This window comes from Mya arenaria, chromosome 6, assembly GCF_026914265.1.
Source record: "Mya arenaria isolate MELC-2E11 chromosome 6, ASM2691426v1".
Lineage (NCBI taxonomy): Eukaryota > Metazoa > Mollusca > Bivalvia > Myida > Myidae > Mya > Mya arenaria.
Window position 1 is genome coordinate 50,023,997 of NC_069127.1, and position 128,783 is coordinate 50,152,779.

At 35.6% G+C, this 128,783-nt stretch overlaps 7 protein-coding genes across 8 annotated transcripts; 4 read left to right on the forward strand and 3 right to left on the reverse strand.

The window, feature by feature from the left end:
• Positions 1 to 27,119: 27,119 nt before the first annotated feature.
• LOC128237247 (coiled-coil domain-containing protein 28A-like) lies at positions 27,120 to 35,069 on the reverse strand. The gene is made up of 6 exons (XM_052952596.1): positions 34,931 to 35,069; positions 33,428 to 33,571; positions 32,438 to 32,537; positions 31,189 to 31,249; positions 29,552 to 29,574; positions 27,120 to 28,608 (listed from the first exon to the last, which is right to left on the reverse strand). Exons 1-6 carry the CDS (start codon positions 34,965 to 34,967, stop codon positions 28,560 to 28,562), a joined length of 414 nt encoding a protein of 137 aa, XP_052808556.1. The 5' UTR covers positions 34,968 to 35,069; the 3' UTR covers positions 27,120 to 28,559.
• Positions 35,070 to 43,010: 7,941 nt separating this feature from the next.
• LOC128237248 (uncharacterized) lies at positions 43,011 to 43,845 on the reverse strand. The gene has a single exon (XM_052952597.1). It carries the CDS (start codon positions 43,661 to 43,663, stop codon positions 43,265 to 43,267), a length of 399 nt encoding a protein of 132 aa, XP_052808557.1. The 5' UTR covers positions 43,664 to 43,845; the 3' UTR covers positions 43,011 to 43,264.
• Positions 43,846 to 44,750: 905 nt separating this feature from the next.
• Positions 44,751 to 55,773, forward strand: LOC128237244 (lambda-crystallin-like). The gene is made up of 7 exons (XM_052952593.1): positions 44,751 to 44,894; positions 45,689 to 45,788; positions 47,079 to 47,213; positions 48,272 to 48,433; positions 49,442 to 49,636; positions 50,818 to 50,923; positions 51,218 to 55,773. Exons 1-7 carry the CDS (start codon positions 44,848 to 44,850, stop codon positions 51,448 to 51,450), a joined length of 978 nt encoding a protein of 325 aa, XP_052808553.1. The 5' UTR covers positions 44,751 to 44,847; the 3' UTR covers positions 51,451 to 55,773.
• A 408-nt stretch (positions 55,774 to 56,181) lies between these two features.
• Positions 56,182 to 58,033, forward strand: LOC128237245 (uncharacterized). 2 transcript variants are annotated; one of them, XM_052952595.1, is made up of 2 exons: positions 56,182 to 56,478; positions 56,727 to 58,033. In XM_052952595.1, the coding sequence occupies exon 2, from the start codon at positions 56,730 to 56,732 to the stop codon at positions 57,639 to 57,641; it is 912 nt and encodes a 303-aa protein (XP_052808555.1). In that variant the 5' UTR covers positions 56,182 to 56,478; positions 56,727 to 56,729; the 3' UTR covers positions 57,642 to 58,033. The 2 variants fall into 2 exon arrangements, with proteins under 2 accessions (XP_052808555.1, XP_052808554.1); XM_052952594.1 differs by having other exon boundaries at positions 56,182 to 56,333.
• Positions 58,034 to 61,804: 3,771 nt separating this feature from the next.
• Positions 61,805 to 74,542, reverse strand: LOC128237243 (uncharacterized). The gene is made up of 9 exons (XM_052952592.1): positions 74,439 to 74,542; positions 72,243 to 72,358; positions 71,168 to 71,321; positions 70,734 to 70,882; positions 70,190 to 70,298; positions 68,721 to 68,839; positions 67,916 to 68,018; positions 65,950 to 66,018; positions 61,805 to 65,315 (listed from the first exon to the last, which is right to left on the reverse strand). Exons 1-9 carry the CDS (start codon positions 74,515 to 74,517, stop codon positions 65,146 to 65,148), a joined length of 1,068 nt encoding a protein of 355 aa, XP_052808552.1. The 5' UTR covers positions 74,518 to 74,542; the 3' UTR covers positions 61,805 to 65,145.
• Positions 74,543 to 78,726: 4,184 nt separating this feature from the next.
• LOC128236864 (glutathionyl-hydroquinone reductase YqjG-like) lies at positions 78,727 to 88,626 on the forward strand. The gene is made up of 8 exons (XM_052951988.1): positions 78,727 to 79,056; positions 80,039 to 80,220; positions 80,825 to 80,897; positions 83,202 to 83,400; positions 84,529 to 84,622; positions 84,904 to 85,020; positions 86,263 to 86,379; positions 88,163 to 88,626. The coding sequence occupies exons 1-8, from the start codon at positions 78,978 to 78,980 to the stop codon at positions 88,259 to 88,261; spliced, it is 960 nt and encodes a 319-aa protein (XP_052807948.1). The 5' UTR covers positions 78,727 to 78,977; the 3' UTR covers positions 88,262 to 88,626.
• A 12,087-nt stretch (positions 88,627 to 100,713) lies between these two features.
• On the forward strand, positions 100,714 to 121,126 carry LOC128236853 (organic cation transporter protein-like). The gene is made up of 11 exons (XM_052951975.1): positions 100,714 to 101,075; positions 103,882 to 104,119; positions 104,417 to 104,520; positions 105,643 to 105,797; positions 109,257 to 109,425; positions 110,688 to 110,912; positions 114,966 to 115,081; positions 115,619 to 115,729; positions 116,608 to 116,789; positions 117,090 to 117,244; positions 117,753 to 121,126. Exons 1-11 carry the CDS (start codon positions 100,933 to 100,935, stop codon positions 117,811 to 117,813), a joined length of 1,659 nt encoding a protein of 552 aa, XP_052807935.1. The 5' UTR covers positions 100,714 to 100,932; the 3' UTR covers positions 117,814 to 121,126.
• Positions 121,127 to 128,783: the final 7,657 nt, after the last annotated feature.

Here is a 128,783-nt window from a genome sequence, read left to right on the forward strand (position 1 = left end):
TGCTGGCATGTTCCTCAAAGTATGATTTTGACCAGAGTTTTAACATTTGCCCTTGATGGCAAGTGGCCCCTCTAAATGTGTGTCAACGTTCATAAGGTTAAACGTGATGTCTGAAATAAACAAAATGGCGTGACACATGCTGCTATATTTACATGCGCCTATTCCTTTGTAAAGATTTCAATATTGCGCTCCGATTGGATAAGCGCGACGTCATTTAACCAATTATACCCGACGTTACAAATATCGGCTACTCTTTTATATCAAAAAATACTGCTAATTTTTAATCGTATGGAGGATCATTAAACTTCATATATAGTTTGCCCTCAACAAATGCCCCATTCATGTTCGGTCCGGTATATCAAATCAACAGAGAACGGTTTAAATGGATAGTATAAGTTTGTATAGAAATTGTCTGAGATTTTAATCGTATGCATTGATTCAAAGTAAGTATTTTTAATGCATTCATTAACGTTGTAGGGTGGGTCTGGCGTGTGACATGTGTGGTTGTCATTAATAGGTATTGGAGCCTTTGCGCTATTTAACAGGAGAATGGTGGTTTATTTTGGGCGAGTGAAGTTGTTCCTGTGATATCTACTGCATTTATCATAAAACGGTTACCGATACCAAAGTTAGGAGGATGTCTGCACCACTGGGTAACCCATTTTAAAATTGTAGTTATTAATACAAAAAGTCAATGTTATGCCGAATTCAAGGAAACTAATAGTGACATTTGATATGTTATTTGTACTGAATAGGAAAAAAGTTCAAAGCCCTAACTTAAGGTTGAAGGTGTCACTATTTGTTTTTTGTCAATACATTATCTCCCATATTGGAACGGTAACCAGCAGGCGGAGCTTAACCATGCATTTACCCCCATATTGGAACGGTAACCGGCAGGCGGAGCTTAACCATGCATTTACCCCCATATTGGAACGGTAACCGGTAGGCGGAGCTTAACCATGCATTTTCTAGATATCGGTTACATTTAAAAGATAATTACTTATATGCACTCTGGCTTTTGGACGTTGCCCTTGACAATGTTGTACAAACCATTAACGTTACACACTAGCTTAGTAATTTATATCATACACCTCTCGGAAGCGCTTATGCTTTCATCAAAACGAACAGTGGGTGCAGTAACTACAACACGATAACATATCACGTAACAACTTGTCAGTTTTATTTCAATAAATAGTTTCAATAACACTAAATAACAAATCATGTTTTAAGACATTAAATAAACGTTAGATACACATAGTAATCATTTATAACAGTGCTTAACATAACAAATGACTGGTGCAAAGTGAATTTTGCTCGAAATTAAGTTGACGTTATTTATGTTTTTATACTAGTTTTGACAAAATTCGCAATATGTGTAAATATATACTACATTACTACATTAATGGATCTGAATTGCTAATTGAAAATGTCAATATAAAATAATCAGGGTTTGACACAACCATTATGTTGAGTAAGTGTTCTGTGATCATACATACTCCAACAAAACGATTCTTAACAAAGTGAATGATTGACGTATTTAATCATGTTACATATAAATGGAAAGAAATATGAACGACTAGTCAACAACTAACTCTCATTATATATCGTGACTTATAGTTTGCTACAATATCATACATGGAAACCATTTATTTCACCAGAATCACACGCGAACTGGTAAGATACAAAATGTGTCAGATTAAAATATGATGCAAATATCTTTAAACTTTTAACACTTAAATACAATGCCTTTGCTTGCATGCTTATTATAAACGCAACCCATGGCTCAGTAAAATTAAGAAAAAAAGCCAACCTGCCATAAAACTTAACCGGACGCCGACAAAGAAGCCAACGCCGACGGGTGAGTAGTATAGCCCTCCTTTTCCGTCGGATAATTGAACTAAGAATCCTAAAAATATTACACAAACAAAAATATATAGTTTTAAGACAATTATTAATATAAAAGATATAAGCGACTCTTGGTAAAAATCACACAAACAGAAAATGAAATATGGCCAAAAAATCCCTGGATCGCTCACCTGATTTAAACATAAAAAAAACTCATCATTAATAGTTTTCTACAATGCACATACAGGGTAACATATTTTTTAGCAAGAATCCCAAGTTGCCAATTTAACAAGTCCTCTGATTCGAATGGTAATAAAACGATTAACACAAAAAGGTTTGGTCGAAATAATTTTAAAATGTGTCGAAATAAAATGTGATGCAAATACCCTAGCTTGAGACTTAAAATGGAAAATTTAATGACATTGATTGCATGGTTATTATAAACGCAATCCATGGCTCTGCAAAATTGATAGGAAGACGGCCTCTTTAAAATAGCGTTTTCTGTCGGAATGCGTACAGATACCAAAACCTGGTATTTTGATCATCACACACTAAACAGACAAACAGTCTGGCACTCCTATATATCAGACACATGCCTTTTCGTTGAAGAAAGGTTAATCCAGAAAAGAATCAGACATTTGGAGTATGTCAAGAACAATGACTGAAATATTAAAAAAGGAACCTGTATGGAACTTTGAAATATCTGGGGAAGAAGATTATTTTGTTAACCTAGTACTTAATTGCATGTCTTAAATGGACAAACCACATGGTTTGAAACAAAGGCAAGAATTGTACAAAAAAAATAATCGGAAATGGTCTCGCAAATGGATCCTGTTTCAACCCTGTGGAACGAATCTCTCGATTTTATTCTGACCAAGTCTCAAAAAGAATGGTTGCAAAATGCAGGCTGTTATAAACTCACAAATCAGCTTACATAGTTATGATGAATAATTTTGATATTACACTCATTCCATGTTAACCATGACAGTTGATGTCGCCACTATTCATGATATCGTATTCTGGAAAAAAATATATATTTTTGTCAAAGCTTACTGTTTTCACTTTTAGGAGTCCTGGTCAAAAATCACAAAAAATATCAAAATTATTAAAACCATGAGAAAATGTATATTTTTGCCGATTTAAGACAGTAGGGGTAGCCAAATGTCCATCTCGCCTTTATGGCATGGCGTTTGATTTTGACTCAGCATACATGTCTTTAAACCTGAAACAAATCCTTCTTCAGGTTTTTTGACAATGTTGTGGTGACAATTACTAGATAAAACAGTCAACATTGACCGATGTTAATACAAAATTGTTGACTGACGTCCATGTCGCAAAATAAGCATAATCGACGAGACAATGCAATCTTAAAGCCATACTTTGTCAAAATATATCATATATCATATGTGGTGCTATCGGGGATTAAAATTATCCGAAAGGGCAACTATTTGAAAATAACGATCACTTTTTGTGAACATATCAACCGACCTTGTCAAATAACAGATACACTTTATTGGTCTGCAGCGTAATTTTAATTAAGTAATGAACGAGGCCTTTGTGAAAACACATGGCAGCGTAATTTTAATTAAGTAATGAACGAGGCCTTTGTGAAAACACATGGCAGCGTAATTTTAATTAAGTAATGAACGAGGCCTTTGTGAAAACACATGTAATAACAAGCGTTAACTATTAATGACAGAAGTCGTGGAGGTTTATTATGCGTTAGCAATCATTCAACACCATTGATATTATATAAATGTTCACTTTAATCGACATATTTGAAAGACCAAATCAAACAACCATAATGAACGGGATGTAACTAACGGGGCAAAACATTAAAACACCCCGCTATGCATTATTTCCTTGCCGTTACTTGATTTACTTGGGTTCATTTACTCATATGGGTCACACTTCACCGGATGTTTAGTAGCGGGAAACGTTTGATAAAGAATTTGCAGACCACAAAGTTTCCACGATTATGTAAGTATTAAAAGTGCATGTGTTCGTATTTTTTGAAAATGTAACTCTTAGAATGCAAATTGATTGAATAACTAGACACCTTGCAGATTCATTGCACACATTTTAAATATGCCGTTCTTCCTTGAATTATTATGTATGCGTGTAAATGTGTGTCTCGTTCATTATAATGAAAGTCCCGTTGATTACAATGAAGTGTCAACGCTTCTTAATAGCTCTTATTTTAAATTAGGAAATTTGTTGATAGTTTCACTTTTACATAAAGGAAAAGTTTATGGCAGAACGAATTAATGTAAAACTCTGCGTTTTAGCCGTATATAGTTTAACTATTACAGTTGTCCGCTAATGGAATTCAACATGAAATCAAAGGTCATGTTTACCATGCAATATATTGTGTTTTTGATTACTACAGCAGGATTATTTAAGTGTTTTTTAGCTCATCCTTTTCATAGTAAAAACATATACAACCTAGATAAATCCCTTAATTGTATCTGCATGTAAATTCCTTATTACACGTGTCCCGTTCATTACGTACGGTTCGTCCCGTCAATTACATTGGTAAAACCAACAACAAAAATACAGTTAGCTTCTTCGAAGGGGGGCATAATAACCGGTTAAACCAAATTCGATTTAGAAGGAGAAAACGGCAACATAAGAATACTGATGTTGACCGCAGCAATACAGAATCACAACCGTCTACAAGCAAGGAATCTAATGAACATGAAATATCAAGCACAACGACAATAACTATTAAACTGCCCTTACTTCTAGAGCACAGAAAGGGGAGAAAAGAACATCTAGGGCACTGTCGAAGGCATACAGAAGGGTAGAAACCTTAGAAGATCAGAACGAAGCCTTGGCGCGAAAGCTTAGAAGCGCTAAAAGACGACTGCAAATGTATGAAGAGAAGAAAAAAACAGAGTAATACGCCCAGGGGCAAGACTGACAGCCTTCGAAAGCAGTCGGGAATAAATCAACAACCTGAAATATTAAAGAGACTGTTATTCAGTGAATGCATAAATGAAGAAATCAGAAGCGCAAAAGATGCACAGGAAAACAGAAGTGATAGAAAGACGGTTGTACATAAAGTTGTGTCTGGAAGAGTGATTAAACGATATCGGCTGAAATCAACATTAGAAGAGCATACAAGGCTGAATAGAAGGAAGTCTTATGCATGCAAATCATTTCTTCTCTGCAAAAGATCACGATTAACAACACTACGACAAAGTGTGAAAAATTAAGTATTGAAATTTCTCGAGGGAGACGATAATTCTAGAGTTATGCCAGGAAAGGCAGATGCTGCTAAAAGTGGGTCATGAAAAATTAGAAAAGGGTCCTTAGTGACTACATGTACAACCTGCACCAAAAGTTCATAGCTGAATCAACCATTAAAATATCAAAGTCATCATTTTATAAGTGCATGCCGAATTACATATGTCCAGTCAACTTTGCTTCGCGAAGTGTTTGCCTCTGTTCAAAGCATCATAACTTTGGCTTTCTACTTAGAACACTCAAGACTTTGAACGTGACGACATGTGGCAATCCAGACAAGTTCGTTCAAATGTACCAAGACAGTCCTTCGTCACTTAAAGAATTGCTCAATAATATAATAACAAATGATGAAAATGTTAAATTCCAACAATGGAAACGAGTGAAAATGAAGAATGGCAAAGAACGGCAGCGTGTCGTCGAAGTAGAGAAAACTAGAAGTGAGTTCACTGAAATGATGGCCGGTGAACTCAGTGCATTTGAGGGACACGTCCAGAAAGTGAAAGATCAATATGTTGCTTTGAAGACATAAAAGAGAAACTACAAAGGAAGCATGTATTGATACAAATGGATTTTAGCGAAAACTATACTTGTAATACCCTAGAAGAAATCCAATCAGCGTATTGGAATAGCTGCATGATATATGCTTTAAATGGCCAATAACCAAGGACAAAGTATGGCGCGATATGGAGGACTTCATTAAAGTGATTGAAACGCCGGTGTAACGTTGTAAAGTGACCCCCATAGAATAATGACCCCCCGGTCATTATTTTATATAAAATAATGACCATTTTCTATAAAATACTGACTCCCCTTATAAAATAATGACCCCCCGATTTTATCTGTAAAATATTGACCCCCCCCCCCCCACTTAGCCTGTTACTAACATATCTATATCAATTCAAGTCACTGTCGTGTTTCTATGGCTTTTATATTTGTTGTTGTTGTTTTTGCTTCTGGAGCCGCTGCATGTTACTGCTGCAGAAGCTGCTGTGTCTACATCTATTGAAATGAAATATAAAATTGCTTCCATTTGAATTTCATTTAAATTATCATCAATGTAATACAATATACATAAGTCGCTTTAACGTAGCTGTATATGATTCAACTTCAAAGACAACATTGTTCTACTTCATCTGACGTTAGATAGCCTTTGTTCATACCGTGGAGGCATTGCTTAAAACGAATGTGTTAAAAATGCAAGGCTTTGAGGAGCTATTTAAGCAGTCACTGTTCGTGCCATGACTTACATCAAAGTCCATGATGTCACTGAGCGGTGTTTTTTTATGTTTTATGCAGACTGCATCATTTCTAAAAATAGTTCCTTTGATTTACCTCAGAAAAGCCGCTCGTTCAACATCAAAGAAAACGACAGCGACACCGAAAGCAGTTCTACGTAAACGCGTGTATATATAAAGGTCTGTGGTAAGCAGTCAGTCCAACCTTGCAGCATGGACGAGAAAGATTACACAGATGTTGTAGAGTTTGTAAAAAATGGGAAGTATCCCGTTTCTGTAAAAGACAAGAACAAAAAGAGGAATTTTCGTAGAAAGTGCAAACCTTTTATTTTTGATGACGGGTTGTATTATAAGAAAACCAGCTCATCAAAACGTTTGCAAGTTGTTAAGAAAGGGAAGACAGATGACATCATTCAGAGCATGCATGCATCAGATCACGGAGGACATTTGGGAGTTTCAAAAACGTAAGTTTGATATAATGATTTCATTATCATGACCAAAAAGGAACTTGTGATTCCTGTGAGCCTGTGTTAGATATGACATTTAAGATTATTTAAATTAGTACGAAAGCTGAATAACAAAAGCGTCAAAACGTGACTGAACTCGTAATAACGAGATAAATATCTCGTAAAAACGACTAAGTATCTCGTTATAACGAGACAACTATCTTGTTATTAGACTTGTACGGATTATGACGGACACGGACACTGAGAGCGAACAACCGACAGGCAGGGGATACTCTCAAAGTTATTTCATGCTTTAAAACAGTCATGTATGTATAAATAAGGCGTATCAGATGAGTCGTTTTACAAACTAACATTAAGCTCTAGATCTTTGTATCAGTTATGATTAATTTTCGATTATAATAACTGTAAATATATTGTGAGAACAGTCCGAACGCAATATTTTGGTTTTCGCTGACAAAACCATTATACTGAAAAAGGTAAAGAATATATAACGGTACTTGATTTTAAAGTTTATAATATAGGTGAACAGGTCTTTGGATCATTCCATTATTAGATAAAACTGAAATAAAGTGTTTTGTCTATATATTGTCCGCTTTTCATGCCAATAGTAAATGATACTGGTTTATTTTGATATGCAGTGTGCAATATTAAAGTATAGTCCGTTTAAAAAAGCTGATTATGAGATACGAGTTTATTGTCAATAAATAGGGGTGTAATGATCGGATGACTCCAGGTAAATGTTATTGTTTTGATAAGTATTTTATTTACTTGATGCATTAGCATATTCACTTTAATTTAATTGTCCTCTAAAATGCTCTGTACTTAATGAAATTACAGATATTAATTTCTCATATAGAGTCGCTGGCCCAGTGGTATCGTTCAGATCTATGACGATAGCGGTTGTGGGTTCGAACCTCAAGTGAGGAAGTTTTTTTTATGCCCCCCCCCCCCCACAAAGTGGGAGGCATATAGTGATTGCACTGTCTGTCCGTTCGTCCGTTCGTTCGTTCGTCCGTCCGTCCGTCCCGTTTCGTGTCTTCGTCATAACTTCTTAACTGTTGAATGGATTCGAATCAAACTTCACAGAATTGTAAAGCACCATGAGAAGGTGTGTCGCGTCCAACTCTCAGTTCCCCAGGTCCAAGGTCAAGGTCACACTTAAAGGTCAAAGTTCAAATCTTTCGTGTCTTGGCCATAACTTCTTTACTATTGAATGGATTTGAATCAAACTTCACAGAATTGTAAAGCACCATGAGACGGTGTGTCGCATCCAACTCTCGGGTCCCCCAGGTCCAAGGTCAAGGTCACACTTAAAGGTCAAAGTTCAATTTTTTCGTGTCTCAGCCATAACTTCTTTACTATTGAATGGATTTGAATCAAACTTCACAGAATTGCAAATTTTGAGTTCAAACATTTCAAGGTCAAGGTCATCCTTCAAGGTCAAAGGTCAAATTAAGGTCAATGTGCTAGGGGGGCATTTGTCTCTTACAGTGACAGCTCTTGTTATTTCATTTTTGGAAAGAATTACATAGTTTGTATTTAGTAATGTTATGTAAAAATCTAAATCACGAGAACCTCACTTATCTCGATTTTGCATGTATAATTCAAATAAGGTCCGAGTACACATAATAAGTAGACAGTATCCTCCAAGTAAACTATAAGAATGCCAGGAAAGTATTTGAATTCCGCCGAAAAGGAAAAGGTTGTATCTGTGCACTTATGAGGATCGAACCCATGATCATAACATGTGTAGTGTTCCGCATTCTTCCATTATACCACTACGCCACAGTCATTGAAAGTTGCTTATGTAAACTCAAAACTAATTCTAATAATTCTATCGTCATTTAGAACATTTAGAACAACATGTATTGGATTTCAACTTGTCTCAGGTGCATCCATGGCTAGCTTTATTTTTAGTAATGATACTACAGTGAAACTTGTAATAGGTGACTTTCCGTGAGACCTTAACAAAAAGGTCACGTATGACTGGGAGTCTTTTAATTCAGGTCCACTAACGTCAAGTGTTTCAATTTATTATTTGTTCTTGTAAATCCTGATGCCTGTCTTTTTCTTGGATTATGGTATTTAAATTGATATAAGATATTCCCTATTTAGAATATGTATACGTATTTGCATTATTATTTGTCTAATTCCTTTTTACTTGTTTTGCAAGCCATTTTGTCTGCCGTGATATCATATTACTGCACATCGGTTGAGTTTTCAAATCCCGCGTTTATTCATCGGGTAATGGATAGGTTTATATGAGATTATATTTCCATCATATTTTATTATTGTTTGGTAATACTAAAAGGAGCAGGGATTTTGAAATTTCGAAATTTTAATTAGGTTGGTAGCTCCAATTCGATTTTCTCACAAGAAAAGTTGTTCGTACGGATTATATAAAATGAACTCGTGCATCCACAGATCGTCCAATTTTGGACATATTAGAAGTTATGGTTAAATTGACTTAACTCAGATAATAAAAGAGAAAAATAAACATTTTTGCCATAGCACACAGTAAAGTTAACACGCTGGTAAGAAATCCAAGATCCGAAGCGCTATATGTTAATGACTGAAAAATGCATGAAATTCGTTTAATTAAGCCATATTATCATCACGGGGTGCAAACATTACGGTCGTTTGTGGCGTCAGACAGGGAGTCTTTTAATTCAGTCAGTGACTTTATATAGATTTTTTTACGTCAGGCGGTCGTAAACAGGGTCGTATACGGCAGGAAGTTGTCTAAATCAGTGAGTCGCTAAGGCAAGGTTGACTGTATTTTGGTAACTTATCTGGACTAATAGTTATGTTTGCTTTGTTTCAGATGGGAAAAGATTTCGACTAGGTTTTACTGGAAAGGATGTTTCGAAGATGTACACACGTTTATACAGAACTGCGACAACTGTCAAAGAAAGGTGAACCTGAAGAAAGCAAAGAAGCCACTGCGACCTATCACAGTTCCCGCCGAGGCTTTCAAGCAAGTGGGCATGGACCTTATAGGTCCTCTAGAAACCTCTTATCAGGGTAAGTTTTGTCTGTCGGTTTGTTGGGCTGCTTTGGTAGACCCTGGTGACTTTGACTCGTAGACAATATATGTCGGGGCATTGTGGTGCCGCATAGCGGTGTTGCTGCATAAAGATGGTCAAACAAAATTATGCGGCGATTTTCAACGCATGCAGAGGGCATGTTTAGGCGGCAGAAAGGCCCCCTTTCGCCGCATAAAGAAACCCATTAAAACATAAACGATAATTACTAGTTACTTCTATGAAGTTTCAACCAGACCAGGATCTAGTTTTATGTACTCACTCTCTCTTCCTCTGAAAAAGTCTTAAGTTCCGAAGGTCATTCCATCTTAAGTGGGGGCATATTTTATTCACTATACATTATATAGGGAAAAAAATTGTGAACGCAACTTCTCCTACACCGCTTGGTGGATTTTGTTCAAACTTTCACAGATGATCAACCTTAATGTGTAGATGATCGTAAAGACAGGAATTTTGGCTGTGATTGGTTTTAGCAAAATTATGGCCTTTTGATGTTTTATTCACTATACATTATATATGGAAAAAAAATTGTGAACGCAACTCCTCCTACACCGCTTGGGGGATTTTGTTCAAACTTTCACAGATGATCAACCTTAATATGTTGATGATCGTACAGACAGGAATTTTTTGCTGCGTTTAGTCTTAGCAGAATTATGGCCCTTTGTTGTTTTATTCACTATACATTATATAAGGAAATATTTGTGAAGTAATAATTTTGGTATTAATATACTTATTAATTTCATATTTGAACACAACAAAGCTTTGAACTGGACCTTCAAAAAATTAATATGAAGATAACCTTGGCCTCTGAATGACCTTGACCTTCAAATTTAAAGCCTCATAAGGCCTTTGTGTTTGGAGTGGCTGCCACTATTTTTGTGACTAAAGTATACTAAAGAAATTATATATTTTTCAAGTTAAATTATATAAGAAATAACTGTTTTCTTAAAGCTTTTTAACAGATTTGTATATCCAATAAGCATTATAAGGAAAACAAAATATTTTATTACCTCCCTTAATTCTTTTTACTATATGTTTACATGTAGGATAATTAAAAGTGAGTGTTTCTTTACGTTTTATTGTTGACATTCCCTATTTAGACAAATGTTAAACCCATTTTTAACATAAAAATAAAAGCCTTATGGGACTTTAAAGTTTGAAATTTCCCAAAAGTGACTAAAACTTTGCTATTTATTTATTAGTTTTCTTCATGCTTGAGCACAACAACCTTTTTAAGACAAACTTAATATGCGCTAAAGATCAAATGATATAACATGTTACTAAGCATCATGTAGGGGTGCACCAGTGTCCTATGGACACATATCTAGTTGTTTTATGCGTGGCATGTCGCCGCATAAAGGTGGTCACCCTCTATATGCGTTGAAAATCACCGCATAAACGAGTCCGACCACCTTTATGCGGCAACACCGCTATGCGGCACCACAGGGCATAATAATGTTATGACCCCCGTAATAATACTATGACTGGGGGTCATAATACTATGACCGGGGGTCATAATACTATGACCGGGGGTCATAATACTGTGACCGGGGGTCATAATACTATGACCGGGGGGTCATAATACTGTGACCGGGGGTCATAATATTACGACTCCTCCACACATAGGAAAATGAGTCTCACACAAACCACTATATGAGGGTTATTTTCTGTGTGAGGCAGAGTCATAATATTGTGCCCCCGGTCATAAACTGTGACTGGGGGTCATAATTTTACATCTCCCCTACACATAGAAAACGCCCTTCACATAGTACCAACGGTTGCACTGCTCATTTTTAGTCACTATTATGCATAAAAGTAATGATGCGACTCATATTTCTATAAGGATCAGTTTGCTAAGTTACAATATACTTATATTGATAAAATCACCATGTCCAGTCTTCACGTGGTTTGACGGTGAAGTTAATGCTAAATGATGGTGGAAAACAACCTACTGGGTATTTCACCTCTGTACCACCGTACTCATTTGAAACGTTGTAATACATTGTAGTCAGTTTAACTTGAGATTTTTAGTTACTGGAGCGGTAGAGACGTATCGGTAATGCACCTGTTGAGTGGTGGTAAACTGAAATAGATTTTACGCAGTTTACGATTAGTTACAAGCAAAGCGACCGCCCATGTGAAACAGGGCCATGTGCGAAAGCAACTGCATTTCTTTTTAAGCACTGTAAATATATGTCGTATTTTTACGGGAAAACCATAGTTTATTAAATTAAATTTTGATAGTTCTGTATTTTTACGGGAAAACCATAGTTTATTAAATTAAATTTTGATAGTTCTGTAACTTAAACGCCGTCGACGGTTGCCAGCTGATATGTCAATGTACCAGCTGTTTATGACCTGTCAGTCAAATATGATCAGGCTTATTAGTCCCCTACGAGGACTATAGGAATGCCCTCCGTCAGTCTGTCCGTCCGTCCGTCTGTCCGTCCGTCCGTCCGAAAATCTGGATCCCGCGATATCTTCAAAATACTTAAAAAAAATTCATGAAACTTGGAATAGTGATAAAGGGCAATATGGAGATTATGCACGTCTTTTTATTTATTTATTTTTTTCGTTTTTGCGTCCGTCTGTCTGTCTGCTTTAAAAAACATTCAACACATCTTTAACCTAACTGGATTCCACTATATCTCCAAAAGTACATTGAATTTTTTTATGGAACTCCCCTACCGGTGTAACCGAGATAGGATTGCCCTCCGTCCGTCTGTCCCGTCTGTCCGTCCGTCCAAATTTTGTTTCCGGGCTATTTCTTGAAGACTATTGGCCAGATTTCAATTATTTTTTTTAAGAGTTATAGCATTTGACTAGCAATTTGCAATTTTCAAGCGAAATGAATGGGGGATTTTTTTCTTAAAGTAGTTTGTATAGAACATATCAACTGTAAACTTGAGAAAGATATTATTAAGAAACAGAGTAGTGCTTTTTTATTTTCCTTCCATTTTTGTCGAGCCCACCTTCGGTGAACTCGACCCTTAGTCGCCAGGTTTTGATGTTCGCTATATGTGCGTGCATGTGTCCGTCCTGATTTTTACGGACCATAACTCCAATTTGAATGAAAATGGAGGAATTTCTGTAAAAACTTCACACAAGTGATCACCTCCATGAGTTCTAGTTCTGCGCGCATGAACTGGGTTTATGGGTCAAAGGTAAAGGTCTTCTTAGAGATCACTGATAAATGCTTGTGCAGGGCATATCTGGTAACTGCATGAAGAGATTTTTTTTACTATAACTTCACACAAATGTTAACTACCATGAGATCTAGTGTCGCACGCATCAACCAGGTCTCCAGTTAAAGGTAAAGATAACAGAGGTCATTAGAAGTGCTTTTCTAGAGGATATCCTATATGCATGAGGGAATTTTTATGCAACATCTTAAAACTGCGATGCTGGCCCGTAGACATGCAGAATGAAATTCTAGTTTCTATGCAAACTCAAACTTGAAAAGAAACATCTATCGGCTGGGGATATACTAGTATTGTCTTTGACAATGCATCGTTGATTAAAATAAGTATTGTAAAATGCTTACATTTATACATTTCAGGAAACAAGTACATTGTCGTTATAACAGAATATTTGACAAAATGGGTAGAGGCAGAAGGGATTCCAGACAAGTCATCTGAAACTGTACTATCAGTATTCACAAAGTTTGTCACGACACATGGTTGCCCCAGCGTATTAATAACGGATCAGGGGAGAGAATTCTGCAACGACTTGAATGAAAAGTTTTGCAAGCAGTTTGGGATAGAACATAGAATTGCATCAGCATATCACCCACAAACAGGAGGACATACTGAAAGATTTAACAGGACTTTGTGCGATATGCTTGTGCACAGTGTAGATTTGTCGCAGAAAAATTGGGACATTAAGTTACCATACGTACTGTTTGCCTATAGAACGTCTAAACATGAGTCGACGAAACAAACACCATTCTATCTTGTGTTTGGAAGGCACGCACGCTTACCAATAGAACTAGACTTAGCAATGCAATCGGATGATAACCAAGACTCTGAATTGTCACTAAAGGAAAGAATAGACTCGTTCATTAAACTGTCGTGCAACAGAAAAGAAGCATCGTCCAATATTAAAACGGCACAATCGAAGCAGAAGAAATATTACGATTCTTCACTACCTAAAGACGATACAGCAGGTTTTGAAGTCGGCGACCAAGTCCTTCTTCATAACACCAGAAAATTGACGAGAAAAGGAGGGAAATTGGGTCTAAAATGGAAAGGACCATTCAAAATAACAAAAGTAACTGGAAAAGGCACTTATTTCCTAGAAGGAATGAAAACAAGTGTAAGTGGGAACAGACTGAATCGCTATAGGCAGAGTAATGACGATGCTGCTACAGATAACACAGAAAAGCGACCAACTGAAGGTCCAAAAGATGACCACAGTCTAATAAACAAAGAAACAGGAACCCAAGCAAACGAGAAAGCGTTTGAAAGACCTGCAAAAAGAAACGATAAATCTGACGACTGCAATCTCCCTCCAAAAAAGAGAAGAGTATCGCGAGAAGATGTTGCAACACAACCTACCAATTCTACAGAATCTACTAATCAAGAACCCCAACCATTTCAATTCAGACCATCTAATCAAGAATGGCAGGAACAAATCTCGAGTGTATTTAAGTCGGCAGTCAAAAACACGTATGCATCCGGTCCAGACAAATATATACGACGAGACGCCAAACCTACTAAAACTGTAAACATGCGTGGGGATGGCAATTGTTTGTTTAGAACATTCAGTTATTTAGTTTTTGGCGTACAAACACACCATAGCTTGATAAGGCAAGCGATTGTTGACTTCATGAAAGAAAACGAAACTCTAATGAAAGGCATTACACGTGATTCGGTTTCCAGATATCTAGACACGTCAATGATGGCCTCCGAAAACACTTGGGGAACAGAAGTGGAGATATTTGCTTTTGCAACTCTCACCAGAAGCGTTGTGTATGTTTATTCACAGTATGGCAGTAAGGAACAGTGGCGTTGGTTAGAATACAAACCGTTAGGCCTCATTGGTGGTAATTTAAGGGGTCGAGCAGTGTACATTCAGAATTCCAGCGACCATTTTGTCCCGGTGCTAGAGGTAGATGGCGAAGAGTTCTCAAGAAAGCCATACAAACGAATTCGGAACCACATTCCAGAAAGATACCACGCCCTTATAAGTGATGACATATTAGATGCTGCTTTAGTGAATTGTTACGCAGACGAAGCCTTGCTATTAAAACTTGACAAAAGTGTAAAGACTGTATATGTGAAGGCTTTTACTAACACGCCTTACAATGTAGAAGGGCTGCGTGGGTTATCTGACGAGGTGGATGCAAATATTTTCAATATAGTATGTGACTGGAGCGATGTCGAAAACATACTTAATTGATAAGTGACACGTGCAAGAATAAATCAACAACTCAGTGGAGAACGATACAATTTATGCTAAATTTGGTTTAACATATTGCATCTGATGAGCATAACAATGCGTGCTAAATATACCTTGTGTGATTTACTAACTAAAATAATAGCTTAAGATATAAACATATGTGACATGTAGTTTTACCAAAGCACAGGTCAACACCCTGGGACGTTTTGTTGGATTCGCCTCTATATTCCATACAGTTTTAAATAAAAAGTCCTTTCGTTTATGAAATTGTCCTTATTATATACCGAACAACACTCCCGAACCACGGATATATAGGATCTCACATGAGTTGTCATATGATATAAGATTTTATTAAACGAGCTCAAGAAAATGTTACATAGCGAGCCTCGGGCGAGCTTTATAACATTTTCTTGAACGAGTTTAATAAAATATTATATTTTTTGACAACGAATGTGAGATTCGTTTTATCACATGACTTAAAACATAAAAATAAAACATATAAAATAAACCCTTTTTAACGCTATGAGTACGCACGCTTTTCACGCCTTTTTTCTATATGGAATGTATTGGCGGAAATGAGTCACGTCAAAGTTATATTACACGTGTTAAATATAAAGAAATTCGTAATGATTATATTACATGAAAAACAAGCGATGTCATGTGATAAAATCAGATCTAGCAAATTCAACGATAATGCTACCAAGACCCGTATCTATATTCACACAAAAGTAAAAACACTCTAGAGGCCACATTTTTATATGAATCTTTATAAAATTTGGTCAGAATGCTAGTTAATTCGAGTGAGTTTAAAACTGAGTCATATTAGGTCAAAATTAGAAGTATGTCCGTCCGTCTGTCCGTTTGTCCGTCCGTCCGTCTGTCTGTCTGTCTTCCGGTAATGTCAAACACCCCCGGGGACGTAGACATGGTTGCGCGTCAAAATCGCAAGAAGGTTTAAAGAGTAGTTTAAAAAGATTTAAAAGAATGTTTAAAAGGGTTAACTAGAAATACATTCTGCATGCCCACGGGCAGATGTCGAGCCCGCTTTGTAGGTTTAAATTTTCACAGAAAGATTCATAATGGACATTTGTGAAGATGAAAGAATGATAATGACCTTGACCTTTGATATTGTGACCCCAAAAACAATAGGGGTCATTTACTCAATATGGGTGATCATCCTATCAGGTTTGGCAGCTGAAGGTTGAACAATAATTAAGTTATTGAGCGGAAACCGTTTTCAGTTTTAAGGTCTATGTAACCTTGAACTTGTTATTTGACATTTGACCTCTAAGTGTGACCTTGACCTTTGCCACAGAGACATAATTTTTTCGCGCGACACACCGCCTTGCCATGGAGAACATTTATGCCAAATTATATTAAAATCCCTCCATCCATATAGAAGTTATGCTCCGGACACGGATTTTGCGCCGACTCCAAGTGTGACCTTGACCTTTGACGAGCGGATCTGGGTGGTGTGCGCGACACGTCTTCTAATTAAGGTTAAAATATATCTCAAGTTAATGTTAAATTCCTTCAAAAAATGAGCGAGATATTTCGTCACGCAATCTGATTGGCACATACGAAATAAACAAGTCTCCGTGACGTCATATGGGCTGGCCACCGCTCTTCCGAATAACGGACGCGATCGTCGTGTTAATAAGATGCAATCGATTTTCTTAGAAGATAATCCAATAAATCGACTATTATTCTTTTGATATAAGTAGAAATAATATAAATGATAATATAAATATAAGAAATGAACGCCTTCTCGCTATAGTTCAACGGGTATATGAATACAACAAGTAGCGTGCATAGTTAACGTAAACCCCTTCGGGGTTTACGAACTATGCACGAGACTTGTTGTATTCATATAATCGTGAACCGACGCGAGAAGGCGTTCATTTCTTAAATATAGCTGCACTGAACTGCTCAGGGGTAGGGAGGAGGGCAACAGTAAGTGGTAGGTTGTTCCAATGGTACACAGTCCTGGGGAAGAAAGAACATTTATGATAATAAGAGGTTGCTGTAATTAACCTGTAACTCAGATCTTTTGCATGAATTGCTTATCCTTTTTGTGCTAAATGATTTCTAAAACCACTTTTCGAATGGTCATGAAAAGAAAAAAGGGATAATATTTTTAAGTCATTCATCATTGCTAGTTCCATTAATCTGTGTGGGACGTTTAATCACTATACAACTTTGATGACTACGAAAATGATTCAAATCACTAACAAACACTTGTCACTTACAGTGCACTTACAGTGATTCTGCTTGTATAATTAATAATTATTTAATTTCAATCGCAGAGAGGTTTATATAGTTGACTCCTAATCCAGTTGCACAGATTCGATTCTTAGGCGAGGAAGCTATCGAAGTATGTTACATCAGATCAGGATTAGACGAGTTCTGGTAAGAAGTCCAACGATACTAGATTGAAATCCAGCCACCCTCGCCCCCTGAAAACTAGCTAGTTCTGTGATTATAAATATTTTTGATTGTTGATATTCAAACAGGCCGTAAATTACAACAAGTAGTTGCGTATTTTGTTGATGGAACGTTCCTATGCAGTCCATCGCCTATGTTTTAAATGATAAACTGAGCAGCGCACAGTTTGTATGCCTGTCACCCATACACGACCCTGGTAGGCGTCGAACTCACAACGGTGAGGGGCAAGTGATTCTCGGTCGGAGACTTTAACCATTTTTTCTTTCCACACAAATAGGCATCGGTAGTGGTAATCCCTGAAGCTTGGATCAATTCCATCTAACTGCGGTCAAAAAAAAACGTGCAGTATGGACGCATGCACGGACGGGTGCCATCTCTCCTCCGATGTCTATGGATGAAGATAATTATGTTGTGCAAGTGTACCTTAGATAGGTTAGGTCAAGGTTTGGATTGGGGGGGGGGTCCTTATTCTATAGGGGGTCACATTTCTACGTGAGGGGTCATTTTTCTACGTGTGAGGAGTCATAATATAATGACCCCCCAGTCATAATATAATGACCCCCCGGTCAATATTTTATATAAAATAATGACCGGGGGTCATTATTTTATATAAAATAATGACCGGGGGGTCATTATTCTATGGGGGTCACTTTACAACGTTACACCGGTGCAGACCACTATGGCAGGTCGCCTATTTTCTGTACCTGAAAATATACTTAAGCTTGTGTGCGATGAATAAATGAGAAAGGTGAGTTCAGTCAAATCCATGACAGTGAATAGTTAGTCTTTGTGAGATTTTCCTTAGTCAATTTTTTTTCAACACTGCGACGCTGTAATGAAAAGCCGGTACAACGGAGCTAAAAGTAATGAACGGGACAATTGGCGTTTATGACGTTTCTAGTCAATATTTTTTCTGGAATATTTAGAAAAAAAAACATTAACTGTTGCATAGCAATATTTTAAACCTGCTTATTGCGTCGTAAAGCTGATGATGAATGGAATTCACATTTACCACCCAAAATCAAGATTTGTATCAAATTTGCTGCTTCTTTATTTTAAATAGATTTTTTTTAACATATATGTCAGCATCTTCAATTGAAATAAGTTAATATTCTTATGCGTACAAGTTATGCTAGTATATGCTTATAATACGCTATCTACATTGTGGAAAATGACAGTGTAATGAACGAGACAAGTAGGTGTAATGCACGGGACATTTAAATTTTGATTCAATTACCAACTTGAATTATAGTCACATAAGTACTGTAAAATACGATTTTCTGTTGATTTTTACAAAAGTTAGTTGTGCGTTTACGATGTTCTTAACACAGGTCATTTGCATTTTTCAGATAATGTTACCATGGTTACAGTTTTATTTGTTTGATATTTCCAATAAAAAGCATAACCGCAATGACTGATTTATTTTTTCTGATTCGGATATTATAAAGGCATAAAAGGAAAGTCAATGTGCAGTGTTTTAAGTTAATAAAAATGTAAAAGTGCTGTGCATACTACTTTTGAAATATCATATCTCACCAATCATTGAACCATTCCTCTTTTACCAATATTATTATAAATGAACAAGAAGTCACAGACATTCTTGGTATTCTGGATATAAATAAAGCAACAGGACCTGATCAAATATCTCACCGTATGTTAAAAGAAACAAAAAATACAATTTGCAAACCACTCACAATATTATTCAACAAATCGTTAGTAGAGACCACTTTTCCTAGCGATTGGAAGTTAACTCATGTATTGCCATTATTCAAAAAAGGTGAAAAGTATTTGCCCTTAAATTATAGACCAATTTCCCTAATTAGTTGTGTTGGCAAGGTTATGGAAAGAGTAATACACAAACATATCCATAATTATCTTATACAAAATAATCTCATATTCAAAAACCAATCAGGCTTTATACCAGGACATTCGACAATATACCAGCTCGTAGATATGTATAATCAAATTTGTAAATCGTTTGACGATAAAAAGTCAACATGTATTGTATTCTGTGATATTAGTAAAGCATTTGATAGAGTATGGCATAAAGGTTTATTATTTAAATTAAGACAATACGGTATCAATGGTGATGTTTTAGATTGGCTTTCAAGTTACCTTCAATGTAGATCTCAAAGGGTTTTTGTAAAATCATCATTCTCTCAAAAAATGTCAATAAATGCTGGAGTCCCCCAAGGGTCCGTGTTAGGCCCTTTATTGTTCCTTATATATATTAACGATATAGCTGATCCGTTATTAAGTATAACACGCCTTTTCGCTGATGATAGCTCGCTAGCTGTTACTTCAACTGATGTTAATTACATTGAACGTACATTGAATCATGATCTTGATAAAATACATCGTTGGGCAGAGCAATGGCTTATAACTTTTAACTCTGCTAAAACGCAAGTTATGTTCTTCTCAAGAACCAATGATAACCGTCCAACTCTTATTTTCAATAACAGCCAACTCAACTTTGTTGAACACCATACACATCTCGGAGTAACACTTAGTGAGAATGGAAAATGGCATGAACATATTAACTCTATAATTAATTCTGCAGGCAAAGTATTGGGCTCTATGAGACTACTTAAATATAAACTGAAGCGGAACACTATTAACCAAATATATATTTCATACCTTCGTCCAATTCTAGAATATGGGTCAATAATCTGGGACAATTGCACTAAATATGAGAAAGACATGTTAGAAAGAATTCAGTATGAGGCGGCAAGACTAGTCACTGGACTTACCCGTTCCGTCTCTATTAACAATTTATTAAATGAAATAGGTTGGGTATCTTTAGCTGATCGAAGAAAAATGCAAAAACTAATATTGATGTATAAATATAAGGAAGGTTACTTGCCACATTATTTAATTGACGATATGCCTCAACTTGTTAGAAATAATACCCCATATAATCTTAGAAATAATGATAACCTTGAAACACTTGCAAGAAGAACTGAAATGTATTCTAATTCCACGATACCATCCTCAGCGAAATTATGGAATGATCTTAACCCAGAAATAAAAATGTCTGACACACTAGCAGCTTTTAAATATCAGCTTAAAAAGATGTACAAACCCCCAACAGTCCCAAACTACTACTATCATGGTGAGAGATTAATGCAAATTCAACACACTCGAATAAGAAACAAATGTAGCAATCTTCATGCAGATCTTTTTAACAACTTTCTACGTGACGATCCATTTTGCGAATGTGGCAATAGTTATGAAGATGCTGAACATTATTTCTTCAGATGTCCTTTATATGAAAATGCGAGATTAACTTTATTTACAAAAACTAGACCCTATCACCCTTTAAGTCCTGATAAACTCCTGAATGGTATAGACAGTTTAACTGATGACGATAATAGTAAACTCTTTCAACAAGTCCAAGCCTTTATTAAACATACAGGAAGATTTCACCAACAAACTACCTAAGCGAGTATACGAAATAGTAAATAGCCATGTGGAAGCATAAGCGCTGTAACATTTGATGTAACGCTATGTGAGGGTTGTGCTTGGGGTGTGTGCTTTTGTCTCCTTTATATGTTTTTTCTCTGTCCTTTTTTTTCTCTCGTCAGTTTCTTTTTCTTCTTCTATATCAATTCTTCATTTTCTTGTTTGATACAATGTTGTTTTTCTTCTCTTTTTTCTAATAATATAACGAATATTACTTATACACGCAAATTCACAAATTAAATACATTATATACTTTTAGCATATTATGCATTATGCTCTTTTTAGCATACACTACTTTACATACCAATCATCTTGTTAACTCTAACGAAACTATAAGGGGAGGGCCGTAACTAATGTTGTTGATAACTTGTGGCCCGACCCTTTTGCATACAACTTTGATAACATTTATTTCAAACTTTTCTATATACATGTATGTAAATATTTTGACAATTGTAATAATGTTTATAATTATGCAATAAAATATTATTTAAAAAAATCATTGAAGCCCAACTGGTAAAACGACAAAAAGGTAACTAGGAAACATACACAAATAGGCTGCCATGAAATCAAATGCTTTTGATAACCTTGAAAAATTTGGGGGGTTTTCACTCCCATTTGTCTTGGTTAACAAAGAATGAATGATTTATCAAGTTGAAGATGGTGCATTATAGCATTTGAAGAAGTTTTCAAGGGAAACGCGCTGGAAACACAGTTAAACAACTGAGGTGGGGCGAATGAGGATTTACAAAGCCGGAAGGTAATGAGGCTTCGTAGGAGGGACTACGAAAAAAGCCTATTGAAACAATGGTACAATTGAAGAATTGGCGGACCTTTTGTCTAAAATTAGAATAATGCGTATTGACTGTGTCGGATATATCATTAAATAACCCCAATATATCAAAGTGTTCCATATAAGTATCATTTAAGTAACTTTTTTTGGTTTTTCTAAATAAATAAAATAAATTGGTTCCTTAAATGTAGAATTGTTAAGATATTAATAAATATGTTGTTCGGAACAAATGCGGTCTGATTCAATTTTGGATGGAAATTTAAAAATATGTAATGGGAACAATTACTAATATGTAATGAGAACAATTTAATGTTAAGTCTTTTAGTGTCACTAGTTCAAGTTATCCCTTTAAGGATAGCTTTCGTTATTGGTATCTTTGTAATGCATTTAATTAATGGTGCTCTATAACTATATCCCCAGCGGTCGCATGACGTAACTTATTATACTGGTCTGATTGGCCGTAGTGCGCGCCCTCTACAAAGCACATGTTTATTCAGGCCTTTTTTGCTCCAACCATCGTAAAAGAAAGGTCAGCCTTTGGAAGTTATTTTATTAAATTCTGGTTCACTTTGATTTTTGATTTTTTTCTTTAACAATCTGTTAAATACATAATCTTGTTTTATAGTGTCACCTTTATTTTATATTCAGCGATATCAAAAAAATATTTACGAATTATCATGCAATTGACTGGCATGCATACAAATTATAATTTATAACATAGTAAACTTGTTTATTCTTCAATTGTTATAAGCGTATTAAATGTGTATCTTTCGTGTTTCATGTTGAGATGACCGAAATGATCCGAATCGTCGAGGAGATCCGGTCGGCCAAGCGCCGCCCGGCTTAAACCACCGCTGCACCACCGTACATTCCTAGGGAGGGACTCCCTCACCAAGACCCCCACATGCTGCTCCAGTCCAAAATCCAGCCGCCATAACAACGACCCCCCACCCCCCGGACCAGGCAATCCAAGTATTCTGACCAACACGTGATAACAACTTCCGGCAAGCGTCAGCCGCCGACAACCAGTGATTCGCCACCGGCCATTCAAATGCATGCGAGAGCTGAGCCAGATTATTGGCAAGGTATAATTACCCCTCCCCAGTTATGTTTACATTTTGATGTGCCCGCTATGCCTGTCTCAGGGAGCTTTGTCGAGTTTGCGTCCCTGCTTGGAGAGAAGCACACGGCGAACAAACAAGAATTTACACTAGGTCAGAACGGGGAGTTTTTAATGAAACCAAAATCATCTCGGTCAAAAAACAAAGATATCTCATCATGGACAGACGCTTTCTTTATATATGCGTCCATCATTTTGGCCGCACATCCACATAGAACGCAAGAAATACTTAAGTACGGCAGGGACATTCGGCTTGGGGCTAAAAAATATCCCAGCCTGGGATGGCTTGACTATGATCAGCAGTTTCGTTTGCATCCCTCTAGCGACTTATAACAATAACTCCTCACTAACCTCATTTGCTAAACAAAGCTAGTATTTACAAAAACCGTCAGAATATGAAACATAAGAACGCCTGAACAAAACTTAAAATAAAATTAACGTTTCAGAACAATGTTAACTTACATGTGACAGAGGAAGATTTTTTGATAGAGGTAAATTAGATAAATGTTCGAGCAACATAAAACAAATGGACATTGAATGTGCAATCGTAGACTGTAAGACGGGGGAGGAGTATTTGAAGGCTTTCAGCTGGAAAGAAGTAGGCCTGGGCTTACTCAAGAGTTTCTAATGCATGAAAAAACTAATTAAAAGAAGAAAAAAAGAACTTGAATTGCTGGAAGAAAACCCCACAAGGAGGCTTGAAAGCAATATGCAAAATCCTTACGTATGTAATCTTACAGAATTATGTACCTTTTATTGGTTGTAATTTAATTTATAACTAGCATAATATTACAACGCATAAACACTTCAATATATATAAGCCTAGAATTCTTAAGAAAAGAGATCAACAAATCAAGGTTTGCAATCTGTTCTCAACACTATCTAATTCAACCAACATGAGTGTACTATTCTATACATTTCTGCCTGCTGCAATATAACACAATTTATGAGGTCGTTTAAAGGTATGTTTTTGTACCAATTCTTTTGTTTTCATGAATCTGCATCTGCAAACTCGATTAATATTATTGTTATTATTATTATTATTATTATTATTATTATTATTATTATTATTATGCACTCTTTGATATCGAAACTGCAGAGAAAAAAATGCAATAAAAAAAATCTTACTGAAGTAAGAAACACATGCCAGCACGGTCAAGAAAATATACAAGAAATAGTATTCTTCTCTTGATGAGAAAGATCAGGAGAAAGAGGTCATGGTGAAAAACTTGTCCACTACAGTAAAAGATATCTTTCTGAAAGGTGAGATAACACCAAATTGCAAGGTCACCTTGTAACGAGATGCTTGTAAGGAACCCTACCATCCAGGTGACTATGTAACCATAACAGATGTGGTGACGTCAAACTATAAGGGAGATGCATCATTTTCACTTACATCAAGATCAACGATCAAGGTACGCAATTTGTTCTCAACACTATCTAATTCAACCAACATGTTTGATCTATTCTATACTTTCCTGCATGCTGCAATATTACACAATTCATGTGGTCGTTTAAAGGTCCATATCGTGTTTTTTGTACCAATTCTTTTGTTTTCATGATAATGCATCTGCATACTCAATTATTATAATAATAATAATAATAATTATTATTATTATTATTATTATTATTATTAATATTATTCACTCTTTGATATCGAAACTGCAGAGAAATAAATGCAATTAAAAATTCTTACTGAAGTAACAAACACATGCCAGCACGGTCAAGAAAATATACAAGAAATAGTATTCTCCGCTTGATGAGGAAAACCAGGAGAAAGAGGTCATGGTGAAAAAAGTGTCCACTACAGTAAAAGATATCTTCCTGAAAGAAGAGACATCACCCAAGTGCAAGGTCACCTTGTGGCGAGATGATTGTAAGGAACCCTACCATACAGGAGACTATGTCACGATTACAGATGTGATGTCATCAAGCTATAAGGGAGAGGCTTCATTGCCACTTACTTCTAGATCAACAATCAAGGTATGCAATTTGTTCTCAACACTAACTCATTCAACCAACATCTTTGTACTATTCTATAAATGCCTGCACGCCACAATATTACACAATTCATATGATCATTGTAAGGTACATGTCATGTTTTTGTAGTGTTTTTTTATTTCATAATAATGCATCTGAAATCTTTCAAGCAATCAAAGAATAAGAATATATCTGGTTGTAGTAGCAAACCCATGCCAGTACAACCAAGAAAAAAAACAACATCAAGGCCACTTTCCCACATGGGACTTATACATCTGCTTAACTTCCTTAACAACTAGTGAGGTCACAGTGGAAGCAATGTGGCAAATGATCTTGTAATTGAACTCCTCACATCCGCTAATGAGGTCCAGGAAGTGCCAATGAAATTCCTCGAAAGTGTAGTTGAAAATAAACATAACATGCCCCATTTGAAACATGCTTAACATAGAATGGTACCAATGTTCAAGCAATTGAACTTTTGTAGTAGCACAGTTCCACCAAAACTGCATTTGACATGCATTAATCTCTCCTATGGATTTTATTGGATCTCATCAGCCAACAACCCATAATGATCTTTCAATATCGACTGTACGTTATTCGTTTTCTGATATTTATATCTATGTTCTTTTTTAGACGAGTTTGTTTCATTTCTAAATGCCATGTATTTGCGTTTAATTCCTATTTCTACTAGTTTGCCTTCTACATAGCCTGATAGGCTAGAAATGTTTGTCAGCCAACAAACCTAAGTATATTCGGAGATACTTAAGTTATCTTTTTAAAAGAGTTTATTCATTCACTTTATCGAGTTACAACCTTACCTGATACGCCGTTTAACGAGATGCGTTAGTTGTTAAAATGAAATACTTATTGAGTTTAACACAACATTTCACCGCTATGTCATTGTGACATTCAACAAAGCAAAAAACAAATCATGTTCGAAGTAGTAATTGTACGTTCAACCAGAGTTATTGAAATTCTATTTCATTGCATCATTTATAATATTATGGTTGATTGTGACATAGCTGTTTGGAACCATGTCACCCAATTCAATGAAGTCCTCATCCCAGAAAACATCTGTGCAACTGATTCAGTTACAAAATACGGTGTTGAGGAACTTCAACAACTAATTGAACACTTCGAGTCCCACCTACCCAACAAAGCAGAGACTGCAACAGAGTACCAGATGTACAAGCGTTTAGTGAAGGGCAGTTACAGCAGATCAACTATATTAAATGTGTTAAATGCTCTGATGAAATCCAAGGACTTACCAAAAATGATCATGTTATTGAAGGGTTGTACTGTAATTCCTATGACAAGTGTCCAATGTGAACGTGGATTAAGCACACAGAACCGCATCAAGTCTAACTGCAAGACATCCATTAATTGTAAGACATTGGACGATTTGATGCGCATCTCAGAGGATGGACCAGCCATGAAAGACTTTGTCTTTAGTCATGCTCTAGCCAAGTGGAAGGCAGAGAAAGAGGAAAGTTGTATCTTGTAAAATGTGGCAGTATAGAACAAATCTATTTATATGTATACCTGTTAGACTGTTTTCATTCGTATGTAACTTTTTTATATTATCATTGTTTGAAATAATCATACATATCTTAAATGGTTTTCACCTTTGAGTTGTTAGCAGTGCTGATGTTTTGACAATAAAAATATGTAATCATTATCTGTGTCGATTACATTTTAAATTATGCTCCTCACTTCTCCCTAATTTTACTGGAGGGAGAAGTCACTAGTGACAGCCCTGTTCATCTTTTAATATGTGACATGAAGTATAAGTGAATAACCTATATTTTCCCATCGAAAAGGGATTACAAGGTGTGAAAGATATAAAGCATAATGTCTAAACATAAGGACACACTGATCTGACATATGCGACAGACAACTGTGACATCTTAAACATTGTGACAAATAGATCAAATTCTGAGACATCTAAATCACTTCACAAAGAAACTACATGTATATTTCCAGTTAGTTTAAAGAGGCCATCAAGTAGACCATAATACTTCATTAATTTCTTCGATCTCTACTTCATAAATCCTATTGTAAATGTGATGAATCACAAACCAATATTGTTAAATGTTTAATAAAGAAAATAAAGACTTTACCAAGCTGAGCTTCTCCCTCAAGATTATCCAGACATTCCTGGACCCTGCACTGAGAAGCTGATTTACTTCAAGATACTCAACATAATGCATCATTAAAACTCATCATTGAAACAATCACCAAGCTGAGCTCCCTTAAGATCTCAAGACATCCCAGGACACATCACTGAGATTACCACGTGGTCTGACACCCATGATGGACAATGATATTTAACAAACAAAAAACTAAAAAGACCTGCTGCTTTACTTCCAGATTATGAGATACTCAACAAAATGAATGATTAAAACAATCACCAAGCTTAACATCTCCATCGAGGTTCTCAAGGCCTTCTAGGACAAAACACTTAGATTACCATGTGTTCTGACATAGGGGACAGTTATATTTTAAAAAAAACTCACTTTCCTTCAAGATACTCAACCATTAAAACAATCTCAAAGCTGAGCCTCCTTTACAGGTCCTTCTAACATTACTGGACCCTGCAATGAGACACCATAGGGGATAATGATATATAATTTTAAAAAAATGAAAAGACCTGCTGCTTTACTTCAACATAATGAATCATCAAAACAATCAGCAAGCTTAACATCTCCCTAGAGGTTCTCAAGACCTTCCAAGACACTACACTGTGTTGTATATTGTATAACCATAATTTAACCAAGTTTACTTTTTATTTCAATAAAGGAAAAAAAAGAAATAAACAACCCGCAAAATGTACCTTTTCAGATATTTCGAAATTTTACTTGGGTGAGTAGCCCCAAACCCCCCTGCCAACACTTTCAGTCAAAGTCAAAAAGTTATGCCCCCAATTTACGCCCCCCACCCAACTGATGTCTTTCCTGGATCCGCCTCTAATCAGTGTGACATGGATGCATTATTGTTACCTTTTGTGATGACAGACGAAAACCAATCACAATAGAAATGTGGAATATCTTTTTGCCGCTTGATTGAGCAAAAGGCATTCAGATGTCATTAAAACCCTAACTTAGTTACAAGAAATTTACAGATCATGAATGATTCCTTTCTGTTGCTTCTTGAACAATGTAGTAGTGTATATCTTCAAATGATTAATAATCTAATTTGTAAAAAAATTAATTAAAATTTGAAAAGTATTATATACAAAATAGGTCAACAGTTCAAAAATCATTTTAACATACATGCGGATTTTGCATACAAGTCGGAAAAAAAAGATATGTTTACAAGCATTATAACACATATTGATAAAACATGTTAACATTATGGTAACTTTCCTTTGTTCCTAATTCCTAAGAGGAAAATTTCCCTTGACAGTCAGGAGACAATACCTCTGCAGCCTGCAAAACTATATCACGACTATTGAGTATGTGTGTGGTACCGCAAGAGGAAGCAGCTTCGTGAAGAGTTGGCCGAGCATTGGGTGAAGCCCTGTCATTTCTTATGATGACTCTCATATACCTGATTTCTTTGGACTTGCTGTCTGGGAATAAGTTAAAGACATAAATGTGCTAGTATTTTTCTCTTTCAAGGTTATGTGAGACAAGAGCCTCTAGAATACTTGATGCATTTAAAAATATTTTACACTAGTTTCTTGTGACATCATTTGCGAAAATGAGTCTAGTCATGAGGTATTCATGTTGACGACAAAAACGTTACTTAAAGGGATATGACTAGAAATTAACTTTAAACAATATGTGAAAATCAATAAGAGAAATACTTCATATTTAAAATAGCTATTGTTGCCCTCTTTGAAGGTACAATACCTGGAAAAATGTTAGGATCATTTTCCTGACACTGACTAATTTTCGCTGACAACGTCACAATTGTAGGACCTTTTGGCCGGTTACTTATTCTCAATCTGTAATTTTGTATTTAACATATACTTTTTTTCTTTTGTTGTATGTATGTTTTAATATTATAAACAAATTGCTAACTTACTTAAGAATACACCCTACATTTACAGCCAATGAAATTATCAATAAGTACTAGGCTTAATCATTCAGAATTTCAACTTTCGTGGGTGTTTAAAGATCTGCCTCCTGCCATTCATCCGATACCCAATCCCTGCATCAGATTTTGCATTGACAATGTGTCAGCCAATAAGGTTGTATTCTAAGTCAGTCAGATGACCTGAATTAAAATCTTAATGATAAAGAAGGGCTCATTCGCTCCGCTCACTCAATCCATTTTTAAGCATTGAATTTTTATTCATGTCATCTTTTATTTAATTAACATGCAAATATCTTTTTTGGATTGGTTTTTGTTTTCGATTTTTAATTTTCTGTAGTTTTTATTCCCCTTGATGTATTCCTATTGTATACTGTACCTGAAAAAGGGTCATTCTTTACACAACTAAAGATTCCTGATAATTTCATAACAGCTCATGACACTCAACAGACCTCAATACTGGCTAGAAAGGATACATTGATGTGCTGAGATCTTGGAGCTGAAAATATAACAAGAGATGTTTGTCAAACATTATGCCCCCTGAGCGCCAAGTTGCCAGAAATATTTGGACAATTGAATGAAATATGCATGGACTGAAATGACAGCTGATTTGTCATTGGATGCATATGAGGCAGGTCATCTACTTATGATAACTTAAGAAGGCAAATAAATGCCCAACTAAAATAGTAACATAAAAGAAAATCATTTCTATACAAACATTTATACATCAATCCCAATCATCTGTGCATGCATTAAAAAAATATGGACAATCAGAAAACCTTTTTTCAGCTTACAGTCACACTGACCTTGACCTTTGACCCACTGACCTCAAAATCAATAGGGTTCATCTGCTGGTCATGACCAATAAGCCTACCTAGTATGAGGTCCCTGGGTCAAAGCGTTCTCAAGTTATTGATCGGAAACCGTTTTTCATGTTAAGGTCACACTGACCTTGACCTTTGACCTCAAAATCAATAGGGTTCATCTGCTGGTCATGACCAATACACCTACCAAGTATGAGGTTCCTGGGTCAAAGCGTTCTCAAGTTATTGATCGGAAACCGTTTTTCATGTAAAGGTCACACTGACCTTGACCTTTGACCCACTGACCTCAAAATCAATAGGGTTCATCTGCTGGTCATGACCAATAAGCCTACCTAGTATGAGGTCCCTGGGTCAAAGCGTTCTCAAGTTATTGATCGGAAACCGTTTTTCATGTTAAGGTCACACTGACCTTGACCTTTGACCCACTGACCTCAAAATCAATAGGGTTCATCTGCTGGTCATGACCAATACACCTACCAAGTATGAGGTTCCTGGGTCAAAGCGTTCTCAAGTTATTGATCGGAAACCGTTTTTCATGTAAAGGTCACACTGACCTTGACCTTTGACCCACTGACCTCAAAATCAATAGGGTTCATCTGCTGGTGATGACCAATACACATACCAAGTATGAGGTCCCTCGGTCAAAGCGTTCTCAAGTTATTGATCGGAAACCATTTGGTATTCCGACCGACCGACCGACAGACAGACAGACCGACCGACCGACCGACCGACCGACCGACCGACATGTGCAAAACAATATACCCCACTTTTTTCAAAAGGGGGCATAAATATAGGATGAATGTGACATCATCAAATTAAAGGTTAAAATATCCCTGACCATTCCCAATATGTCAAAATACTTTGAATATTCTAAATGATTTTTTTGTGACACGAAACAAACATTTATCTCTATTTAAGCTCTAAAATAAAATAAAATAAAATATAATTCAAACAAAGGTAAACATAGAACTATATGTACATTTCAATCTGTGAAACTTTTAGTAATTCCATAGCTTGTCAATGATATCATTATATTTAAAAAAAATTACGAACTTCTAAGTCATCTAAATTAGACTTTTATATGAACAGGCCCGAATTCTTATATTACTGCTGTCATCAAATTTTTGAAAAAGCCCTGCTATATAAAATTCTGAATTTGAGCAAGCCCGAAAAGCATTTTACCAGTGTAGGGCTTGTGCTAATTTCGACAACTGACTTATAATAATTTCATACCTTGCAATCTTATTTTTAATATTGATTTTCATAATTGATACAAAGTGTTTCCATACCTTTCCAATCATTTTATTGATATTTTCATAGTTTCTTGTTCTTGCCTCTTCCGAAGCCATCCTGAAAATGAAAACAAGCAAGGAATTAATCATAACCAGGTAAATATTTATACCAAATAAATTATCTTAATACATTCAGAGTGAATCATGATGCCTCATTTTGTAATAAAAGCAAAGTCAAAACCCCCAACATTACAAGTTTCTACTAGTTAGACCGATCATTCATCTGAGGCCCGTTTCAATGAAGGATTTTAGTCGTAACTTCAATAATCTTAACTCTACTGCTTAGGCCCTTGAAATGGAGAGATAATTATGGCAGCCGCAGAAGATCTGCTGTGTCTGCAATGCTACCAAAGGGCATATCCCTATTTTTTACAGGCCCTTAGGGTCACCATAGGATTATAGTGCACAGTTATAACTTTCTTCATTTCTACGTTCGCCATAGCAATCAACATGCTGAAGCCATGCCTTTGAGGGGTTCCACAGTGACCATACAATGCTTTGCGTTTGCTGTGTGTCTTGCCTAGGGTCTTATGAATTACAATAGACTTTTGCAGACCAAAAAAAATCGAAGCAGCCGCAGGAATTCCACAGGCGCCCTAGGGCAGCTCTTTGGTAACCGTATGTGGCACACCCTGTGGGCAATACAAATCAACGCACAACTCTCCTACGCTGGTCGCACGCCATATGTATGGCCCCTGTGGCAGTCTGCGCCTTGCATGAAGCAGTTACATGAATATATACCAGGGTTTTTTTTTGTCAAAATTCTAAGGTGGCTGCAGGGAAGCCCTTAGGCAAGTGTTTGTCATTTCTTAAGGCCAAACAGCAGCCTCAGGTTTTCTTTCTCTACAAATTAAAAATTAGCCGTTCGGAAACCATAACATTATGTATGTGACGTAGGAATGCTGCAGAAGCCCTTTAATTGCTATTGGCTGTAAGAATTTCAGACCCTACAGCCGCCACACCAAATGTGACTGAGGCATTAATCGTGTCAACACCACAAGACTTGAACAGTGTTGTTTTTTATAAACAAATCATTTGATATCTTGACTTAAGCACAAGCAACCACAAAAGTAACATTAACATCAGGCTTTGATATTTTGAACTTTAAAGCCTTCATCTTTAAGAGTTTGGTACAAAATAATGGAAGTTCTGTACTTCCATGGTCTTAATTTTGGAAGTTTTGGTCAAATTTTTTGAAGTTTCACATACCTGAATGTTACAGTCATATATACTCATCACTACGAACCTTCTCATATCCTGTTGTAAATCCTGCTCGAAATGCAGCTGAGCCAACTTCTCCTGCTTCTCGCGGATCTCGTTCATTCTATCAAACATGTTTGTGCCACCTAAAAAATGAAACAGCTTTTCAAAAATATCAGGTAGAAAGGTTAAAATAAATAATTAGTGTTTGTTGAACACAAACTATTAGTGTTTGTTGACCTCGCTACTTTTTGCTTCCCTTTAAGTCTGATTTGACAGGATCCCTAAAAAACAACTTTCAGCAATTACCGGTACCCTGCTACTATCCAACAAAATGAAACCATTGTGTAAGGTAATGACATTTCCAGCTTTAGGGAGAGTAGACTTTCATCTAAGAAACTTATGTATTAATAAAAAAAAATGATAAAATGTAGAACAAAACTTCAGAGAAATAGAGCCCTCATTCATAAATCAACAAGTTTTCTTATTTTATTAAAATTATTTTCAAGTTGAGCGCACCATCAAAAAAAAAATCTTGGGCTACCAATGGCAGTATGTCAGTATGTCAGTGAGAGAACCCAACATTTTCTTTGATAAAACATGTACATATATTATATCCAAACAAATATGTTTTCACCATCTAGAGTTTTGGCTTAAATGAGAGTTAAGGAGTTAGACTAGCATGTTCACCCTCCTGCCTTCAGAGAATTAAATGCTTAAGATAACCAATTTAATAGTAAGTTAAAATTTTAAATATGAATATGAAATATGATTATAAATTCATACAAACATGACTAATTTGGCAGTTGAAACCTAATATTAATTCAAATGGCACAGTTTTCTGTCATTATGTTTCAATTCTTCCCAGCCTGACATTTTTACCCTTTCTCCCTTAGCATTCTGTCCCATTTCTGCAGCACTCATTCCTTCTTAAAACCTGGCTCAAACCCTACCATCTCTGACTGATACTGCCTACACGTATTATATAGGACTATCATGCTGGCTAAAACCCCTGTTCCATAACTGAGATATATACCAAAAGCCTGTATTTTTCCAGAGTGGAAGTCCTCAAGAAGTTGTAGGAGGCCCTGCTCCATGACACGCACATCTGCCACATCTGTGAGGAATGAGTGCTCCTTGCAGGGCCTCTCGTTAACTGATGGGGTGGGGTGGTCCTGCCCTGAAAGCGAAATATAAATATTATTTAGTCGTATGATTAGACCAGGTATGTTGAAGATGATAACCTAAGATAGATAACTCTGTCATATTTAAGTATTTGTAACTGTGAGAGTTATCTTTCCATATATTGAGCTTACTGATGTTGCTGTAATGATCATACAGATCATCGAACACTAAAGTTTGTATTGTCCACAAGTCTTGATTCCTGCAAGTTATCAACAGGGCAAATCAGTGAGAGTGACTCTAAAAAAAATTCAAGGCCTGGCTTTGACCATATCCTATCTTTATTTTCCTTTTAAATGTATGTTTAAAACATACATCTAATAAATATTCCCCCCACTCAACATTTAATTGGGGGCCTAAAATGAGATTTTCGTTTGACTGTAGTAAAACTTGTCAAAATCTAAGCTAGTGCTATTTCTATTTTGACTGTATCATAGAAAAGTTAAGTATAAACTGTTTCTTATAACTGTTCTTGTTGAGGGCCCAAATCTGGACACATCTGAAGTTTTTTTAAGATTATATTTTAGGGGTTGTTTGCAGTAATTAGTTAAATTTTCATATAAAACATCTTTGATTAATGGAATAATGTGCCAACATTTGTCAAAGTAAACTAAAGGTTTCCAATCTGTTCATTTTATGTTGAAAATCGTTCACTTTACAACAGTTTAGGCTATGGAGTACCCAAAATCAGAACACAAAAATATGGGGGCTTTCTCTACAATACCTCACAGGGCTTCCATTAAAAATTTGAAACTGGAAGTATGAACTTCCTTGACAGTGAATATTGGAAGTTTTCCTCTGAAATATGGAAGTTTATGCCATTGAAACTCTAAAGAATTTTTCACAGCTGTCCAACTAGGTACTTATAATGTTAAATAACTCATAACTATACCTTGCAAACTTCACAAACTTGTATTTAAAATTTATATTTAATTTCAAGACTTATTGAAAATGTAGCCATTGACGCCAAGTTTTGATATTCTTAACTTCCAAGCCTTCACTTCAGGGAAGTTTTAATACTTACAAGGACTCTATTTTGGAAGTTTTGGCACATTTAGGGAGTTATATACTTCCATACTTCCTTTAACGGAAGCCCTGCCTCATTCTAAAAATGTTTTGCTAAATTTTGACTTTAGTCTTAGATATTATATTTATTTAGAATCAGTTAAGCGTTTTTAATATACTAACTTTAATATTTGAACTGAGACAAACTAAAATAAAAAATATAACGACCTGCCAAAACTAAAGTCATCCTCTCGAATACGCAATCACTGAGAGAAAGGAAAAAACACAAACTTGCAAATTACCCTCTGTCGCCTAACAGTCAATCTCTTGATATAAATGCATTAAAACAAACCATTTGTTTTCTCTGTATCTCCAGACTTTTTCTCCATCCCGCTTAGGAAGACTTGATGAGACGTGTGATTATGCCGTTAGCTATTAACTAAGATATTTATATCGAGAAAGTTTTTTCCAATGACAAATTTCATTCAAAGGGCGATAACTGAGAGTGGCAATGACTGGTTCACGAAAGATGGGTCAGAGGGAAGGAAACATTTTTCAAAGACCCGTGTGGTATTTTCAACCATTATGTAGGTAATTCTCAGTAAACAGACATGAGCACTGTTCTATAACTTGTATGAATCTATACATGTTTATGGGCATGTAAATGTAGGTCCGCTGTTTTTGCAGTGTTTTAATTAGTTAATACAACTATCATCATGTTTTATCCTTCAGTGGGGATGGGCTAAAGCGGGGTACCATCAATGTATGATATTTGGACAAACGGCTTATAATTACAGTCTTGGGACAAAGAGTGAGGTTATTTTGTCAAAATTCCTCAGGTCGGAGATGTTTAATTAAACAACAATCTAGGGCCGTGAAACCCCAACTCATTTTCGGTAGCGCGCTAGTAAAATGTTCTGGATGTTCTGAACCGTCCGTAATAAATTATGAATTAAGTCCTTACGCCCCCACCCAAAGAGATACAAAATAGTGGTTAATTTATTTGCCATCCAGGAGCGTAGCTAACCGTTTGCAAATACGCAGTTGTGTAATGAAATTTTGACAGGTCGAAGTTTTTGTCATACCAAAAAAAAAAAAGGAAGGGGGTGAAGGGGTCCACGGTCAATGATCGATCTGCGTAATCCCAAATTGGCCCTAGCAACGCGCCTGTCATGCTTATAAAAAAATCTATACTGTGCACACAGCGTTATCAAATAACTATTATTTTTTAGAAATTCAATGGCCTTAATCCTTTACCAAGGGTAGATTATATTTGTCTTAAAAAGCCTTAAATTCTTTGTTAAGAATTAAAATATTTGTCTTTTCTAATTTATTCAAAGAGAATAAAGTACGATGTGGATCACTCAGTCAAATTGTCTACAATGTGCTGTTTTCGAGAGACTCTGTGATATTTTCATCAATCACATAACACTTAACTGAAGGCCATTTTATATAGAATAAAGGCGTATTTGCAATTTAAATATGCCATAAAATTAACTCATTCTTTACCATAAATTAACATATACATATAAACGTACAATAAATACTCTGATGATACTTATGTCTATATACACACTCCTTTATTTTTCAATATGATATCATTTATGACCGACGCTGTTATAAACATAATTATTGACCAGCCATCTACGGCAAGCTCGGAAGACATTTTTCTTCCTGTGTACATGTATCATATTTCGTGGATATATAGCCAATTCTGTTCCGATTGAATTAGTGACGTCTCAATCTTAACTTGACTAACGATCTGTTCGCTGATAGCCAAAGTGACCTATTCACATTAAGTTCTGATAAGCCCTTTACATGGTGCAGTTCCAGGTTTTGACTTTAGAGGGGGTGTAACTTAAGGGAATAACCTTTTGACTTGGACAGGCATCTCTTCTCCGAACCGAACATTATTTTTTTAAAGTGTTGCCAGGGGGATTAAAGAGTACCCCCCAACACACACACACACACACACACACACGCACACACACACACACACACACCCAAGAAAATTTAACAATATGTAGTCCAAAATGGTGCATTTGGGCGTGTTTTATTACTTTTTTTCTCCAACATTGAAATAAAAAGTAGCTTGTCGATTTAGGGTGGGGTGGGGTCCCCTGGGGTCCGCTTGTGCTTTAGGCCATTGGTCATGTACAATGGTGATATTTCCACCATTACGAAACATGTTTTACAATAAGTTTGACATTATTAAAACAGTAACATCTCAACATATTTTTTTAATTAAAAGTTTAACAACGTATTCACTACAATTAAACGTTTACGACCGCAAAGTGTAACATGGTGAAAACCACTTATATATATGTAAAATCCATTGTCTTTAAAATGAAAAACATTCTTGTTTTTTTTTGTGAAAAAAAAGGCATTGGAACTGCCTTAGATTCAGCAAACTTTTACTATGACACACAAGTTGCACGTATCACCTTTTCCCCCTTTAAAATACGTAATAACCGAAAACTAATTTGCGACCAGGTTTGAATAAAAAGTGGCACTTTATTTGTATAACCCGCTAAAATAATAAATATTGTTTACTTAAATATCTATATCAACACTTACAGCCCTATAAAAATGCATATTTATCAGGTAAATAAGCTTTGCAAACAATGAAGCCCTATAATTAAAATCATGAAAAAAAGCTTTTGTGCAAAACATAAAATAAGGTTAATCATAAACTCCATGAATACTGGCTTGGAAAAAAATTGTTGTCGTCATGCATTTCTTGTTTGGAAGATTTTGTGTTGTCGTCATGCGTTTACTGTTCGGAAGATTTTGTGTTGTCGTCATGCGTTTACTGTTCGGAAGATTTTGTGTTGTCGTCATGCGTTTACTCTTGGGAAGATATTGTTTGTCGTCATGCATTTCTTGTTGTGGAGATATTGAATTGTCGCCATGCAATTATTATTGGAAAGATATTGTGTAGTCATCATGCATTTATTGTAGGAAAAGTATTGTGTAGTCATCATGCATTTATTGTTGGAAAAATATTGTGTAGTCATCATGCATTTGGCTTGGAAAGAATGTGTTGTCGTCTTGTATTCATCGTTTGGAAATAGTTGTCGTCATGCATTTATTGTTTGGAAAAATGTTTTGGAAAAGAACTTACTAATGTTGTTGTTTTTTTTTTCATATTAAAAACGAATGCATGTGTTCATATACACAATTAACAACAATATATTTATCACATCTTTAGTGACAAAATAATTATGTATAGTAATAAAAAAATGTCCATCATACTTCAATAATATCATGGGTTTTTTATTATGAAGTCTCTAGTAACTACCCTTCCTTCCGGATTCACAAAGGAATATCATCGAAAATTTCCAGTCCCCCATAGGTTAATATAAATTAATTGCTAGATTTTCATCCATTTTTTAATGGGGGCGGGGTGTCATTTTATTTTTTTTATTATTCTAAGATGACTGTTTCAACGTTGAATATGTGTTATATGTGTCCATGCTATTTCTTATTGCATAAGGGACAATGTGTTTCTAGACTTACTACGAACACGATCGTAACAATTCTCATTTTTTTACATGTGAATGTTATACATCGACACCGTAGGAATGAATAAACGCCGTTCCCAGACAGTACCGGATCGATACGCAAAAAGAGACCCTAGTTCAGCATTTTTGAGTCAATAACATTTACGGGGGCGAAAAAAAGAGGGGGTGACAATCTAGCAATTAACTCATAGTCGCCATATGATGATGGTTTAAATGAAATCAGTGAAGTATCAAGTTAATACACATGTACGTATGTATGTTGGTTTTGGGCTTCTTATATGTATTTCCTAATTTGAAAACAAAATAAAATCTTGTTATAATTCTATATACACTTGTACTAGTAACCTTTAAACAATAATTGCCCTTACATCAATCACCGCAGTAATAATATAATGTCAGTAATTATTTATCACAAAACACACTGGTCGTAAACGCATGATCAATTCAAACAAACTAAACTCGTATTGATACTTATTGATTTCGTGTTTAAAGCAATGCTTACAAGCAAATCTCTTTGTATTAAAAGTTAATTGAATTAAATACTGCATGAACGAATGGAAATAAAATGCCATTGATCCCATGCATTCACCAACAGAATTCATGAAATTGAAATGGAACTTTTAAATCAAACTACATGTACGTCATTTATACAACCGTTCACTCCATTTAACAATTTGAAGAATTTAGCAAACATTATTTCGACAACCTTAAGAAAGTTTAACCCTTCCTGAACATTCTTTATTAATGTCGTACCACAAACACACACACACGCATATAAGGGGTAGGCAGTGCCACAGGGGTTTCTCTCGAAATGACGTATTACCCTATACGGCACGGCGACATCTCAAATGCTCAATGATTATGGGGAATGAAGTCCGACACCAATGGATGCAACGCTGCCAACGGTGTATTTAGTATATTTACACCTCGACTTCCATTCCTGAAATGAACTGCCTTTCGGCAATTGCGTTTATCAATCGATGAACTCAACATCTTCGGATATGTTCGGATCGCAATTCATAGCATAACAATATACATGAACACTATTGATCTTGTTATTGTTTGTATTGTGTCAGCAGGCCCCGTAAATATAAATCAACATTTTAGAAAGTGTTAATTTATAATATTTAATGTGGTGTTGTCATAAGTGATTCAATTTTACGTTTAAAAGTGATTTCAAGTGGTTGATCTTTTCCCGCGTTATTGTGACGTCATTTGAAAAAAATGTTTCCGGTTACAGTCGGGTCGTTCGATTTACAGAATGGGTAAGAAAGGATTACTGTAAGGTTTTCTTAACTGAAAAGAATTATTTTTTAACAGTTTTTTAATTAAATAATGAACTATTGGTGAAAATATAAGTAATGAATTGCGAGGTTGATGTCATTATCGGGGATATGAACTCAATTGGGCTGTTCAAAGTACGCGAGGAGTCCTTCGGACTCCACACACTTTAACCAGCCCAATTGCGTTCATACCCCGATAATGACATCAGCTCCGCATTTCATTCCTTAAGTGACGGCGAGTATCTTGAAAAATACTAGTTTGACGTCATTTACGCTGTTAACGTCGTTCCGATGCAACTGACGTGCGCCGTGTCTGTGCCCCTATTCAGACCCCTGTAACTTTTGCACCGTACATATTATCGCCATATTGTTTTAAGGCTTTGTAATTGATACTACCTGCGTCTTATTAACCCCAAAGTAATACAGCCATTGGTGAGCACTGCATGGGGCTACTGCCTTCCACACAGCCAATATGACAGTTAATCCCAAGGCAAATACTGCCTCTAAAGATCGCTGTATGTGATTACGGCTTTCAATATAGCCAAGATTAAAGTTAATCCAGAGGTAATACAACAATTGATGAATACTGCATGGGGTTTCTGCTTCTCACACAGCAAACATATCAGTTAACCCAAAAGTAATACTGCCACTGAAGACAACTGTATATATGGGTCTTAATGCCATCAATACATCCAACAACAAAGTTAACCGCAAGGTAATACAGCTACTAAAGACCACTGTATGTGGTTACTGCTTTCGATGCAGCCAGCGTCACAGTTAACCGCAAGGTAATACAGCTACTAAAGACCACTGTATGTGGTTACTGCTTTCGATACAGCCAACAACAAAGTTAACCCCAAGGAAATACAGCTACTAAAGACCGCTGTATGTGGTTATTGCTTTCGATACAGCCAACAACAAAGTTAACCGCAAGGAAATACAGCTACTAAAGACCACTGTATGTGGTTACTGCTTTCGATGCAGCCAGCGTCACAGTTAACCCCAAGGAAATACAGCTACTAAAGACCACTGTATGTGGTTACTGCTTTCGATGCAGCCAGCGTCACAGTTAACCCCAAGGAAATACAGCTACTAAAGACCACTGTATGTGGTTACTGCTTTCGATGCAGCCAGCGTCACAGTTAACCCCAAGGAAATACAGCTACTAAAGACCACTGTATGTGGTTACTGCTTTCGATGCAGCCAGCGTCACAGTTAACCCCAAGGAAATACAGCTACTAAAGACCACTGTATGTGGTTACTGCTTTCGATGCAGCCAGCGTCACAGTTAACCCCAAGGAAATACAGCTACTAAAGACCACTGTATGTGGTTACTGCTTTCGATGCAGCCAGCGTCACAGTTAACCCATAAGTAATCGATAATGCTGCTGATGCACACTGTGCCGATGGGGTTAACTGCTTTTTACCGGTCAATGCAAACCGGCCTAAAACACATGAACAACTCACGTCAATTGGATTGTTACCGTATTTTCGAAGTTAGAAAAAAATTACGGTAAATGTAATAGATTTCTATCATCATTCAAGGGCTTCGGAAAAATGTAGGGCCGGTTAAAGCATCCCGTAGTTGCACTGTTCATAGGCCCCTTTTCTATAAAACAGCTATACACATTCAGTAGCCTTAACGACTTTATGGTTGAGTACCGCTTTAAACAGAATTTTAACTGCAAGCGCAAATTCAAGAATTGAAGTTAGAGGGGGCGTAACTAAGAGGCACAACCTTTGACATTTGGCCCTCCCTCAGAATCTTAATTCAAATAGTTTAAAATGTCTGCAGGAGGATTATGGGGTACCCCTCAAAGAATACTGTAACAATTTCTAGTTCGAAATGGTGCATTTTTAGCCTATTTATTTTTCTCCGATATTGACATAAAAAGTAAACTTTGGCGAATGAAGATTGAGGTTGCGCCCCTCCCCCGCCTAGAGCCGCTAATGCACTTGCCAAAGCGAGCACCAGGTGCCGTTAAAACAAACTTGGCTTGTTCCTGTAATTCAGTTGATAACTTTTCCTAATTTCAGCCTCGAAATACCTTAAACAGGTTTTGGATTTACATCTATGGTGAAGTGCGAGAATGTCAATGTAAACTGTATTCACGTACAATACCGGTTTATTGCCACCCCAATGTAAATTGAAGTCTTTCCAAAAGCATGAAAAGGTTTGTGAAACATCCCGCACATTACACAAAAGCTTTAAACTTTATCTTGAACTTTGAGTACAATAAGGCGAATTATAGCACAAAGCAGTGGAATAATTGTTTTGATAAGGAGAATGAAATGTGTTTTTATATTCCCTTAAGGTGTACTTTCTACATATGAGAGGTTTGATGTAAATTAAACCAGGGGCGGCTCCAACATTTTCATATTACAGTGTGCATATGGAACCTTTTGACTAGCGCCATCCCTCAGCACCGAAATATTTTTGGTTTAAAGTGTTGGAAGGTGGGTTTGGGTAACTCCCCCGCGGCAATTTTAAAAATTTCTCGTCCGAAATGGTGCGTTTTGGGCCTATTTTATTACTTTAAACTGCAATATTGAAATAAAAAGTAAACTTGGACGATTTGTGGGAGGGGTGCATCCCCTCTGATCCGTTAGTAAACACAAACGTTGCAATATAAATGTACTTACAACTTCGAACAATTACTGACATCCAATCATAATATCAGAAGTTGAATTTGTGAAACTTAAGACTCTTTTAGTGAAGATGAAATATTTCATTTTTTTTTAAACCGGGAAATAACATTTTAATTAAAACAAAATATTTTGCAATTTCAATGTAATATTTTCAGTATAGACAGACAGTCAGACAGACAAAAGTTGTTTGTTTGTTTTGTTTTGTCGTAGGCATGTATAAAACTAATGTTTGGCTTTCATATACAACCTTTTAGCATTTAATAGCATGTCAATTGCCAAAAATTCCATAACATTACGATTGACTTAACTAAACCCATGAACATTGAACAATCAAATTTAAATGCCTTCGTATGGTTGCGTATTCGGTTGCCTTTAAGTTCGACCCAATAAAAAGATCTGTTAAGTATTTAATACTTAATGATTTAGCAAACAAATGGAGTATAAATCATTGATTCAACAAGTGTCTAGGGACAAAAGATTAGCCAACATTTGATTTGGTTTCAAAATGACATGTTTATTATTGCATATGAAAAAGAGATAATGTTTTTAAATACTGTAAAAACGGAATGACAATATATTGATTTAATTATATAACATGCATAAAATATTAATAACATTTCACAATTATATATATTAACATCTGAGATAACAATGTTTAACAAATGTAAAAAGGGGTGAAATACACAAGCAAAGCTTAATACTGAAAGTATGAACAGCGCAGAACATGATGCAAATAAAACAAGATAAACATCCAATAAATTTAACAGTAGATAAAAACTTGAGCGTTCATCAAACATGCAGAGATATGGCTGCAATCTGTTCTTAAGTTTTGTGCATGATAAGTGACACTTACTACAATAAATAATCAAACATTTTGGCAGTAATGAAATACATTTAAGGTTGTGTTCGTGTTACTAGCGAAATCTTTGCATTTTCCAGTAAAAATAAATTACAAAGCACCAAACAAAACAAGTAATACTGAATAAAACATTTTATTGACAAGCGAAATAACAGTGCTCAGTGGGCATATTGATTCGGAGAATTAAGTCTTTGTAAGAAAACAGCGTTTAATTGTATCTTTATTTAATGTCATTGTATATTTACTGGTATTGAGGCGGTCGAGTAGATTTTCATCGTCGTTACCTTCTTGTATAAGAAAACTGTAAATCCCATATTATCCCAAAATGTCGGAAGGAATTATAGCTATCGGTGGGTTAAAGAAGTTGTCCTTTACTGCACGAATGACCTCCATTTCACCAAGTTCGTCGGCGGGATTCCGATCTTCTTTTTCTTGTTGTCGGTAACTCGGCTGAAGAAACATCCACAGGTTGGCTTGCCGACGGTAGAAAACGGTGCCAAAGAGTTCGCTTTCTTAATCTCCCCGTTTGCCGTAATCACGTACTGTGTCGGCTGACGTTGGAGGGATGAGGACAAGTCTACAGGACCCTCTTCGGATCTTTGGAATCGTTGAAAGTGTCGGGAATATCTTTCTGGGCCCAGATGTAGCTTCTGAAGTCGCATCAACTCAAGTCGTTCCCAGTTTATCGTTTTGGGGTTCGGATTAAATCCATGTGAGTGAATTGGCTCGCTCATGGCTTTCTCTGCCGAGCAATCGCTATCTCCTGACATAATTATTTATGTCTAGTTGGCCAGAAAATAGTTTTAATTTCCCGTACTTCCAACGCCCAATATATCCGATAGAACCTAATCTTATCACTTGCCAAAGAACTATATACTTTAAATCCGCTTGTAGATTTGTTACTAAGAAAATCGATACGGTATCGCAGGGTAGACAGCGGAGTGGATGACTGGTTACGATTTGCGTTATTGTCAAGGACACCGCGCATGCCCGATAAAGCGTATGTAAAACTGCGCAACGTCATTTCATATATTAGTTTTACTTAAACGCAATTAGGGATAAACAATTGTGACGTTGGGCGTCATTTAACGTTTGGGATTATTTAAACAACGTTACGTTATTAGCATTATTCATTAATTCGTTCGTTCGTTCGTTCGTTCGTTCATATATTTATTTATTTAATTATCATTTCATTTTTTTAATTCAATTAATGATTGATTGATTGATTGATTGATTGATTGATTGATTGATTGATTGATTGATTGATTGATTGATTATCAAGTTGATTGTCAATTTGATTGATGAAATGTGAAATGAAAAAAAAGAATGATCTTCGAATTGATAAATGATTGATTGATAAATGTATTGATTGATTGGTTGATTGATTTATTGATTGATTGATTGATTGATTTATATTATTATTGATTTATATATGTTGTATTTGTCCCAGATTGAATATGATGCATATAGCTAGGTAACACAAAAAGAGATTGATACAATACGTTATAAATAAGGCGAACAAAAGAATCAATAAATCATTCAATCAATCAATCAATCAGTCAGTCAGTCAGTCAGTCAATCAATCAATGTCGCCGGATATAAAAATACAATTGTCTATACTAACTTACATAAATTTTATATGGCTGAAAGACTAACTGGCAATCTAAATGCAATCTGTCATTAAATCAAAATAATCATTATTATTATTTGAATCCAGTTTAAGGAATAGTCATATAAGACCAAAAGAAACATATTAAAATAGAAAAGAGTTAATAAATTAAGGTGCAGATCGAACGGTTGTCCGCAATTCTTGAACTCTTCTAAGTTTTCTACACGTTGACCCAAAGTGGGCGGGACCTGAATATCATCAAATCAATACTCTATGCCACCCAGCGTTATACATCTTCATCCTAGATTTTGACTTAAGAATTGTCAGCTAAATTTAATTGCAATAATGGCTGAGAAACCATCTGAAAGCAAGAAAGTGGCCATCATTGGAAGGTATAATGCTTAATCTTTTCATAGGTTTTGAAAATAACATTTTACCGGTGCGAATGTACTTTTCACGGGGATTAATAGTCCTACTATATTGTTTGCTATCATGGAGTGTAGTTAGTCATTCTAAAATGCCGTCCAGGCTTTTTTTTTAATGTTGAATTTTCTCAGAAAATCCTCACTGTTACTAGTGTAAGAAATAATTGGCTTTCTTAAGTCCCCCGACATGCCTGTAGCAACACTACTGTAATGTGCATTACGGGAACTATTTAAACATTTGGTCATTCACTATATGTTCCCCTTAACAACCTATCATAGAGTCACCAAAATAGAAATCATCAAAGACTCTGAAGCGGCAGTTTATATGGACTACACTGTCCTGGTGATCAATGTCAAGAAAACATCTTCAAATATGTATTACAATAGACCAGAATGCACCAATTTAGAGTAAAGTTAGACTCAAAGACAAACCAACCCATACGAAATCTATGACACTAATTGTCTGACCTGTAAAAAATAGTGACATTTAACGTAAAAAAAAAAAATATCTCCTGATTTATCGAAGGGGTCACTACTACCATTGATTTAGCTAAAATTAACTATGAATTAATGCATTTTAGGTTAAATGTCACTAATTTTTTACAAGTCATATTATGACACCAAAGCAGAAGTTCATTCCGATCAAACTACTCTGGTCCACTGAGCCCAGGGGATTTTGTTCAGAACACCGGGAGATTTTAACAGTGATTGGGCTTTGTTATCAAAATAAATTATTAAAGTTTATTTTTTTTTTTTTTTAGTGGCCTGATTGGTCAAAACTGGGCAATGATATTTGCTGGGGCCGGTTACCAGCCTTGTTTATTTGATGTGGATCCAGGACAGTTAGAGCGGGCATTGCAGGTATAAGGTTTTGAATAATGTCACTTGCCCAGTAGGTATACATGTAGAGTGTAGAACATTATAATTATTGTGCTATCAATAGCATACCTACGAAAAATACTTCAATGAAAGTCAGAACATTGATAGATGACAGCTTTGAACTGTCTTAAATATTACTCGAAAAGAATGTTATCTGCAACAGTCAGCATTGTTATCTGCCCTTGTTATGCTTTTAGATAGAGATAGAAATTTTCTCACACAGATTGCGTTAAGGGGAGCCGAAACATTTTTTCAAACACAGTACTTTGAAAACAACACTTCTAGTTAAACATTGTCTTGTCTTCTCTAATTATTCTTTTAATATTCATTTCTTCTCTACGGTAGTATTATTTTTTTAATGATCTTGTCTTTTCTTCAGTAATTATATTTTTAATGATCAGATCTTTTCTCTGCAGGAATTATTTTTTTAATGATCTTCTTTTCTGTACAGTTACTATGTTTTTAATAATCTGACTTGTCTTCTGTACTGTAATCATATTTTTAATGATGATCCATTACTTCTTGTTTTTATTTTAGCTTGTCTGCTTTTTGAACACAAATCTATATTTAGGCATTGTCATAGCCTTGATGTCATTGTTGTCAACATCATCAATGTTGACATTGTTCAATCTTCGACCTCGGCCATAACTTGAAAATCGTTTAAGATTTGTGTGGTGGTGTGTAAGCTTATATACTCGCACTCGGGCCTTGCCCATTCAGCGAGTGCTCCGTTAATTGTTAGTCATTTAAGGTTAATAGAGCATAGCGAACAGACAGAATGTAACCCTGGTTAGAGCTACCCTGGGTATAGCACTGTCACACGGGACCCCCATTTAACGTCCCTCCTGGAAGACGATAAATATTTTTAGTGGTGTGACTAGACCACGGATCCACCACTCAAAATTTTCAAATGAAACCCGCTTCACATGCACATGTTTAGTAAGGGACATAACTTTTTTCTTAAATATTATTGAGTTATGCCCTTTGTTTGACTGAAAAAAACAAGAACAGAAGAGAGTTGACTTTTTTCTTTGCTTCGCCTTTGTTAGAATTCACATATAGTCCAAATAATTGTAAGTTCATATTTTTTTAATAATTTTTGATAATCACCAAACATGACTGATTCTGATATACTTACCCGGTACATGAAATATGATGATATAGTGCAGAATGATATTTAAATTGATATAAGAAGTTTACACAAATATGTACTTTTTTTAACTGTACTTAAATGGCATTATCTCTTGAATTATATTTTTTTGTCACCAACAGGGGACCAGAAAGCATCTCTCAGAATATGAGACCAAAGGGTTTCTAAGGGGATCAGGGACAGCCAATGAACAAGCAGACAAAATCACAGGAACCAGCTCCCTTTCAGAGTGCCTTGATGGAGCTTTTTATGTGCAAGTATGTGTTGCAGCTCACATTAATCTTAACTACCGTACTTAAAATCATGTATTTTAGTTACAAAAAGATATACAGGTTTGGGTTATTCACTGTTTTGAAAAAGAACACTTAACAAAATAATTGACACTTTTTGCTATCGTGAAGAAAGGTAGTAAAAAGCATCCAAAAGACCAGCAGGCCCCCAATATTCAGAAAATACTCAAGTCAAATCTTAATGTCAATCTAAACTCATTTTACCACAAAAATCATTTAATAATTTAAAGGTACTAGACACCAGATGATACCATTGTAAGAAAAAAAGAAATTTGTCAAAAACTCTGATATAGTTGTGTACAATGCATTGAATCTTTCTTACTCCAATGCAAAATTTACTGGGTTTATCAGCCACATAAATCTCAATTAATTAAAAAATAGCATTGTATATGTATCTGTTCTAATCACATGATCTTCACATGCTTAATATACACACTATAAACTGGGAAATCAGTATGCGTTAATTTTAAATGGATAAACTCAGCTAAGACAGCGATAAAACATCATTTTAATCATGTAAAATAATGTATTATCGGCCTCATACTAGCTGATATTTATAGTTCTAGGCTTGTTTTGAGAAAATACTGAATTTGGACCATGTGTCTAGTCCCTTTTAACTATAATAAAGGTATTTACTGTTTTAAAGGGTAGTAAGAAGCATCAAAGAGACCAGATTGAACATGATATTTATTTATTTATTATATCCTGAAAAGAAAAATGAATTAACCAAACTAAAGGATTTAGCTGTCAGAACTGGGTTGCATCTACATATGGTAAAATATTGTGAGTCGTCTTATAGAGTAATTTAGGATGGACAGTCAAACCCTGTTGGCTCGAACTCCCAGGGACCGGCGAAAATACATCAAGCGTCGGAAAATAAGAGCCAAGCGCGAATGCTTACATATGATTCAGTATAAAAAAATAATTTTTGGTCCTTTACATTAAGTTCAAGCCAACCAGGAATTTGAGCCAAGTGAGTTAAAGCCAACGGGGTTCGATTGTAAGTAAATTACTATTGTTTACAGGAATGTGTTCCAGAGAACATTGACCTCAAGAAGAAAGTATTTGCTGAGATGGACGGTCTAGTTGGGGACAAAACCATCCTTGCTAGCTCAAGCAGTTGTCTGTGTGCTTCTATGATTGTCGATGGCTTGAAACATCAACACAATGCGATCGTTGCTCACCCGGTAAAATATTTTGTCCTTCAGACATAAAACACTGTTGCTGCCTTTTGTTATTCCAAATGGATTGGATATTTAGCAACATTGTGTGAATAGTTTTTCAGCCTCAAGTTATTTTTGTGGAGCCCGCCTGCAGTGAGTGAAACATAGTTGTCACAATGGTTGTTCCATGTGTGTGCGTGAGTCGGTCAAGACTGAACCTTGTCTGGGCTGTATCTTGACCATGCATTATAGGATTTTCAAAAAACTTGCCATGAAGGTTCACCATGATAAGCTGGCATGTCGTGCACAAGGCTCAAATCTGTACGTCAAAGGTCAAAGTCATGCTTACAGGTTAAATATCAGAATGAGAACTGTTGATAGGACTGGTCTGGACTGAGCCATGTATGGGCTGTATCTTGACCCTGTAGCTGTACAGCAGTTAATTCATGTGCTCTGGCTAATTTGAAACTAATTTGCGCCGAACACTAAGGTAAAAATTATTTATTTTTGGTCTTTTAGATAATTTAGTCAGTGCCAGTCCAGCCAGCAAACTTTATGGTTTAGAAGTCCAAAAATAAACAGTAAATATCATGGTACTCCTGCAAACTTAACCAACCATGCACTGACCAAATGTTTCATATACATATGAATGGCAATACTAAATATTCAATTTATAAATAGTTTACTTCTTAATGATTAAAATTGAGCAAAACGATGAAGAGCCAGCACAGCTATTTAATGTTTTATTAGGCTGGGGAAACCAAGTTATGACATAATGTCTGCTTAAATGCATGTGATTAAGCATGGCTTTTTAACTAACTTATTGATGAATATGGTCCATTTCCTTGTCTGTAATTAAATGTATCTGATGTTTAAATACCTCGACTGTTTAGATTAAATTTGTAAAATTGCATCATCTCATTATCATTTTGATTGATTCTTAATAATTAAGATTTTATGTCATGAAAACTTTTGTAGCATATTTCCAGGCAGATCAGTTTCCATTTTGTTCTCAAATTAAAAAATTTGCAGATCAATCCGCCCTACTTTGTTCCACTGGTGGAGATTGTCCCAGCTCCATTCACAAGTCCAGAAGTCACGAGCAGTGTTCGGAAATTGATGGAAGATATTGGCCAGTCACCAATCACGCTGCGTCAGGAATGCCTTGGTTTTGCCCTAAACCGCATACAGTATGCCTGTATCAATGAGTGCTGGAATATGTACAAAGTATGTCATTTTAGCTTTTGGTAGTTTTAGTTTGACTATTCGACTGGCATTGGCATCGGCATCACACCTTGGTTACGGTTTTTAATGTATAAGCACCTTTAAGTCATTATCTCAGCAAATACCTCATGTCAAATACATTATGTCAAATACATCATTTATTGCATTGAATCTTTAGGTATGAGTTCCCAACTACTAGTATCTAACCTATTATCCTACTATCAAACTAGGTTTGATGACACTATTATGAATGAATGCAAATAATTGGTCTTTATTATTCAGCTTAGAAATTCTGGTTAAGGTTTTGCATGATAACACACAGAGGTAAATTCCACAACAACTGCTTTATGTATTGCATTATGACTTTATACAACAATACACAATGATCCAACCTATTTGCATAGCCAAGTTAGATAACTCTATTTTGCATATAGCGCTAATTATGGCCCTTTATTATTCGACTAAGAAATTCTGGTTAAGGTTTTGCATGTAAGCGCATTCAATTTAATATTTGAGCAAATACATCATGTATTGCATTGAAACTTTATACAAGGGCTCCCAACCATTCAACCTTCTTAAATGATCAAGTTAAATAACTTTATCTTGCATATATTAATATAAATTTTGCCCATTCATTATTTGACTCAGAAACTCTGGTAAATGTTTTGCATGTAAGCATATTGAAGTCAATAACTCAGCAACTTCTTGATGTATTGCATTGAAACTTTGTACAATCAAGTATAATAACTCTATCTTGCATATAATGCATGTTTTGCACCTTTATTTGACTAAAATTCTGGTTAGGGTTCTGCATGTAATCAAATTTTACAGTGATCCATGCATGTTCATCAAAACTTTGCAATTCTTAAACATAAAAGCAGCAGAATAGTCGAGTGCACTGTCTCTGTGACAGCTCTTGTTATTTGTTAATATGAAGTGGCATCATTTGAAATTATAAATACTACATTAAACAATAGCTGTGCACTAGCTATCAGGGTAATTTTTAGGTAAACTTTGGTTGCGAAACACACAAAAAAAAATTAGTAGTTTTTTTAGTCAGTCTTTAAGAAAGTCAACTTCATTTTATTTTTTATATAAAACATACCTATGCAATGGAATGAATATGGTACATCAAGTATTACAAAAATACAAAACTAGCGTTCATAGTTGTCCAAATTTTTCAGACTGGTTTACTCAGTGCAGAGGACATAGACAAAGTTTGTACAGATGGACTGGGTCTTCGTTATGCCTTTATTGGTCCACTGGAGACAATGCACCTTAATGCTAATGGTATTTTTTGTGATTTTTATTTTTTGAAATTACATATTGCAGATCAATGTAGAGACAACTGTAGCCTATTATCATAATGTATTATACTTGATATCATTTTACTGACAGTCCACTAGTCTTGTTTCATCAATATTTCTTCTTATGCTGACTTGATAAAACAAGTTAAAGCAACATTGATACCCTACTGAGACAATCAATAATCTTGTATTTCTTGCGTGAAAAAAAGACGGGGTAAAAATGAAGCAATGATAAAAAACAATTAAAAGTAAACCATGCCATCTTCATTTTTTTCAGGGATCAAGGATTACTGTGAGCGCTATGCACAAGGAGCAGTTAATGTTCAAAAGGAGACTTTTCAACAGATACCTGTCTTGTATGACACTGAAACTGCTCAGAAAATCCAAGAAGAGTGGACAAATTCTCTCCCCTTGGATACTCTTCCGGAAAGAAGGGTGTGGAGGGACGAAATGTTGGCTAAACTCTCTAAATTGAAGATTGAAGATTCAAAAAGTGAAAAAAGTGGTTAATTGTTAAAGCATTAAGAAAATATGAGATATGTTCCACCTAGGCCTATAACTCAGTTCCACAGTAATTAATTATTAATCCAATCACTTGAATCAAAGATACCCCCCTCCCCCACCCCCACCCCCAAAGAAAACATATTTGTTTCACCTTTGTTTATTTAGCAGTTAAGTATTATCAACTTGCATGTCAGCATTTTACTTAAATGTTTGTGCATTGAAATTTATATAGAGTTTTGCTAATGTTTGTAATTTTTTGATTGTTACAAAAGAACCATTTCAAAGAACCATTTCATGTTTGTATACATGTTGTCTACCCTTTTCATTCTGTATGTTTCATAGAAATTCAACATTGATATTTGTGTTTTTTGTGCATTGAAATTTATATACAGTGTTCTAATGTTTGTATCAACTTATTGATTAGTACCAATGTATTATCTGATATTTGTATACATGTTGTTTACCCCTGCCATTCTGTATGTTTCATAGAAACCCAACATTTATTTTTTTTAAACATTTTTTAATTATGAGTTGATACAAATTCAAATACTAGTCCTCATGTTTGTATGAGCTGTATTTGAAATTTGGTCATCATATTTTTTCGTGCAATAGTATAAGCATCCACTTATTTGTTAATGTTTTAAAAGTACTTAGTTGTACTTTATATTCTAACAAATCATCTACTTTTTCTCAATCTTATAACAGTATTTGCATTATTTGAAAAATGTTGTGATTTTCTTTTTCTTTAAGCAAATATGAAAAAAAAAAATATGTTATTATTATTGATTTCTGAATACAAGTATTAAATGATCAATTTTTTTAAATGTTTTATTGTCCTTTTTCATTACTTCTGAATCCAAAATCATCAAGTTCCTATATTTTTATGACATCAAATACTAAGATATACAACGGGCCGATTGTTCAGAACTTTGTAAAAGTTTATAACGTTGTTAATTCCATCGTTTTCTACCCTTTTTAGCTCGACTATTCGAAGAATAGGTGGGCTATACTACTCGCCCCAGCGTCGGCGTCCGGTTAAAGTTTTAGGGCAAGTTGGGATTTTCACTTATAAGTCCAATACTCTACATTCAATTGACTTAATACTTCACACAGTTGTTCAGGGCCATCACATGATGAGGTTAGATAACTCCATATTATCTTTTATACAAATTATGGCCCCTGATTGACTATGGAACTTGGGTTAAAGTTTTAGAGCAAGTTGGAATATTTATTAATAACTTCTATATCCTTTGTTAAAATTGACTTAATACTTCACACAGTTGTTCAGGACCATCCCACAATGAGGTTACATAACTCCATATTATCCTAAATACAAGTTATGGCCCCTGATTGACTTAGGTTAAAGTTTTAGGGCAGGTTAAAGTTTTAGGGCAAGTTGGGATTTTCACTTAAAACTCCAATACCATTCATTCAATTGACTTAATACTTCACACAGATGTTCAGAGCCATCACATAATGAGGTTAGATAACTCCATATTATCTTTTATACAAATTATGGCCCCTGATTGACTATGGAACTTAGGTTAAAGTTTTAGGGCAGGTTGGGATATTGTTTAATAACTTCTATACCCTTCATTCAATTGACTTAATACTTCACACAATTGTTCAGGACCATCACCCAATGAGGTTACATAACTCCATATCCTTAATAAAAGTTATGGCCCCGGATTGACTTAGGTTAAAGTTTGAGGCAAGTAAAAGTTAAGGGCAAGTTGGGATTTTAATAAAAAAAACTTCTATACCGTTCATTAGATGCACTTAATAAAATTCAAAATTATTTACGACCATCTTACAACAAGAAAAATAACTCCGTTTTAAGCCTAAATACAAGTTATAGCCCTTGATTTTTTTTTTTATTTCCTTTGAAAGGCATATTTGTATATTCTTAACCACATTTTCATAATGGAAAATCAAGTTATTTGAATGACTTGCGTCATTGTTTGGGCGGGCTGGTGGGAGGGCAGCATCAAAGTCACCTTATGTATCAAATAATTTTAGTTAGGTTTGACATAAAGAGACCAAACTTGGTATTATTACATCGCTATTGTATTCTAAGTCAAAGTGGCATAGTCGAGCGCGCTGTCTTACGACGGCTCTTGTTTATATCTTTATTACTCTGGAAGTTTAATGGATTCACTAGAGGTCTGCTTTATTTCTAAAAACATTTGAAGCAACAGTTTCAGCTGTACTTGTTTATATTTAAATATGTGAGCAGATCATCAAATATTTCACATCTAAAAGTTAACAACAATGTCGTTAATCACGTTGTTAACTTTGACTACGTTCTAAATAATTGGAGCAGTGTTTACCATGATTGGAACAAATAGAGAAACATTTTATATAATGATTGAATTTTATCTCTTACTACTGAATTCGCTAATACTCGATTTCAGGATCTCAGAATTGATTATCACAGTAAGACTATATTTTGTAGAAATGGACAGATACACATTGGTATCAATTTGTACGCTATCTTATAACTGAACAAAACAAAAGAAACACATCATTGGTATGTGCTTATATTAAGCGTTAATTACAGCAGCTTACATGTAAATGCAGTTTGTAATTAAATCATACCAACTATTTTTAAGCATTAGTATGATTTTAAGCTTGACTATTCAAAGAATATGAGAGCTATACGACTCATCCCGGTATTGGCTTTTGCATGTAAGCATTTACTTTTGTCTTGCACACAATTCAATATCTCAACATTGACTGGATGTATTGCATTGAAACTTCATACAAGGTTTGTCAACCATCCAACCTACTTTAATGTTGAAGTAATATAACTATATTTTGCATATAATTCGAAATAGGATTCTTTTATATTCAACTCAGAAATAATGGCTGATGTTTTGCATGTAAGCACACATAAGTCAATATCTCAGTAATTACTTAATGCATTTTGCTGAGACTTAATGCAACCATCCAATCTTCTTAATAGTGAAGTTTCATAACTCTATTTTGCATGAAATGATAGTTATGGCCCTTTTCTATTTGACTTAAAAGTTCTGGTTAAGGTTTTGCATGTATATACATGTACAAGTCAAAATCTCAGCAAATACTTCATGTATTGCAATGAAACTTTACAGTAGTGTTCCCATTCATCAACCCTAATTAGTTATTTAAGTTTGATAACTCTATCTTACTCATTATGCAAATTATGGTTCTTTATGATCGCTGTCGAAGCACCGGTCAATATCTTCCAAAGGAGAACACCTTCAACATCTTGATGTAGTACATCGAAACTTTATACAAGATTAATAAACTGGCCTGAAATCAGAGAATGTGGCTTTAATCTTCTGATCTTGTTTTTTTTTTCAATAATCAGGATAATAAAAAATACAAATGTAGTTTGACTACAATACAAAAGAGTAATTTTGCATATTTTATATTCATAAACAGATTATATAATAAGAAGAAGAAGAAAAAGAAGAAGAATGATGATAATAATAATAATAATAATAGAAATAATAAAAGCAATAAAATCTTAATTTAACAAAGGTTATTCATATTTATAAATAATTGGCTTCAGGAATATTTTGATCAAATTCATGTAGTGAAAGTCATTGAAAAAAATTAGATATATCAGTATAGCATAAATTCCTGTCATAAATGTATGCTTTTCATGTTAAGTATATACAATATTACAGGGAACTTGTACAAATAGAGCATTTTTCATGCTTCTTTATATTGTTGATACTTAAAATTATCGGAATGGACTTAGTACAAACAAAAATAAATTGTTGTATGTGTTTCCACTTAAACATGTCGGGTGCATGTTAGTTTTGATGTTCTGGTATTTACATATTCTGTTATGTCCTTCTAAAAGACCTGGTATCGTAGCAATAACCATTGTAAGAAATGTCTATGATTTACAAAATCAAAGTGCACAAGGTGATATTTATTTGTCAATAAAAAAAATATTCATTTTATTATTTGAATGTAAATATTGACTTAATGGGCTCGTGTTATCAATGAACTGCAACAAAATGTTGCAAGATCATGATTTTCCATTCAATACAAAGGGGGTGTCGGAAATGAAAATTTATATTGTATATATCTAAACAAGCCTTCAGAATAATATTTCTCGTCAAACTTTTTGTTTTAACATTAATCTTATTAAAACCAAGAATAAAGGTTACAAAAAAAATATCGTTGATAAGATATTTCCCCATTATGTATTTAAAAAGACCTATATCTTAATCAAGATTAAAACAATAAAGACACCACCCAATATCACAGGGGTGTCTTAAATGCTTAATTAAAGGTGCACAATATTATATAGGTTGTTGGCCAAAATTATTTTTGTCATTTTAATGCATTATCATGTTTTACTCGTTTGATTTTAATGATAAAAAAAAGCATTTGATTAAGGTACAGATTAAAAATATCAGTGATGTTTTTGCACTTTATTTCCTAGTGAATTTGTGGCCGTCATTAAAAATAAAAACATTTATGCAAGCTAAAAAACCAAATATGTACCTAAATCATATGCCTTTTTTTTTGTTTTTATCATTTAAGTCAAATAAGTTAAACATGATAATGCATTAAAATAATAAAAACTATTTTTTGCATCAACCTATTATGTCTGCCTTTAAATCAGTTCAGTGATTAAATTACAAACACAATCTGAACCTAAATAAATCATGAAAGAAAAATTATTAGTGAGTGAAAGTTTAAAACAAAAGAAATATGATCCCTTTTGAAGTTTAAAAGTAATCCTTTGACCTTTCACATGTATAAACATTTAAGTAAGTTTAGTATAAAGGATTATCAAAACATATTTACTTACTGAATTTTTATCACAATTTTAATACTTGGATTAAAAGGGATTAACCTCAATTGCTGAGGTCAAATGAAAATAAGTATGTTCATTTAGGTTTAAATATAAAATTATATACATTGTGTTTAATACTTCATTAAGTGTTAGAAACGCAATTACATGTACATTAATAATGACTTATTATGCATCCAGGAAAGGATATTGTTTGATATTAAATCAAAATATTGGTAATATTTCTTTATTCTTTAAATAATTGAAAGTAAATTGTATTATATTTTAGTTTTTAAATATTTCATTTGAAGCAGCATTTTTTTTCTTGTTTGATTAAATAACTCTCTTTTTTGTATGAAATTTAAATTTATATATAATTTTATTTATATATTTTGTCATAATAATAATAATTAACTAATAAAAGTTGGTTATAGCTCATTGATAAGATGGTCCATATAAATATGTATACCATTATTTATTCAAGGCGATGGGTAAATGCCTCTCAAAGACCAACAATTCTGTCAACAAAGTTAGGCCAACTCCTACTCCGGACAGTGGAGCAAAGAAGAAAATGAGGAGAAGGAAAAATGACACTGGACTTCCGAAGGAGCGTTACGCAATTGTTGAAGGCAGATACGATGTTAAGCTTCCGAGGGAGAAAACCTGCACCATAAATTGTTCAGCATTTTTACCGACCGGTGATATCATTTTCGGGGATCAGGATAATAAGAACATCAAATTATTTAACTGTAATTTCGACTTCATGACATGTATAGAGTTCCCCGATCCTGTGCAATGTCTTTGTGCTTCTCCGAACTTACCGCTAATCTATGCAATATTTCCGGACAGGATTCGACAAATTCATGTCGACGGAGTGAATATGAAAAAGAGCGGGTTCATAAAAACTCCGGGTGAGTGTCGTGCTATGGTTGTGAATAAATTTGATGGTAAAGCCATCTCATTGTATATGCCAGACGACTTTGGGCAAGTTAACTTATTAACACCGGGTGGAAGTCTTCAGTTAGAATTATTTGCTGACAATACTGACCAAATGTTATTTATTGACCCAGGACCACTTGTAGTAACAAGAAATTTGACAATCGCTGTAGCAGATAGAGCTCAGCAAGCCGTTATAGGCGTACAGCCTGACGGACAAGTGCAGTTTCGATACAAAGGTATTCGTACCCCTACCGCTATAATCTGTGATGAACAGAACTATATTTACGTTGCAGGTCCGAAAATGATTCACCAGCTTTCTGAAAAAGGAGAGCTTGTCAAGTTGTTTCTTACGAAGGCGGAAATTGGATTAGCTCCAATGTCTCTAGCATATTTTCCTGAAAGGAAACATTTGATCGTGACAGGCAAAGGATCAAAAGTAACTCTTTTTAAACTGACTTGAGACTTTCATGTGCTTTCATTATGAAGTGAACCAGCCAAAAAAGCATAACATAATACGTTATGCAAAAAAATCTACTACATGATTTGAATTGGCATTTATTTCGTGCTGAAAGTCTGGTGTAGTGGGTAGATTTGTTGAACAATAATGTTATGTACAAAATTGATTCTTTGTTCGGTTAGGTCACTCGCTTCTCACCAAGGCGACCCAGGTTCAAGTTCTGGCCTGGGCGCATGTGAGTTTGGTTAGTGGGCACCAAACAGGCTTTGTATAAGTTATCATAACTTTCTTCACAATTGTTGTAAAATATATAATGCTTAAACTAATTCTTTGATCATGTTTCAGGGGTTCTAATAGCTAATAATTATCAATCTAAAAATAGCTTGGGAGTACTTCCCGTGCCAAAAAAAAGCTCAGCTTTCTAAAAAGCGCAGCTTTAGCTTAGCTAAAGCTATGCTTTTCAAAAAGCTGTGTTTTTTTAGCTAAGCTATTTTGAAAAAGCTTAGCAAAAGCTGTGTTTTTTATAGAAAGGTTAGCAAAAGCTGTGCTTTTTAATAATAGCTTAGCTAAAGCTATGTTTTTTCCTCTAAAAAGCTGCGCTTTTTCTTCAAAGCTGCGCTTTTAAAAAAAGAGCTGAACAAAAGCTATGTTCTTTTCTCTAAAAGCTGAGTTTTTTCTTCTAAGCTGCGCTTTTTGTTTATGAAGATGCGTTTTTTTATTTAAAAGCTTAGCTAAAGCTGCGTCTTTTGACTAGGTAAAAGATTGCCTCTTAGAAAAGCTGCGTCTTTTTCATATTAGCTGCGTCTTTTCCAAAATTAAAATTGGGTTAGTATTTCTTTAAAAGACTAAGCTTTTCAAACAAAAGACTAAGCTTTTGGAGAAAAACAAAGGTTTATATTGTGAAATTCATTTTCAAAATTTTATTATTTATTTATAACACAGTTATTAAAATAGAAATTCCAAATATTTTTCTGTGTTTTTTTTTATTCAAAACGCAGGTGTCTGAAAATATAGCATTTTCCTAAATACCTTTAAATTGTTTTGAAAATGTGTCCCATCTCATCAGGTCCTGATTATTCTATTTTGGATTTTTTATTTTAAACTAAAATTGAATCCATGTTGGTCAAGTTATTCTTTGTCTCTGTACATGCTGATTCGATTTAAAATAAGACAATTTTTGGCTGTCTTTGGCATTTAACCAGTGCCATTAAACTTAAATTAGTGAAGTAAAATATTGATCATTAGATCAAACTTTAACCAGTGCCATTAAACTTAAATTAGTGAAGTAAAATATTGATCATTAGATCAGATAAATATGAACTATGATTAGAAACATGACATACCACTATTGGATGATTTGTGATAAACTGACATGTGAAAGCACTCAGGTCATGGTATGTATTCTTTATTTCAGTTGTTAATTTCACTGTTATGACACTTGACTACTTGTGGGACTTTTATTTGTCAACTTTCAATCTAGTGCTCATATTTTAATAAATAACAATGCTGTTGTAGATAGTAGCTGGATGTAGGATTATTGGTCCCACATAGTAGATTTAGGTAATTTTAAAACTCTATGAAGATGCACTTGTTTTCAGCCTTATATATATGTTAATATCATATTAACATATTAAGCTGAAATTGCCATACATATGCACACTAGCACCTTTAATGCTATACAAATGATTACAGTGTTGGTTTTTGGAGGGGTCATAAAACTGCCATCTGCCACATGGCTTACCAGTTATTGGAAACTGGCCAAATTGGGTCAATCAATTTAAGTTAAGTACTAATAAAGTCATTACATATTTAAAATATGATACCCTGTTTTATTCCAGAGCTGTCAGGAATCTCTAGATTTGACAAAAATATAACAAAAGATCCTTGAGACTTGTCATTTTCCAATTTGTAGTTTCATGATTTTCTATCAATTATTTTTGCCACTGAGTAAAAGGTTATTTTATTATTGCTAAATTTGACAAATATGTACTTGTTTGTCTGTCTGTAAATACATTATGTCCAGTTACAAGGTGTCATGTACAATTAAATATGAAACAATAAAAATATCTGTAACACAAACACATGTTTAGGAAATTTAAATAAAGCAAAATGTCTATGTATTTATTCAAATGTGTTCTATTTTTGATGGTTCAATATATTTATATAACGCGGTTTAAACACACTTGGTGTTTTTTTTGTTTTTTTTAATTTTGTTTAAAGCGTATATTTTTGTTAAAAAATGCACTTTAGATACACTCAAGTGTGTATTTAGTGCGTTTTGTTTTTGTAAAATCTTTTTTTCACCTGTGGTATTTTTTATGAAAGTATGAGCTACGTTTTTTTTTTTTAAAAGCTGCGCTAAATTAGCTAAGCTATTTGAAAAGCTTCATCATAAAGCTAAGCTTTTTGGCCAACACCGCCATAAAGCTTTTCATAATTAGCTAAGCTATTTCGAAGAAAAAACACAGCCACATCCAAAAGCTAAGCTTTTGGGCCAATTCTGCCATAAAGCTGCGCTTTTCATAATTAGCTAAGCTATTTTAGAAAAAGCTAAGCTTTTGGGCCAATACCGCCATAAAGCTGCGCTTTTCATAATTAGCTAAGCTATTTTAGAAAAAGCTAAGCTTTTGGGCCAATACCGCCATAAAGCTGCACTTTTCATAATTAGCTAAGCTATTTTAGAAAAAACTAAGCTTTTGGGCCAATACCGCCATAAAGCTGCGCTTTTCATAATTAGCTTAGCTATTTTAGAAAAAGCTAAGCTTTTGGGCCAATACCGCCAAAAAGCTGCGCTTTTCATAATTAGCTAAGCTATTTTAGAAAAAGCTAAGCTTTTGGGCCAATACCGCCATAAAGCTGCGCTTTTCATAATTAGCTAAGCTATTTTAGAAAAAGCTAAGCTTTTGGGCCAAAAAGCATAGCTTTTCATAAAATAGCTTAGCTATTGAAGAAAAAGCGCAGCTCCATCAAAAAGCTTTGCTTTTGGGCCAATACCGCCATACAGTTGCGTTTTTCATAATTAGCTAAGCTATTTTAGAAAAAGCTAAGCTTTTGGGCCAATACCGCCATAAAGCTGCGCTTTTCATAATTAGCTTAGCTATTTAAGAAAAAGCGCAGCTCCATCAAAAAGCTTAGCTTTTGGGCCAATACCGCCATAAAGCTGCGCTTTTCATAAAAATAGCTTAGCTATTTTGCCCAATATCACCAAGAGCTGAGCTTTTTTAAGAAATTAGCTAAGCTATTTTGGCAAAAAAGCATAGCTTTAGCGCAGCAGCTGTGTTGTTTTTTCCCAAAAAGCTGCGTTTTTTATAAAAAAAAGCTGCGCTTTTTCGGGCCAATACCGCTAAGCTTTTAGCTATGCTTTTAGCTATGCTTTTAGCTGTGCTTTTAGCTCAGCTTTTAGCTTAGCTTTAGCGAACCTTTTTCGGCACGGGTTTCTACTGTTCTTGATACAAGTGTCCCCATTCTTTAAAACTGTACAATAGTCTGAAGTTAAAAGCTCTTAATACTGATTTCAGAGTTAAAGCTGCACTCTCAGAGATTGAAAGTTTTGACAACTTTTTTTACTTTTTGTTTGGAACGAGCCAATTTTTGCGAAAATGCATGGAAATCAGTTATATAAGACTGCTGACAAAAAATTGGATCGCAGGTTTTTATATTTAAATTCAAAAAATGATGTTTTATGCATTTTTCTTATACCTTTATTAACAGTTTAAGCTCTAAAACATTAATTTTCGAATAGTAATAAGAAAATCTGTCATCTGATCTTTTGTCAGCAATATTTTATCGTTGTTTTCCAGATATTAACCCAAAACTTAGCTCTTTCCAAGACAAAAAATAAAAGTTATAAAAATGGTATATCTGTGAGAGTGCAGCTTTAATCCTGAACTTTAGAACCCATGACCCTAATTTCTGGGTCCCTTATAACAGGATTAAGCTAAGCTCACTATTTTTGTTTTTCAAGAATTTGTGTTATATCTACTACTATGAGCTTTTATACTTTCGATAGGAATTGTCTTTACGATAATCGCAATAAACCATTAGCATTTACCAAAATTCATTTTAAGTATGTATTTTGGCTTATTGAAGTAAACTACTTAAACCTTTTAAGCTTAAGAAGTTTCGAGAAATTGAGGCCTGATGTTTGCAAATCACAGAACAGCAAATAGAATTTCTACGTTTATTGTTCTCTATTATACAGTGTAAGGAATGAAAAAGTAAAATTGGAAGTATAATATAATTAAAATCCAATGAGCAACAAATTGTTCCCTGAATCTTTAAAAGATAAAACAATTTGGTTATTTTCATTGATTTTATATTGATATTATACCAAACAAAAAATAAGTTCCCTTCAACACATATTAATTTTTGCAAGTTTAACATTGACAAATTTATAATCTTTGTGAAAAATAAAGTGGCATTTAAGAGAATTTAGTGTTTGAAATTATATTTTGTCCAATCTGATTGCAATATTTATTTCCATTAAAGATTTTTAACGGCCATTACTGATTATGACCGGGTATATTTGTTCATTTAGAAAGAGGCTGAGCCAGTGAACAATATATAGTTTTGAAACCAATTCAAATTGATAAATGCATGTAAAAAAATACTAAACTACATATAAATCTGATCATGAAATATTTTTTATGCACAACATTTCAGCAATTACTAATATTACAGCAGCTCATACTTAGCATAACAACATAACATTCTGCAACAGATGTATGCCATGTTTAGCATTATGCAATATTGGGTCGATTGTTCAGAACTTTTAAAGTGACAATCTTATTCAAAATTAATGCATACACATGAATAACAAACATAATCTTTGAGCGATAAACCATTAACTATTTACATAATGATGCATGCATTATTAATTACTGATAACAAGATTGTAACAGTGTACCATATTCAAAAACTGAAAAACCAAAATTATTAAATGATTGGCGAGTGCTTAAAGATTAGCTGTGACCTACTATATCTCATAATGTAGAAATACCATGTTTTCTGCACTTTTCTTTCAAATTAAACTTGGTATCCTTCATAAGAACCATTGTTTTTCGACATTTATTCATCCTTTTTGGTATATCAAACAATTGTATTAATTGTGGTAAATCTTATTTGGGAGTAAGAGTGCATCTTTGACATCATTGTAGTTGCCTTTCAGAGGTTCATTATTTGAACAAGATTTGAGGTAACTGTTTCAGCTGAACTTGATTTAGTTAAATGTATGAGCACATTGTTGATTATTTCACTTTTAATAGTTAACAATGATCTTCTTACGGTAATCATGTTGTTAACTTTAACAAAGTTCTGAACAAGTGGCCCATTGTTTAAGTAATAGTTTGGTAACATATTGTAAAATTTCACTGATTAAGAAGAGTGGTGCAAGCGAGCAAGATTATATATAATGTGTTCTAACTGTCTTAGAATATATTGTGTCTTCAGCAGGATGGAACCAAATTATCATGTCATGTCTGTTAAGTAATAAAACTGCAATTCTTAATGTTAAGCGTGGTACAACAGGAAATGGAAATGTAGGTGATAAACAAGAGATTATTTGAATATAAAAATGGCACATGCAACATTTAACAACCTTTAACCGTGTATGTGTTGTGAAATTTGATTTATTGTGCATAATTATAATCAAATCAAACAAATGAGAAATTTTCTGAAACCAGTTCAAAATCCTATATATAACCACATACATAAAACATGCCGGTTTATATAAAAACACATAAAAAATGCAATATATGTATGAATGTCAAAACCTGTTCGACTGTACATGTACCATTATTATTCTATTTATCACCCATGCGTTTATCAGAATCGCACCCGAGTTCAAAGTAGGGGATGGGTGTTTGATTAGAGACAATTGATTTTAACCAAGATAAAATCAGTCATCATTATATTATTTTGACATAAAGACAAAAAAAGTGAAGTAAGATTGTATTTAAAGCAGGAAATCCGGAAACTAATTTGAAAGGTATGGTGTTGTTGTTGTTTTTTAAAATGGTGTAGCATGTTTAGAGGAGGCAATATTGTTGCACATTTTTAGAACAATTATTAGAGGATGGGCGATTAATTGAATAATTACGGTATGTATGAATATCGAAACCTGTTGGACTGTACATGTTAATATATACTTGAAAATATCACAAATTTGAAATGAACAATAAGTCAAGGGATGTGACTGACCTGGCAGCTGAAACCAATGAATTTCAGCAAGGGGGGTTGGGGCCGCTCTAGGCTTCCTAAGGAGTAAAGCACCCCCCTGCCCAGAGGCAAAACTGGCTTTTTATGACCTTTTTGTGGGCTCTCTTTGCATTCAGTTTACATTATTTAATCAATTATAAAAGTAGTTGTTTTTTTTTTGGGGGGGGGGGGTCCACAAGTCATAGGATCCAAGGAAATCTGCAGACAAATCACATACTTGTTCGCGTGTGATATAACAATATTTTTGCAAGGGGATGCAAAAGTTTGTCTGTTTTTCATGGTCATGTGGGATAACTCTATAATTACTATATCCAGAGTTATGGGCCATGCTACACATAATTATGTTTCTTTAATATCTGAATATCCTGGTAAATTTTTCATGTCAATATATATGTTTAAGTTACGGCAAAAATAAGTGTTTGTATGATGACCATCCAGATGAAAGCACCAAGGCAATGACAATTCCTTTGACCCATTGACTTTCTTTCACAAAGAGAAACGCCAAATATTATTTTAATACATGTATTCTCTATATAGCAAAAATTTGGAATGGTGCACATAATTTTTTTCACAAAATTGCAATTGACATAAAAAAATCACATATTTAAAACTGATATGTATGTAAGATATGAATATATAATTGTAAAATGAAGACATCATATACATAATTATTATGAACATAAAATGAGTATTGCATACTCTATATACCATTAAAAAGGGTATTATCAAAAAACCCTGATATGTATTTTTAAATAAAAAGTGTAATTATCCAATAAATGAAAATTTACAATGGCCATGATATGTTTGGATTTAAATACTAAATTTAATTTGCCGAATTATGATAATTTTACAAATAACCAATTTACTGTAATTTTAGAAATACAATAATGCCACCCGTAGCACTTAATAGAATCTACTGAATATTATTAGTTTCACACACAAGTTGATTCTTAAAATCTAAACCAAAATTTGACATGTAAAATGGAACTTGAATGATATAGTGTTCCCTAAAACGTGATTTAAACACAAAGTTCTAAACATTAGATACAGTCTGACCCCGTTGGCTCAAACTCTCAGGGAACAGCGAACATACCTTGAGCCTCAATAATTTTGAACCAAGTTTGATTGCTTACCTTTAGTTTAAAGAAACTGGTCCTTTGCATCCAGTTTGAGCCAACAGGAATTGGAACAAAAGGAGTCCAGTCAACGGGGTTTAACTGTATATAAATTTAGTAACCTGTTTGATGTACATCCTATAAATAAAATTATATCAACCATTAAAACCATCTCCCTACAATAACCTCAAAACCATTGTAACCAGCACTAGAGAGCACATTGTTATGTAGTTTATAAAGCTTCTTGTGCCCTCGTTACACAGATCTGTATCACAGAAGCAGTAGTTCCTCGTCCGGGAAAAGTCATCTACACTTTGTCTGCAGCCAATGAAGGGCTCGTTTATTTCTGCAACGGAAATTGAAAAACATGCGTCAATCAATTAGTCAGAGGCTCAATATGAATGAAAGTTACAAGTCATATATATGAAAAACAGATCACTGCAAGCAGTTTGGTCAAGGGGCATTACTTGACAAATACTCTAGCTAGAGTTATTGGACTTGCTGCAATTATGCATCTGGTTTTATCTTTCGGTGTAATAATTACTGCAATCACAACCAGAGTTATTAATTTATACCTCAGAGCTGCAATGCTAGAGTATAATCTCAATTAACGAGGGTAACAGGTGACAAAACTGTTTTATACAGTTTGGTGTCAAGGACAGGGTTCAATAACTAGCATGCAATATAAGTGAATTGCATTGTAATTTATAGGCATGCTAGTAACCGAATTGTTAAGCTCTGCCTTTTTGTTCTGTTTGTAGTTCAATTTGGATACTGACAATTTATAGATGGTAACACGAAAACTAGTGGACGTTCATTCACCTCCTACAATGAATCAATGTATAAGTGCTTGCAGGCAGTGTTTATGTACAGAAAGCCCGGGCGTTTATTTCGTCCCGTTTACACGTTTACAAATATCTGTAAACCTGGGAGCCTTACTGGTGAGTATATCAAAGAAGCCAACAAAACTATTTCTGTACCTCTTAAAGCCTCTATGAAGTTTGTGTAGTCAACTCTGCTGTAGCATTTCCTTCTGGCAACCTGGTATTCTGCAAAATATATATACTATTGTAAGTATTTGGTTAACTATAAAATTTGTTATTTTAAAAAAAACAAGAGCGGTCACAGACAGCTATATCCCCCGCCTCATGGGGCATTTTTTTGTAATGAAAGCCAATCAATGGTAAGGGTAGTTTCTCAGGAACATAAGAAATGCGTATACCGTAATTAAGAAAGGGCAATAACTCTTTCAAATAAGGTCAAATTGCAAAAGCCTGACAATATGCGCTGCATCACTTTATAGTCATCAACGTAAGTGGAGTTGCGAAGAAACCAATTTTATATGTAAAATAAGCAAAGGGCAATAACTCTTTCAAAAATGGTCAAATCAGGAAAGCCCGACAATATGCGCTGCTTCACTTTATGATCATCAATCTGTGAAAGTTTGGTAGAAATCGCATGAAAAACGTAAGAGGAGTTGCGAAGACACCAATTTTAAATGTAAAATAAGCAAAGGGCAATAACTCTTTCAAAAAAAGTCGAATCGGGAAAGCCCGACAATATGCGCTGCTTCACTTCATGATCATCAATCTGTGAAAGTTTGGTAGAAATCGCATGAGAAATGTAAGAGGAGATGCAAAGAAATAAATGTGGGCCGGACGGACACACACACACACACACACACGGAATCGCGCCTACCACTACTATATCCCCTCGCCTTTTCAAGTGGTTAAAAGATTATCGAGCATTGCTGAATATTGATCATTTGCCTCAAGTTAGCAATAATCGATAAAAAATTCCAAAAAATCAATTACGATTTACAAAATTTGATAATGGCTTATATTTTTTCATCAAAATCTTTATCATGGCATTCTAAATGGAAGTTTTACCAATTTACTAAACCAGAACAAAGAAGTTATCAACTTTATATCACAACCAATAAGGTTAGTCATGTCTTGGTGTACCAAATGACCGAAAATGTAATTTTTAACAAACATTTAACTATTATACAGGTTTTTCCATCAAAACTTTCCATTTTAACATGATTCTGTTTGGATAATGAAATTGATGATTGATCAAAATGGCCTCTCAGTTTATTAATGATGATACTAGATAATGTAAAATGATGATTGATCAAAATGGCCTCTCAGTTTATTAATGATGATACTAGATAATGTTTTTTTTACTGATTTTCAATACCTGGTTGTCATGCTGTTATAGAAAAAATACAACATGTTTCAAATTAATTTATCAAATACAGTAAAACTGTGATAGTTCGAGGACGCCGGGGTCCGAGCTGAAACCTTGAGGGAACCGATGTTTCGAGAGACCCAAGTTTCAATTTCCCAGTCTGTTATGAAATATCTTTCAGTGTATTTTATGTTAGAAGTCGTCAATTCGGCTGTTTACTACGACACCAATTATGCGTTGCGTTGTATTTTTATAAAAAGGCCATTTTCTAAACAAGCAATATTTAAATATGACAGTACATATTATGGCATAAGTCAGATTTAAGTTTCGCAAAATCAAGGATTGATGATTGGCGCATCTTGTCTGTCTCGCGAAACTGTTCAAACACAATTATCTTCCCAAATGCCTTTATCAACTAATAGCGGTCGGACGTTAACAGTCATAAACGTTTTTTTCACACCTCATGAAATTTCCTTTCAACTTGTTTATTTTGGAAAATGCATTCGGGATTAAGTGTAAAATTATGACCTCGAGAGAGCCATAAGGATTTGTGCATGATAAATGTATTTGGGACCAGCTGTACTCAACTCCTCAAATTATTTCGGTTTTGATGCAGCGTCAGTATATTTGATATGAAAATAGAAGGAAAAATGATGGGGACCAAGTTCTGACCTCGAGGGACCGCCAGTCTCGAACGACTGCCTGTGACCGCAGTTTTACTGTAACACATTACCTGGTGACATTAAAAAACAATACCTTGGTCCCACTCCTTGGAGCACCTATAACATCCTGTATCTGTGGCTGTCCCGTCTTTCTCCGGTTCAAACGGTTCAACTGGACAGTTAACGCACTCGTAACACTGTAAAGATAATATGAAACATTCATATAAATATGACCCTGTATCTAACTTAAGGCCCACTCCTTGAAGCCACTATAACATTAACATCCTGTGTCTGTGGCCGCCCAATTTCTCTGCAGTTCAACTGGGCACTTTATGTACTTGAAATATGGAACATTCGTTTATTATTTTAATGTTACTAATTACAGGTCTCACTCCCTGGAGGACCTATCAAATAGAAGTATATGAAGCCGTCTTGTCTTTCTCCGTTTCAACTGGGCGAACTAGCACACCTTACATGAAATTTTCTTATGTTACAATTATACTTATTAAAGGCCCAATTACTGTGAGCACCAATTACAAATTCTCATATTCAAGCATATTCTGACACAGCAAACAAATGTCGAATTAAATATATCTAGTGCAAAACAAATTTCTACAAATGTGATGTTAAATGAAACAGCCAAAAATGTGAAAAACAATAGCACTGAATAATTTCATAAATCAAATATATCATTTAAAGGAGAGGAGAAATATTTTTTGTATACATTTCTTTTTAACTAATCTATTTTGACTTTGTGTTTCAAAGCTACCAGATTTCACACTATCACTTATAGGAAGAAACATTTGCTAGTGTGAAATCTCTAGTGTGAAATCTCTATATGTAAGAATTCACTCATAACGAACTACAGTAACCTTATGAGATTTCAATATTTCACAAACCGTAATTCCGTCAATCTCCTTGTCATAGTTGGCCTCATTCCCTCCTTCCACATACCCGGGAATGACCGGCTGATCAGACCATGTGTTTTGAAACTCATTGAACGTACCATCTCGCCACACTGTGGGAAGAAAATACCAACATATGATGTGATGTCATTGAAAAAATCTGTTTGCATAATTATATATTCTGAAGAAGATGGGAAGTTAAAAGCTTAATTTCTTTCTTTTTAATGCAATACCAATGGGAACAAAATCTAAATATACATGTAATTATCAAACTGAAGTATGTATGGGATGACTTTAATGGAAGTTTTGAAGAATATTAATCCCAGGAAATAGACTGAAACTTAAACTTCCAAATTTGAGCCCTCGGAAGTGCAAAAACTTCCAACATTTCCGATTAAACTTGAGAAAGCTTGTGAGTTAAACATATCAAAACCTGGCATTGATGTTACATTATAAATACATACGGTATCCAATAAGTTTTGAATTAATTCAATAGTTTGAATAACCTTGTGTAGAGCTAGCATATTTTTGTTGCAAATTATTTCACATTTTGTCAGAATTGCTGAACAGAAATCTGAACATTCTTATACTTGAACTTCAAAGTTTGGAAGAAAAACATCCAAAACAATTAAATATTATAGTTGGGTTTAAACCTGTCCTCTCGCAGCTTGACTGTTTTGACAACCTTATTTATTTTTGGTCTTGGAATGAGCCATGTTTTACATAAATGTGTGTAAACCAGTAATATAAGACTTCTGACATAAGATCAGATTGCAGGTTTTCATATTAACGTTAAAAAGGGATGTTATGGCTTAAGGAAAAATGAAACTTTTATCAGATTCCCAAACAATTGAGTTCTGTTCCATTGTGAGCTATCTAACAGGACTGAATTGAAGGTACAAGTATCAGTGCAAAAAAAATGATTCCGAGACTCTTCTTTTTTTTAAATGTTAAAACTGTTAATCTGTGAGAGAGTAGCTTTATAGGTACCAGTAAATTAATTTAAATGCATTATTATGTCTAACTAAATTGACTTCAGATGTTATAAATGGAGTTTTCAATTAATAGCTAAGTGGGCACAAACTCCCAAGTTAAGAAAAAGGGTCGAAATCTTGCTTATATTTTTTATACATACACAGATCATATGCTTTTTTTGATTTTTATTCTTAAAGTAAAATGAGTCTAACATAATGCATTAAAATTAAAACACTTCTTCATGCATCTACCTAAAATGTAGACTTTCTATCGTGAAAAGTTGTTTGCGAAAGTTCACTTTAAACTTTTACTTGTAGGCTTGTTAACTCTTGCAAATATCACTTTCCTTGCATTAATGTACCTGTCATCCTTAGCTCAAACAATGAACACAAACATGGTATTAGCCCACATATACATCTCTCAAGAGAAGTGTAGTGTTTCACATCCTTTCTCATTTTATTGACGGATTGACAAACATATTTCAATACCTCCCGCTGCAATGCCGTTCAGGTCAAAATCACAGTCAGGCCCTCCAGTTGGATTGGTCCACAAATACTGGGTGAGCTCGATAGAAAACCCGTTCTTGTAGATGGAACCCTGGAAACAATACATATTCACAAGAAATAAATTTAGAGGACGTAGTATATTAATGTAAATAGAGACAAATCTTTAATTGTATTTTCTCCATTTCTAGTACCAAGTACACATAGGTAAGGAATAAATTAAATAAACCATCAAATCATATTCAGATTCACTATATCATTCATTGTTAAAGTATTTCGCAAGTTTCTTAACTAAAAATAAATTAAGTACATGTTTATAAATTACTTAAGAAAATGCTTGCTTTTCATTTGTCTTACATTTTCAGTCATTTCTTATCTCAAGTTCATTTTAGTTTCTCTTTCAGTTTTCACTTTATGCTTAATTTTGATTAAAAATTAAAAAGATAATTTCGTTAATTCTTCCTATTAAAAAGGGACTTTTGCTTTAGAACAATAGAAAACGTTGTCCCTGCTCTTAACTCTTCCATACCTTAGTAATGTCAGTGAAGAATTGTATGGTGAGGACATTTGCACAGGTGGTAAACTCCAGCGTACCAATCTGGGTCTCTGAAAGTGTGCCACAAAGTCCGGTCCGGAAATCAATCCCCTTTAACAGCTTCGCATTGTCACATCTCTCAGCTGGGAAGTATACAAGGATATACAACTATTTTGAGCCTAGGGAGGTGTATTTCACTATATAGACTACCAGAAAGCATTTTTAGTATTTGGTATCAAAAGAAGACTTTTCCAAAATTTATGCGATCACCGCTTCTGAAAATAAGGAAAGCGTAATATGGTAATCTGTGCTTGACTACACAATGCAATCACCACACTTAGATTTGTTCTCTTAAAGATTTGATTTACACTTTAAAATTATCTCCATATTTCAAAACTGTTTAATTTACAAAAACATCATGCTCTTACCATCATAAAATTTCACATAATCGTAACAATTAATAGGTATCCCAGCAGCATCTGTCTGCCCGTACACATCAAAACTCTGGATCCGTATAGACCACTGATGATCAAGCTTCCCTATCAAAGTAACAACACAGTCTTGTCCTCTCTCATAGAAATTCTGAAATGATATGTAAGAAAAGGTTCATTATTTGTATATACAAAGTGTGGTTCATTATTTGTATATACAAAGTGTATGTAATTTCATCCAAGGAATTGCATTTCGAATTTGGGTTATGTAGAAAATAGAAAAGGATCTTCATTTGTATACAAGTGTTTGTAATTTCATCCAAGGAATACCGTACTTGTGAATACCAATTACAAGTTTTTACTCAACAATGAAAACATGGATAACAATGATCAAGCTAGATGTAAACTATATGAGGACAAGTTATTTTATTTTCAAAAATAGCCTTTTGGTGGTAACTTTGTCGTCAGAGGGCTTTCTAGATAGTCAAACCAGGATTTGTTGAAGAACCCTTTGCACAGAAATGAGGATAAAAACTGAAAACTTGTATGGATTAATTAACAGCGGGTTTTTTTTTTTGCCTTTCTGGCGGCAAAATGTGGCGTCATTCCCCCACCTGAAAAAAGTACCTATAGGTATATATTTTTCCCCTAGCCAGGTAAATAATCCCCTTTAAAAAAACATTTGACTTCTTTTTTTAGAGGAACATTGGCCTCTAAACAATTAGCAAATGTAGCAATATAAAGTGCCAGTCATGAAAATGTTCATAGGTTGTTGAATAAAAGGTTTGGAAACAAGTTGAACATTATATAAATCATGCTTGTATTTTCCCCTTTTTGCAAAACCGATGCTATTTTCCCCTATCAAAGGACCCTGCAACAATTTCCTCAAAAGTGAAAAAATACACTGATTTATAGCAACAACAAAATTGACAGTGTAGGAAGACTTTTTTGTCAAAATGATGTAATTAAAATTAACTACACTCATATATTTTGTCCAAAATGAATTTCAGTTACAGAATTTATTTTAATATCTACAGTACTAATGATGTTAAGTTTACTGGAAGATACAAACCAGTTCTTGAGCGTGTGATAGCAGCTGGTATCTATTTCTCTCCTGAACTTTTTTCACCAGCGGGTTCCAAATGTTATTGCACCGTCCATGCAAGTCCTGTATCACTATAACATCATCTGCAAATAAAAAGTAATCAACAGTGTTTCATTAAAGATTTCAGAAATAAACTGTGCCTTATACCGACATTTTAATTATAACAATATGAGCCTTATGGGCACTAATAACGAGCATAAATTTTACATTCTACCAAATGGTGATTTCATCTGAAGTATGTCCATTACAAATAAAAACTCTGTCAGCTCAAAATAGAATTAAAAATGACAGTGTGGACTTCTTCTTTAAGTCTGCTCTAGCTTGATCCTCGCTAAGTGATGACATACTTAAGATGAAATCACCATTTGGTAGAATGTAAAATTTATGCTCGTTATTAACCTCTAACTTTAAAACTAGCTTGATCCCTTAAGGAACTCGCTCATTAACAGCAAGAAGGACAGGTGATTTATTTTTAATTTTGGTCATTTCATTAATGACAGTATTAAGAATACAGAACTCTAGTATTGTGCTTTTAGTGACAGAGATAATCAGACAGCTGGTTCATACCAACAAAAAGGCTACAAGATCGGCTAGTCCACCTAAATGTCCGTCAACAAGTCTTTTGACCATTTTTTACTATGGCAGACTCATGACGTCCACCATCCCAGCAAAAAGTAGAGAACGATCCTTGCGCAGAGAATCCACGCGGCCACAATTTTGAAATTATCTCCATAAAAATTTCAAATTTCTACGAAAATGTTATTGCCTTCTATTCAACACATATTTATTTTTGTCATTATGCCAAAAAAAATGTTCAGATATCATAAAACACTTAATGTGTCGATTGTTTATCAAGTATCCCGATATCTGTAAATCTGCGAAAAATCTGACAGGTTGTGTACAAGTATAAAACTGTATTCGTGACCCAGAATATATTTATGTGCAGGGCTTTTTCTATAGTACCCACGGGTCTGACTATCGGACCCATTCCCAAAGCAAAATATAAGATATTTTCCCAATCTTCAGAAAAAAAAACAATCAAAAATAAAAAAAAATCCTAATAAATTATTTGATGTAAAGTTTTTTTTGATAATTGAACTCGAAAATCATTGATTTTCATCACATTCAGATATCTGTATGAAATATTATCTGTCATGATTGATTTATAGCACTAGATATTTACACCAAAGAATTGATATTTCAGTCATTTTGGGTCTTTTAAAGGGAAATAAACTGATATAAAATCATTTCCTAATTTGCAGGAGACTAGACAGCTTTTTCTTTTAACTCTTAAATTTCCCAATTTTGGCATTTTCACGACGGAAAATTTCCCAAAATGTCTAGGGTCTTTTTCCCAAATTGGGTTTAGATCACTGTCGGGTATATATTGAACAATTTTATCATTTTTATTCAACATCGATGCATATATTACTATACATTCTTTAGTCCGGTGTTAAATGGTAGAGAGTTGTAGCGTTACAGGGAAACATAAGAAATGTCAAAATAATAAAAAAGTATCCCTGATAGCTCATTATTGTAGCTACAAGAGCGGCTAGTCTAAAATAATAGACGTGTTATACGGGATTCTTCCAATCCCTAAGGTCTAAACGGGAATGTGCAAAAAACGGGGATATTTTAAAAATATTGAAATTGTTTTAAGTGAAGTATTTTATGGTTGAAATTTATCATAGAGAATTATATTCATCTTTTACCATGTAAGTGAAATGTTATTTTGCACTAAACAAGCATTTAATGCATTAAAACAAGTTGTTTACCTTTCCAATAAAACGAAAGTTGACTGACACAGACAACAATTATGCGAAGGGGAACAACTCTATACAATCGTAATAACTCGGCCTCCTCCGACAAAGCTTCGAGATAGACCTCGTTATACAATTATTTGGACTACAAGAGCGGCAAGAGCTACCAGGGTGGCTGGTCTTTATTCACACAAACATTACTTTCTTGTTTACTTAATTATCAAGAGTACACGTCAGATAACGTTATTTGATGAACTAGACTACAGCAACAAAAATATTGTGATTTAACCACATTCTTAACAGCTTAATGCAATGTTGTTTTCTTTCAGTAATTCGTCGATGTCACTTTAAAAACATCGATGGTAAATGATTAGCCGTGAAAATGTTAAATATATATTAATACCTGGCCCTGGGTTTTGTCCAGGCTGGCAGGTAATTACTTTAAAAAGCAAAAATAACGAAATAAAATTTAAAGATTCCATTGTTGTTTACTTCCGCATTTCGGAAATATATTGTGTAGTGAGATTTGCAAAATGAATTTGGTACACGCAGGCGCCCTGTTTCAATATCTACCGGGACCAATAATAATTCTTCTCCCAGATATCTTCAAGTCATATTGAACCGTTTGATGTTGTGTATCTGGCATTGTATGGGGAAATGTTGACAATGTACGTTCAGTTGTATGTTTCTCATTGTTTATCCTAGATATTTTCAGAAGTATTGCTCACAGGTTAATTCTACTCCCAGATAGAATCGAAGAGTTTTCTAAATTTTCGTTTCTACTTTTTTCCATTGAAGTGTGAGGAAATATGTAATTGGGGATTTCGTGACTTATTTATGGTAAAAAAACTTATTGAAAATTGACTTTATAAATACCGATGCCAATGGTTTTTAGGTATATGTAAATACATTCTATTTTGTACGTCGATTGAGTTTTCAGAACTCTTTCTTTTTTATTTTGCTCTTCAAAATATGGCTGCAGGATTTCCCATTGAGAACAGTTCCAGGGGTGTAGCTATAGTATTTGTATATGTAAGCAGACATTTTATGGGGAACCAGAGTTAAGTATTTATCAACTAGATTTCCACTGGTGCATTCTAAAGTTAGATTTGACTTTTAGTTTCTCCATTATTTCAAAACTTATGAAATTGTTCTTGTTTTTCGTTTTGCGAAAGCGTTTTGGTTTCGATTTACATAACCTGTACGAGAAAAGGTGTTATTAATGACAACACAATCAGTGCTCGGTGTTCGATAGCCGATCCTTCGCAATAACCATTTGGCGAGATAATGGTATGATAGAACTTTGTTTGTTTTAATGTAAGATCGTAATATATTTCAGTAACTGAGCAGCGAAAGTCTTGCTATGGATAATAATCTTTGTATTTTGTTTTGGTAATTTCTTAAGATAGACGAGGAGCCCCCGAGGGGGAGTGATTACTTTTGTGCGAAATGACTTGAATTGGAGTGATTAATAAATACATTTATCATCGGTTGCATGAACAATTCTAATCATGAGTCGCAAGTTACTTTCAAGAATACTTTGCAAAACAAGTTCTGGCAAAGAACACATAACTGCAATTGTATTGAAGTACTCGGATGCACCAACTCGTTCTCTATTATTATTGGATGCAATAAACCGTTTGTTAAACAATACCACGGTAAAAATAGATAAAACCATATGGATTTCTTAAAAACCGTTTAAAATATTAAACATTTTTTTCGCGTTAGTCTTTTAAATTGAAGCTCCACAAAGCAAGTGTAGGCTGTGCTTACTAATTCTGGTTAATTACCTGAAGAGTTCAAAATGATTGGACAAGGAGTGAAAACGGTCTAGGACACTTTTTTCATAATATATGTGTAAGATAAAATCATAAAAACCCCATCCGGATACTGCCACCTATGCGTCGGTATGCTACTAAAGTGTCAGACCTCGTTTCATTCATATACAATTTTCGCACCTTTCATTGAAATAGTCAGTATTAGTGTAATACCAAATGTATTTATAGAATATTAATACTATCCGTAGACTAACGTAAGTAACCGGTAGGCATAACCATATTGATAATTCCCTAAAATATGACAACTTACACATTTTTGTTGAATTGTCATATCAAAACAAATATCTAAAACTAATTTTTATCACATGCAAGTTTTGTTTTTGCCATTTTTTGCATTTATACAATTTATTATATTCATGGAAATTGTTAAAGGTATCTGTCATTTAAACCCCCATTGTGTGTATGATGACAGCAATCTCCCAGAGATTCAAATCTTGGATATCTTTGAACGGGAACTGGCGGAGCTGGCGCTCAGAGCCACCGTTCGTACGTGTGATCGTGCATGGTACGAGGTCTGCCTTCTTTTTCTGCTTTCCCATCGTACATGCGTATGTGGTCGCGCATGATACGAGAACTGTCCAATCCGTTTTTTTATCTAATCACCCACCATTTACCTAGATTTCGCCTCCGTTTCTTCACCTCTAAACTTGAGCCCCTGCTTATTTTTTTCCACCAAACTCCCTTTTGGCGCCACCCCTATGTACGCCTGTATTTCGCCCGAACCTCCCTCTTCACTACCTTACCTCTCTCATATACCACGACTCTTTCTTTTAATTCTTCTCTTTACTGATCTCTCTCCCATCCTGCTTTTTCCGCTCCTCTTGTGATCCATCTATGCTCTTCCCAACATTTGCCCCTCTCTCTGTACCATGTCCTTTCTTACATGTCTCCCCGACCTCCTGTTTACACTACTGTCTCTTTCCTTCGACTCTTTACTGACCTCTCTCCCATCCTGCTTTTCCCTCTCCTCTTGTAATCCATCCATGCTCTTCCCAACATTATTTGCCCCTCTCTCTGTACCATGTCCTTCCTGACATGTCTCCCCGATGATGCGGGCCCCGACGAATGTGCTTGAGTAATTAAACATTAAACATTAATTCTCAAATCAAGTCTAGCTTTCAAGCACTAGTGTAAAGAATATAAAAAGAAATATAAGACGAAACATCCACGGAGGTAATAGTAAAGTTGCTCCCGCGAATGATAATATACGTCAATCGACGGATTATTATACTTCCTACACATTTGTTAGGTAAACTTGTGCTTATTATGAGGATGTGCTTGTGATGATTCTTTATACAATAGAGTATCCCTCACATACATACGTGTAACATGAGCATTATACTTTTAGGAAAAAAGAGGCAAATATGAATGATGTTTCATTTTGAGGTTGAAGCTACCCATACACCCTTCGCTTCTTTTTCGTTGCATCGGTTCAATTATTTCTTTTTCTACTTTTTTGTATACGCAGCTGCATATTTTGCGTATAGCTAGCTGCGCGCCTGCTGGCAGTATCGGTCAGGACAAAAACATGCATTAAAGTATGTATTCTCTTATAATATACGTCATAAAATTATGTGGTGCTAATAGTTGGTGGATGGTATAATGCTAAATGTATTCTGTAGACCATCACAAGCTTCGATTATGAGCGACGCTCTGAGTTGGCCCTCTTTGGATCGCGGGATTTAGTGCCTATTTAGGTATTAAATATTATTCGGGACACACGTTCTTTTCTACAGTCATACCTAAAAGTGGCCCTTTTAATGAACTCATTACGAGCGTTGGATAGAACATGTATAATAAGTATAGAATTTTAAATTCATTTATATATTACTCAAGATATTTGCACAAAACAACAACACAATAACAATGATTTTCTTTCAAATCTATGTACATTTGAGAGTATTTGTGGTCAATATTAATTTAAGTATTTCAGGCGAAGAACCTTTTCACCAATCTTGATGATCATGTAGTAAGTCTTTGCGTAGAACCCAGTGCTGGCAGCGGGAATCGGGCACAGGAGTGGAACTGATAGACTTGTCACCACGCACCAGTCACTTTCATCATGGTACCCATTTTGCCGCACTGGTGAATCAATGCAGGGTTTTTACATGTAAAAAAGAAATCCACGTAAGTACAAAACTTGTCAATTGTGTAGGACACACACAGTTTGGCTTTATATGGTACGAGGTTTTAAATGGAAAATATATTTCTTTCAAACTAAGAAAAAAATACAACTCAGTTGCGATTTGCGAGTGACGCAATTAAAACTATCCTACAGTCAGCTTTAGTTACTACATATATAAATGTATGGGGTTTTTTAACTGCAAAGGGCGGCACATTCGCACAAAAAAGAATTATGTCAAAGTGCATGACGTCCTAGATATTGTGTTTATAAAAAGTTCTACTTCTAAGTCAGTTTAAAATATTTTTTCCTATAAATGGTTTAGAATTTCCTTGACATACATCGCGTTTGGTTACGTGTGAAACCTGTTTAAAACAATATGCTTTTATTTCCAGGTCATATATTGTTATGTTATGTGTGTTTGTTTTTAGGTCGGAAAAAAACATCTCATTGAGATATTTTTATTTTGTTTTCATATACACGACTTTGTATACATAAAAACAAAATGTATGTTCAGGCATTATGAGAGAGTATATTGGTGAGAACTGATTGACACGATCAGGATGATATAAAATATTGCTATTTGAGAGGATGCATACATATTTACAACGTCTTTAACATTGAACCGAGCAAATCCAATTATGGTAATATCGGGACCCGGGTGTCTGTAAATAAACACAATCCTACTTTTGTGTTCTAAAACGTAACCTTATATACATGTATTTTATTCATGTAAATACAAATCTGCTGATCAATATTTTTAAAAGTGTTTTCATTTTGCTTTTTATACTGTTCTACGTCCTATGTATTGTTCTATCTTGTGTAACGAGAACAGACACCCTTCAGATGTTATAAATATTTCATCTGCGGGTGTTCGGGACTATAATTTTATGTTTGCAGTGGCCAATGCACCATTAATTGTGTAACATTTCACTCTATTCTAGGAGGAAAAGTGAAGCAATTGAAACGTTTATTCGACACCATGTCAGTGGTTTCAACATATATAGATACAAAGGGATCGTTTGTTAGAAAGGACTCCATTTTCAGAAACTGGATTACTGGTAAGTAGAACTGCCGCCGGTTTGGCAATGTAAATACTGTATACATACATTTTGTAATGTACATGTTTATACTTCAGAAAACACTGAGTGTCGCTGTATTTTTGTATGTGTTTTGTATATGAAATATTTCTGTGTAACTTTTAAATAGATACTGTATCATGAAAACATCCCCATTTTATTAATATAACTTAACAAATCATGTGCACATTTTTAATTTATTTTTATGATAACATTTATATGTTTTGTCCAATGGGATGGCAGTATTTTTCAAAGCTACCGTACATTTGTTATTGGTAAATAAGCAGTCAGCCGTTAATATTTTTTGTAATCAGGTGAACGCGAAGCCGGTCCATTGTACACTATTTAGTGGTCAACATAATATTTTGTCCAATTTGAAGGCAGTATTTCTGAAGTTTCCCAACACAGTTACTTCAGTAATTCAGCAGTTATAGCTGTTAATCAGGTGAAGCGGTAGATATAAACAGTGGCTGGTCCAGTTAGTTGATAGTTTAAACAATATAATGTTGAACACTTAGAAAATTAAAGAAGGCTGGTATGTATTTACAAAGAACTAGTGGTCATCATTATATTTTTTTCTTATGAGATTTAAGCAGTGCAGTATTTCTCAATTGATTTTAATTAGGTGAAGCAGTAAATATAAACAGTGGCTGGCACAATGGGTGGGTAGATTAAAAAATATATAGTAGACCACTAAAGAGTGTTAGTATTTAATTACCCAGAATAAATGGTTATGCGACAGCGCCGAATCAAATCATTTATTTTGTATTGAGAATACATACTAGCAATCTTTAACTACATCTAAATGGTTTTGCGATCAAGTCGAATTAAACCATATATTTAACCATTTGTTTTGGTAAATACTTACTAATAACATTAAATCATTACTTAACGTCATCGTAACAATGGAAAACAGTCGCCACGGTCAGTTAAACAATCGTATATGCTTTGTTTTCCATTAAAGCCGATGGCTCAAGTGGTTTTCCGGCGGAGTCGGGCCGATATCACCTGTATGTTTCCTTAGCATGCCCCTGGGCACACCGCACCCTGATTGTCCGTAACCTGAAGGGACTCAGTGACATCATCACCGTCGACGTCGTTGATTGGTTGATGAAAAAACCACCGGGATGGTGTTTCACTCCCGACGTTAGTTTGTGATAATGATTTATTCTATAGAAATTACCACCGTTACAAACTGATAATAGTTTGCTATGCATCGTAATTTTGATTTTTTTTTCCGTAAAATAAGCACATGTTTTAAGACACAGAATTTCATTTTTCTATCAAAGCCATGCGACTGAAATGTAAACAGTATCACAAAAATACAAAAATCGAAATTGATTTGTCGGAAATATTTGGAGATATTATGAAGTCTATCACAGTGATTTTTTTTTATTATTTTTACCGCATGTGCCTTGCAAATTGTGAAAAAGTCGACTTTGGGAAAAATACAAAATCAGGCTAAAACAGTTAATAGTATGCCAAATACACACGTTTTAACTTTTTTTACATACATAATGCTGTGAAAGAGTAAGTCTTGACAAGATTTTGTTTATATTTCAAGAAATTTATTGCTTTTTTATTCATTAACGTAATCTCCAATAATCAAATTGGGAAAAAGTGGAAAAAATTGACAGTTTTTCGCAAGTGGAAACAGCCTTTAGAAGGCAGTAAATTGCTACAAAAAGCACTGTATCGATTGTCTAGTTTATTTTCAGTCACGTACTCATTTGTTCTTTTTTCTCATCAGAAACGACTCTGCACCAAGGACACGGTGAATGGGTGTTCCTCGATAGGCGAAGTTTACCGTAAAGCGGACCCAGGTCAGTACTACAAGCGGATCCGGGGGTGGGGGAGGGACGCCAAGTTTGTTTTTTTCTCAATAGAGGAAAAAGGTAGTAAAATACGCCCAAAATTCACCATTTCAGACTAGAAATGGTTAAAATTGCCTTGGGGAAGTAGCACAAACCCCCCTGCCATCATTTTAAACCAAATAAATTTCGGTTCTTAAGTAGGGGCGCAAGTCAAAAGTCACGCCCCTAAGTTACGCGCCCACTAACGTCAAATCCTGTATAAACCCCTGTGTTTAATTTGAAGGCTAGATTAGAATTCCACGAAATAAATGTGTCACCTGCAAGAAGCGCCCACTCCTTCTTAACGTCGCAGTACAACCTGATTGAATTATTAACTGGGCGACAAGGCCATGCTTACAGTTTCAAGTCTGAGTTTAGACTCAAATTGCAAACTGTAAGTCTTCAACTATTGTTACATTCTTTCTAGTTGAGTTTCGATGATGAGATTGTTAAATTTCATTACTTTTCGAAAGATTACAATTATTCACATTTATTTATAAATAAAGATGACGCTTTGTAATTTAATAAAAGTGTTTGTCTGAGTCTTGACTTGGACTTGATATTGTTCGTAATCATGGCTCCAATGGCCCCTATGCAGGCGACATAAACAACTGGTTTATTTTCCCTGTCTTTAAGTTGTCCTTGCCATTGTACAAACCGCAGTGATTTGATGGTAATAAACTCCTGCTTTGGTGTCATTTGACCTGTACAAACTTTTGTGACATTTAACCTAAACTATTTATTTCAGTATAACAATGTCAGAAAATCTCGAAATGCCTGATCCTGTCCTCTGACATTGTTAAACTGCAGTAATTCATATTTATTTTATGCTAGATAGTTGATAGGAGTAAACCCTTTGATAAATCTGAAGAAAAAATAAATATTTTAGGTTAAATGTCACTAAATTTTGTACAGGTCAAATGACACCAAAGCAGGAGTTTATTCCCATCAAATCACTGTGGTTTGTCGAAAACAAACAACGCCGCCATATTTACGAAATTTACGAGAGCGTTTCACCTGTCGTAACTTTAACGCACCTGTTAAGATAATCGTAAGTTTACGAATCTTAGTAATACGCGGTTGCGATCGTTGATTTGACGTATGACAAACTTACGATAATATTTGCGCGTACGATCGTTGATAATACGCCCCCAATGTCTAGAGGAAATCAGTTTATCTTTGATATTTGCCTTCCTTTGCACAGTTTATCATTGATATTGCCTTCCTTGCACAATTTACCATTGAAATTTGCCTTCCTTTGCACAGTTTAGCATTGATTTTTGCCTTCTTTTGTACAGTCTAGCATTGGAATTTGCCTTCTTTTGCACAGTTTATCTTTGATATTTGCCTTCTTTTGCACAGTTTATCATTGATATTGCCTTCCTTGCACAATTTACCATTGAAATTTGCCTTCCTTTGCACAGTTTAGCATTGATTTTTGCCTTATTTTGCACAGTTTAGCATTGGAATTTGCCTTCTTTTGCACTGTTTATCTTTGATATTTGCCTTCCTTTGCACAGTTTATCATTGAAATTCGCCTTCCTTGCGCAATTTAACATTGAAATTTGCCTTCCTTTGCACAGTATAGCATTGATTTTTGCCTTCTTTTGCACAGTTTAGCATTGGAATTTGCCTTCTTTTGCACAGTTTATCTTTGATATTTGCCTTCCTTTGCACAGTTTATCATTGAAATTTGCCTTCCTTGCACAATTTACCATTGAAATTTGCCTTCCTTTGCACAGTTTATCATTGATATTTGCCTTCCTTTGCACAGTTTACCATTGAAATTTGCCTTCCTTTGCACAGTTTTATCATTGATATTTGCCTTCCTTTGCACAGTTTACCATTGATATTTGTTTAGCATTGATTTTGCATTGATTTTTGCCTTCTTTGGCGCAGTTTAGCATTGATATTTACCTTCTTTTGCGCAGTTTAGCATTGATATTTGCCTTCTTTTGCGCAGTTTAGCATTGATATTTGCCTTTCTTTGCACAGTTTATCATTGATATTTGCCTTCTCTTGTGCAGTTTTTAATTGATATTTGCCTTCTTTTGCGCAGTTTATCATTGATATTTTTCTTTTTTTGCGCAGTTTTGCATTGATATTTGCCTTCTTTTGCACAGTTAATCATTGATATTTGCCTTCTTTTTTGCTATTTGCCTTCTTTTGCACAGTTTATCATTGATATTTGCCTTCTTTTACACAGTTTATCATTGATATTTGCCCTCTTTTACACAGTTTATCATTGATGTTTGCCTCCTTTTGTACATGCAGAATACACTGGAGCCTTTACCGTACCCATTTTGTGGGACAAGAAGAAAGGAACAATCGTAAATAACGAATCTAGTGAGATCATACGCATGTTCAACACGGAGTTTAATGCGTTCTGTAAAACAGACGAACAACGCAATCTTGACCTATACCCACAAGAATTAAGGACGAAAATAGATGAAGTAAACTCCTGGATTTACCCGTAAGTATTTTTGTGACTTTTTCAGTCGATGTTCTTTCTGAACAGCACCATATGGGTGTGCTTAGATGATATCATCAATATTTGTATTATCATCAGTGTTTGCGCTATTTAATTTAATGGACTCTCTCATATCTCTGGACTAATTTGTTCATGGTAATGCACCTGAACAAACTTATATTATAGTTAGTATACTCTGATATCGAAATTGCAAAACATACTGGTGGGGAGCGAACCCACGCCGGTACAGTCGAGAAAAAAAAATAGATAACGGACAACAAAACCTCTCGTCCACAATTCAAAAAAGTAGTCTTCAAAGATAATATTTGGACATTTATCAACTTTTGTTAAAGGGTTCCTAATGATTTGACACACTTTATTTTGTCATAAAAAAGTGCATTTTACAAAACATGAGGGAATCCCTTTACAGCCGTTCCTTCCCTTGCATAACTGAACTATTTTTTCTCACCATTTTTGGAAAGACGCTTTTGGCTTTCTGATTGGGAGAAACGTGTCATTTTGATTAGAATTGGCAATCACAATTTTGCCGAGAATGCTTAAAAACAGACAGAGATATAAACTTATGTGATAAAGTTTGTTTCTTTAAGAATACACCAACTCATTGATACAAAAACTGTTTGGATGTGTGTGTGTTGTTTTTTTAAATCACACCCATTATAACTTCTCAAATTTAAAGCACATTCGAATTCAGATATGTTTAACCATAAGTATACAATCAGACAGCATAACATAGTGTAAATCTACATATTGCATTCCTGCATTTTACTAGTTTTACCAGAGCTCAAGGATTTGACGTTAGAGGGTGCGTGACTTTGGGTCGTAACCTTTTGACGTGCGCCCCGCACTAAGAACCGAACTTTATAAAGCTGAATGCATTGGCAAGGGGTTGGGATACTCCCTAACAAAATATAACACTTTCTAGTCTTAAATGGTGCTCTTTAGACATGTTTAACTACCTTTTTTCTCTTACATTGAAATGAAAAGTGAACTTGGACGATTTTAGGGTGCGTACATATTATTATATAATATGTGATATATATACAATCACATGTACATATATTCATACTTCGCATACTCCATAATGGGACAATGTTGCTGTTTCTTATACAGATACATCAACAATGGTGTATACAGATGCGGGTTTGCCCAGACCCAGGAGGCGTACAACGAGGCTGTAGGACCATTGTTTGAACATTTAGACAAGGTAGAATCGTATTACTGAATTGCGTTATATGCGCTTATATTGTACAAACACATTTTAAAAATGTAAACACTGTGTTTCATCTTTCGCATATGCAAGTATATTGCAAGAAATTATTTTCGTTTCACCTTTCGTCCAATGCAAGTTAGTTGCAAGCAATTCTAGCAAGTCTACATAACGGTATAATCACTGTATACATAAAATCTACTTTATATATTAAGTTAATATCAAACGGAACAGTATTATAGTATGCAAGTTATCATTATTAGGGACTTTTATTTCAGGTTGAAGATATCCTGAGTAAAAGTCGCTACTTGTTGGGCGCACGGATGACAGAGGCTGATATCCGACTGTTTACCACATTAGTCCGGTTTGACTGGGTCTACCACCAACATTTCAAGGTAAAGTCAGAATTGCTTCAACTGTGATGCAATCGGAGCATCTAGACCATTTCCTTTCAAAAACAACCTCGGATGTGTATAATATAGACGGTTCACAATCTCAGAATTCTTTACATTTATCTACGCTGCAAGTAGTTCGCGTTGTACTTAGTAATTCCAATTTAGCAGTTAAGCCTAAATAATTTACTCTTGGTAATCTTAATTATTTATGCTATAATACACTCCACTGGAAATCAATTTGATTTTAGTAATGAACATTACACGTTAAAACGTTAATACAATAAATAATAATTTTACGAACTACTTTTGCTAATGCACCGGCATATATCGAGACTCGTCGTACGGCGGAGATGGCCGAAGTGTCCCGATGTATACGCGATGTAGATACTGTTTCTTAAAATGATATACTCATGATGACGCACCGGAACATGTGTAGACATACACACTTGGCTAATTGACATTCGGATATTTCTATTGTCTAATTATTGATGCGGAATTATTATGTTCTCAGGCTTAAATATCAAAAACTGCAGACAATCCAAGGATTGTTAGAAATGTTAGATTTTATACTAACCCGATGAAAACTACCGGGATAAGCCGAGTAGTGAACAGTTTAACGGTGACGCGGTTTAACGTGTCAAGGTCAAGGTCAGATGTACAATTCGTTTTGTGACACATAAAGCATACAAACCAGCAACAGCAGACAACATACTCGACAAAATTGACATATGTACTTCATATGCATCAGCATATACTTATTAGCAAATGTTGAGGTGACCGCATTTGAACGGTCCGTGAAAGAGCAGCTCACTGGTGACTTAAAGTGACACTCTTATTCAAAAACAATACATACACATGTATAACAAACATACATTTTGACTGATAAACCTTTAACTACTTACTAGATAATGCATTTATGGAAAATATTATTGACTGATTACAAGAGTGTAATTGTGTATTTAATAGCTGAAAACGCAAAAATATTAAATGATTGGTGAATACTAAAAAGTTTTAGTGTGATCTACTATAGTCTCATAAGGTAAAAATAACATGTGTTATGCACCTTTCTTTCAAATTAATCTAGGTATCCTTCATTAGAACCATTGTTTTCGACATTTATTCATCCTTTTTGGAATATAAAACATTTGTATTAATTGTTGTAGATCTGTAGTGCATCTTTAAACTAGTGCGTGAGTACTCCACCTAATAAGCCACGTTAATTAATCCTCTACTATTTTACAGTGTAACAAAAAGATGATAAAGGAGTACCCATCACTGTGGGCGTACACACGTGATCTCTACCAGACACCGGGGTTCGCGGTGACAGTTGATAAAGAACACATTCGCAGGCACTACCACGTATGTTCCCGTTTCTTTATGTTGTACTTTGTCATGTTTGAATAAAGCCATATAACATAATTGGCATCTTTTGAGGGCAGAATTGGGATAATAACAATCTACACATTAATGCACCAGTCAATTGTAACCACGCCCCCCTCCCCCTCCAGGCCGGGGGTATACCGGGGATAGCCGGGAAAATTGGCCGTGTTTTTACCTTTCAGGTGGCCCCGAAGTGCTGGGTGAATGCGGTGGTTTTATCTTAACGTTAAATATAGCGGGGAATGGACCTTACCTAGGGTCCCTGGGATGCGGGGGCATTTGGTGGGGATTTGACCATCTGTTCGTCCCCGCAGGGTGAGGATTTTAGCCGGGGTTGGCTGGACCGAAAGTCAAAGTCCCCGCTATTCCCCGGACCTGGGGGAGCCGTGGTTACAATTGACTGGTGCATAACTGGCATCGTCAGATACTCCCGACACACTACTGCGCTATGCTTCGTTGTGTAAATTGGGCAGTTTGGTTAGGAAAATTTCGTTAGCGTGAACGATTTATAAGGCAGTTGCTTTGGTTTCGAAAAGCTTTAATGCGGAAATATGCACAGACATTTGGACTGCTAATGGGTTTTTTTTTTAGAAAAAGTGTACTTGCGAAACCTCGAATTGATCTCGGTCTCCCTTGTAACTGCAATTTTTAAACGGGGTTGTCCGGTTAGCGCAGTGGTAAGCTGCTTAGACCACTCGCCTTTGGAGACAACTGACAATATAGGGTTATTATTGAAGAGTAAAACTTGTAACATGCTATTTTATTGAAAGGATAGTTGTATCACCTGCGTCATGCAATATTTATTTAAATGAGATATTGTCAATCATTTCCGCAAGGTATGTATGAAAGTACCGAAGTTTACCGACAATGATTAACTGGTCAATTGGAGTTATTTTGTTCCAAGTCCGTAACAATGTGTTCGGCACATGTTGGCCTTTCTTGAGAATGAATGAATCAACGTACAAGCAGTACCATATATTCCCCGATATCATTTTATGTCATTTCAATACCGCAAGACCGATGATACTCTTCAGATTGTTGAAGAATGAAGAACATGCAGTTGAATTGATAAAATTTACCTTGTATTTGGACTGCAGTTTTGGCCTGTCGAGCTAGCGATTCGGTCCCTAGGTTGCTCTCATGGTCTGATTATTATAAAAAAATGTGTGTTTTTTTACTCTGTGATGCAAAGTAATCAAATAATCAACTTTTGTACGTATTTCTTACATATTACATTTGTTTTGATATTTCATTTAATTCTTATCATTTGGTATGATTATATTTAATATTCATTTTGTGCATCAAAGAGTACATGAACACATTTTTTTTTTAAATAATTATCAAAACAAGAGATCAACTTAGGGACCGAATCGCTCGAATCGAATACATGTAGCTCGAATGGTCAAACGCAGTCAAAATACCAGGTAACTGTGGAATCGATTACATATTAAGGATACGTTTGACCCTGTAGAGTTGAAAAAACCCACATGCATTTAGCACATACATGTAGGTTCAGGTTCTTCGCCAGTTTGAGAGGACATCAATGCAGTCTATAAAATAGTTTTGACTCTCAAACGACATTGTTATTTTATAGAACATCGATCAATATTCATTGTTGATAAATGAATCAGATTGCGTTATATCCTTAGTTATATTTGAAAAAAATAAAGCCTTAAGCTGTGTACGAAGTCGAGCGGAATCAAATCATTGATATCAAATCAAACATATATGGATGTTTAAAACTGATGCCATCGTTTTTCAGGAGTCGCACGGATCGATTAACGCTTTTCATATCACCCCTGTTGGTCCTGACCTGGATTTTACTGAACCTCACAACCGGGAGTCTCTCAGTTCTTCATAATCAGTTATCGGTTCTTCTTCGGATGGCACCTAGAAGTCTTGATTGATGGGAAATTGCCATACATAGTTGTAGCAGAACCTTAATGATTTTTCATTCGATTTCTCCGGTGTTTTATGTTACATTTTTGTTGTGTTATGCTCATATTATTAAGCACTTCGTTGGATTTTGCAGCAGATTTTGAATGGAACTTTAAAGAATCAGTGTTAAACATATCAAATGATTTGATTTGTACTAAATAGTATGACGATGCTTTTGAAATGTTGATTGATGCTGTTTCGACATAAATTTGAATGATATTTGTTGTCACGTGATAATAGTTAATAAAAACAATACACATTGTGTAATATGTTGTCTACATTGTGTCTTGAAAATAACTGATGACTTTGTATTTCAGTTAAAGGCGCACAAAAAGATTGATGCAAAAAAGTTTTTTTTATCATTTTAATCATCTTTAACTATTTTGATTTAAATGATAAAAAACAAAAACGAACATATTATTAAGATACAGATAAAAATATTAATCTTAATAAATGAGGGTTTTTTTATTAATAACTTCATAGCCACAAATTCCACAATTAAAAAGCGCTTAAACATCGGTAATATTATTTATCTGTAACTAAATCGTATGCATTGTTTTTTGATAAATCACATTCTTATTCACCATTTTCGAAGACTTTCATGGCCTATACATATAACAATGTTAATATTAAGAAGAAGTATTCCCACGAATGAATATTACTGGTTTTATTGGATGTTTATTTTATAGAACCCCTTCAAAACTTAAACAATTAATGTTTTATTAATAAATTATCGGCAATGTAGAGGGCATAAATAAGGTTGCATGATTATAATGAGATCATACAGTAATATACCATATCTTGTCAGGAAGGTCATAAATGAAAAAATATCGAATTCAATACACCTGCTTGCATGCATTACAAAACGAGCATGGGTTTTTAGCCAGCTATGACTTGGTTCACTTTCATTGAGTGGTTTATTGATATATCACAGAAAAACAGCATGATAAATTCTAAAATACAGGCAGGTTATTTAAAGGGTACAACATACGTATCATGTTCTCTTAACTTACGATGCAAATAAACAAATAAATAAACATATATACATATATTTTCAAGCTTTCGGAATTTAAAAATAAAAAAAACAGAATTATGACCAGTATATGCACCCTTCTGTCCTCAATGAGACCAGTGTGCACCCCTCTGCCCTCATGGAGACCTGTATGTGAAAGCTTCTGTCTTCATGGAAACCAGTATGTGAACCTTTCTCTTTCCATAGAAGCCAGTATGTGCACCCCTCTGTCCTCATGGAGACCAGCATGTGAAAGCTTCTACCCTCATGGAGGCCGGTCTTTGCGCCCTTCTTCCCTCATGGAGACCAGTATGTGCACCCTTCTGTCCTCATGGAGACCAGTATGTGCACCCTTCTGTCCTCATGGAGACCAGTATGTGTACCCTTCTGTCCTCATGGAGACCAGTATGTGCATCCTTCTGTCCTCATGGAGACCAGTATGTGCACCCTTCTATCCTTATGAAGACCAGTATGTGCACCCTTCTGTCCTCATGGAGACCAGTATGTGCACCCTTCTATCCTTATGAAGACCAGTATGTGCACCCTTCTATCCTTATGAAGACCAGTATGTGTACCCTTCTGTCCCCATAGAGACCAGTATGTGTACCCTTCTGTCCCCATAGAGACCAGTATGTGCACCCTTCTGCCCTCATGGAGACCAGTATAACACCCTTCTGTCCTCATAGAGACCAGTATGTGCATCCTTCTGTCCTCGTTGAAACCAGCATGTGCACCCTTCTGTCCTCATGGAGACCAACATTTGCACCCAGAACAGCATGTGCACCCTTCTGTCCTCATGGAGACTAGCATGTGCACCCTTCTGTCATCATGGAGACCAGTATGTGCATCCTACTGTCCTCATTTAGACCAGCATGTGCACCTTTTGTCCCCAAGGAGACCAGTATGTGCACCCTTCCGTCCTCATGGAGACCAGCATGTGCACCTTTCTGTCTTCATATAGACCAGTATGTGCAACCTTCTGCCCTCATGGAGACCAGCATGTGCACCCTTCTGTCCGCATGGAGACCAGTATGTGCACCCTTCTGCCCTCATAGAGACCAGTATGTGCACCCTTCTGCCCTCATGGAGACCAGTATGTGCACCATTCTGTCCTCATACAGACCTGAATGTGCACCCTTCTGCCCTCATGGAGACCAGCATGTACACCCTTCTGTCCTCATAGAGACCAGTATGTGCACCCTTCTGTCCTCATGGAGACCAGCATGTACACCCTTCTGTCCTCATGGAGACCAGCATGTACACCCTTCTGCCCTCATGGAGACCAGCATGTACACCCTTCTGTCCTCATGGAGACCAGCATGTACACCCTTCTGTCCTCATGGAGACCAGCATGTACACCCTTCTGTCCTCATGGAGACCAGTATGTGCACCCTTCTGCCCTCATGGAGACCAGTATGTACACCCTTCTGCCCTCATGGAGACCAGCATGTGCACCCTTAGCCCTCATGGAGACCAGTATGTGCACCCTTCTGCCCTCATGGAGACCAGTATGTGCACCCTTCTGCCCTCATGGAGACCAGTATGTACACCCTTCTGCCCTCATGGAGACCAGCATGTGCACCCTTCTGCCCACTATGGAGACCAGTATGTGCACCCTTCTGCCCTCATGGAGACCAGTATGTACACCCTTCTGCCCTCATGGAGACCAGCATGTACACCCTTCTGTCCTCATGGAGACCAGCATGTACACCCTTCTGTCCTCATGGAGACCAGTATGTGCACCCATCTGTCCTCATAGAGACCAGTATGTGCACCCTTCTCTCCTCATGGAGACCAGTATGAGTATGTGCACCCTTCTATCCTCATGGTGACCAGTATATGCACCCTTCTCTCCTCATGGAGACCAGTATGTGCACCCTTCTCTCCTTATGGAGACCAGTATGTGCACCCTTCCATCCTCATGGAGACCAGTATGTGAACCCTTCTCTCCTCATGGAGACCAGTAAGTGCACCATTCTCTCCTCATGGAAACCAGTATGTGCGCCCTTCTGTCCTCATGGAGACCAGTATGTGCACCATTCTCTCCTCATGGAGACCAGTATGTGGTCCATTCTCTCCTCATGGAGACCTGTATATGAATCCTTCTCTCCTCATGGAGACCAGTATTGCACCCTTCTCTCCTCATGAGGACCAGTATGTGCACCCTTCTCTTCTCATAGAAACCAGTATGTGCACCCTTCTCTCCTCATGGAGACCAGTATGTGCACCCTTCTGTCCTCATGGAGACCTGTATGTGCGCCCTTCTGTCCTCATGGAGACCAGTATGTGCACCCTTCTCTCCTCATGGAGACCAGTATGTGCACCCTTCTGTCTTCATGGAGACCAGTATGTGCACCCTTCTCTCCTCATGGAGACCAGTATGTGCACCCTTCTATCCTTATGGAGACCAGTATGTGCACCCTTCTGTCCCCATGGAGACCGTTATATGCACCCTTCTGCCCTCATGGAGACCAGTATGTGCACCCTTCTCTCCTAATAGAGACCAGTATGTGCACCCTTATGTACCCATGGAGACCAGTATGAACACCCTTCTGTCCTCATAGAGACCAGTATGTGCACCCTTCTGTCTTCGTTGAGACCAGTATGTGCACCCTTCTGTCCTCGTTGAGACCAACATGTGCACTCAGAACAGCATGTGCACCTTTCTGTCCTCATGGAGACTAGCATGTGCACCCTTCTGTCATCATGGAGACCAGTATGTGCATCCTACTGTCCTCATTTAGACCAGCATGTGCACCTTTTGTCCTCAAGGAGACCAGTATGTGCACCCTTCTGTCCTCATGGAGACCAACATGTGCACTCAGAACGGCATGTACACCCTTCTGTCCTCATGGAGACTAGCATGTGCACCCTTCTGTCATCATGGAGACTAGTATGTGCACCCTTCTGTCCTCATTTAGACCAGCATGTGCACCCTTTTGTCCTCATGGAGACCAGTATGTGCACCCTTCTGTCCTCAGGGAGACCAGCATGTGCACCTTTTGCCTTTAAAGAATTAAATACTTGAGACTGTCAAGTATTTCTTTTCTTTTGATATAAACTTAAAATACGATTATAAAAACATGTTCACTTTTCATCTTTGGCAGTTGAAACCTAGGCATACTGACATTTGGCTAAAGCCCTATTACACATACCATCAATTGGCTCAATCCCTGAAGACATACTTACAACTGGCTTAGACCCTATAAGACATTCTAACAATTGATTAAAAACGATGAAACGTACTAACAACTGGCTAAAACCCTACAATGCATACTAACAAATGGCTTAAACACTAAAAGTCATACTAACAATTTGCTAAAACCCTACAATGCATACTAACAAATGGCTTAAACACTAAAAGTCATACTAACAATTGGCTAAAACCCTACAATGCATACTAACAAATGGCTTAAACACTAAAAGTCATACTAACAATTGGCTAAAACCCTACAATGCATACTAACAAATGGCTTAAACACTAAAAGTCATACTAACAACTGGCTAAAACCCTACAATGCATACTTACAAATGGCTTAAACACTAAAAGTCATACTCACAATTGGCTAAAACCCTACAATGCATACAAACAAATGTCTTAAACACTAAAAGTCATACTAACAATTGGCTAAAACCCTACAATGCACACTAACAAATGGCTTAAACACTAAAAGTCATACTAACAATTGGCTAAAACCCTACAATGCATACTAACAAATGGCTTAAACACTAAAAGTCATACTAACAACTGGCTAAAACCCTACAATGCATACTAACAAATGGCTTAAACACTAAAAGTCATACTAACAACTGGCTAAAACCCTACAATGCATACTAACAAATGGCTTACACAACTAAAAGTCATACTAACAATTGGCTAAAACCCTACAATGCATACTGACAAATGGCTTAAACACTAAAAGTCATACTAACAATTGGCTAAAACCTACAATGCATACTAACAAATGGCTTAAACACTAAAAGTCATACTAACAATTGGCTAAAACCCTACAATGCATACTAACAAATGGCGTAAACACTAAAAGTCATACTAACAACTGGCTAAAACCCTACAATGCATACTAACAAATGGCTTAAACACTAAAAGTCATACTAACAATTGGCTAAAACCCTACAATGCATACTAACAAATGGCTTAAACACTAAAAGTCATACTAACAATTGGCTAAAACCCTACAATGCATACTAACAAATGGCTTAAACACTAAAAGTCATACTAACAACTGGCTAAAACCCTACAATGCATACTAACAAATGGCTTAAACACTAAAAGTCATACTAACAACTGGCTAAAACCCTACAATGCATACTAACAAATGGCTTAAACACTAAAAGTCATACTAACAACTGGCTAAAACCCTACAATGCATACTAACAAATGGCTTAAACACTAAAAGTCATACTAACAATTGGCTAAAACCCTACAATGCATACTAACAAACGGCTTAAACACTAAAAGTCATACTAAAAATTGGCTAAAACCCTACAATGCATACTAACAAATGACTTAAACACTAAAAGTCATACTAACAACTGGCTAAAACCCTACAATGCATACTAACAAATGTCTTAAACACTAAAAGTCATACTAACAACTGGCTGAAACCCTACAATGCATACTAACAAATGACTTAAACACTAATAGTCATACTAACAACTGGCTAAAACCCTACAATGCATACTAACAAATGGCTTAAACCCTAAAAGTCATACTAACAACTGGCTAAAATCCTACAATGCATACTAACAAATGTCTTAAACACTAAAAGTCATACTAACAACTGGCTAAAACCCTACAATGCATACTAACAAATGTCTTAAACACTAAAAGTCATACTAACAACTGGCTAAAACCCTACAATGCATACTAACAAATGGCTTAACACTAAAAGTCATTCTAACAATTGGCTAAAACCTTACAATGCATACTAACAAATGGCTTAAACACTAAAAGCCATACTAACAACTGGCTAAAACCCTACAATGCATACTAACAAATGGCTTAAACACTAAAAGTCATACTAACAAATGGCTAAAACCCTACAATGCATACACACAAATGTTTTAAACACTAAAAGTCATACTAACAACTGGCTAAAACCCTACAATGCATACTAACAAATGTTTTAAACACTAAAAGTCATACTAACAACTGGCTAAAACCCTACAATGCATACTAACAAATGGCTTGAACACTAAAAGTCATACTAACAACTGGCTAAAACCCTACAATGCATACTAACAAATGTCTTAAACACTAAAAGTCATACTAACAACTGGCTAAAACCCTACAATGCATACTAACAAATGTCTTTAACACTAAAAGTCATACTAACAACTGGCTAAAACCCTACAATGCATTCAAACAAATGGCTTAAACACTAAAAGTCATACTAACAACTGGCTAAAACCCTACAATGCATACTAACAAATGTCTTAAACACTAAAAGTCATACTAACAACTGGCTAAAACCCTACAATGCATACTAACAAATGGCTTAAACACTAAAAGTCATACTAACAATTGGCTAAAACCCTACAATGCATACTAACAAATGTCTTAAACACTGAAAGTCATACTAACAATTGGCTAAAGCCCTACAATGCTTACTTAAAAATGTCTTAAACACTAAAAGTCATACTAACAATTGGCTAAAACCCTACAATGCATACTAACAAATGGCTTAAACACTAAAAGTCATACTAACAATTGGCTAAAACCCTACAATTCATACTAACAAATGGCTTAAACACTAAAAGTCATACTAACGATTGGCTAAAACCCTACAATGCATACTAACAAATGGCTTAAACACTAAAAGTCATACTAACAACTGGCTAAAACCCTACAATGCATACTAACAAATGGCCTAAACACTAAAAGTCATTCTAACAATTGGCTAAAACCCTACAATGCATACTAACAAATGGCTTAAACACTAAAAGTCATACTAACAACTGGCTAAAACCCTACAATGCATACTAACAAATGGCTTAAACACTAAAAGTCATTCTAACAATTGGCTAAAACCCTACAATGCATACTAACAAATGGCTTAAACACTAAAAGTCATACTAACAACTGGCTAAAACCCTACAATGCATACTAACAAATGGCTTAAACACTAAAAGTCATACTAACAATTGGCTAAAACCCTACAATGCATACTAACAAATGGCTTAAAGACTAAAAGTCATACTAACAACTGGCTAAAACCCTACAATGCATACTAACAAATGTCATAAACACTAAAATTCATACTAACAACTGGCTAAAATCCTACAATGCATACTAACAAATGTCTTAAACACTAAAAGTCATACTAACAACTGGCTAAAACCCTACAATGCATACTAACAAATGTCTTAAACACTAGAAGTCATACTAACAACTGGCTAAAACCCTACAATGCATACTAACAAATGACTTAAACACTAAAAGTCATACTAACAATTGGCTAAAACCCTACAATGCATACTAACAAATGGCTTAAACACTAAAAGTCATACTAACAACTGGCTAAAACCCTACAATGCCGACTAACAAATGGCTTAAACACTAAAAGTCATATTAACAACTGGCTAAAACGCTACAATGCATACTAACAAATGACTTAAACACTAAAAGTCATACTAACAACTGGCTAAAACCCTACAATGCATACTAACAAATGTCTTAAACACTAAAAGTCATACTAACAACTGGCTAAAACCCTACAATGCATACTAACAAATGTCTTAAACACTAAAAGTCATACTAACAACTGGCTAAAACCCTACAATGCATACTAACAAATGGCTTAAACACTAAAAGTCATACTAACAACTGGCTGAAACCCTACAATGCATACTAACAAATGGCTTAAACACTAAAAGTCATACTAACAATTGGCTAAAACCCTACAATGCATACTAACAAATGACTTAAACACTAAAAGTCATACTAACAACTCGCTAAAACCCTACAATGCATACTAACAAATGTCTTAAACACTAAAAGTCATACTAACAACTGGCTAAAACCCTACAATGCATACTAACAAATGTCTTAAAGACTAAAAGTCATACTAACAACTGGCTGAAACCCTACAATGCATAACAAATGTCTTAAAGACTAAAAGTCATACTAACAACTGGCTGAAACCCTACAATGCATACTAACAAATGTCTTAAACACTAAAAGTCATACTAACAACTGGCTAAAACCCTACAATGCATACTAACAAATGGCTTAAACACTAAAAGTCATACTAACAACTGGCTAAAACCCTACAATGCATACTAACAAATGACTTAAACACTAAAAGTCATACTAAAAACTGGCTAAAACCCTAAAAACACCTACCAACAATTGGCTAAGTCCCTATTAGACGTCTTTAGACAAACGCATATATATATATAGGTGTAGTATTAGCTGCATCAAAGATAATGTAGGATTGCAAAAAAAAAAAAAAACGTAACTACATGGCCAGTCCAGCGGTTATGCAGAATAGATTGGGCGCAGACGGTATTAACCAATTAGAGTTTAACGGGCACATACGGTAAGAACCGCGTCGAATGTAACTGGTACAGACGCTATTAACCAGATCGAGTTTAACGGTCGCAGACGGTAATATTCAAATTGAGTTGGACGAGTGCAAACGGCAATAACCAGATCGAGTTTAACGGTCGCAGACGGTAATATTCAAATTGAGTTGGACGAGTGCAAACCGCAATAACCAGATCGAGTTTAACGGTCGCAGACGGTAATAAGTTAATAACCAAATTGAGTTGGACGAGTGCAAACGGCAATAACCAAATTGAGTTTAACGGGTGCAAATAGCAATAACCAGATTGAGTTTAACGGTCGCAGACGGTGATAACCAAATTGAGTTTAACGGGCGCAAATGGCAGGCATGTTCTAAAACCTGGCCTGGCCTGGCTGGGCCCGGCCTGTCCTGGCCTGCTGACTCAGCATTTTGTGTCGGGCCAGGCCATTTTTATACATAATTAGAGTACACGCTCTGAATATACTGAAACACAATGATTTACCTATTTAATGTACTATTTTTTGTGAGTTTTATTTTGATAAAGAATGTAGTTTAATAATGATTAATTCATTTACTTATACAAAAATCAGGTTTACAATTGAAGTATGCATGTAGTTTTGAACAACTTGATGTTCAACTATTATATGAACTGTAAGATAGATTATCTACATTTTAAATAAAAGACAAAACATAAAAATCCTCACAAATAAAAACCATATTTATGTAAAAAATAAAATATATATGTATGTTAAAGTTGAGTGTGAACACATTTATTTTAGGATTTGATTTGTAAACCCAGATCTGTGCACTTAAATAGAAAAAAAATCTGATTGTTATTAAGAATTTTCACAAGCATTCAATTAAACTACTTTTTATCTTAATAAAACACAGAAAAAATACTTAACAATAAACATGCAGTTCATTTTTAAGGAAGGGTAAATCATTGTGTTTTAGCATATTCAGTGCTTGTACTCTCAATATGTTCAAATGGCCTGGCCCGACACAAAATGCTGAGACAGCAGGCCAGGTTTTAGAACATGCCCAAACAGCAATAACCATATTGAATTGGACGAGCGCAATCGGTAACAACCTGATCGATGTTAACGGCCTCAAACGGCAATAACCAGATCGAGTTTTACGGGAGCAAATGGTAATAACCAATTGAGTTGGACGGGCGCGAACGGCGATAACCAGATAAAGTTCTACAGGCGCGGATGGTAAATACCAAATCGAGTTCGAAGGTCGCAGACTGTTATATGCAAATCGAGTTCTACGGGCACATGCGGAAATAACCAATCGAGTTCGACGAGCGCAGACGGTAGTAGCTTCATCCAGTTCTACGCGCACTGATGGTAATAACTTCATCAAGTTTTACGGTCGCAGACGGTAATAACTTCATTTAGTTCTACGGGCACAGACGGTAATAACTTCATTACGGTCGCAGACGGTAATAACTTCATCTAATTCTACGGGCACAGACGGTAATAACTTCATCCAGTTCTACGGACACAGACGGTAATAACTTCATCAAGTTCTACGGACACAGACGGTAATAACTTCATCCAGTTCTACGGGCACAGACGGTAATAACTTCATCAAGTTCTACGGACACAGACGGTAATAACTTCATCAAGTTCTACGGACACAGACGGTAATAACTTCATCAAGTTCTACACGCACTGACGGTAATAACTTCATCAAGTTTTACGGTCGCAGACGGTAATAACTTAAACAAGTTCTACACGCACTGACGGTAATAACTTCATCAAGTTTTACGGTCGCAGACGGTAATAACTTCATCAAGTTCTACGGACACAGACGGTAATAACTTCATCCAGTTCTACAGGCACAGACGGTTATAACTTCATCAAGTTCTACGGACACAGACGGTAATAACTTCATCAAGTTCTACGCGCACTGACGGTAATAACTTCATCAAGTTCTACGGAAACAGACGGTAATAACTTTATCTAGTTCTACGGGCACAGACGGTAATAACTTCATCAAGTTCTACGGGCACAGACGGTAATAACTTCATCAAGTTCTACGGACACAGACGGTAATAACTTCATTACGGTCGAAGACGGTAATAACTTCATCAAGTTCTACGGACACAGACGGTAATAACTTCATCAAGTTCTACGGACACAGACGGTAATAACTTTATCTAGTTCTATGGGCACAGACGGTAATAACTTCATCAAGTTCTACGGGCACAGACGGTAATAACTTCATCAAGTTTTACGGTCGCAGACGGTAATAACTTCATCAAGTTCTACACGCACTGACGGTAATAACTTCATCAAGTTCTACACGCACTGACGGTAATAACTTCATCAAGTTCTACACGCACTGACGGTAATAACTTCATCAAGTTCTACTGACACAGACGGTAATAACTTTATCCAGTTCTACGCGCAATGACGGTAATAACTTCATCAAGTTTTACGGTCGCAGACGGTAATAACTTCATCAATTTCATCGGTCGCAGACGGTAATAACTTTATCAAGTTCTACAGACACAGACGATAATAACTTCATCAAGTTTGACGGTCGCAGACGGTAATAACTTTAATAACTTTATCAAGTTTTACGGTGGCAGACGGTAATAACTTCATCTAGTTCTACGGGCACAGACGGTAATAACTTCATCAAGTTTAACGGTCGCAGACGGTAATAACTTTATCTAGTTCTACGGTCGCAGACGGTAATAACTTTATCAAGTTCTACGGACACAGACGGTAATAACTTCATCAAGTTTAACGGTCGCAGACGGTAATAACTTTATCAAGTTCTACGGACACAGACGGTAATAACTTCATCAAGTTCTACGCGCACTGACGGTAATAACTCCATCAAGTTTTACGGTCGCAGACGGTAATAACTTTATCTAGTTCTACGGACACAGACGGTAATAACTTCATCGAGTTCAACGGTCGCAGACGGTAATAACTTCACCAAGTTCTACGCGCACAGACGTTAATAAGATTATAAAGTTCAACGGTCGCAGACGGTAATAACTTCTTCAAGTTCTACGCACACAGACGGTAATAACTTCATCAAGGTCAACGGGCACAGACGGTAATAATATCATCTAGCTCTACGCGCACAGACGAAAATAACTTCATCAAGTTCAACGGGCACAGACGGTAATAGCTTCATCTAGTTCTTTGGGCACAGACGGTAATAACTTCGTAAAGTTTAACGGTCGCAGACGGTAATAACTTCACCAAGTTCTACGCGCACTGATAGTAATAACTTCATCAAGTTCTTCGCGCACAGACGGTAATAACTTCATCTAGTTCTACGGGCACAGACGGTTATAACCAATTCGAGTTAGACGGGCTCCGTCGGTAATAGCTACATCCATTTGGACGGGCACAGACGGTAATAACTGCATATAGTTAGACGGCCGCAGACGGTATTAACCGCATCCAGTTCGACGGGCGCGTACGGTTATAACCACATTTAGTTAGACGGGCGCAGACGGTAATAGCCACATCCAGTTGGACGGGCGCAGACGGTAATAACCGCATCCAGTTGCACGGGCTCAGTCGGTAATAACCACATCCTGTTGGACGGGTGCAAACGATAATAACCATATTAAGTTAGACGGAGACAGTCGATAATTACCAAATCGAGAAAGATGTCATACGTCATGAGTTGAGTAAAGGAACCACACTTTTAATTAAATTAAATACATAAATTTGGAAAGACACACATCATTGTAATGCAGTGACACGAACTATCAAAGGTTATCTTTGGTGTCCCTCAAGTCAAACTGGATTCTGTATTCGCCGTATATTTCGACAATGTACACGACCGTTAGGCAATACAAAATTGAATTTTGAATCATTGAATTAAATCTTTCAGCTTTGGAAAATTGAAAATGAAATCCAATAGTGAATTGCTTACCTATAGTTTATACGAGTCATTGTGTGAAGATCCTTCTTAAAACCTGGAGAGGAATCAAAGATTCATTTAAACTTTTACCGAGAGAGGAAATCTTGGGGTGGTACTAATATTTACAAGATGAAGTTTGATGAAGTACTGAGGGACATCGGGGAGTTTGGAAGATACCAGAAGAGAATTTATGCGTTGCTGTGCATCCCCTGCGTCAGTGTAGGAAGTTTCTGTATGATGACCATAGTCGTATTGTTCACACCAGCGCATAGGTAGGTCGTTCACACCAGCGCATAGGTAGGTCGTCAGTGTAGGAAGTTTCTGTGTGGTGACCATAGTCGTATTGTTCACACCAGCGCATAGGTAGGTCGTCAGTGTAGGAAGTTTCTGTGTGGTGACCATAGTCGTATTGTTCACACCGGCGCATAGGTAGGTCGTCAGTGTAGGAAGTTTCTGTATGATGACAATAGTCGTATTGTTCACACCAGCGCATAGGTAGGTCGTCAGTGTAGGAAGTTTCTGTGTGGTGACCATAGTCACATTGTTCACACCGGCGCATAAGTAGGTCGACAGTGTAGGAAGTGTCTGTGTGATGACCATAGTCGTATTGTTCACACCATAGTAGGTCGTCAGTGTTGGAAGTTTCTGTGTGGTGACCATAATCACATTGTTCACACCAGCGCATAGGTAGGTCGTCAGTGTAGGAAATTTCTGTATGATGACCATAGTCGTATTGTTCACACCAGCGCATAGGTAGGTCGTCAGTGTAGTAAGTTTCTGTGTGGTGACCATAGTTAATTGTTCACACCAGCGCATAGCTAGGTCGTCAGTGTAGGAAGTTTCTGTGTGGTGACCATAGTCGTATTGTTCACACTAGCGCATAGGTAGGTCGTCAGGGTAGGAAATTTCTGTATGATGACCATAGTCACATTGTTCACACCAGCGCATAGGTAGATCGTCAGTGTAGTAAGTTTCTGTGTGGTGACCATAGTCGTATTGTTCACACCAGCGCATAGGTAGGTCGTCAGTGTGAGAAGTTTCTGTGTGGTGACCATAGTCGTATTGTTCACACCAGCGCATAGGTAGGTCGTCAGTGTAGGAAGTTTCTGTGTGGTGATCATAGTCGTATTGTTCACACCGGCGCATAGGTAGGTCGTCAGTGTAGGAAGTTTCTGTATGATGACAATAGTCGTATTGTTCACACCAGCGCATAGGTAGGTCGTCAGTGTAGGAAGTTTCTGTGTGGTGACCATAGTCACATTGTTCACACCGGCGCATAGGTAGGTCGACAGTGTAGGAAGTGTCTGTGTGGTGACCATAGTCGTATTGTTCACACCATAGTAGGTCGTCAGTGTAGGAAGTTTCTGTGTGGTGACCATAGTCACATTGTTCACACCAGCGCATAGGTAGGTCGTCAGTGTAGGAAATTTCTGTATGATGACTATAGTCGTATTGTTCACATCAGCGCATAGGTAGGTCGTCAGTGTAGTAAGTTTCTGTGTGGTGACCATAGTCATATTGTTCACACCAGCGCATAGCTAGGTCGTCAGTGTAGGAAGTTTCTGTGTGGTGACCATAGTCGTATTGTTCACACTAGCGTATAGGTAGGTCGTCAGGGTAGGAAATTTCTGTATGATGACCATAGTCGTATTGTTCACACCAGCGCATTGGTAGATCGTCAGTGTAGTAAGTTTCTGTGTGGTGACCATAATCGTATTGTTCACACCAGCGCATAGCTAGGTCGTCAGTGTGAGAAGTTTCTGTGTGATGACCATAGTCGTATTGTTCACACCGGCGCATAGGTAGGTCGTCAGTGTAGGAAGTTTCTGTGTGGTGACCATAGTCGTATTGTTCACACCAGCTCATAGATAGGTCGTCAGTGTGAGAAGTTTCTGTATGATGATCATAGTCGTATTGTTCACACCAGCGCTTAGGTAGGTCGTCAGTGTAGGAAGTTTCTGTATGATGACCATAGTCGTATTGTTCACACCAGTGCATAGGTAGGTCGTCAGTGTAGTAAGTTTCTGTATGATGACCATATTCGTATTGTTCACACCAGCGCATAGGTAGGTCGTCAGTGTAGGAAGTTTCTGTATGATGATCTTAGTCGTATTGTTCACACCAGCGCATAGGTAGGTCGTCAGTGTAGGAAGTTTATGTATGATGACCATAATTGTATTGTTCATTCACACGAGCGCATAGGTAGGTCGTCAGTGTAGTAAGTTTCTGTATGATGACCATAGTAGTATTGTTCACACCAGCGCATAGGTAGACCGTCAGTGTAGGAAGTTTCTGTATGAATACCATAGTCGTATTGTCAACAGCAGCACATATGGAGGTCGCATATACATCGTTTTATATTGCATATTCTTAATAAGAAAACGTTTTGAAAGATTTTAAGTAACATTGATTTTTTTTAGATTAAGAATTATAATTTGCATAACCACAATAATATGTAATGAACACTTATATGCATGTGCAGTGAACTATTCAATGTGATTTGATATATTGTGTGGGGAAAATGGTCGGTAAACAAATAGAAATTATCGCAAACATGTGATATGACTTCGCTTAAGTTGATTTATAAACAGAATAACCGAAAGATTAACGACCTTTTTTTCTTTTCTTAAAACCGTCGTGTAATAATCGTCTTAATGCAACTAACTGTAGGTTATGCCAAAACAATCGAAGACAGATTTTACGCGTAAATGTTATTGCCACTACCTGAGTTTTATATCATGAGGGAAGGTTTGTAGTAACTGTTTTGTACCATATTGTCAAGGACAGCGTTGAATGACTAACGATCGTAATAGTGTATATTATTTTATACATAACAATGTTAAATAACCTCGTTATTTCCCAGCACGCAACTTATTGCACGGTTAGAGCTCTGACACGAGGGCAGTGGATTACGTCACTGTTTTGTAACATGAATGATGTATAGGATAACGTTCAATAACTATCGTGCGGTATAAGTGAAGAGAGTTTGTAATTTATCCGCATGCCAGTTATTGACCTCAATTTTTGTTTCATACTTGCAGACGCTGACGTTGGTGAATTGATTGTTTGTATTTTCAGATGTAAACTACCAAATTTCAAAAACGACACATATGCTATACAAAATGCGTACCACGAATCCCTTGTCAATGTCACAATTCCGTTGTCAAGCGACCCGACGAAGGTATACGAAGAGTGCCAAATGTATAGAATCGAGGGTGGTGCTGAATTTGGAGGCACGTTAGGAAACCACTCACTAGCAACCTGCACGGAATGGGTTTATGACAAAAGCGTATTTTTCGAGACATTCACATCAAAGGTATACGTTTCAAAACAGTTTCAAACATATTTAAAATGTAAAACACAGGCAATGAGTTGTCTTTGGTATAGGTGTCTGCCACACACTCAATAGGTCGAGGGTTCGGTCTAGAAAAGTTAAAAATTAAGTAGGCATATGGAATGGAATAAGTACTGGTTTAATCCCTGAAAATGGACTCACTCAATATAAAATTCATATTCTTATTTACAAACAAATTTACTAAATTCGATTAGTATAAAATAAGGAATATACACAATATATCAAACTGTATCTTTATTTTCTAAACACAATTTGTAGGCCAACTTGGTTTGCGGAGACTCGTTGAAAACATCGCATATCATGATGATGTATTACTTCGGCGTGTTCGTAGGAGACCTCATTCTTGGCCTTCTGTCTGATAAGTAAGCATGTCACTTGTTACTCCATTTTTGACGTCGATATAAATAATAACGGACAAGGCATCGTATCGACATTCGCTTGCATTCTATACGCATCAATCGTTCGATTTACTCATTTTTCAATATTCGGAGCACCTCGGCCATTTTTGTTCAAAAACAATCTCGAATGGACGGTTCGAAAATGCTAGAATTGTTAACATTTAAATACGCTGCTTGTAGATCTTGTAGTAATTTCAATTTCGGAGTTTAAGGGACAAGGCACCCCCAATTTCTCGATACTTCTTAAGTCTCTTGTAACAGAAATAAGCTGAGCCATCTATTTTTGCCTTTCAATAATATGCTTAATATAATATTTACTTCTTTAAAAGTTTTTTTTTATATTTTAGATAGAAATTATCTTTATGATAATCACAATTAACCTATTTGATTTATCAAAATCTAATTTTTACTTATTCAAATAAGCTACTTAAGCCTTTTAAGCTTAAGAAATTCGAGAAATTGGGGCCAGATGATACTGCAAGAAAAAAAGAAAACTTACATAAAATTGATATCGAAGTTAACAACCTATAGAATCCTACTTACTGATGTATCTCATCGCCTACGAAACATGTAACTGTCGCAGTTTTTTGCGTATTTTTTTTGCAATTTGAATTTTACTTGGTATGTCTACCACGTAAGTACCAGTAAACAGCCTCGATATATGTATCTATTTTAATCACGTGACTTTCACATGCTCAATAGACACTCGAAAACCACAATGTGCTACTTTCAAACTCGGCTAAAAAAGCGACAAAATATTATTCCATCTGGTGTCTAGTCCCTTTAAGCCTAAGCACTGAACTCTTAGTATTCTTAATAATTAATGCAATAATAACCTTCTCTGTGAATTTATGCATAGTAATGAAATTAACAGGTTAAAAACTACAATGAATTAATATTTATTATTATTATTTTTCACGAACTTCTTTTATTAATGCACCGACATACAAACTTTAATGGCGAAGTTGGCCGAGGTGTTCCGATTATCTGTTCATTACCTTGTCTCTTATAACCCCTGTTTATCCATATTTTAAGCTATCGTTTTACAGTTGTTTAATACGTTCATAATTAATAACTTTCTTATAGATTTGGCAGAAAGAAAACAATGTACATTGGCTTGGTGCTTCTATTGTTATTAGCCATTGCCGTGACTTGGGCTCCAGAATTTTACTCTTTTGCCGTCCTTCAGTTCCTCATTGGAGCTGTTGCCCATGGTTCCTTCATATGCCTTGCTGTTCTTAGTAAGTTTGTAATTGTTTTCTTTTAAAGCTGTCCGGTGATCTGTAAAGAATTATCAAACAGTGAAATAACAGTTTATCAACAAACAAACAAGATGGCAATTTTAGCCCGCGCTCACTTCCATATCAAATGTAAGCCCGCACCCCTGTGGGACATATAATGGGAGGCACTTTCAATGACGTCATTTTCAAAATTGCGTTACCTTCTCATGCATATTGGGACGCTTACCTGAAAAAACTACAATTCATTTCATAACCCTTTAAGCCATACTTTACACAGAAAAAAAGATTAGTTTCAGTGTAAAAGCGCAATATATTTCACATCGTGAACACAATACGTAAATATTTCACTCGTGGCTTCGTTTTTGGTGCTCACCCGGTAACTAACACTAAAACAAACAATTAACCTCTCTTTATAAGATTCAAGATTTATTTACAGAATATCCAGAAGGCCATAGCCTTCATATATAGATCATGATGACCTAATTCAACTTCATCAGTTTCATAATATAGATTTCGGACTAACTGGTACCTGTAATAATTTCGGGCTTGACTTTTACTTAAACAATGAACTAGTTTATTCAATATCACGTTTATCTTATGGAAATTTCTATATCTGTTGAATGTGTTGACTATAGTTATGAACTTAAATTCCAATGCGTTTTTATGTACATAGTTCGTACTTAATTGATTTTTTCGACCATTCGCTAACTGATTTCACCAAATATCGTGTTCGAGGGCAACTTGTTGAACTTTGTTCAAAACCATAAACACTTAGGGCTTTGGTTTACAGTCAATGGAACATGGCACGAACATATAAGCCAAATGATTAAATCAGTCTCTAAAGTGTTTGGGTCAATGAGGTTGTTAAAATATAAACGTGGTAGAAAAACGCTTAATCAAATATACATCTCGTTTATGCGACCTTTGCTGGAATATTCATCTTTAGTTTGGGATAATTATGCCGTCTATGAGAAGGAATGTTTAGAAGAAATGCAATACGAAGCGGCTAGAGTTGTAACTGGGTTAACCTGATCAGTTTCTAATCATTGACTTTTAATTGAAATTGGTTGGATTCCACTAAGTGAGCGCATGGAAATGCAAAAGTTAATTTCCATGTATCGTCAAAAGTTCGGTAGCTTGCCACAGTATCTTCGCGAACAAATACCACAGACAATTGAACAAACAACCAATTATCCGCTTCGAAACAGACATTATTATGTCACCTTACCTAGACGTTTAAGAATTTACTCGAAATTACCAATCCCATCTTCCATAGATTTGTGGAACCGGCTTGATGTTCACCTTCGTAACAGTAACACGCTTAACGAATTTAAGGCACGTTTAAAAGATACATACAAAGGCTCAGTTGTTCCGAAATATTATCTTGTCGGGGACAGAATTTCAAATATACACCATACAAGAATCAGCAATGCTTGTAGCAACCTTAATGCACATCTCCACATAAACTTTCTTCGTGATACTCCTATTTGTGACTGTGGACAAGGCAGAGAAGATGCAGAACATTATTTCTTTAATGTAGTAGAAACGGCGAAGAACGTGTGTTATTTTTTCGACGTACTCGAATATTTCATCCTTTAAGTACATCTAAATTATTGTTTGGGATAGAAGATAACACAGTCGATGAAAACAGTGTGTTTTTATTGAAGTTCTAAAGTACATAAAATTAACGAAACGTTTCTTTTGATATCACCCTCAATCACGATATAAACGGTCTGTGATGTTATTACATTGTATTTTCTTTTGGTGGCAACCAATTCTTTTCTTCTTTTTTCTAAAGTAATTAACGTTATCTCTTTTTTCTAGTTATGTTTAATCATAGATTTAAATGACATTGACGCTATATAGACGCCTGGGAAGGGCTGAAACTAATGTTGTAATAACTTGTAGCCTAACCCATTTGTTCTTTTTGTTTTATTTGATTGTAAATGTACATGTAAATTGTATGCAAAATAATTCTTTACAAAAGAGCAATAACATATGATTAAACTAAACTGATTTCACTCTGATTGTGAAATGAGCAGAGATGAACTGAATATAATAAATATTTTAATTGATCGTTGTAAAATGAAACTAGAAATCCCATTGGCCATTGATTGTAAAGTGAAACTAGATGTATAATCGGCCATTGCTAAAAATGTCGCATAAAATAAAGGATTATCGAATACGATCGTTTTAGCTCTGTGGTTGTTTAAAAGATATCTATTTTTACGAACGCTTTTCCAAGAATGCCTCGGCCCATGTACACCTTCAAAGGCTGACCGGCCGGTTCTTATATTGTCATATGACCCGCAGTGGTGTGTAATATTTCTTTAATTTGTCTTACCGGTCTCTATCTATTTGTCTTACCGGCCTGTATATATATATATATGTGTGTGTCTTATCGGTCTCTATATATTTGTCTCACCGGTCTCTCTATATATTTTTCTCACCGGTCTCTCTATATATGTGTCTTATCGGTCTCTATCTATTTGTCCTACCGGTCTCTATATGTATGTGTGTCTTATCGGGCTCTATCTCTTTGTCTTACCGGTCTCTCTCTATATATATATATGTCTTATCGGTATCTATCTTTTTGTCTTACCGGTCTCTCTCTCTATATATATGTGTGTGTCTATTCGGTTTCTATCTAATTGTCTTACCGGTCTCTCTCTCTCTCTCTCTATATATATATATATATATATGTGTGTGTCTTATCGGTTTCTATCTAATTGTCTTACCGGTCTCTATATATATGTGTCTTACCGGTCTCTCTCTCTCTCTATATGTGTCTTATCGGTTTCTATCTAATTGTCTAACCGGTCTCTCTATATATGTGTCTTATCTGTCTCTATCTAATTGTCTCACCGGTCTTCACATATATGTGTGTGTGTGTGCGTGCGTGCGTGCGTGCGTGCGTGCGTGCGTGCGTGCGTGCGTCTTACCGACAAGCCAATTAAGCTAGAGAAATACGGCATCAACCTTCAAAGTCTTTTCTCCCACCTCAGATAAGTAGATCCAATAATTTAACCATGCTAGATATTCTTATCTTGCCCACGGGCGAAGATAATATGCCCGTATGGAACTTCTTTTTAACGGTCACCACATTATAATTACCTCCCTTGTTGAAGACTGTCGTCAGTAGTATCAATGAAGTCTTGTCTTATGGTAATATTTAGAACGCTAATTAATTATTTCTCACGTCAAGTGTCTCCATAAAACAATTATTTTCACTAAGCACAAAGGGTTCCAGCAAAAAATACATTTTTAATTAATTTTGTTTAACTGAGGTGGGAGAAAAATCATCTACCATAGCCGCTCGTGTCGGTAAACCTCGTTTCCGCAAAACACCCTACGCTCGGGTCGGAATGAACCTATCTTACACTCTCGGCCATGGAAGATAATTATAATCTTAATCTACGTGTTTACAGAGTAGCATAATTATCACTTTCCTTGTTATAGGTATGGAAATGGTCGGCCCATCCAAGAGAATTTGGACCGGTATGCTTGTGCAAGCATGGTTTGCAGTGGGTGTAACATACCTTGCTCTTGTGGCATACCTGACCAGAAGTTGGCAATATATCAACATCAGCGTGTTTGCACCATGTGTTCTCTATCTTACCTACTGGTGGTACGCTTATACAAAGCTGCACTCTCACAGATTGACAGATTTGACATTTGTTTTAGCTTTCGTCTCAGAATCAATTGATTTTGATATAAATGCCGTCAATTCAATATACTAGTAACAAATTTCAATCGTTCAGGAAACTGCCAAAAACTATTATAAAAAATATCAATTTTCGATCGTTATAATGAAACGCTGTAAAAAGCGACCTCATCTTTTGGTAGCAGTCTTATATCACTTGTCTGACATTCACGCAAAAAATTGACTCATTCCAGGACCCAAAATATGTGAGTGTGCAGCTTTAATCATTGATTTTCTTAAGTCCACTGTAGTTATTTAATATGTATATAATAAGCTGTTAATTTTTCACAAATTAATTTGCATATTCCAAATAATCCAATGGCTTTGATCTTTTTAAGTCAATGTGAGTCGTTATTGTGTTGTAAGAATCCTTGTTGACAGATTCGAATGTATCAAATGTTGATTTTTACTGAAGTTTCATAATAGGTTTAAAGCTCCACTCTCACAGATTAACCGTTTTGACAACTACTTTCAAATTGCTTGAACGTAAATAAAAAAGTGATATCTCATATTTTGTCAGTGGACTTTTATACTATAAGCGGTGTTAGAAATTCACGCGAAAAGACAAAAAAGTTGTAAAAACGGCTAATATGTGAGAGTGCAACTTTAAAGGAATAAACCTTCAATGGATGTTTAAGTTCTGTTCTACGCGACAAATTATATGTGTTTAAATTGTTTATGCAAGGTTGAGAGTGGTCTAGTGGTATAGGTGTCCACCACTCACACTAGAGGTTCGAGCACTAATTGGTGCACTTTTAATTGGCCTCTAAGAACGGTCACAGGGTAGGAATATGATCCAAGGTGGTGGTGTGTAAGCTTATTGATATTCGCACTCGCGCCGTGCCAATTCGGCGAGTGCTCCGATAAGATTGTAAGTCATTTTAGGTTTGAGAGCAAAGTGCACAAACATAATGTAACTCTGGTTAGAGATACCTCTGGTTCTTAAAAGTGCACCAGTGTATAGCAGTGTCACACGGGACCCCGCTTTAACGTACCTCCCGGTAGACGATTATTATTTTAGTGATGCGGCGGAGAATCGAACCTGCTACCCCTGGATAACCACTAGATCACGGATCCCCCACATATCATCCGAGAGTGTTCACATTAGCTTAAATATGACTTCACACTCGACCAACAGTGACGTTTTCTAAAGAAAAGAACAAAATAACAGTCCATTAACTTTTCAGGATAATTCCGGAGTCGCCGAGGTGGTTGCTGAGCAAAGGAGAAAAACTTAAGGCGGTGGTTATAATAAGAAAGACTGCAAGAATAAACAAGGCGAAATACCCGGAGGAGATTGAGTATGGTGATGTATCCGTTAGTGCTGATAAGCCCATACAAGAGGGGACAATTTGGCACGTGTTTAGAAGTCCTGTCTTACTGAAGAGATTCCTTATACTATCACTTAACTGGTAAGATATTTAAAGAGACTAGACACCGGATGACACCATTGCACGAAAAAACATATTGTGAAAAAAACTGACATAAATTATACATACATTTGATTTCGGTGTGTACAACGCATTGAATCTTAATTACTGATGTATCCAATCGCTTACGGACAAATTATATCTTTCGCAGTTTTTGCATATTTTTTGCATTTGCGAAATTTACTGGGTTCTTCTACCTCGTGAATCCCAGTAAAATTAAATATAGCGTCGGTAAAAGTATTTATACTTATCACGGGATCTGATCTTCAATCGCTCAATAGACACACTTTAAACTGGGAAACCATTATTCGCTATTTTTAAACGAGTAAACTCATATGAGTTAGCGACGAAATACCATCTAAATCACGAAAATAATGTATTATCGGCCTCATACTATCCCATATTGATAATTCTAGGCTTACTGTATTTTCCGGTTTTTTTTTTACCTTCTGGGTCTAGTCCCTTTAAGAAACTTCCGCTTTTTGAACTGGTATTAGCAATAACAACGTAACGTCGTTTTGTACACTTCCCTATTCACGGCCTGTAAACGCCAGCTCCACCACTTTACGGTGGTGCAAAGAAAAAGAGCTGTCGAGTAGTGGTGGCGCTATCGAGTATGTTTTGCGTATGAAGTAATATAAAAAGTTAACGCTTTTGGAATAAATACTTAAGTTGCTATGTTTATCATTCATTGAACATTATGCTGGTTATGCATACTACTTGCGGAAACGAAACTCTTTGCGAATTATCTTAACCTTACTTAAAACTATTTCGAAAAGTAACGGCTAGGTGCTGTTAATTTTACCATAGAACTATAAGTATCTACCATGTGTGTCCGGTATGGATGGAAAAATCCGACCTGAGTGCACGCTCGTTAGCCGGTAACGAGGCTTGCCGAGTTACAGGCCACGCAGCGTGACCGAAGGACGGATTTTTCGGTCCGGACCGGAAAACATGATTGATATTTTTTCTTGCAATTCTAAAATTATCAGTTTGTGTAAGAATTGACGTAGAAAACGCACTTTTGTACATTTTACCAAAAAGCGCGTGAAACCTTGTTTACTGACGTCATAAAGCGCAGTAATTTTAAATCACTATTGATGTCAAATAGTAACTATTTAAATCGCGTTTTTACGATTATTCATTATCTGTTTTAATTAATTGCATACTTATTTATTTGATTGCGCTTTATTGAAATGAAATAATGTACTTTTCATAAACCATACAATAAAAGAAATAAGAAGAAGCGCGTTGTTGCGCGTAACTCATCTTACATGGGGGGTGAAAGATGCGTTTTTCCAGCACTGGACAAATGACCGGAAACACACGTCCGGTATGCAAGAATACCTCCCTCATAACCGGACACACATGATAGATACTTATAGTTCTATGTTAAAAATTAACAGCACCTAGCCGTTTGTTTCGAAATAGTTTTAAGTAAGGTTAAGGTAGCTCGCACAGAGTTTTGTTTCCGCCAGTAGTATGCATACCAGCATTATGTTCAATGAATGATAAACATAGCAACTTTTGTATTCATTCCAAAAGCGTTAACTTTTTATATTACTTCATACGCAAAACATACTCGATAGCGCCACCACTACTCGACAGCGCCACCACTAGTGCAACAGCGCCACCACTTTTATAAATATGTGCATTTTTCCTTTTTAAGAAGTGCTTATTAGTTTTGTTGTGTTCCGGCATAGGTACTAAACATAAGAGTTATGTTTGCATGCGTGAGAATGTTCTTACGGGGTGTGTAAGCACCGAAATGTACTTGCTATGCAAGCAGGTCTCAAAATATGCACAAGTCTGATTCGGGAGAAAAGCTCCTGGCACAACAGTTTGCACAATATTGAAACGACATAGTAACCAGCCTACAGTAGAAGTGTTCTTACACGGTACCACATTCTCCAATTTTCGAAATATGTCCGTTAAATGAAATTATCAAATAAAATATAAGTCATACTTACGTTTGTTCATGTAAACATAGGACACAGCTCCACCACGGAAGTGTCGACAGCTCTTTTTCTCTGCACCACCGTAAACTGGTGGAGCTGGCGTTTACAGGCCGTGCTATTCTGCACAATGCTAATACCACTCCTCACTTCAACGGATATTACTCCTGCAAACATTTATACTTACTGCCGAAAATGGTACCAAAATAATCATGAATAAGTTATCTATCAACTGTAGTACGGGTTTGCGTTTTCAGCTTAAATATATGGTTACAATATTTTTATCAATACTTAAAATTTCCAAAAATGAATTATTAAGTAAGTTGTTAAAGGGTTAACAGTCAAAGTATATGTTTGTTATACATGTGTATGCATTGATACTTAATAAGAGTGTCACTTTAAACAGTTGCCATGGTAACTTTAGAGTCTAGTTTTCTTAAGAAACTGTAATTTGTTGTCTAAAAACCTTTGTATTTTCAATTTGATACTTTTTTAGCATGTCCGCTTCAGTCAAGGAAATATTTCTGTTATTTGTTAATCATTTGGTCATACTTTCTATACAATTATTTTTATAATTTAACTTTGAAAATTGCTGACAATCTCATACTTATATTGAAATATTCAGAATTGCTAGATGGGTTGAAGTTCACCTTTATTACAATTGTCAGGCAAATCATGGCAAGATATACATAATTCTCCTTTTGAACAAAAAGCGATGTTTAAAGCAGTTTTTGTATTTTTATTGAAGGGTTACCATGGAAACTAATTTTTGTTTGCCTTTAATCTTCCTATTTATAATGTTATTAATTGTAAAAATGCAACAGTCAAGCAGTGAATGGAAGAATGTAAATGTTCTTTGTCTTTGACCTTTTTCAAGCTCATTCTTCAAAATATACAGCATTTTTAAAATTTCTTAGAAATGGACGTTTTTTCATCATTTTTTTTTTAAAGTGAAATATTTTGCTCAAAACATTGTTTAGGTTCTGATATTTAGGAATGTGTATTAAATTTATAGAAAATAAACAAAATGTGTTGTTTGACATTATTTATTTCATTTAAATTCCGAAGTTTTGAATTTGACCTATTTTGGCAGAAAAATTGATAAAAAATGTAAAATTAAAAGCGCCATAATTCTGTAAAAAAAAATGATGGATTTTGAAAAAATGTGCATATTTGAGTTTGTGATGACGTAACCTTTAAAATGATATATCACTTTAATATACCGCATTAAATTATTGTTTTACGTTGTTATTGCTACCACTGGTAAGATAGCTTCTGAGTTTGAAACTCTCATTGACAATTTAAAACAGAACCGTGCCAACAAAGAATAATTCATATAATTCATTAAGTATAGATAACGTGATATACGTCACTATTTATAAACAGCCGAACCCCGTTGGCTCGAACTCGCTAGGCTCGAATTATGTGTTGCCTCGAACAGAATGTTAAGGACCGATTTCTATAAACCGAAGGTAAGCATTCCCGCTTGGCTCGAATTTTCCGAGGCTCAAGGTATTTTCGCCGGCCCCTCGGAGTTCGAGCCAACGGGGTTCGACTTTAAAGCTGCACTCTCACAGATTGCACGTTTTGACAAGTTCTTTTTTTTTGTCTTGGAGCGAGCCATTTTTGGCGAAAATCCATGGAAGGCAGTTATATAAGACTGTTGACAAAAAATAGAACGCAGATTTTTATAAACAAGTTCAAAAATTGATGTTTTATTCCTATTTCTTAAACCGTTAGTAACGGTTTAAGCCATAACACATTACTTTTCGATTGGAAATATAAAAATCTGCGATCTGATCTTTTGTCAGCAATATTATATCATTGGTTTGCAGATATTTACGCAAAAATTTGCTCTTTCCAAGACAAAAAAGTTGTAAAATTGGTAAATCTGTGAGAGTGCAGCTTTAAAAATCTTAGACTCCATAAATTTTCATAAGACATAGAAAAGTCGTAAAAATATTAAAATTCAGCAATTGTTTACCAAACATACACCGACGCAGTGTGTTGATAAAGGGGCTTTAGGAAATCGTAATTATATTATACAATATGTTGCTTGATGTTCCGTTTGTATATTCAGGGGTGTTGTAAGTATGACGTACTATGGCGTCACTATGAACGCCAGCAACCTCAGCGGTAATTTCTTCCTGAATTTCTTCCTAATGGGCCTTGCTGAAATCCCAGGCGTTTTTGGAGGTCTGTATTTATTTATTTATTTATTTATTTTTATTTTTTTTTATTTTTTATTTATTTATTTATTTATTTATTTATTTATTTATTTATTTATTTATTTATTTATTTATTTATTTATTTATTTATTTATTTATTTTTAATCTTGGAACATTTCTAATCAATGGAAAAACGACTTCGTTTATCTTGAAATTAGTTATATATTATAGTATTGCTATATAAACGATATGACTATCGGCAGTCGCAATTGATTTGTTGTATCTTGTTTATATTTTTATTTCGAACAAACTTAGTTACGAATTGAAATAACTGGCCACCTCTATCCTAAGAAGTCGTGTTCGATTTAAACACGTCAATCTTATCGGCCGATGCTATTTAGCTTAGATCTTGTTCATAATTATATTTTTCTCAAACTATCAATTTAACAAACAACAGTAAAACTACTTAATTTAGACCTGTTTGAAAAGATTTCTTCTTTAAGCGATAAAATTAATTTACTTTGAATAGGAACGATATCAATAGTCATGCTGACAACATTTTCAGGAATGTTGATCTTGGATCGATTGGGTCGGCGATGGTCGAACGGTGGATCCATGATTCTCGGTGGCATTGCCTGTCTCGCCACGATATTTCCCGTTCTCTTTGGAAACGACAGTAAGAAAAACATTGCATACTCGTCTGCTTAGATGTAAACAAACCAATAGTTACAAATATATATTTTAAGATAAATATAAAAAAAAAAAATTACCCGCGTTTTTAGCTTTTGCAGATTTACACAGCGTAACTACTTTACCCGCGTTTTTACTTATTGCAGATTTACATTGCGTAACTACTTTACCCGCGTTTTTACCTATTGCAGATTTACATTGCGTAACTACTTTACCCGCGGTTTTACCTATTGCAGATTTACATTGCGTAACTACTTTACCCGCGGTTTTACCTATTGCAGATTTACACTGCGTAACTACTTTACCCGCGTTTTTACCTATTGCAGATTAACACTGCGTAACTACTTTACCCGTGTTTTTACCTATTGCAGATTTACACTGCGTAACTACTTTACCCGCGTTTTTACCTATTACAGATTTACACAGCGTAACTACTTTACCCGCGTTTTTACCTATTGCAGATTTACATTGCGTAACTACTTTACCCGCGTTTTTACCTATTGCAGATTTACACGGCGTAACTTCTTACCCGCGTTTTTACCTATTGCAGATTTACACGGCGTAACTACTTACCCGCGTTTTTAGCTATTGTAGATTTACTCTGCGTAACTGCTTTACCCGCGTTTTCACCTATTGTAGATTTACTCGGCGTAACTACCTTTGCCCGCGTTTTTACCTATTGTAGATTTACACGGCGTAACTACTTTACCCGCGTTTTTACCTATTGCAGATTTACACTGCGTAACTACTTTACCCGTGTTTTTACCTATTGTAGATATACTCGGCGTAACTACTTGACCCGCATATTTACTTATTGTAGGTTTACACGGCGTTACTACTTGACCCGCGTTTTACCTATTTTAGATTTACACGGCCTAACCACTTTCCTCGCGTTTTTGGGAAAGATGTCAGCGTCGGCGGCGTTCGCCATCGTGTACATGTTTACGGCGGAACTGTTGCCAACGGTGGTCCGGACCGCATCAATGGGGGCGTGTTCCTGTTCAGCAAGAATAGGGGCCATGCTGGCGCCATATATAGCAAAATCGGTACGGCAATATTTGATGCTAGACGGATTTTTCATGATTTCGACATTGTCTAGCAATAAATAAATCTACTAACAGTAGCCGACACCCATTTTGTCAATCTGTCAGACATATACATTTTATTTCCTGAATTTATGCTATTGAATTCAGGTCTCAATACTCATTTTGCGATTATATTTCTTGGGTTAAGGTAATCGCTGTTGCATTTTGTTGTTTTTGTTGTTGTTATTGTTGTTGTTTTTAAAGATGAAGTTCTATATTATCATAACATTTGTATACATGCATCTATCGTTCTTTCTTTAGGGTGAACTTATAGGGGGCAGGTTTGGTAGTGTTGAGCCGCTACTTATATTTGGAGCTTTGTCCATTATTGCTGGACTTCTTAACTTTCTTCTTCCTGAAACAAACAAGCAAAAGCTGCCAGACACCATAGAGGAGGGAGAAGTATTTGGCCGGAGGTAAGAAACTCTCTGTTGTTAAGCAACAATCCAACTTCGAAAACCCACGAAGGATCTTCATTTATTAATTTGGTACTCATATTTTCTTTTTAACAAAAGTAACGTAGGGTACCAGTCTACCATTGGTTATCCGACGATGACATAATGGCATTCAAAATACAATACCTGAATGCCATTCACCATGTAATATTTGAAAATATCTATGTGACAATTATGTATAGATCAGAAAAAAGAATAAAGTGATCAAATTTGTGGCCGCCTAGAAGCCATTAATTAAAACAAACATTTATAAAGGCAACTTTTTCTATACCTGAATCATATGTTGTTGTTGTTGTTTTTTAATTTTATCATAAAAATCAAATGAGTTAAACAAGATTATAAATTAACATTTACAAACTTATTAATTTTGCATCAACATATATTGTGAGCATTTAAGTCTCTTGAACATTTCATTCCAATATATCTGACATATTGTGTATTTATATAATATTTACGATTTCTTTTCCAGAAATATTAGCAAAGGCAATGGAAAGGAGATGATCATTAAAAACCCTGTTGAAAATACGTGATATGTTGAACTAAAACATGTGACAAAATTCTTCAAAAACTTACGAAAACAGGTTCGGCTGAGGACAATGAAGAAATAGAGCAAGTGCTATGTCCGTAACTCAGACGTTGACTAAAACTATCTTTCGGAACACCTCGGGGTTTTTTCCCCGTCGAAAACAACCTCGGACATCAGTGGAAGTAGTTCGTAAAATTTTAAATGATAAAATTAATAAATTGTGTTGTTTTAACGTGTATTTTGTATTACTAAGTTTGAATTGATTGCCAAATGAAGTGCTTTATTGCATAAATATTTAAGATTCCGAAGAGTGAAGTCATTAAGTTCATCTGCTAAATTCACATTACTACGCGATTTACTTGCAGCGTAGTTAAATGTAAAAATTTCTGACACTGTTACCGTTCATATACATCCGATGTTGTTTTCGATGAAAAATGGCAGGGGAATTCCGAACAGGCCGTCCTACGTTGTTGTGTTCTCATTCAAACTATTTTTCATCGAAATATATTCACTCCCATCCACACCTTATAATCAGATATCACGATATTCTCGACCATACAGCCATTTTTAACCAGGGTTTCAACGAAAACCGGGCTATTAGAATAAGGATGTCGTTTGGCGAGCGGGCTCACGGGCCGTTTCCATTAGTCACTTGGTTTCCGCCCAATTACTTTAGTGAGGATTGATGTATAGTGATGATATTTGGTGTGTATGAAGCTTATGTGAGAGCTAGCTTAAGATTGGTTTTGAAGGGATTGTGTCAAGGTCAATACAACTGTTACAAAAAATAGAAAAATGGTTTCCGCTCAATAACTTTAGTAAAGATTGATGGATAGTGATGTAACTTGGTGTGTATGTAGCTTATGTAATATGTTAGATTCGAATTGCTTATAAAGGGGGTCAAAAACAAGTTCAAGGTAACTAAAAAAATTATAACAAAAAAAATATGCTTTTCGAGCAATAACTGAAGATAGGATTGGAGAAAAGTGATGAAACGTGGTGTATGTAGCTTTTATGAAGAACAAGCTTGGGATTGGGTATGAGGGGTTTGGGGTCAAGGTCACTGTTACTAAATATAAACAAACGAGATCCGTTCAATATGTTTAGTTAAGATTGGTGGCTAATGATACAACTTGGTGTATAGGTCACTTATGGAAAGAGCTAGCTTGGGAAAAACACACACACAAATCTTAATATGAATGTTGCAGCGAAACTAAACACATAAGATACTTATCAAGAGTAGTTTTCAGTTATGTCTCTTGTTGATAAAAGTAAAGAGAAGGTCTGCTGCTTTTTTCAAACTTATTCAAGAAATTAATTATCCTTAATTGCCGACATGACCAAACTGGTTTCGTCGCATTGCGGCGCTTCTAGCTTTTTATTAAGGCGAACAATAAATAAGAGTCGCAAAAAACGTGCGTGATGAATATCGAGCGCTCTCTTAAAATGCCTGTTTATAAATTATACTCGGAATCATATAATATCCAAGGTGATCGGTGTTGATAGTACTGTTGATTGGCGGTTCGCGGCATGCATGGATATTGCACAAGTTTAAGTTGTGTGCCTTGTATGGAGAAAAATACCTCACTTGTTAACTTACATGTAAGAATATTGCAGCAATTTAAAATGAAATTGAAAGAGTTACCGATCCTATTGAAAGAGTCAGAAACTAATTTGTTGGTATGGTATGGTATTTCAAGGCGTACACACCCACTGGTTTTCATGTATTAAAACTTCTAGAATAAAAGTTGTACATCCTATACTTTTGTATGGCGCTGAGCTTTGGAGTAACACGACGGAGTCTGATAACGATGCCCTTGACAAATTCCAACACACAGTAGCCAAGCAAATACGATGCTTTACTTGGTGGACAAGATACGGCATGGCCTATTCTAAGATAGGTTTTATAAAAAAATGTTGTAAGGTAGATATAGGATGTAAGTAACGTACAGTTTTACTGTCAAACGCAAACGCAAGTATAATGATTATCGCTAAGGTACTACATGTGTATTGTTTAACTGTTACAGTCTCGACTCTGCAAGCGAACTTGTGTATTGAGCTATTTCCTTCGATTTTGTAAAATGTCATCTGAATTCACTTCGCATGACATGTACTTCTAAAAACTGAAATGTCTACATGAAAACATGAGTGTTATTACTGTGGCTGTACGTTCTGTATCTTATACAATCATTCTTCGTAATAAGCACTGGGGTCATACTAATTAACGTCTTCAGTCTGAGTTTAAAATTCAAACTCAGAGAAAAGCAAAATCTTAATTTTGCTGTAAAATGTTCCTATAGCAGCAAAGATAGTAAACATTACTGTATCTTATGAATCTTTATGACAAATAATATTTTCTACATTCAGGCTCTCATCTGATGTAAAAAAAATTAGCTACATTAAAGATATATTGAAGCATTCAGTTTTCTGAGCCGGAGTCTGAAACTCTGACTCTAGACGTTCATGAACACGCACCCAGGTCCCTGATGCAGGCTTTTACAAATGTCATTGCGCGTTATTTCCTTTCGAAAAGTCAATGGCACATGCCGTGAGCGTGTATTGTTTTGTTTTGCTTATATTAAGTACAAAGGTCGTATTAGAATATTACTCACACAAACAATATATACTAGTGTAATACTTTGGACTTTGCACTTTGCAAATGTATATTCATGATATATACTAAATATTGAGCATATATACGTTTATATTCTATATTCTTTATTTTTCTGTAATTTCGATATCATAAAGTAAAATAATGATATTATCACGTGATGTTATCAATGTATCCTTAACAGGTCAACGTATCCACTACTTTTGTTTCGGTTGGACTTGCGGGCTGTTTTCTATTATTTTCTTGACTCTACCGGCGTGGGTTCGAACTCCACTAACACTAATACTTTTTTATGTTATAACTGTATTTGTTCTGCACTTTCGATATCACAGAGTAAAATAATGATAAAGTAAGTGCTTTCAGATGCATAGCCCGGAAAACTTATTTTTGGTCCCAAAATATGAGCGAGTCACTTTAAGATATGATAATATTTCACACGTAATAAAAACAGTTTTTTATGTCATTGTCATGAGTTATAAACAGCTTGCGTATGCATGCCTCTGCAAATGACATTGACTTTTATCTCGAGTTCGGAAAGCCACTGGCACATGCAGAAGGTATGGTTAACATTTTTCTGTGTTTTGTCTTGTTTTCTCTCGAAATAATGCACAAATCCATATATTGCATATATACTATTTTACACTCAGTATGAAATACATGTGTCAACAAGAATCGATTATTTTCATTTCATTTCATTTATTTATAATTGTTCATATTTGCCATATACCATTACCATGTAAATGTATATCTTATATAAATGAGGCAATAAAGAATTTAAGTTGAGTTGAGTTGACATCATATATGTACAGTGTTGAAGCACCAGTGTATAAACGGTCTGGGGGCGCAATGTATTCCAATGAGATGAGTGTACTACACTAGCTGTTTAAAGGGACCCCCCCCCCTCCACAGATCGTATGTGGTGACCTCTGAGAGCATTTTGGCAGTAAAACGTGACTCAATTTGGTGGCGTGTTTTTCTATAAATAATTTATATAACGTGAACAAATAGAACGAAACATGATGTCCAAAAATATACTGAGCATGTTTTATGATTATGTTCCATAACTGATATATGGTATGTTTGACGCAATGTCGGATATGTACATCATTGTTAACAGCCTAAAATATACTAGTCGAAACTGCGCTTTTTACGAACCTCTTAAACACAGTAACATTGCAGGAGTTGAAGATAAGATGTTGTTAAACTCATCGATTTGACAAATACATATAATGGAACAGAGTGGTACATGTACTTTCTATAAATATGAGCAACCTTTTATGGAACAATATATAAAGAGGAATTGATTTTTTTTCACTATTTGAAAACATGTGCATCTAGGCATTACTTTTAAAGGTGTAAACAAACCAAACATAAAAGACATGGTACATGTATTCCACAATTAACAAACACATGGCCGTCTTTTTTTTATTCAAACGTATACAAAAAGCACTTCATACAGCATACGTGGAAAACATTTGACATGTATATAAAAAAGTATCTTTCATATGAAAAAACAATTGTTATGCGATTTTCTGATATAGAAAAAGGGGGGATTGGGCGAAGAAAAAAAAAGAAAGTAAGATGCCCATGAAAAGATTTGAATAAAAAGAGACAAACTTCCTTTCTAAAATGTATTATATATATGATGATTATAAAAGAAAAGCCCATTTTTGCAAACTGACATTTAGTTAATTTTTCATAATAGCTATTTCACGTTCAATATTGATTCGAATATATAAGTATTTTTCAAAATTGCGGAAGTAAGAAATTGTTTCTCTATTTTTTTTAACAGAAAATGTAGTATTTTATAAGTATAACTATAAAGTTAATGCAGCTATAATTTCTTTCAACGTTTATTCCTAATAAAACATTTTTTAAATTTAGTTAAATTCTAATATTTTATAAAGGCCGTCTTATAACTTAAGGAATAGAAGCAGTAAGGTGCAAGTCTGTCAATCAAACACAAGCGCTTATATTCTAATCTTAAGCCGTGAACCCGTCTAGAACAAGCTCACTGTCTAATCCTTCTCCCAATCAACACTGAGAAGCACAAATCCAGACAGTCTGTCAGTCGTCATGGTGTTTCGGAGTTAGGGTTTTCACTCTTCTTATGACACTGCAGGATCTCTCAGCAATAGCTGTTGATACAGTCCTGAATGTTGACGAGAACACGCAGCACCATGTAAATGGACGGATACTGGTCTGGATGTGCAGTACTGATGGTGTCCGGCAAGCTGGAGAGCTTTTGAGTTTCGTCTACATTAACCACCTGAAAATATTAAAGCATATTTATAGATAGTTCACATGGTAATACACAATGTACTTGAACAAATTCAAAAACATCTTTGATAACATTTTGTTTTAATATTCAACGAACACAAGTGTAGCGTCAGTGATATACGTCAATGGTGAGTTATATTTATTTTGCTAACCATATTCTCCATTTCTGAACTTCTTTGTTAAGCATCATTTGCGTGACCTCTAGATCTCGGCTATATGCATCAAAGATCGAATCCATCAGTTCTTCGGTAATTCCTCGTATTCTCTTAGGAAGAAGATACTTTGCTGAGTACCGTCGCTCTGCATTAAGACGACGTTCATCTAATTCAGACGACGGATGGGCAATTAATGGCAAGTACATATTTTGTTTTCAATACGTAATCGCGTCATTCGAATCAATATTTGGACGATGGCGTTGCATTTGAACTACTCTGGGAAAAGATGGTTCCACGTCAATCTGTCGTGCTATCCACTGTGCTCTTTCAAAGAGGCCTTCCATACTGACGGGTCATTTCTTTCAGCGTTAATCATAGTTTTCATCACCTTCAATTCCTCAACAGCTTCAAGCAGATCGCATTCTTCTGTGAAAGGTCAGATAAGTGAACCAGACCAAACAATACATACTCAATGGTTACCAGAGTATTGATGAAGTCAAATTTCGATATGGATGCGAGGTAAGATCTTGCTTTTGCATCATCCTCATCTGCTGGCGTTGTTAGCGCTGTACAAACGAACAGTGGTAAAGATGGACTTAAAGATAAACAGTGCATTTGCACAAGATGCCCATCGAGTTTCACACAGTGTCATTTAGAAGCTTCTTCCACTTGTCCATTTCAGCTTTATGCCTCATTGAATATCACCAGTCTCTTGGCAGAGTCATCAAAGGCAAACGCTTTTGTTTGGATATTTATAATGTTGAGGAGCCAATTGTATGAAACTGGATAACTTATATACCTGTTATATTTTGGTTATTTTGCACATTCGGGTAATTGAATTGGTCAACAGTCATTATAGGATAAATATTAACCAATCCATAAGTATTTAGACTAACTTTAACCAAACTAAAGAATTAACCGGTTTTATGCAATTGGCTGCCGAACAAGCGGTTCGCGGCATGCATGGATAGTGCACAAGTTTAAGTTGCGTGCCTTAAAGTGTGTGTAGACAGCATCATGGACTATCTGCTAAACACGGGCTTGCACCCCACGATACTCTCAACTCTTGTTTGCAGCCCTATTATATTCCTGTCCCCTCATGTTTTTAATAACATTACCCTTTTCGGTCAGCGTTTGAATGAACCCATTTATGAGAGCTTCTCCTGTTGTTCGGCAGCATTCGGCGAAACCAAGGAATCGTTTCTGACGGTGCACTGATCTATGTCATAAAGGCGAACCCACTAAGCTATTTGTTCAATTGTTGCACAGCCAGTAGCCTCATCTGCCATGAATCCAAAACACGGACTAGTGTTGCAGTCGTTCACGGTGTCTTTTAAAATCATTTCACCGCATATCCGAATAATTTCATTTTGTATTTCCGGGGAGGTATATTTGTTTATATATTAATTTCTAGATAAGTGGTCTCGCAAAAGCGGATTGTCCTTACTTCTGTATTGTTTAAATCGTACGAAGTTTCAATAATCTTCGTCGTGCCCCCCTTAGAGCTGATACCTGATTTCCACAAAGAATTAATGTGTCTATTATACATTTCATATTTTCAATATCTGTCTTGTTGTGTTTCAATGTAGGTATGTAATAAAGACACTTAATAGTTTTACTAGATTTATTCTACAGGTGTATAACATGTGAGTACATCAATAGTCTGAATCCATGCTCACTGAATCCCATGCCTGTTTTGGCATTTCAGTCATTTGAAGAGGTTCCCTGGAGTTTTTATCAATTGCTGCGAGACAGGGAATACAACTGTTACACAAGTCCTCAACCATTTTGTCCATTTTTGGAAAGTACACCTTTTCGCGCAATAGTTGTTTTGTCCTAACTATTCCTGGGTGTCCTTCGTGTGCTATTGAAATAGCCTTCTGTTGCAACTGTTTAGGTAACACGATTCTATTTCCATGCAAGAGAACTTCGCCGTTTTTGAACGTCACAACTGTCAGTTCATTTTTCACACGTGCAAGTGTATCTAGTACCGTATTTGTTTTGTAATTTGATTTCCACGAGGATTGTCTGACGTTTTGCATCACTTGTTGTAGGCCGTTGTCACTGCTTATTTCATTGATTATGTCATGCAACGTCGTCGCTTTTGGAACATCATGGTATGTAATGAATGACAGGTATTCTTCTGCATTTTTTCCTGCGTTGCTTGCTTGAGTCTTTGTGACATCAGGGTGCCAACTTAGGTAGTCTGACATGTTTGATTCACCTGGCTTGTATATGACATTAAAATCATAGGCTTGCATTTTTATTCGCCACCGTTCGAGTCTGGCTGGCGGCTTGGACTTCGGGTTTTTGTATATGTGTTCAAGCGCTTTTGCGTCTGTTATGACGGTGAATTTGTGTCCAAAGAGGTATATATGCCAGTGTTCAATTGCCCATACGATAGCTAAGTTTTCTTTTTCGGTCTGAGAGTACCTTTTCTCGGTATCTGTTAATGATTTGCTTGCATAGCTAACTACTTTCCCTCCTTGCAGCATGATAGCTGCTATGCCTACGGGGCTTGCATCTGCAACAATTTGTGTTGTCAATTTTGGATCGAAATATGTCATTACAGTTTCACTGCTTAGATCCGATTTGAGTTTATCAAAAGCCTTTTGCTGTCTTTCTTCCCAAACGAATTTGACATCTTTCTTCACGAGCATTCGCAAAGGTTCTGTCGTTGTGGAGTAGTTTGGTATGAATCTGGAGACATAGTTTGTCATTGCGAGGAAGCTTCGTACTTTTGATGCGTTTTGTGAAGCTGGTGTGTTCTTTATTATTTCACACTTTTTCTTGTCAGCAGAAAATCCTTTTCACTGAAAATATAGCCGAAGAATTCAAGCGTTTTCTTGTTGAATTCACATTTCTGTTTGTTCAGTGTGAGGCCTTTTTCCTGTAGACGTCGTAGGGCGGCTGCCAGTCTACGGTCGTGTTGCTCTTGCGAACTGCCATACACGATTATGTCATCGCTGATGTTTTGTACACCTTCAAGTCCTTCAAGTGAGGTCCGTATTGCATTTTGGAAAACTTCTGATGTTAATCCAAGGTTTAGTCTTTTGTAACGTCTCAGGCCAACATGTGTAGTGAATGTGGTTATGTTGCGTGATTTTTTTTGAGATTTCAAGTTGATGGTATCCTTGATTTAAATCCAATTTTGAGAATATTTTTGAACCATTTAAGTCCACAATTAGATCGTCAATTGTTGGTATAATATGTCGAGTCCTTTTAAATGGCTTCGTTAGGAAGGCGCATGTCTACACAGATACGTATTTCATTTTTTTTGCTCTTCGGTTTCGGTGCTACGACAATCGGTGATACCCAGTCTGTTGGTCCATCTACCTTTTCGATTATATCCATGTCTTCGAGCCTTTTGAGTTCAATTTCCACCTGTTTTCGAAGGTGAAATGGTATTTTTCTATGTGGTTGCACAACGGGTTGAACTGTATTGTCTACAAATAACTCAATTTGTGTGTCTTTCAATTTCCCAATGCCTGTGAATACCTTTTGGAATTTATCGCATATTTCACTTTTGCTTGTTATTGAATATATTTCTGGAACGACTTGCAGTGACACTGATGTAGAGTATGATAACAGATTGCCACTGTTTCCTTTCGTTACGTATATCATGGCTGTCGTAAACTTGTCTTGGGTTTCTATCATTGCTTGAAACTGGCCCATAATTTTGACAGCTTCATTTGAACCATATGCGTATACTTTCGTATCCGTTTTGTTTAATTTTGGCTTCGGTTTCATGGCGTTGTATGCTTTTTCATCAATGACATTTATCGATGACCCTGTGTCTACGAGCATTTTAGGGCATGACCTTCGACTTTGAATTTGATTGTAGGTCGCTTGCAGGATATGTCTGGCTTGTTTGAATTTATTGCAAGTCCAAATGCAAATTCGTTACTGCTTTTATCATTGTCCGAAATTTCACTGTTTGAACATGTATCGGTACCTACTGTATTCACTGGCTTTGGCTGTTTGCGTTTTGAACGACAAACAAGCTCAAAATGATTCTTTTTCTTGCAAAAATTACATGTTTTGCCGGCAGCGGGACATTGGCCATTCAAGTGCGGATATTCCTTACCACAGTTTCTGCAGCGTCGTGTTTATTGTTGCGAGTGACGGTAAGTGTTGGTAGACTGCCGTTGTTGACAACCGTTTGGTTTTTGCTTTTGCCTGATTGCATAGGTGTTGTAACTGTTGTTGTGGTTGGCTGATTGTTCTATCTCGCTTGCGTTTTTGTCGGATAGTTCAAGAGATCGCGCTTCTTTGATTATTTCGTCTAAAGACATTTCTGATCTGAGCGCTTTGCGCCTTAGTCTTGTTGACGTACAGCCTTGTATTATTTGTGACTTAATTTCCTTGTCTGTATTTGCCAACTCGCAGTGTTCTCCAAGCTTTCTGAGTCGTGTGTGGAAACTGTCCAAGTTTTCGTGAGGTTCTTGCTTTGCCTGTCGAAACTTGTACACTTCGACCTCAATACTTTTCTTGGGTGCAAAATACTGGGTTAGTGCTTGCTTGGCAGCGTCAAACGTTCCCTCGAAGCAAAGCCCGGGTAAGACCTCCGTCCTTCGGAGGTAAGGCCCATTCCCCGCAGTTTTTCGCGCGAATAAAAAACCACCGCATTCAGTCGGCACTGCGGGGCCACCTGCAAAGTAAAAAAAAGCCCATTTCCCCGGCTATCCTCGGTATACCCCGGACCTGGGGGGGGGGGGGGGGGCGTGGTTACAATTGACTGGTGCATTAGCATGTAGGGGTCAGTAGTCGAGTTAGGGATTCCCTAGACATTCCATATCCATTTGTGTTTAATAATGCATCGTATGAACCTCGGGGTTTCAAACATTATCTGAGACTTTATCATATTTATATACGCAATGTTGTTTTTTTTCTCTAATTATTTAATCCTTAGTGGTATTGTGACTTTAAGCAAAATGTTACTGTATTATGAATTTATATTAACAGTAAGTCTATTTTTAACGTGACCTTTGTGTTTTTCGCATTGTAAAACTGGAAACTTGAGCAGATGAACATATTTCCACTGCTTTGACAACACGATACAAGTATCTGATATCATCATTGATAACAGTGTAATCAGACCAAATGTCTGGATAGGGCGGAGGTGTTGTCGCAATGTCGAGAGAGTAACATGTGTTGCGTTTTTTTCTTTAAAAGGACTAGACACCAGATGATACGATTGCAAGAAAAAAGAAAATAGTCAAAAACTTATATGCAATTAATATCGCAACGCATTGAATCTTACTTACTGATGTATCACATTTCTTACGACACATGTATCTTTCGCAGTCTTTGTATATTTTTCCTATTCGAAATTAACTGGGTCTGTCTACCACGTAAATCCCAGTAAAGTTAAGATAGCCTTGGTATATATATTTGTACTAATCACTTGACTTTCACATGGTAAATATACAAACTATAAACTGGAAAACCATTATGCGATTTTTAAACGGGTAAACTCAGCTAAGACAGCGTAAAAAAATCTAAGATTATGTAAAATTGTGAATTTTCTAAAACAATACTAGCTCATATTGACAATTCTAGCATTGTTTTGCGAAAATACTGTATTTGCCTTTAGATCATCAGAAATTAAATCCATCAATTCAGGTCGGTTGCTTTAAATTTGCTGTAATCCTACCATGGGTCAAGTTTTTTTATTGCAGATTTTAACATTTTGGATTCTCACTTCTGGAGACAATAGGCCGATTGTTCAGAACTTTGTTAAAGTTAACAACGTGATTAACGACATCGTTGTTAACTTTTTAACGTGAACTATTTATGTGCGCATTAAATTTTAAACAAACAAACAAGTGCAGCTGAAACATTGTTTCAAATACTGCAGATCATATTAAGTGTATCCATGAAAGTTAAAGCGCAGTAGACATTTGAAAGTTAACAACGATAACGTTA

Excerpts from the sequence above, each read along its gene's own strand:
- LOC128237247 (XM_052952596.1), bottom strand. The coding sequence starts at position 34,967 with ATGGAGAAAAAGTCTGGAGATACAGAGAAAACAAATG. Across the intron at positions 33,572-34,930 it reads AGATACAGAGAAAACAAATG|GGCAGGACCACCCCACCCCA; the intron begins GTTTGTTTTAAT and ends TTTCGCTTTCAG. Across the intron at positions 29,575-31,188 it reads TCAATAAAATGATTGGAAAG|CTCCAAGATCTCAGCACATC; the intron begins GTATGGAAACAC and ends TTATATTTTCAG.
- LOC128237248 (XM_052952597.1), bottom strand. The coding sequence starts at position 43,663 with ATGTCAGGAGATAGCGATTGCTCGGCAGAGAAAGCCATGAGCGAGCCA.
- LOC128237244 (XM_052952593.1), top strand. The coding sequence starts at position 44,848 with ATGGCTGAGAAACCATCTGAAAGCAAGAAAGTGGCCATCATTGGAAG. Across the intron at positions 45,789-47,078 it reads AGTTAGAGCGGGCATTGCAG|GGGACCAGAAAGCATCTCTC; the intron begins GTATAAGGTTTT and ends TGTCACCAACAG. Across the intron at positions 49,637-50,817 it reads AGTGCTGGAATATGTACAAA|ACTGGTTTACTCAGTGCAGA; the intron begins GTATGTCATTTT and ends CAAATTTTTCAG.
- LOC128237245 (XM_052952595.1), top strand. The coding sequence starts at position 56,730 with ATGGGTAAATGCCTCTCAAAGACCAACAATTCTGTCAACAAAGTTAGG.
- LOC128237243 (XM_052952592.1), bottom strand. The coding sequence starts at position 74,517 with ATGGAATCTTTAAATTTTATTTCGTTATTTTTGCTTTTTAAAGTAATT. Across the intron at positions 70,883-71,167 it reads TTATGTGAAATTTTATGATG|CTGAGAGATGTGACAATGCG; the intron begins GTAAGAGCATGA and ends TATACTTCCCAG. Across the intron at positions 68,840-70,189 it reads GAACGGCATTGCAGCGGGAG|TGTGGCGAGATGGTACGTTC; the intron begins GTATTGAAATAT and ends TTCTTCCCACAG.
- LOC128236864 (XM_052951988.1), top strand. The coding sequence starts at position 78,978 with ATGTCAGTGGTTTCAACATATATAGATACAAAGGGATCGTTTGTTAGA. Across the intron at positions 79,057-80,038 it reads TTTCAGAAACTGGATTACTG|CCGATGGCTCAAGTGGTTTT; the intron begins GTAAGTAGAACT and ends TTTCCATTAAAG. Across the intron at positions 86,380-88,162 it reads ACATTCGCAGGCACTACCAC|GAGTCGCACGGATCGATTAA; the intron begins GTATGTTCCCGT and ends ATCGTTTTTCAG.
- LOC128236853 (XM_052951975.1), top strand. The coding sequence starts at position 100,933 with ATGAAGTTTGATGAAGTACTGAGGGACATCGGGGAGTTTGGAAGATAC. Across the intron at positions 101,076-103,881 it reads TTGTTCACACCAGCGCATAG|ATGTAAACTACCAAATTTCA; the intron begins GTAGGTCGTTCA and ends TTGTATTTTCAG. Across the intron at positions 109,426-110,687 it reads CTCTATCTTACCTACTGGTG|GATAATTCCGGAGTCGCCGA; the intron begins GTACGCTTATAC and ends TTAACTTTTCAG.